The sequence below is a fragment of the Zootermopsis nevadensis genome, unplaced genomic scaffold (genome assembly GCF_977971745.1).
Source record: "Zootermopsis nevadensis isolate Lab colony 2312 unplaced genomic scaffold, Znev_1.0 Znev_ptg000008l, whole genome shotgun sequence".
NCBI classification, from domain to species: domain Eukaryota; kingdom Metazoa; phylum Arthropoda; class Insecta; order Blattodea; family Termopsidae; genus Zootermopsis; species Zootermopsis nevadensis.
Genome location: NW_028259140.1, coordinates 15,112,352 through 15,256,530, shown reverse-complemented (window position 1 = coordinate 15,256,530; position 144,179 = coordinate 15,112,352). Strand labels below are relative to the sequence as shown.

At 38.8% G+C, this 144,179-nt stretch overlaps 4 protein-coding genes, 3 long non-coding RNA genes and 1 pseudogene across 16 annotated transcripts; 5 read left to right on the top strand and 3 right to left on the bottom strand.

Annotated features, from left to right (window-relative positions):
* Positions 1-17,447: 17,447 nt before the first annotated feature.
* On the top strand, positions 17,448-21,051 carry LOC110834925 (cytoskeleton-associated protein 5). 2 transcript variants are annotated; one of them, XM_087345260.1, is made up of 4 exons: positions 17,448-17,640; positions 18,280-18,391; positions 20,265-20,468; positions 20,777-21,051. In XM_087345260.1, exons 2-4 carry the CDS (start codon positions 18,383-18,385, stop codon positions 20,909-20,911), a joined length of 348 nt encoding a protein of 115 aa, XP_087201386.1. In that variant the 5' UTR covers positions 17,448-17,640; positions 18,280-18,382; the 3' UTR covers positions 20,912-21,051. The 2 variants fall into 2 exon arrangements, with proteins under 2 accessions (XP_087201386.1, XP_087201387.1); XM_087345261.1 differs by lacking the exon at positions 17,448-17,640 and adding an exon at positions 17,750-17,928.
* LOC110834924 (protein mini spindles-like) lies at positions 18,609-33,228 on the bottom strand. Of its 3 annotated transcripts, none has more exons than XM_087345258.1 (11): positions 33,134-33,228; positions 31,998-32,148; positions 31,689-31,885; positions 30,991-31,111; positions 30,130-30,244; positions 25,517-25,597; positions 24,454-24,616; positions 23,633-23,802; positions 21,962-22,099; positions 21,724-21,870; positions 18,609-20,649 (listed from the first exon to the last, which is right to left on the bottom strand). In XM_087345258.1, exons 7-11 carry the CDS (start codon positions 24,533-24,535, stop codon positions 20,560-20,562), a joined length of 627 nt encoding a protein of 208 aa, XP_087201384.1. In that variant the 5' UTR covers positions 24,536-24,616; positions 25,517-25,597; positions 30,130-30,244; positions 30,991-31,111; positions 31,689-31,885; positions 31,998-32,148; positions 33,134-33,228; the 3' UTR covers positions 18,609-20,559. The 3 variants fall into 3 exon arrangements, with proteins under 3 accessions (XP_087201384.1, XP_087201385.1, XP_087201383.1); XM_087345259.1 differs by having other exon boundaries at positions 30,130-30,241; XM_087345257.1 differs by lacking the exons at positions 30,130-30,244; positions 30,991-31,111; positions 31,689-31,885; positions 31,998-32,148; positions 33,134-33,228 and adding an exon at positions 26,819-27,329.
* A 3,500-nt stretch (positions 33,229-36,728) lies between these two features.
* LOC147874510 (kelch-like protein 10) lies at positions 36,729-49,192 on the top strand. The gene is made up of 10 exons (XM_087345265.1): positions 36,729-36,891; positions 39,036-39,223; positions 40,893-41,144; positions 42,359-42,638; positions 43,825-44,052; positions 44,867-45,039; positions 45,329-45,498; positions 46,358-46,516; positions 47,504-47,711; positions 48,909-49,192. The coding sequence occupies exons 2-10, from the start codon at positions 39,039-39,041 to the stop codon at positions 49,039-49,041; spliced, it is 1,788 nt and encodes a 595-aa protein (XP_087201391.1). The 5' UTR covers positions 36,729-36,891; positions 39,036-39,038; the 3' UTR covers positions 49,042-49,192.
* A 15,290-nt stretch (positions 49,193-64,482) lies between these two features.
* LOC110840069 (tubulin alpha chain-like) lies at positions 64,483-69,869 on the bottom strand (annotated as a pseudogene). Its single transcript, XR_015534203.1, has 3 exons — positions 67,355-69,869; positions 65,855-66,065; positions 64,483-65,723 (listed from the first exon to the last, which is right to left on the bottom strand). The product of XR_015534203.1 is annotated as a tubulin alpha chain-like (transcript).
* A 3-nt stretch (positions 69,870-69,872) lies between these two features.
* Positions 69,873-79,489, top strand: LOC110838120 (uncharacterized). 3 transcript variants are annotated; one of them, XR_002545968.2, is made up of 5 exons: positions 69,878-70,046; positions 71,301-71,527; positions 73,962-74,156; positions 75,954-76,035; positions 78,290-79,489. It is a non-coding gene; the product is annotated as an uncharacterized LOC110838120 (long non-coding RNA). The 3 variants fall into 3 exon arrangements; XR_015534207.1 differs by having other exon boundaries at positions 69,873-71,527; positions 74,597-76,035; XR_002545967.2 differs by having other exon boundaries at positions 69,874-71,527.
* Positions 74,752-134,577, bottom strand: LOC110838121 (uncharacterized). 3 transcript variants are annotated; one of them, XR_015534205.1, is made up of 3 exons: positions 133,448-134,577; positions 76,131-76,155; positions 74,773-74,886 (listed from the first exon to the last, which is right to left on the bottom strand). It is a non-coding gene; the product is annotated as an uncharacterized LOC110838121 (long non-coding RNA). The 3 variants fall into 3 exon arrangements; XR_015534204.1 differs by lacking the exons at positions 76,131-76,155; positions 133,448-134,577 and adding an exon at positions 75,525-75,721 and having other exon boundaries at positions 74,752-74,886; XR_015534206.1 differs by lacking the exon at positions 76,131-76,155 and having other exon boundaries at positions 74,754-74,886; positions 133,448-134,564.
* On the top strand, positions 82,154-84,222 carry LOC110838122 (uncharacterized). Of its 2 annotated transcripts, XR_002545971.2 has the most exons (3): positions 82,154-82,885; positions 83,009-83,197; positions 83,761-84,222. It is a non-coding gene; the product is annotated as an uncharacterized LOC110838122 (long non-coding RNA). The 2 variants fall into 2 exon arrangements; XR_015534208.1 differs by having other exon boundaries at positions 82,154-83,197.
* On the top strand, positions 91,301-110,182 carry LOC110838119 (piwi-like protein Siwi). Its single transcript, XM_087345353.1, has 13 exons — positions 91,301-91,470; positions 92,638-92,823; positions 94,433-94,603; positions 96,095-96,274; positions 97,927-98,163; positions 99,126-99,273; positions 100,126-100,267; positions 103,119-103,267; positions 103,576-103,703; positions 104,647-104,818; positions 107,125-107,392; positions 108,139-108,286; positions 109,916-110,182. Exons 1-13 carry the CDS (start codon positions 91,441-91,443, stop codon positions 110,030-110,032), a joined length of 2,076 nt encoding a protein of 691 aa, XP_087201479.1. The 5' UTR covers positions 91,301-91,440; the 3' UTR covers positions 110,033-110,182.
* Positions 134,578-144,179: the final 9,602 nt, after the last annotated feature.

The window sequence follows — 144,179 nt, the reverse complement described above, 5'->3', positions numbered from 1 at the left end:
CGCATGTAATGATGACGTATATTAATTTTCACGTGTTTAACTATAAGCATAATTCACTATGGCGTGTAATTAGCAAATGGTCATTTTTGGTCCAACAACACAAAGTTTATTGGCGGGAAATCTGTTGTCTCGTCTCAGTAAATAAAGAAATTAATTAATGTCAGACTGCATGACAAAATATCCAAAAGACAGTCGCCTTCCTTTGAATTTTAAGTTAAAATTCTTTAACTATGCCGTTTTATAATGACTCAACTTTTCGGTTTATAATTAATATATAATATAATGATTACCAACCAATGGCCCATGAATATTGGTCATTTGGAGAGAAATTTTGACTGTAAAAGAGGCTTAGAGCCTGCCACTTCAAAACCATCGTCAGTATGGGCTTCTACTGCACATTTTTCACATAACTGGAAATCATCTAGAACTATCTAAACAAAAGACGGAGTCTAACGAAGGTTTATTGCGATTACATACGAATTTCTTTCGCACTAAAAGGGCTATAAGCTGTGTCTATTTCTTGTTCCTACTTTTTAATTTCTGTTTTGCATGGATCAGAGTCCTTCATCGGAATCCGATAGCAACTTACTCACTCAAGAAATCCACCGCCTTTCATTGAATCCAAAGGTTTATCACCGTCTTCACAAGATTATCCTTATTCAAATTCAACCCACTCTCTAACATTTAACTTCATTACAATCCATTTTAATATTATCCTTCAACTTACTCTTATGTTTCATGGTAAATTTAAAGTGACATAGAAGATGCTGTAGAATTTACTTTTTCTTACAATCTCTGATTGGTTAATTAGGTTAATGGACCTATAATAACTTCACCTAGATTCTAGGTTGTCCCCAGACATTGTGGCAAAGGGAAGGAACCCCCCCCCCCCCCGTCCTGCCAAGAATTGAAGCCCGAACGCCCAGTTCGTAGCTAGTAGCCTGAAAGAAACGTCGTGCCATTTCAGAGGCCCCAATCCGGATTGACGGTGGCGTTACTTATATACTTTGTATATCATCTTGGAAATTCAGCGGACGCCGACTTCCTTATGAGCTCGGCGTAAACCGTAGTCAGAAATGTGGGGCGCACGCGATGCCTTTTCTAATAAAGTAACTTTTTTTTTTAATTCGAATCGTATCATTGGAAAACAGAGACAGACAACGGCGAACGAATAAAATGTACGGAGAAGAAACAGGGATCTGAAACAAGAGGAAACACAATAATAATTGTGATGTTACCTCTCGTTCGATGTTTGGCTTTTCCACGGATCTCCGTGTCCCATTCGTTATGCAGCGTGCAGAACACATACGTCCTTTGCAACAACGTTTATGGCCAGGCGAGTGCGCATAAACTGCGGAAAAGCTGAATTTTGCGTAAGATCATTCCGTACAAAAGAGAGAGTAGGGGGGCGTGGAGATCACGAGAAAGTGGTATCCAGGCACGGAAAATCTTTGTCGGTTTCAACTTTTCATTACACATGTAAACACCCAAAGCATTTGCTATTCCCGCATTCTACTGGGCACAAAGGACGACTTTCTCACACGCGAAAATATTTCCACACTACTTTCAAATCCTGTACACCATCTCGTGGTTTTTGCAAGAGGACTTCAATGACTGTCGGCCATCTTCATAAACCGTTGTCATGTGGTCCATGGTTCACATAGAACAGGTCAGTAGGAATGACCTTTTATTCCTTGCATTGGGTTCAGGCTCTGTATCTGTTGAAATTGACCACTAAAAGGTCCACGGCCGTGTTCCTGGTTTTTGCGCCATGTAGAGTAGGCGACTAGCAGCGTCAAAGACAAATGTTTCGGAGACTAACTCTGTTTCCATCATCAGTGCAGGAACGGCAGCGATCCATCATAATATCTAGGTTACGTAAAATAAAACGACGAATTCCCATCGTTCGAGTCTAAAGAGTGTGGAGAACTTAGACGCGGAATACTTAGGAAAACATCTAATGAGATTACATTAACGTCCTTGAACTAAAGCCTAATTACACTGTGATTTCTAAGGGGCAATGTCAATTAGGCCACAGACGGCTTAACCCTGTCACAATCAGGTCCAAAATTGAGTTTACAGACAATGAATCGTAATTAGAATTGTCAAGCGACGATCAGAGGGACGTATTAATTAGACAGACAGAACCGCGTTAGGTTTAGCTTCGAATTTAATTAATATACGATTTTTAAGGGATGGGTTTCGTTCTGAGTTGCGCGTTAGGTTTACAGTCGACAGAATTTTAGATTTTTCATAAAATGCGAACACAGTACAACCATAATTTAAATTTTAAACCCTCGTTCCACCAACGCCCATCTCGTCAGTAAACGATGCGTGAAGCAACAATTTGGTAATTAAAATCACGTTAATTATAATTTTGAAAGCGCCACAAGATCCGAGTTTTCGAAACGTGCGTTTGGGGGCGGGGGGCTCATTCTGAAAAGTCTTTTATGTAGTGACGTAACAGGTCGCCCACGAACTGTACGTGCAGCCGTGGAGATGCTTCAGCGTTTGGGGTTTTAGTCGTGGGCCCGTACGAGCTGCCTCAGAGGCTGAAAAGTCTCCTACCCGGGCTGCTTGTAGACGTGCCTCCAGGGCACTGTGGGGGAGATGTCCGGCAGTGGTTCAACGCGACACGTTAGGGAAGGTGGACTGGACGTGGAGGGCCGATTGCGTGGCCTCGTCGGTCGCCGGGATCGATTTTTCCTTCGGGGAAACGTGAAGAAGAACGCGCACTGAGGCAGTCCCTCCCAGGACTACCGGAGATCCCTTAAGGCTCCGGGCAGCTGTGACGACGGTCGACGCGAACATGTTAAGGCGTCCACCTTCAAATGGGCGGAGGCCGCTTCGAACACGAGGCGCTCATGGTTTCATCGTCTGACAGCTTGCGCCATTTGAAAATTAAAAGTCACAGGACGTATCTCGTGTAATATGCTGAGGTAATGCGCAAATTTCGTTTCACTGAGGAAGATAATAAAGAAGTTAACATACCAAAGTGGTGCTATTTGTTTTGTAATTCTTTCCTATTAAAATCACACCGTAGACTTTAAGGTCGTCAGAATAGAATCCATCTAATTTTGACCGATCAGCTGTGTCCACTCCCTTCAACTTCAATTTCGGCAAAACGACTTCTGGTCCTGGAGTCCGCACGAATTAATCCGGTGCATCGTCGAATTAGAGAGCCGAGTGCTGTTATTTAACTGCGCATTACGAATATCATAAGGACGGAAAGTCATTCTACATGTTCAACCCACTATTTTCTGCGCGCTACAAATTCTTTCAAACGTATGAGCTCTTTTTATTGTTTTTTTAATAATATTAAATTACTGCGTGACTATCTAGAACTCCACCGTTAAATGTTCTTCGAAAATTCTCCTGAGTAATAGAAGGGCAGTGTACCGTTATAGCCGTTCCCCATTCCAGGATTTACCTGGTCTGGCGAAATAGGCATCGCGACGCTTTGAAGCACTAGACAGCTGTAGAGCTGCCTGGCGTTCAGAGTTCCGGAATTATGTATCGAAACGTCTGCACATCGCTCGGTCTTTTCAGGTAAAGTGACGATGAATTGTACCCCTCCCCACAAGCTCTAGCGTGTGAAACGTGGCCGTGTAGATTGCGGTGGTCCAACGCGGACCAGAATCAGGTCCGAGTAACTTTATTAAAGTCTACCAGTTCCAAATTTAATTAAAATCCGCTGAGTCTTCAGGGGTGTCGCAATGTTACAGACAGACTGGGCATTGTGCGTTTCATAAAAGGTACTTAACATGACAAACGAGTTACAGAAAAAGACTCCGGACACCTGCAATTTCCCACGATGAGGCGCAGGGGGGGGGGGGACGGGGAGGGGACCTTGAGACACGATGCACGTGCAGCTGAAAACAGGGCATTTGGACGTAAGGAAGGGCCGACGCGCTGTACGTGGCAACAGACGCTCTGCTACTTAACAAGTGCGTAGAAAAAAACTTACGAACTACGACTCGTAATTATAGGATGGTGCAATCTGTAACGAGCTGCTATGCATATTATTCCTGACTCAGGGCGAAAGATTTGACCTCGGCAGTTCTGACCTCTCCAGAAGTCTGAGGGTTGTAAATCTGTGGCTTCAAACCGACGTAGTCTATCTGGTCGCTGCTTGATGCCTCCATCGTCAGGGCGATAAGACGACGTGATGATGGAGGCAGGAGGGACCTCTTACCAGACTTCGCGGCGCTATAACGCAGAAGACGGGCGTCTTCGTACTCCCCGCCGTGAGAACGTATTCTAGCTGAGAAAACATTTTCCTTATGCTCTGCGCGCACTACCAAAGTCAAAGCTTTTCTCGTTTTCTCGTAACTGGCGACAAATCTCCCACAACATTTTCCGATTTAACGGGCTGTTCTCCATTTAGGTTTTTCCGGTCACGGAGCACGGAACACTAATGTCTGTATGTACGTGCTCCATCACGCTCTAAATTTATTTAATTATTTGACTGTACTTTGTAGAAGCTTCATTAACTTATATCGCAGTAAATTTTACACGTTATTATTTTGAATATTCGTGTAGCATTGAAGTAACGAAGACGACAGTGTATAATTGTTATGATACTTTGACATTCGGTCACAAATTGTGCGGATATTTTATAAGCATACATTTATTTTAATTCGTACTATAAATTGCCCTGTTTTACATCGAATCTAATAAAAGTGACATAGAAGTCTAATAACGCGAATACACGTCCATCAACACAACACGAGCAAGTCTTTCGCGGATGACTCTTAACTGGTTTTATCCAAACCCCACAATAACGACGATTATGAAACTTTACAAAACCTAAACCCGAAGTGGAAATTGAACCGACTGTCAATGATGATGATGATAAAGACTTAAGTAATTAATCCATTTGCTTGAGAGCAATCAAGAAGGGCGGTTACAACCAAGCGCTAAAACAATAGGACGAGTTAAAATAGAACAAAATTTATAAATAACGTAAAGATAAGGAAAAGACATTAAGGTGTCGAATATAAACAAGATCCGAGTGCACAGAATACGGACAAAAGAAGTTAGAAGTAAATTCTGGGTGTGGCTTAGGTCTAAGATTATAAGATTTGAACAAGCGAAACTTTGTCTTCCTTGTAAGTGGCAATTACTGCACAAAAACACGCAGTACGCCATTGACCTTGAAATTGAGACCAACCGTAAATGTACAGAGGTCAGGACAATAGCAAAATCAAACACGGAAAAAAACTAATTTTGTTCTTAACGAATTGAAAAGGGAAGTCATCAAGACGCCGCAAAGGATATTTACTGTAACTAAAATGCATTCGTAATTACCGTGGCACAAAGCAGGAAACTTTCTCTGAACTCTTTCGAATTTGGATGATTCCGTTGTCGTAATGGAGTTCGAATTTCGACCGCACAAATCAAAAACAAACTCTCAGAGACAGAATCGAAACAGACGACACGAGGAATTGAGAAAGAAGAGGTAATGAAATGTATCAAACGCGACATTTTAAGCCCCTGAAAATATGACGTCAGGTGGACTTAAAACACAGCTCTCAGTCCAGTATCTTTGATACTATTTTACAATTCATAATTTCAGTTAATACTAACAATTTATCTCGTAAATAATGACAGAAGTTTTAGCAACATCAATTTCAAAACAACATTTTTACACAGAATCAAATACGAGGTGCTAAGTCCTAAGTTTTTGTGTTTATCTGGACGTCACCCATCGCTCAGTATTCCAAAAATGAAGCCACTACGTTTCAGGAGCTGGCTCTGTTTCTAGGATATTGAACGACAGAGAAACAGCTGTACTGAATACATTGCACCACCATTAGAACACACGAGAATTATGTTTAAAAACACACGAATGTTTGCTCCTAATATAATAGTCAATGCTCATCATAATTTGCTATGCGAGTGCGACGTAGGAGACCTTGGTAGCACGAGATGAAAACGAGGTGATGGTGTCGCCTCTTGTGGAAGTGGCAGGAGTCTGGAGTAAGACGCTCGGTTTTATTTACGTGTTTTTGGTAGTCGCCGTGAAGGTATTTTTACATTTAATTTACTCTAAAGAGAAACATTATAAATTGCGTAATTTTAATGTGATTTGTATTGATATTGCTGGAATAAATTGTGTTACTGTCGAACAAAATGAACATTAATTCCCGTCAAGATAGACGGGTCACACTACGCTAGGAACTGATATAAACGTGTGACAGAAAGACAGACCTGAAGATAATCCGGAATCTAGCCAACTGATAACGGTTGCTATAAACGCTCTGACTCCATCGCATGTGAATCTCCTGATACGGCAGCCACATTTTAAAGCAATGTCGAGTCCCAAAAATGCAGATGTTTAAGATGACGCAAATAAGCCGAAGTGCACTTCCTGGAATGTTCATCTTAGAAGGAATGTCTGAGGCCTGCATTCTGAAACTCCCAGGATTAAAAAATCTCAAGGTTTGTAGTACCACGAGTGTGTCAGTGGTTCAACGAAACACTGGACAAAGTTAAAATTAACATTTTACCGGACGGTGAAGAGGCTAATTGCACTTTCGAAACAAATATATTTTTGTTTATTTTTGTAAAAAAAACAATGTTTCAGACGCTGACTCTGCTGCCATTATCCTGTAACACTAGAAAAACCCACTGGATGCAGCTCGTCTCAATCCCCAGGAAATATCCAAAAATATGTATCAAATTAACAACAAAACTTCGTGATGTTGAATTGTTGAAGGCGTAGCCCCTCTGCTCTGTGTTCTGGACGTCATGTGCTCAAGTATTGGACTGCAGATGAGATGTCCTGGTTTTTGTTAGTTGCTCCAGGTACCTGCAGGCGTAGTACCTTCCGATAAATCACAGATTTAAATCATTTTCACAGAGTGTCAAAATTCAACTTGAGCTAGTGATGACACGAGTTACCTGAAATTTTTTGATGGACTTTGAGCCCTCCATTCCACAATTCTTATACGTGACGTTAAGGCAAATTTTAAAAGTATTCTTGTGATAAAAAGTTATTATAATTAAATAAAATAATTAATATTAAAATTGTTATAAGAATGAATATTTCAGACATTAAATTTCAGAAACTGGGTCCAGGCACTGCTGTTACTACAGACACGTGAATAATTTAGGAAAGATACAGAAAATATCTTCGGTTAACATTCAACACATGACATCGCTAACATGAAAATAAATTTAAGGTTGCTAGGTTACTGGTTCAGATTGAAATGACAGGATTTGTAAGAGGGAACTTCTTGAAAAGCTAAATACTGAATGCATTTAAAGCTGTGAACGAGGGCTTGGTGACCAGGAAATTATTTAAAATTATCAGGTTCATCCTGTTTTGCCAAGGAACGATGCATCCCCATAATTTCTAAATTACCAGATTCACGAATACAACTCTGTGGTCACACAACAGAGGTTTAACAGAAGTTTATATCATCACACTTCCGTTGCTTGGCCAAAATATCAAAACGTTCTTTCATCATTCCGAGCATTTTTGGTCACCCTGTCAAATTTTTCAATTCTGTACATTCATGGAAGCAAATAATTGACACTTTTATAAGTGCCACAGAGTGTCACAATTAAGAAACCAAAACAACCCCCCTCGTCTGTGTTTTTTAAAGACCACCCATTAGTGTCATCATATCCGTCCGCGAGTAATTGTCCAAATTACTCGAACGATATTAATCAAAATCGATGAATCACAACTTCGTAAAATACTGCCCGGACATTTCCATTATAATTTCCACTTCACTTATGTGCATAAGTCGACTCTCCTATTCAAATCCTCACAACCTGGAGAAAATAAGACAGACGAACACGTGTCAATAGGCGACGCGAAATAACATTGAAACGTTTAAAGGACAATTAACTTGGGGAAATCACGAATCATAACCGCACACAGACGAAACAGTGTGACCAAAATGGACGGATTTCCGTCAAAGTAAAACCGAAAACCAATTTCGGGCGTGCATCGTTCTTTGTTTCACCCGCTCGCCACGTTGAGGCACAGGAAATGAGCGGGACCTGTAACAAACAAACAAACAAAACGACTTCTGTAAGAACGGCTCGACAATCATACATTGGAAGTAAGAACACGAACGCAGAAAACTTACCTGTGCTGTTCGTTAACGCCATGATTCATCTCTTCTGCTGTGCGCATGCGCAGAGTTCAGTAGCCATTTCTGATTGCTCACTGCAGTTGTCCGTTTTGACAAGCGCAACTTCGAAGAGACACGACTGCAAGGCATTCACGAAAACGTGGAATCATCGACTGACATTTATCGAGCTTTTACGACGTCGCAATAAGATCGGAAATGAAACGAGAACACGAAATTCAGATTTGTCGCGCTGGAACGATGGGTCACTGAATCGAAGAACGAAACGTCGGAAATGAGGACCAAACAACGTCGAACCTCTCTCACTCACCTTTATTCTGTCACTTACCTTTACGCCCGTGCAAGGAGTTCGCCGTCCTGTAAAAAAGAACACAGCGGCCCGGAACAACACACGAAACCAAAGCGCGTTATTACGTCGGCGAAGTTTTCGTCGTGTAAAATCCTAACTCCGGCGCGAATTCCGCGATTCTCACTGACAAACGAAACGCAAAATGTTCGTGTAACTGATCTGCGTTCGATAACGCAGAATTACGCTTTCTTAAAAAAAAAACACAATCGATGTCTTTCTCTAACGTCGAATAACCTGTAATTCAGTTCACAGAATAAAACACACAACAAAACATAATATTTCTCTTCAGAATTCCTGATAATAAATAACCTTACAGATTCAGACAAATCTTTCAGCACTGAAGCGAAAGATTGAAGAACCAAAATACGTATTTTGTGCTTTATTGAATCTTTTTCCTTGCAATGCGAATTATTCACAGGAAGAGAATGCAAAAGTTCTTTTTGTCTGTCTCTCCTTCTCGCATTGATTTCATTGGTCATGCCGACCGAACCTGTCAAGTTGTGCACCCTGTGATAAAACAAAACACACAGAAATATCAAACCCTCCTAACTGAACGTCCATTGCCATGGACACAAAAGCTAAGTTCACGCGACCTAACATGGGCACCTATCGGGGAGGGCAGGGAGGACTCTTACAAACTATAAAAAAAGTATAAAGTGCACAGGGTTACCAACTTGACCTTAACTTAACATGCCCTCAGTCGAGGCGGGCGCCGTGTCAAATACAAGTTGCCTGGCACGGACCGACGTGGTTATCGTTGGCAACCTGGGGCCTGGCTGCTCTGATAAGACCGTGCCGATGCTATGGCGTACAAAATCTGCCGCGAGCGCCCAGCCCATCCTCCAGCGGATGGGTCCTCGTCCACTAGGGGTTCGGCCGACACTGGTTTTCTCTTAACTTTACTGTTTGCGCGTTGTTCCTCTTGCCATGGTCCCTGGTTCGAAGTCTCTCGCTGACACAACACAACACAACCACAAATACTCAGAGGGCCGCTTCACTCACACACAGACTTTACACTCTTTCGAAACTCTGAGGCAATCTTTACTGAACACTAAACACTAAACACTTCCAAATCCCTGACGAGTAAATATTCTCTTATATTTCCTGGTTTATCGAAAATCATACCGCAATGACCAGAGCCTGCCTGTCTCTAATACACCGCGCGAGATAACTACGAAATTTCGACATGTCTGTTAGTTCGCGATGAATGCGTACGCCATCGAATTCGGCAAGTTATATGATCGTGTAACATGGCCTTTTAGTGTGAGAACATCACAGGCATGAATAAATCAAAATGGTTACGATTGGCTGGGCATTTAGACAGCATACATAACACGTTGCGTATAAAATATAAGCTGTGGGGGGTGAGGAGGCTCTTCAATGGACAGACAACCAATTTTAAAAAGATTTGTGGCTGATGTCTGCAAATCTCAATTTAAGAATAACAAAACAGTTTTGGTTTTCCGTGCTCCGTCCACCACTGGTTGCATTCATAAACTCCTCTGATCAAAGACCTCCTGTTTGCTTGGTTTCGTGATTTTATTCAGTTTCACATAGCGAAGACGGCCGTCCGATGTTTGGTCAAAATGAATTATTTAAAGCTGCCGTTTCAAAGTTTTGATTCCGGGTCCATGGAATCATCTTTTCTAGCGCAGAACAAATTAGAAAACTAAGGCAACGCCTACATAAGTTCATACTCTACAATAACTTAAATTATTCTCGACTCGAAGCATGATGATATAACAACGATGTATCAGTTGAAGGAGTTTCATTTATTTTATTCTTTCCTGTGATTACATCAAGAAGGCCACGCCCAAGTAATTTGAATCCTAGCACAAAACTTTGACACGGAAACACGTGACACGAGCTAAGGGGCCTCGGAGTGGAGGAGAATATTATTAAAACGGAGTTAAGATCCGAATTTAAGTTAAATGGTTCGGACTAGGAGTAGAATTTCGGTTTTTCTGGTGACGAGAATGAACTTCCGTGTTCTTTTGTGGCAGTGAATTTCCCGAAAACGTTGTAATGTATGAAAACGTGGAAGAGAATCGAAAGCTGGAACAGGGACAGAGAGCCTCAGCGTCGAGATGTAAATTAATTAAGAGCTCTTATTGATGAAACGCACGAGAAATGTCACCGGATATGGAAGCTGTGTTCAACATTTGCAAACTTCACTGTGGTAACAAAACACCTTAAATAGAAGGTTCTGTCCAACTACCCATCACACGTAACATATTTAGCGACATTTTTAATATTATCATACTACTCTTTATAATATTCCTTGAATTTGTGTGTGGGGACGCCTTTAGTCCCATTTATTTACTGTCATGATTTCGATTGAAGTTCATTCTTTAAAATTTGTCTACATTCAAAGAAGCAACAGATGACAGGGCGCACACGTGAACGTACAAATCACGGAAAGTTAGTGTTCGCCGACCATGCACACAGAAGGAAAGAATTATTAGGTTTATTAGTGAGTTAGTCATGCAGAAAGAACGATAATTTGTACGATTCGTGTGTGGAGTCTGCCATCAAATAATTTTATATCAATGTTTAATTTACGTGACGTCAGCGGATTTGACAGTTACTGCTCTTACTCAGTCACTACCCAACAACCTTGGCTATAATGGGGAATAATTTGTTGGTGCAGGCGAACATGTTTCAAGTTTTGTACAAATCCTGAACACAATGAACCGAACTTTTTAAACGCACTGCAGTTTAGACTTCGTAGCCTAAGTAGAACAAACGACGGGAGATTACTAGGAGATGAAAAGTGTTTATGAGACACGCCGCTGGTTTCCTATCCTGGAAAATGAAATAGTGAAAGAATTCCTGACTCTAGGGATAATGGGAATATTTTACACGAGAATACAGGAAAAGCTGCAAAGATGTAACAAATCATTTAACTTGTCGACGTAAAGATAAAATGTAACGTAGTTTGAAGGGGTGGAATGGTGCAGACATCCTAAGAAATGAATTTCACATTTCTCAAGTGTAATTAACTTTTTCATTTAATCACAGGAAGACAATTGTCCGTCATTCTATTGCACGAATCCCAAATCCCAGGATCAGCAAAAGAATTGCCCACGACTTAACTTTGGTACATTAGTGCTCACATCCTTATGCAGCTTCGAAAATAAAGTATAATATAAGACACAGTGACTAGTTATGCGCTGAGAAACTGGATAAAAACACGAAACCTTCTGTTCCAGCTCGGGAATCTATCCGAGAGCCTTCCGGATGCAACAAGCAGTGAGCCGAGCGAGGTCATTTTACGGTAATGTCACATGTAAATAGCTGATTATAAATATGAAAACAAAACTATTTAATATTAGCAATGACATCTGAGTGCATCGTAACCCTATTTGACTGAAATGTACTCATCAAATTATATGAAACCGAACTGACATAATATTATCACAATAATTATTTAAGTGCATTTCAAATTATTTGCATAAAAATATGACAATAACTTTACAATGGGACCACTGAATTTTTTAGACTAAATCATAAGAATGACAATCAACAGTTAATTTGATTCCCAAACGTTCGCCAGAATTTTGAAGACAAACTTCTAGAAACTTTGCAGAACTCATTCATTATTAATATGTAATATGATTCAGATCAGCCTGAATATTCATGTTGGCGAAAAAATAAAACACTCGAAAAAATCAAAATGTCTGCTACTTTCGCAACTATTTAATTATTCATATTAATGTGTAGTCGGTACAGTTCTTATAGGCCATGCGGTTTACGAAGCCACTGATCAGCAGTAATTTTGTGTACGTGCTCAAAAGTCGGCAAACAAATTTAATGTTTTGGAAAAGTTCTTCATTTCTGAATGACTTGAATATTTAATATTTCTGCATAGCAAAAAGACGCCATAATGGCTACCAACTTCGCACGTAATTTTCCATGTTGGAAAGAATATCGTGAATAATGATTTTGCAATTCTTGACCGAGCAACGTGAAATCAAAGTCGAAGTTATTTCAAATCACGAAACTGTTACGACGTTTTTAGCGAACACTTCTTCATTGTTTCACACGACCTGATTTGCATACACCACGAACTACTTTTTGTCCAACTATACAAACTAAAGTGAAGTAGCTTTTGGACGTGTCCGAGAACATTTAATTTGTTTCTATTAATACGAAATCACAATTAATTTCACGTAAACTATTTAATACAACTTATAAACACTAGTTGCTTGTTCTACAATACCAGATTCGTACGCTGTAGGCCAAGATAGATTGCAGGCAGGCTCACGTCTCACCCTTACGAAGGCTAATGGCTCTCTGATGCTACGCGATTAAAAAAATGAAGAGCGATTTCGCCCGTAAGATGTCACCCCACCTGACATCCTGTGACGGTTCAAGCTAAATCTAACAAACGGACGGCATTTAATGATCAAAATAATAAGTGCAGACGTCACTAAATATATTTAGTACGCCTATTATTTGGGTTTTAAAGTTCGACACACATAAAATTATATAAATTTTAACCTGGGATAAGTGACGTCACAGACCAGACAAGCAAATGGCGCGCCACGGTTCCCACGCTATGTCACTATGTATCCCTCCGCTGTTACTAACCGAGTACCCAATGTTTCAAGCTTTTCAGCACAAAAGCATTCGTCCAAAACGCAAAATGTAGGCGTTTTTGACACTGCATAAATGCCACTGACCAAGTTTCGCGTCGTAAATAATCAAAACACAAGAGAATTATTGAACATACATTAACTTGAAAACATCCAAGTTTCCCAGTTAAAATCTGAGGGCCCACAAAATTGAGCCATCGTAGGTTTAGCTTCATGAAATTCTGTAGCCATTATTCAGTCTTTGTATAAATGTATTCAAATACATTAGGACTGTTTTCGTCACGTTATGAGCTCTAGATTTGACTGCGAAACAAACTAGAGAACAGAATGCTTCTTGACAATGTAATAGTCGCTGGGCTGTTCAAGAAATCTGACTTCTGGAAAAGTATTCTAGACTTCCGTGGTTTGCCCTATTAGATCACAGCGCAGGGAGCATTATATTTGTTATTGACGCTGAGAACACAAGCAACGAACACACTAAGACAGTGAAGGCTCTGTCTTGCTGCTACGGGTAAGGTCAGGCAGCGACGCGCGGCTTGGGCGCTGGGGGGTGTGGAATGGGGTTCGTACTCGGCAGGTTACTGGTTTGAATCGAAGCCTGTATGCTCTGCTGTTGTACTTAGTTACTGTGTTTTATGCGGAAACTCTGGATAATAAAGACAGGTGGATAGATAGAGATCTTCCCTGCTTTAATCTTAAGCTCAGAGGGGGTTCGAAGCATTTGTTACATGAATAACCATCCCCTCATACATAAAAAGTAAAGATCGAAAAAGGAGTGTCATATTGAATGTTATTTCAACAACAATAACATGAAAAACCCTGTTTCACCTCAACCTTCTTTTAAATGGGGGGGGGGTGGAGGGTGTGGAGTCGCATAGGGTGTGTCACCAAGCAAGATACCACAGCTGCAGTTTTAGTAAGTTTACTGTGACAAAAAATTCAGGAACGCTAAAATTGTTGAAATAACACGCACGTTGCATTTGGCACTCATGGTCAGTTACGTCGTAACTCAGTAAAGTCCCAAAATTTAAAAAGTTTGCTTGAAGTATTTGAACGTTAAACAGTGAACGAAAGTTCTGACAGCGTGCAGAAGCCTGTCGAAATAACCGGCTCTTTTTAAATTCTAAATTACGCATGTCTTTTGAAAATCAGCCACGAGCACGTGTTAAAATAACTCCACCCCACAAAGCATCCTTGTACCCAATCGGTAATAGTCTCCACAAACCTCTAATTAGATCACGTGGCTAATAAAATACGCTCGATACGGAATGAATTTCTGGATATGGACACTTATTCTCGAGTCTTAGCTCTGTCATCTTCTTCTTTTTATCTTGAAGTTTCATTTTCACTTCTCGGCCTCTTAAAGCCGGGTCCACACTGACGCGCACTGCCATAACATAACAGCGGAACGCGAAAATGTGGACCCAGGTTTGTGCCCGAAATTTTTAGCACAGTAATGTCAATGAAATTGACCATGTTTCACACCCATACAAATCAACAGGCAAGATTATTGTTTTGTATACTTTAATTTTCAGGTTCTTAGAAATCAGACGGGAAGACAAAATATTTTGAACAGAGAAGTAGCAAGCATTTCCGGAATTTAATCTCCTCCTAAATTCCTCATTGAATCGTTTTTGTTTTTCCCAAGTATTTGAACTTTGTCACACTTTCAAAGGATTTATGAGCCACCTTAATGTCTGTCGCGTACATCTCGGCGTCCGCTACGACGTGGCTGGTAGCACACTGCGTCCCATCTTGGAGAGTGACGAAGCTGGTGGGATATTTCGGCGTTTTGATGGGTTGTCTCAGGGATTCTTCATTAGCTACGCGAATCGGTAGGCATGGACTCGAGTCTCATTCGGTGTCACGGCCAGTTCATAACCTGCGTGATCGTTGATCTACAAATGTTGATCCCGCGTCTCGCAGTCCAATCCTTGATGCTTTATGATCCACGGCGCATGCTTGAGATGGCTCCCTCGCCTCTTCCGGGTCTCCCACTGGGACTTTATTCTCATGGCCGTGTTACCGTCGGTCGGTCTGACATGGGATCGTATCGCTCGCTTCATCCGTGGCTTCAGAGTCCTGTTCTGTCCTGGGTGTGACTGCGATTCCAGGCTATGACGTCATTTACTAACCCACGTGGTATTACCACCTGATCGGGGCAATGACCTCCCGCTCGCCGATGTAGTAAGCCATCTTTGTCAAGATAAAACTGACCTTTGTCAAAGCTATTTCTACAGACAATCTGACAAAACCTGTCGCCATGTTTTCCCGACTCAAGGGGTCGTTTTTCAGGGTCACGATGTGTCGACTTAGGGCGTCTACAAGCTGCATAAACTTTCCTGGGTGGAATTCTGCTGTGAAGTCAAACTCCGCTAATCTGAGAGACCATCTCAGTAACCGGGAGTTGGTGTCTGAGAATTTCTTTAGATAATACTCGATAGTCAGATCGGGCTACGACCATACAGATAGCTTCGGAAGTGACGTGTGGCCCACACAAGAGCTAAAAGTTCTAATTCACTAGAGCTCAATATCTGTTCGTGTTCGTGTAACTGTCCAGAAGCACAGGCCATGGGTCTTTCTTTCTAGCCTTTTCGCGTACTTTTCAGGAGTAGAACTGAAAATCAAGTCATCTATGTAGCAGTAGACCTCCCAATACTTTGTCCATCAGGGACTGAAACATCGCATAAACCAAAACATAAGCGATTATATTCGTAATGCCCAAAGGGTGCGCCAAATACAGTCTTTTCTGTCCTGAACCAACTGAATGTGGTTTAAACCCCGCAACCATTACCCTAAGATCCATTCAAATAAAATTGTCCCATCCATAAATAAGTCTTCAAGTGGGCTCTACCTTTGAGTTCTTTCAACCAACATTTTATATAAATTTCTTGTCATCTCCATTAATGTTACATCCTCCTGATAATATTTTATGAAGTATAAATCCTAGTATGCAGTTTCATCCAACCTTCTACCTTTCCTTTACACTTAGGTCCAAATATTATCCTAAGCAACCTTCGGTGTACATCTGCTGTGTATATTATTCTTCACAGTCTGCCTTTGTGAGGGAGTGGGAACTCTTTTTTTGATGCAACAGATTACATAAACATAAAAGTAGAGATATTTTGAAGAGCCCATTTCTTTCGAGGATTATGGGTGGGGGTTAGCGAATGTTTACTTAATTCACTAATCAAAATGCAATTTGTTAGATGCCTGAACATTTCACTAGAAAACACAAGAATATGCATTTCAATGTCCAACGCCATAGCCGCGCGGTCTGAGGCATCGTGCTTCGGACGGAATGCGCGCGGGTTCGAGTCTCGGGGGAGAAATTTTCTCATGAGCTTTCGACCGGTGTATGGGACCGGTGCCAACTCAGGATCGTGAAGAAATTGGGGAGCTACAATCCGGTCAGGAAAGCCAGCAATGGCTGGGGGTTCGTCGTGCTGACCACACGTCATCCTGTATCTGGTTGGATGATCGTTCACCTCTGCTTAGGCATGTGAACGTGAGGCTTTGGCTCTCTGGAGCTGTTACGCCACGAATTTAATTTCATTTAATACATTTCAATAGAGTACACATAGATGCAGCGTATAATAATAAAATATTTCTTTATTCTGTATGATTTTCAGCCTATTTTCCTTTCTTAAAGAAACTTACAGAGTGTTTGATCATCATACTTTGTGTGTGTGGTAATGAGTTGAGCATTTTGTTTTTGTTTGGTTACAGAACTGTTGGAAAAGTGATGCCTGGAATTATTTCCAAGTGTTTTGCTGCACCAAAAGCAAGAACAAGGCAACTGGCTGTTCAGATTACTCTCATAGGAAAAGAGAAATTTGAAGCTGTTCAGGAGGAACTTCTGAAAGGAATAGAACATAAAAATCCAAACATTGTTTCAGCTTGTCTCAGCAGTTACACAGGATCTCAGTTTCTTTATTCTTGAAGGATGTTACACGTGATAGTATCTTTCAGCTTCCCCCCACCCCCCAATCCCTTTCAGTAAGTAATTCCACTTTACCATGTGTTCTTTCTTAATGGGACTGTCTGTTTGTAATAAACGTGGGATAATTCTGTGATTCTTTTGGATTTCTTCTGTCCTCCTATCTTTAACATTTCAACTCCACATCTCTCCCACGTTATCATATATGTTGTTCCAGCAATAACCTTGACAGCTGATATGGCATCACAAAATAACAGTGATGGTAACTACATATTTTCTCACATTAATTGCTGCAGAACTGCAGTTATGCAAATTCATCAACTAATCTAATTACCGACGAAGGAATTGATTTTACTCGGTTGTGTTTTTACAATGTTACGGTCCCTGTATTTGACGCCGGTCTTTGTAATCCAAAGGGATGCGTGTGAAAGTCTTCCTCGTGCGTTGTTGTACTTTACATAACACTAATAATACGTCCGACACTTTCTTTGCAGGACTTTTGGCTCAAAGGTTGTAAAGATAAAACCATTAATAAAAGACAGAGATGAACGTGTAAGAGAAGAAGGGAAAACTTTGGTGACTGAAATTTATAGGTGGATCGGTGATGCTCTAAAACCCCAACTTAAATCTCTTAATACATTTCAGGTAAGCGTTATTCTCATACCTTGAGAACATGAATGATTTTTCTGTTTTAGAAATGGTACAGTGTTAAGATCAAGCGGCTAACTTTGACAGATGAGATAGGTGGGAGAGGTTTGACATAAACGCAGTACGATTTTTACATCATCTGAATAATCTTCCATCACCACCTGTAATGGTCTGGTTTATGTTCAGCATGAAGGTTATGTTGACTATTCTCAACATCAGCATTTTGCCTTTTAAGACCAGGGTTCCAGAATTTAGTTTCAGCAGAAAGAGAAGCATTTATTTGAGGTACGGATTTAAGTTTAGTTTGTTTTTTGTCTTTGAATACTTCATACCAGTTATTTTCCAATCCTTCCTGACATATTGATGCTCCTTCTTCAAACCATGTTGAGCACTGTACACATGAAGATAGCCGTCTTCTAGGTTGTAGCGTCATGTAGTCCGGTAGACGTTTGCCACCACTTCAAAGGTTCTTGCTGCCTTTATCATCGGGGCTATGTTATTAAATATACATCTTTTAATTTACTACCCATTCTCTGTAATATATAGAGGATACCCTAAATGTTGACTTTGTATATTGTTTTAACATGTTCATTACGTATTTTTAATTAGGTAGATACTTTGTTTTCTCCAATACAGGTGTCAGAATTTGAAAAAGTGAAAGACGAGACTGTCTTGGCCATTCGTTACCTCATGTCGCAGCAACAGAAGCAGGCCAAGATGGCTGCCGAAGCAGCTGGGGATGGAGAAGGTTAGAATGTTCCTTGTGATCAGAATAATTGTTCGTAGTAAAGAGTTCAATAAACTAATGATTTCCTCACACTACAGTTTTCTCTTTGGTTTACTGAAAATTTTTCAGGTAATTGTATCAGAGGTGATTTGGTACTTTGGTATTTTCTTTTGAGTACAATCTCGAGTAACAGACGGCATGTGTTTGCATTAGCAGTAAATAATGTCAGTGAGAGAAATCAGTCTTTTAAGGCCATGATTTATTTATCTTAAGGCTATATTACAACACATGAAATACAAGAATATGATGAACATTACAAATATAATAATACTATACTAGAATACAGTACTATAAGATTGGCAATCCATTCAAGTTCTGGTGGAAATGCTCAGGTGGCGATCCTGTACAATATGTTTGACGTTCTGATGACTCGCACCACAGTCACAGTCGGCTGTTTAAAGTTTTCCCCATTTGTTAAGGGCGTCGGCCAATGCGGATTCTGTTGAGGGTTTTCCATGTTTGTCGAGGGAGGTCTTGTCCCGTTGGTAACTTCTGAGGGTTTCTATGGCTGTTTTGCTGCCCAGGCAATTTTGCTTTTAAAATTGCCAGCTTGAAGGCATTCTGCAGTAACTATTGGGGGTCGCCTGGATCTCAGTCTTTCGAGATTAAGATGAGGGATGTCGTCGTGAACTGGGAGGTTAGAATTTCTTTGCAGTTTCTTAAATTCACGTAACAAGGCATCTTGTCTACGTATTGCTGGTGGTAGAATTCTGCTCAGTATTGGTAGCCAGTGGGTGGGGCTTGTTCTGAGGCAGCCTGTTATAGTCCTCATTGTATTGTTGAGCTGAGTCTAATTTATGGACATGTGGGCTATTAAGCCATACCAGAGTGCAGTATTCCGCTGTCGGGAAAACCAGGCCTAATGCAGAGATCCGTAGGGTAGATGCTGAAGACATTATGTTACAGTTAAACTGTGTAAAGGATATATAAACCAGTGACAAAAACTACCATCTTTTTTGTATCCAGGAGCGGAAGGTGGCGTTGCAGGAGGTGCAGAATATTTTGAATGAGAATAACTTTATATCAGACAACTTGGGCAATCTGCCTCCGGCTCTCTCAGAGCTTATCATTGACAGCAACGTTAACATAGCAGTTGCTGGGTAGGTCCACCCTACCTCCTATTAGATGGGTTTCAGGTGGTCCTTTCCCTGGAGTTAAAGTGTGGTGGCTCCAAAATGGAGCATTCTTTTGGTATTTATAGATTGGAGATCGTACGGATACTGTCCAAGCACTGCTCAGGCAGATTGAACAAGTGTATCCACCTGAAAAACTCTTTGCAATTCTTTGGTCGGGGATATGACGCTGTGTGCCACTCAGATGACTGCATCTTCATCTGCGGGTCGTAGGCGAACACCCATTACTCATCACCAGTGATGATCTTCGTGAGAAACGTCGGGTCCTGCGTACTTTTCTCAAACGGGAATTCCGGGAACTTTTTGACTGCCCTACGTATCTGTTGTGCCATGCAAGAAGCTTGCTTTGCCACTGTACAGGATCCATACTCATGAGGAACTAGATTCTTGGTACTTTTCACTAAGAAAACATCCACTCGACTATTTCACCTAGTGTAGCTTGTGGCAATCTCAGGGTGATGAACTTCATGTTCAGAATGAAGTGTCTTTACATTTGTCTTGTGGAGCAGAGGTAAAAATGTACAGTTGATGAAAAACCTGTCTTTCCTTACAACTTATTGGCCGTGTGCCATCCTGAATTCCACATTTTTATGTGTACAGTTTTAAATGGGTGATTAAATAACTTTGTGCATAAAATTAATTTTTAAATTGTTTAGCATTTGAAAGTTTATTGCAGTGATGTTGCTCCATTTGAATTTCAGGACTTGGACAGTAACAGAAATGGAACAGTTGCCAATTTGGATCTCATATTGAAATGGTTCTCGCTGCGATTCTTTAACACAAAGACGTCAGTTTTGTTAGAAGGACTGACATATTTGCGGGCTGTTTTTACCGAATTGATTCCACGAGAATATGTGTTGTCTGATTATGAGGCATCATGCTTCGTTCCGTATCTGATTCCGAAGGTGAGACGTTCAGTAATTTGTTTAAATTATCTTCTGGAAAATTTTTACATTCCTACAGCTTCAGCTTGCAGTTTAGTAATTGTTTTTAAGATCACACAAATCTGATTGAACTTCGTGTATGGTAGGTGATATTAACCAATGTCGTCGGCTCTTGGTGTAGCGACGCCAGCACTGAATTTTGCTGAAATCCATTTTTAGTTTGTCAGAAATGAAATCCATGGATATGCAAATGAACAGATATGACTTCCCCATTACATGTTTATTTTATGCACTTCTTCCAAAATGGAGCATTCTTTTGGTATTTATAGATTGGAGATCGTACGGATACTGTCCGAGAACTGCTCAGCCTTATCAAACTGGTGTATCCAGCTGAAAATTTTTTTGCAATTATGATGAAAAGTTTGAAGTCAAGCCAAAATGCAACAGCGCGCGCTGGTGAGTAATATTTTAAGTAAAGGGTCATAATTTGTGCCCAAGTCGTAAAAGTGACCTAAACTAGAAAACCGAAAATGTTCTGAAATTTTCTTAAAATATATGCACTTAAGCATTTTCCTTTGTTCTTTAAGTGAAAAATCAGTTTTCATGCAGGGGTCAATTTTTTTCTGACCTTATGTAAGATATTTTTGTCTCTTTATTGTTAAATTAGTTCTTTCATTATCTGATTTAACACAATAACACACATCGCTGGTTGTGCAGCAATTCCTCGCTGAGAAAAGCATTCCCGTCATCACCCAACCACCATACTCTCCGGATCTCGCTCCGAGTGACTTCTGGCTGTTCCCTACTCTGAAAATGGGCCTCAAGGGGATGCGTTTCGCAACCGTGGAGGACATCAAGTCGAACTCCGGAAGATTCCAAACGAAGCCTTCCGCCAGTGCTTCCAACAATGCAGGATCGATGGAGCAAGTGTGTGTGTGCGCTCGCACAAGGGTCCTACTTTGAAGGTGATTAGGTAAGCATTGCCATATGTCCTACCATTACAGTGCTATATCACAATTCCAGGATGTTTTTAATTGCCCCTCGCATATATCATGTTTTCACAGTAAATAATAAAACTTCACATTTTAATGAAAGATCTTCCATAATATTTACAGACCACACAATTTTACATATCGTCCAATATGTGACACAGGTGACCGCAGTCAATAATAAACGAGCAATCTCATATTTTACAGCCAGAACTGGATGATAACACCTTTAAGTTCCTCAAATACTGCAATGTCAAATTTCACACTTATGATGAAGCCTTACTTACCTCTCTTAGTGCATCAATGGCTTTAAGATGCGATTGAAAGTCTGAATCAAACATATTTGCCAATAGTGTCTGATTTGCATCTGTCATTTGAGCTTTCAGTAAATCCACAAATTGTTCTCTTACGTATGTGAAGTCCCACTTTGGAACCTGAAAAAATGCCACATGGCAGAATGTAAATCTATAATTTGTAATCTTTTATTTTATGCCAGCAAATTTGTGAACAGCGTTATAAAAATACCTTCTGGTTTTGCTCATCAATTACGCGCTGGTTTTTTAAGTCGTTGCTCTGAAGAAGAGGTGATGTATCATCATCAACAACACCAGCAGACGCTCCTGCGTTGTCAAGGGCTGCGATCACAACATCGCGAGAGCCAGGCTGTTAACAAAATATCACATCACTAACAAATCCACAAACAAGGAATTTATTGGCTGGTTACATACCAATTAGGTACTAAGATCACTTATTACACTTAAATGTTATCAAATTTCAACGGGATTAGAGATTAAAAAGAGGTAAAGGTAGCTGCCATACGCCCATGCACATCGTGAAGCTATATGCAGATGTACAATGTTAACAGTGGCCAACTCTGAACCTATACCACCCTGCAGACAGCCATACAGTCAAACCTCGGTTCACGAACAATTCAGTTTACGAACAAATTTTCCGAACACAAAGCGTCTCGGATGACGTACTGTGTCTCGCGTTACGAACACACAAGCCGTCAACATCGTGGAGTGATAAGCTGGGAGTATCAGCGTCGGCAGTATTCGCAGAAGAAGAATTAACACTCAAGAGACTTTTGGAAACACCATTTTAATATTCTTCATTGCTTAACTCTCGTTGACAAAGCCTGGCAGCAAGTGACTTACAGGACCATGAATACAGCCTGGAGGAAATTGTGGCCCGAATGTGTTGCAGGCAGAGACTTTGAGGGCTTTGACATTGAAGATTCTGCTGTTATTGATGATATTGTGTCTCTAGGCAAAAACATGGGCTTGGAAGTTAACAATGAAGATGTGGAGGAGTTACTGGAGGACCATAAAGATGAACTCAGCACGGAAGAACTGGAACAACTACAGAAGCAGCTACAAAAGACGATTGTGAAGGAAGGAAGGAAGGAAGGGAGGATGTTCCTACTTCTTTGATCCGTGAAATTTGTGCAAAATGGGGTGAGGTGCAAAGTTTCGTGGAACGATATCACCCCGATAAAGCAGTAGCAAGCCGCAGCATAAACATTTTCAATGATAATGCCACGTGTCACTTTAGAAACATTTTAAAACGTAGACAAAAACAAATCACACTGGACAACTTTTTAGTGAGACAGAGGCCCAGTGAGTCTGATGCAGAGTCGAGTGGTGCCAAGAGACAGAAAAAAGAAAAAGAATCCCCTTCCAAACAATAACATTTCACTTCCTCACCACCTTCCACTTACGCCGTCAACTCTCCTCCATAACTAAATTACGTTTTCATCTATATTTGATCTGCTTAGTGTTGTGATTATCTTTTTTGTGATAGATTTAATGGTTTCCATTGATTTTGTGTTAAGAACAAAGTACTGTTGTAAAATTTTAAATAAGCAATCATCTGGGGTCCAGGAACGGATTAATCCATTTTATATTAATTCCTATGGGGAAAACAGTTTCGGCTTACGAACATTTCGGTTTGCGAATGACCTTCAGGAACGAATTAAGTTCGTAAACCGAGGTTTGACTGTACATATTTGGCAATTTAACAAAGTAATAAAATTAACATAAGCCTAATCACCACTCAAGCGCTCAGCAAACGCACACTTGCTTCTCAAATGTCAATCTGCAACTAGGTCTGGCAAAACTTTCGCAAGAACTTCCACAAAGTCAGAATGGATAAACAGATCTTAGAGTAAAATATTTAATTGTCACAAACACTTGCTTTCAATTCCTCTGAGGCTTCGGCCATTGTCTCATGTCCCAAGCGTATCATAAATGGAACGATAGCCTCCTCGGCATTTTTCCTCACATTTGCATTACGATACTCCAAATCTGCATACAAGTGTGGCAGATACGTCACCAATTTTCTCTTGGGGATAGACCTGGGTGGCACTGAAAAAATAAATCAGCTTCAAATTAGTCACCTCTAATGTCACAAAATTGATCTCATACTGAGACCAAATAAAGATCAGTTGTACTGCAGAAAGTAAAGCCACCACAGAGGCAAGTTTTGAAGGTCCTTGTGGCGACCAGATGAGGTATAACTCCTACTCATTCTTGACCTCAGCACTAGATGGGGGTGAGAGGTCGGCACCACACTTTAACTCCAGGGAAAGGACCACCTGAAACCCATCTAATAGGAGGTAGGGTGGACACCAGAGCCAGCCTCAGACAAATCCGTCCCAGTACCACTTTGTCCACAAATCCCACATGGACTGCACTGGGAGTAAACCCAGGCCTCCACAAAGCGACTATATTTTGAAACTAAAATTAAAATCAACACATCCCTGATACTTAATTAAACACCACTCATTCCATGGCAGCAGATGGATGTGAGTAGTTAGCGTCATTCCTGGCCACTTTATTTCTGAGGTAGAGGAGTGGGCATGGTAATCAAACCCTAGTTGCCAAGCCCAAAGCCAGTCAGACTGAGCTATCCCAGTTCCACATGTAACTATCTGTAAAAGCATCTGATGTACCTGAACATGTGTCTGACTCATTATCATGAATACAATGTCCAGATATTCAATTTTATATACTTACATGTGGCAAGTATTTCTGTAAGCCATGCCCAAAGTTCTATTCGCAGGGTTGGGCTTCCTCTCTTAAGGGCATATTCAATCATATTACCACGAAAGAACTCCTTAAATCCGCACTGCTGACCCCAAGCATTGACACAATCCGTTGCAGCAGAACGGATCTCAGGCTGAAATGGGTCAATAGTTTCTTTAGAAGTCTTTAAATACAATCTTTGACACAGTGAAAGTTCCTTACATTATCAGAATTTTAACTGCATTTCCGAGATTATTATGCTGCCAATTTATACTAAACTCTCTTCATGGTAATAACTGATAATGATGTCACAGATAAAGAAACTGAACTCAAAATCATAAATTTGAATGCTAGCCCAGACATAAACATTCTCCTGCCACTGGTCTACGTTCTCGTTTGTGTCAGGACAAACTTTTCTACAGCTGGTAATGTAATGTGGTTTCTTGTTTCATTGCCCAAGTTGTTTGATATCAATTTATTGTCATGCAAAATATTTGCCACCGCCTGCAACGCCTTCTTCCGCTCCTGGATACAAAAAAGATGGTAGTTTTTGTCACTAGTTTATATATCCTTTACACAGTTTAACTGTAACATAATGTCTTCCATTTCACACTGCAATTTGCATTCTTAAGCTATCTCAGGAATTAAAGCAGAAAAAGTTACAAAATACAAATTTACTACTTTTTAAATTTCCAAATAAATCTGGCTTAATGCAAGCTTACACAAACTAGTTTAACTATAATATTTAAAGTGTTTGTGATTATCACTTGGATAATTTGGAAGGAAAGTGAAAGCATTCAAAATTAGCTCTTCCTCTTTCAAAGTGTTTCTTTTATTAGCATTGAATAGTAAATGTTTTGGGAAGACTTCTAATGGTTACTGTACAAGGGGACAAAGTAGATTACCGTAAGGAACAATCCAATCTAAAATTTAAAATAAATAAATTAATATATCACATTATCCTGGACCAAAAGACAAACCTTCCTGTAAAAAAACATCAGTATGTGAGAAACCTAACGCCAAAAAGAAAAATACAAAAGAGGAGCATGCTTACTTTTCAGTCTGTTTGTTTCAGTTTTAACAGAAGATCACGTGTGATATGACGACTTATATCGGCAGGGGCTAATCCAGCATGCTGTAAGGAAACAGAAAGCACTCATCACAAAAATTGGTGGCAATGCAATTCAATAATCTTCATGCTATTATACCCAATGGGAGCGTTGAAAAAACTAATCTCTGGGGCGACAAGTAAGCAAGGAAAGCGAGCAGACATAAGAGAAGAGTTTGGAGGAGGATAAAGAATGACCTGATTTACAGTTTATTTAACGACTCTTTCAGTATCTCGGATTATAAGCGTCAAATGAGAGGATGTGGAAGGAAGTGGTCATGACCAAATTTAAGGTGCTATCCCACAATTCACTTGGAGGGACAGGAAAACTAAGTACTTTGTTGGGTTCGGTTGCATTTTGTATGGTGTACTTTGTGCGCTGGTTATGCTAATTTACCAACTTTTCACGTACAAAACAGAATTCAGAGCCCACATCTCAATGTCAGTGACTCCTTTTAAACTGCTCCCAAAACTGACATCGCAATTATATTTCCAAACATATGGAATGACGTCTGACTTCTTTTAATTACATGTGGGGGAAAAATTCCACCTCTTACAACAGAATTTTACAGCACTTTGTTAACTTTAAAATGTGGCCACAAAACATCTACAGAGAGAACAATAGTGAAAAGTAAAACTCCAATCTTTGTCTTGACCCAAAATGTACAATCTGATTTCACACATGCCTCATCGAAAACACAACCAAGTTACAGATCACAAAAAATGAAATGAATTCTGTTTACCTCGATTTGCACAGGTCCAATTAGCGCCAATTTTGAAACCAGAAAGTCAGAAAGTGAAAAAAAAAATTTGCTATTATTTATATACAACGTTTTAAAATGTTTCTCTTACTGCTTCCTATACTAAATCATAATTCTTGCACTGCAGATTTTGAATAAAATTATAAATACAGTCATCCCTGCAATTTCATTCTATCCCTGCTACTGGTCCTGATATTTACATAACTGCTGCTAACCTCATCACATGTCAATAGGACTGAAACCTGACAACTCTCGACATAGGGTAACTGTCACATGTATCGAACCAGACTACCTATCACCTGTAACAGTCATCTACTGGGCTTGAGATTTTTGCAAGCCAATCCAAGTTCATAATGAATACCCAACCCCAAATTTACACACATTATTACCTATCCCCTTGCTCAACACAGCAAACTCTCAAATTTACCACAAGCTCCAATCACTGTGCACACTATACTCACACGTCAACAAAACTAAATTTTCTTACATTGGCACTTCTTCTTCTATGGCCTCCTCAACTCCCCTCTTCCATTCTGTCGGAGGCTTTGATCTTCCTTTTTACGGTGCAAGGTTGTTAGCCTTGCGACCAACCCCCAACCTGGAGGACCAGGGTACCTGTCTTAGTCTGACCTCTCCCCCTCGACCAATCTGGCTAGGGAGGCCCTATCAGTAGCTCTTGGGATCACTGAGGTACTCAAGCCCCACCACCACGACAAGGTGCAGGTACCATTAAGTGGGGTCCACCAATGCGTTTTACACGTGAATATAAGCAATAACTGTTCCACAGCTGGCAGACGATTTCTCCAGTCCCCATCACCCAGACCTAAAATTATTTCTTCAGAGAAGATAGCAGATGCCCTTTCATCAACTTCTTCTTGACTAAGATCTCTTTCCGCCAGAACACAACCAAGCTGTTATTTTCTGTGGTGTGTTCTTTGGTGGTACAGCACCTCCTACTGTAGCTGGTCTCTTGACAGGCTTTGGTGCAACACTTCCCGCCACAACTTTCCCAACCCGTGATCCCACTTTCTATCCAAAATTATATTCTAGAATTTCTTATAAATATACCAACAATGTAATGAAACTGCAAAGATTTTGCAAAATTTTAAGTACCTTATATGATTCCTACAAGAATGACAGGTGAAACACAATCCACACTTATATTATTCTACCTTATATTCCTAAGAGTCTGAGAGCTGCCATTTTACCAACGCAGTATTTCATGGCCAATCCTCTCAAGGTCAGAGTAGAGTAGAGTTTATTTACATTCCATAGATCCTTCTTAGGACTCAACCAAAGGATGTAAAACATGTCATTTCATACAATATACATACACTTCACAACTTTCAACACAAGTACAAGAACGTATTTCACATATCAATGTACATAAATTTCAGATTCTGCAATACAAGTATGAAAAATAATTTCAATGCAGGCTTGAATACGTTTATATCATAATTTAGAGTTTTAATTGTTGGTGGAAGATTATTAAACAACTTGATACCTGTATAGTACACTCCTTTCTGATATTTAGTAAAGTTAGCATTTGGCACATATAGATCATGTTTACGTCTTGTATTTAAATTATGTACATCTGTATTTCTTTTAAATTTATCCATGTTTTCCACCACAAATGACAGCAAGCAGAGTATAAATTCACTTTCAAGTGGATGTATATGAAATTTACGGAATAATTTTCTGCAAGAAACCCTGCTTTTGACACCTGCCATTATTCTAATTATTTTCTTTTGCATGTAAAAAACTTTATTACTGTCTGTTGAATTTCCCCAAAAGATTAATCCATATGACAATACAGAGTGAAAGTAAGCAAAGTAAACTAGCTTTAAAGTATCTATTGTCATGAGTGGTACGACTGTTCTCATGGCAAAGCACGCAGAGCTTAATTTGGGAATAATATACTCAATGTGTTTCTTCCAATTTAAGGTACTGTCGACTTGTAAGCCAAGGAATTTGTTTGTTTCAACTTCCACAATTAATTTTTCTTCAAAACTTATATTTAATTTAGGATATGTCTTGTGCTTAGTAACAAATTTTATGAAGTTTGTTTTTTCAAAATTTAGTGCCAGTTTGTTAGCTCTAAACTATTTGTTTATGTTGGCAAAGACATCATTCATGATATTTTCAAGATAGATCAATTCTTGGTGTGCAATAATGATACTTGTATCATCAGCAAAAAGAATGGGTTTGGACATAGAGTTCACAGTTGCTGGCAAGTCATTTATATATATGAGGAAAAGTAAGGGCCCAAGAACTGAACCTTGTGGCACTCCGTGATTTACGATACCCCATTCTGAATAGGTATTATGATTGGTATGGGGGCTTTCAATTTCTTCTTTCTGCCTTCTATTATTTAGGTAGGATTTAAACCATTGTCCTGCTATACCTTGAATTCCATAAAATTTCAGTTTCATTAGTAATATTTCATGGTTTACACAATCAAATGCCTTGGCTAGGTCACAAGATATTCCACCCACATGCATTTTATTGTTAAGGGCACATACAATTTCATTTGTGAAACTAAATAGGGCCTTTTCTGTTGAGATTTTTATTTTTAAATCCAAATTGCTCCTCGACAAGGATGTTGTTTGAGTTCAAAAATTTATTTACTCTCTTGCATATAACTTTCTCAAAAATTTTAGAAAATGTTGTCAGAAGTGAAATAGGTCTGTAGTTCGTCAGACTTCATTTTGGCACTTGCAGCACTCAACACCTAATACGGATATTCCCTGCTCGATAATTTCTCACAATTAAATTTGCAGGAGGGCATAGACGACTCGCGAGCTGCGTCATTTGAAAAGTCCGACCAACATCACCTATAAGACACAAATTACCAAACATTTCCATAACCTAAATATCTTCCATCATTTATGAAAATAGATCGGATTTCATAAACTACAGCTCAACGAACTTAGCACGAAGCACTATTAAACGATTATTGCATATGTCGCCAATACACAGCCTCTCTGCCACCAGATTGTACTGCACGAGCATCTATAACACACCCAATGACCAAGCCCACTGGTAACTGTACTTAAGAACACGAACTTCCCTTCGTCAGACTTCATTTTGGCACATGCAGCAATCAACACTTAATACCTCCCGCTTTGACATCTCTTTACAGATTTACATAGAGAAAATACAAACTAAGTAATGCGTGGTCAGCACACTTTTAAAGTCCTCCTGCGTCAGAGAACGGACATCCACGATTATCAAAACTGTCCGGTATAGCTATGCCAGAGATCTTCATCACCGCACTTCCTAAACGAGTGAAACTGCAGAGCCCCCCGCATCTGCTTCCGAACAGATTCAGAATGACTGACGTTTTGAAGTTCTTCCTGTGGCATTAGTTTGAAATGGGATGAAGCTGATAAAAGGAAATACCATATTCTTTCCAGGAAGAGGAATCACATCTTTGGTGACAAGCTGCGGCCAAAGCCAAGAGTACCTGAAACTTACAGCCTTTCGCACATGACAAACTCTCTCATTCCAAGATGTGTTGGTCACCGCACTATGAAGCAGTCTCTTATTAACGCAATGTGATTGCGGCCGACATTTTTACTATTTTACTACACTCCCTAGAACACCCTACACACATAACTAGACATCCACCCCTACAAAAATATCCACACCTTACACGGACACACACACCCATTTCACATGATTTATATCTAAGTTGCTATCACACCTGCAACACAATTACCACAACAGAGCAAGCCCCTGTGAATGGGTTAAATAACAGAAAACTGCACCACCTCTCCAGAGGCACACAAAATTTACATGCTGCATTCAGTCCTCTTCTCCATGTACGCACTCAGCAACAGGACGGCCAACCATCAGGGACACAAGTGGTCTTCTCTCGGACGTCAGTCTGCCTAGTGCTGGTGCACTCCTGCTGCAATATACCAGGAAAGGTGTAAGATGCACGTGAAATCTAGAATCTCAAGGGGCCACTTTCATAGACATTGGAGGCAAAGTCGTCTGATGTGAAAAAATCTCATGCCAACTTATTTTTGGAATGGGTGCCTCCTGCTTATTCAAATATTTAATCTGAAATTGAGGGGGGGATCCTGTTCATAGACATACGAGGGATTAAACGCATAACACCAAACATCCAACTTGCAATCAGCCTCTGTCAGAGCATTACCGTTGCTTGACAGAAAAAGTATTTCTCTTCCAACTTGGTACATATTCTGAATATTTATCCAGTTAATATTCCTTGTGATATGAAGTCAAAAGACAGTGTCCTTAATGCGCTGGTTTCGGACATTAATAACGAGGAATCTTTCTCCAAAGGGTACAAATGTTAGTCCTTGTTCTTTGTGTACTATGCCAACAAGGTTGGTAACTTGTAAAGTGATTCATTGACAATGGAGTTTCATATCTGTACTCACTTTTATTGTGGGACTTGAGCAATTTGTTGTGGTTAGAACCTATTTCCCACTACCCTGTATTATTTAGATTACATACTTCTTGTACTGGTGCCTCTTATGAACAGACAGACACACTCAATCACATCCAGTTATTGTAGCTCTATACATAAGCTGCATTTTGTGAGCCAATTAATATGCTGTCTCTTTGAGAAATGTTGGTCCAACGCCCTATCTTGTGTCAGGCGCTCAACACAGAGGTTTTACACACCTGTAAGATTTCATCCAACCGCGGCCAATATCGTTCTGGTACTTCAACCCAGCCTCATCAAACAGAACATCCAAAGGGAACAGAACGAAGTAACAGTCATGACGGTGGTGTGACTGGTGACCTAGAACATTAATGAAAATACATACTTCAGTAACTGAATACTGAGAAGGCGAGCAGATTTCAGAACGTATGGAACCACATCCATCAACACTACACAATAAACATATCTGAAAACCTCAATACACAAGGGATATGGACTGCGCGCAGGAATGTGCCGCGGCACCAACAATGTTTCCGTGAAGAACTGTGGAAGCTCCTGAAGTGAGCACAGCACTCTAGGGAATGATGTGAATGTATATGTCCCTAAAAAAATTTAATATTTCTGTTCAACATAGTTCCACACCACATAGTAATACTGTCCGTAAAAACTCTACAACTCCTTCCCAAACACACATCACATCGGTCCCATGCAACGTCTGTTGCCACTGATTACTTACTGCTGATTATTTTACTTTTACTGTCCATTAAAATCACTTTTTTCTCACAAATATGGCATTATTAGAATTAAGAGCACCACAAAATATAACACGGTTACAAATGCCACTGTATTCATTTACAGTACCATATATAATATTGGTCAGACTGAACTCTCTCATAAGACAAGCACATCAAATACATCCTAATGCTCATGTACTTACACAACACATGCCAAGTTCAGACAGAGATGAATCCCTTGCGGACAAGGGTTCCTCCATGCTCCCAGCAGGTTTCCTGTTCTGATATCAAGTCAGTCTGCCAACTGTTGCTACTGCTTCTATGGCAAGCTGTATGAAGGTCAGGTTACATACAGCATGCCGCTCAGAAGGATCATTCTATTTCTTGTAATCTGCTACTCCTAGAAAGATGAAATACATTCACATTCAAGAAATAAAGATTCCACCATACATGTATCACACTCCTCTAAGAACACACAGTTAACACTTCTACCTTAGCCAATGAGCACGCACCTTCCATTTTCACAAGACAGATTTTGTCATGTTCACTACCAACCCATTCACAAGTTAACACTTCTAATATACGTCACGACTGTGAAACAAAAAGTAGCCTCCCTATCTCACAGATTCATACTGGAAACTTTCTTTTCTCCCCCACCATCAACTGCAAAAAAAACAAAAAAAACATTAGACATGTGGGCTGACATTATTCCACACCACATCATAAAATTTTCACTAAAAACTCTGCCACTCCTTCCCCCCCCCACACACACATGCGCGCGCGCACACACACACAAAAAACAGTCCTATGCAACTTCAGTTGCCACTGATTTTAGTTTCACTGTGCTTTAAAGCCTTTCTTCTTTCCACAAATATGGTGATATTTGAAATCTGATCACCAGGAAATACAACAACCAAGTTACAAACGGCACTGTAATGATAAATAGTGCCACATATTCTTGGCAGACTTAACTCTATCACATGACAAGCACATCTAATACATCAAATTGCTCATGTACTTAACACAATGCACGTCGAGTTGAGACAGATAAATCTGTAGCAGACAGGAGTGCCCTTCGTGATCACAGCCAATTTCCTGTTGTGATATTAAGTAAGCCTGCCAAGTGTACTGAACATACTCCACTGATTTCCTGGCAAGCAGTGGGCTGGTCAGATGACAGACAGCTTTCCCTTCAGTAGAATCCCAAGGATCAATTAAGCTTCTTCTCTCAGCTATTCCCAGAAGACAAAATGCATTCACTTTTAACTATCACGTTTCTCCACCCAACAGCATTCATATGACACAGTTGATTGAATATGTTCTTTTGTTCTGGGGGCACACCACACATGCAGCATTGCTAAACAAGCATACTTCACGTTCCAAGGTGAACATATTGAAATTCTTCAAGTAACTGTACAAGGCACCAAACCCGCAAATAATAAACACTTCTGAGTATATAAATGTCACTTATCAATGCCTCGTGGCGTCTATTTAATCATCGACACAACCTCAACCGACTAACGAGAACACCCCATAATTTCCAGTCTCTTATTCCGTAACCTAATAACAGCCACGAAGATCACTGTTCGCACACAGAAACTTACAGCAATGATTCTTACATTATGGCATTTTAAGACTGAATACTTGCCATTATGAACTCAAATACATTTATCACGCAAATATCTCCCCACAAGGCGAAACACTAACAACTCGCTAAACATAAACTTCATACGCCAGTCATACCACACCTCCAAGACTCCAAAGACTAGATCACGCAACAAATCTTACCAACTTCTGACTTCCTTTCACTCTCTGCGAACTTGGCCACAACGAAATCTAGTAGCGAACCAATAAACTACGTATTGCATCGACATAAGTGGTCGAACCAGAATCAAAATATACCACACGCCTCGTAGCCGAAGAGTTAACGTACGAGAGACTGGGGAGTTCGACGTCGGCAGTTCCGAGAACCAGCGGATTCTTACAGTAGTATTGAGTTGTAGAAATAAAAGATTGGCATAAACGGGTTTGGTATTCTATGCTTTACCTAACTGATTTCTGCCCTCTAAAATAAATTACAGAGGGTTTCCTGGAGTGGGATATGGGAGCCTAAGATGAGAGAAGCAGGGGATTATGCAAAAATATATTTATGAGGGAGCAGCCAAAGTGGTCCACCAAACAGACATATCATTTCATTTCCAGGAAAACAATCTTTAACCCAAACCCACGTGTTCAAAGCACTTTAGTCGAAAAAGAAAAATTCCAGCCAAGTAAATCAACAAATCTAAACTGTCATCTACTGGGCTTGACAAACACCACACCCCAAACTTACAAGTTTTGTAACCTATCCCCTTGCTCAACACAGCAAACTCCTGTAGTTCTCACGTTCGCCGACAAAACCGATCTATGAACGTACACGGGATAATTGGCTGTCAACGCTTCTATTAAGTCTGCCTCGGACAACGCCGGCGATAGATTCTTTGCTAACAAGGCATATCTCAAGAAGTGTTCCGACGTGCTTTCTTCGTTCTTGTCAAACTTGTCCTGGTACAGCGAACATCGCTTGTATCTGCTGATCCCACAGAAATTGGGTTATGGCGACCTTGAACGGCTCACAACTCTTCAAATCTTTGTGTATCGCCGTGCACCATTGTTTAGCATAGCCATCCGTTTCTGACTTAAAAGCAATCGGGAGCCGAACCGATTCTGTTTAGAACGGTCGCTGTAAGTTGGAAGCACAAGATCTAACAAGTGCGCACGTGACACTGCGACGGGCCTTGCTTAACCAATCCCTGCGTAATAGTTGTGTTGTCGCTGCTACAATCTACAGGTCCATCCGACATGTACTTCTTCTAACTTCGCGTTCTCTCTGCAAACAGGCGTTACTGATTGGGTTGAGGTCCCGGGAACTAAACCATCTAAATTGTCTTTCTCACTGGTAGTTTTTCTGGTCCAAAAGTCTACGAGCATCTGATAATTTCTCCTCCATTTTGCCTAATCTAGACGTTACTTCCTCTATCTTGGATTGACTATCCTTCTCCGCAGCGTCCACACGATCTCGCAGTCTACGTAATTTAGCCTCGTCCTCACTTGCAGTGACGGGGATAATTTCCATCTCCTTTCTAAAATTTTGCAATTCCTGCCAAAAAGCTTCTAACTCACTGTCTACATCTCGCCTATGCTCGACTATTTCTTTGTTCGTTTGTTCATTAATTCGCCTGGTTTCCGCCATGGTCTCTCGCATCTGCTCATTCACTCTGGCAAACTTTTGCTCAACTTTCTCTTTTACAAGTTTAATTTCACGTCGGGTACCTTCTCTAAGACTCGCCATTTCTCTGGATAATCTGTCTGCAGTTGATTCTATACGATTTACAATACCCTCATTCCTACCTCTGTCCTCCTGCCTGATTCTCTCCCTCTCCTTTCTATCTCCTAGCAAAGCGTCCCAAATTGTAGCTCGCAAGTCTGCTTGTGATTTCTGCAATTCGTTATCATCGTTCTTTCCACTACGGCGTTCTCTCCCCCGGCCAAAGATGCCATCGGCTCCCGGAGTGGGCCTTCTACGTCTGCCGACACACGTGGTCCCTGCGGTTCCCCTGTTCCATACTGCTTGCAGTGCAACCCATAAATACAGAATGTAGCTTTAAAGCTGATTTTTCATGCACGAAGTGTCGTGACAACTAAGAACTTGAGTTCAGTGCGTAACAGGAGCCATAGTCGCTTGTTGCTTTTCGGTTTTAAACGATGATTAACCAACTGACAAGTGTGAAATCTTCTTATTAACTGCTGGCGTCACATTAAGGGAACGTAAATTCTGTTTCTCGGAATTAAAATCGTAGATCCTGCTTTGATAAAAGCGCCGGAAAATCTTTTTGATGGATCCAAGACATGATTTATTTAGACTAGACACATTTGAAATTTAATTTGAAAACGACTGTTTTGATAAAGAAAAACACAGAAGTTTTACTTGGCGCTAGTAGAAAGTTTGGTATGAGTGAGGTTTTCCGAGCTTTTCCTCAGTTGTAAGGACGGCCCGCCACTCCCAAATCATTGAGACCTTCAGCTGACGTGAGCCACTTATGGGTTCAAATTCCAGACAACTCTCCAACCAAAATCCTTTCCAAGAAGGACGAGTTGCCTCACGCGATTATTCTCATCAGCAGCAGCAACAGACCGTCAAGGCTTCCGCCACGACCAAACCCTCGTTTTAGTTATGAGGCTCTGTTTACCATTTCCAGCAAAGCGTTTCTTACGCAGGAATGGTGTTTTCTTAAGAGAGACTCGGGTCTGTGACCTTAGATCCTGTAACTTCCTCTCAACGGAACGAAAGATTTTTGCCTTGGCGTCGCTCTCTTAACGCGTTTGCGTTCCTGTCAACAGAAACCATTCTTCTTGTCAGGAGTCGAACCCAGTGTCGAGGCCTCCGTTTCCGTAATCTCCTCTTCGAAGCAGAGAAACTCTGATCCTGGCGCCATTGTTCTGTCTCGCTTAGTTTCGGAGTTAAAGGACACGCCCTTGAAGGAAATCGAACTCAGGACACTTTCCCCCGAGTTCCGACCTTCCTGTGTTCTCTCATTTGTCTTATGGAATAATCGCTCCACGTTTCTTCTTCACGGGCCACAAGCCAACGAGTAAAGAAACGTCAACCATCAATTTCGAGTCTACCCATGGCCGGTAGACTCTGCGGTATTTACTAAGGGGAAATACGACGGGTCCTTACAAATTCATCTTCTGGGTCTCAGACAGTTTTCGGGCTCGTGGCCTTAGTCAGTCGAATCATTTCCGAGGAAAAAGACAGAATTTGCCTTAGCGCCATTCGTCCCAAGTGGTCGCTATCCGAACAAGAGAAAACATCTTCCCCGGGATTCGAACGGGGGAAACGTTTTCTCTGACTCAGGGGCGATGGGCTCAACAGCGCTCGGGCCCCTCAAAAATCATCTTTAAAATTAATCAAGTACACTGAAACCGGGGGTTATTTTTAAATAAGCGAAAATGAAATTGCAATCTTCTCATTATTTTTAAACGTGTTCTCTTCTTATAGGAAAAGAACTTAGAATTAATTATTGAATGTAACCAAATTATAAGTTAGAGTAATTTTGTTCAACTACCAACAATGTGTAAATATGGATCGACAACAATGGTTATGTTACCTATGAAACTAATTGTTACGTCAGCTGTTTACTCGGCATTGTTGTGTTTCATTATCACCGTCAACAATCCGCTTTCGTTATTGCGGCAAGAGTTGAGCTGTGAATCGGTTGTAGAAAAGGTGCGTCGTAGAGTAGACAATATTGTGCTGTTAAAACCTTTTAGAATATCTGCCCTCCACTCTCGCCATTTTAGATTTGATTAAATTCATCTTTTCCGGTGGACATCGTGGTCTCTTACAATTGAACAAAGTTTGAGGTAAGGGATTCCTATTTACTATTATTGTTCATCACATTTCATGTTTTTATCTGCATTTGTGAACTCGTGTACGAGAATTAAACTTTTTTAACACAATTTCAAGTAATATTAGATTGACTTCTATTTGTTCACGGCAACATTTATAATAAAAGAATATTCCAGTAGGCAATTAACATTTTACAGTTTTAAAAGAATAAAAATGAGTTTCGTAGCCCAGAATCTTAATAAAAATATATGAATACTAAGAAGTGGGGTTTGCATTCTGAACAATAATTCCAACACTTTACGTCTCTTGATACATCGACATTATTAAAGCGTTTTAGGGAACTGAGAAGACATTTTATTTCCGATTTAGAAGCCTAATTATCGACGGATCTCCATGCAAGAGCAGATTAAATCCGGGGGATGTTTGCTGTTATTGAGTGCAAAGAATTTATGGGTGCAAAACGTGGTCTTTCACTTTGAGGGAGGAACATAGACTGAGGGCCTCTGAGAACAGTGTTTTGAGGAAGATGTTTGGACCCTTATCGGGAGTGGGACAGATAACAGAGAAAATGCATGACGAGCTCCTCAACCGATGTTGTTAGAGGGGGTGGGCTGGGGAGGGGTGTTTACAAGTTATTGGGGAGACCTAGTCGTAGGCGGGAGGATAACATTAAGATGGACTTTAGGGAGATGGGATTCGATGGAGCGAACTGGATGCAACTGGCTCAGGATAGACGCCGGTGGCGGGATTTTGTGAACATGGTGATGAGCCTTCTGGTTCAGTAAAGAGAGTGGGCTGTTTCTTTGACGAGCCGAGTATCAGTCGACTTTCCATAGAATGTCCTGCACATTGCAGTGTGTGAGTGGCGTGATTTAGGCCTGATCTACTCTTGCGTTAGAACAACTTAGAGCTTTTGTGACTGTTCCCAACTGTAATTACCGCGTTCATTTCATAAATTTAAATTCCATTTTGTGCTCGTGGTTTATATAAATGTGTAACTTAGACAGGAACGTCCTTAGTCATGTAAGCTCTTACGCACTTTTCGTTCTACAGAGAGAAGAACTCGAAAATTTTATGCTTATGAAAAGGCGTAACCTTCTTTTTCCAAAATTTGTTAACTGCCTGGTTCTTCATCAAAAGTCACGCAATTTCTATGGCATATTCTTTTCGTAATTTTTTAAAATCGGTTCACCAGAGCAGAGGCATCTAAGACTTTATGGATTACATTGATATTTTATACGTAATGTCTACGTAGTTTACATATAAGAAGATTTAAATTTATGCGAGTAATGACAAACACGCGGCATGACTTAATATTGCCTAAATCAGTCACATCTTCAGGGTGATTAAGTCGAGAAGAATGAGATGGGCGGGGCATGTGGAGTGCATGGATGGGGCGAGAGGTGTGCACTGGGTAATGGTTGGGGAGCCTGAGGAGAAGAGACCTCTGGGGAGTCCTAGACGTAGATGGGAGGATAATCTCAGGTGGGATCTACGGGAGATAAGAGTTGAAGGAGACTGGATTTTGTTGGCCCAGGACAGGGTCCGGTGGAGAGCTTTTGTTATTTCGGTGATGAACCTTCGGGTTCCGTAAGCCGTCTAGGTAGTTAGTTTTATGTCACATTTAGAGCTTTGTCATTTTGTATTGAATTTCAACAGGCATTTGTATAAAAAAAGAAACAAACTGAATCTATGGAGTCTAAGTCCTGCTTGAGAATCCAACAGTAGCCTAGGTAATCAAATGCCTCGCCTTTTAAGAAACATAAAGTTTCATGCCCGTGTTTACAAGACCCCGCCTCTAAGCCACATCCACAAGCAGATGAAGACAATCCACACCTTCATTCTCAACCTCTGAGATCCATTTTAATATTATCCCAGCTACTCATAGGACGCTCACGTGACCTTTTCCTTTCAGGTCTACCGATTAAGCAGTTGCACTTCATGTCTCTGCCATGTGTTCTACATGCCCAGCCCATCTAATCACCCTTGATCTGACAGCCTACAATTTATCAATTAGTGAAGAGATCTATAAAGCTCCATATTACGCAATTTTCGCCATTCCGCTCTCAGGACCAGATATTCTTCTCAGTATCGTGTTCCCTCTCAGTCACTCCCAGTATGAAGAAAAGCCTGTAACAGCGATGGACTGTCTTTTCAGGAGATGGAGTCAAACCAAAGTCGCAGCCGTTCTCAAGTCGGCGTCAGGTGCACGTGCACCGAAGCATTGATCCGTCTGAATAAGCTGAGAGAGAAGAACCGCTTGTGTGACGCGGTGTTGAGGTCGGACGACGGCGGCGTCTTCCGAGTCCACAGAGTGATTCTGTCGATGCGCAGCGAATATTTCAGGTTTGTTTATTTACTGACGTAGTTGATTAACACGTGAAATTAGGACATATAAGACGTCAATTCGTATGTGAAATGTTTTATCCCATTTGCTGCAGAAACCTGTATTTTTATACGGCTGATTGTCTTTTGTTAATTGTTCATTGTCGTGAAATCTCACGGCGCCGTAGAAACTGAGTGGCATTTCAGACGTATTTCCTGCCTTCTTTCCTTGCTGATGGAGGCAGTAAGCACCTCTGAAACATCCGATAATTTCTACGACGCAACATCCTAGAAGACGTACGTGGTTTTTGTACTAACTTTTAAGTGCGGTTGTACCAAGGTGACAGTCAATCGATCTGGAGGGAGAAATAGAAACATTCCATTTCCAAAACGTCTTGGTTTTAATACATAAAGGAGACCGACAAAGTCCAGAAGAAAGTTGGTACTGCCCGGAACATTGAGAGCTGCTGTGAGTTGCTCTGTCTGAAATAAACTATAACAAAGATCTTCGCGAGATACGTTTCATTGATAGGAGAAATTCGATCGAGAATTTATGTATACGTTAATTTGCTTGCGTTTTAAATAAAGTTGCGGTCCCTGCCTTTCGCTTCAACTGCTAACATCTCAAAATCCTCGTCCATCCATAGTTCGGCGCAAGCTATGTAATTTTTTACACAAATGAACACTCCGCCACCTCGTGCATTCCTGTCTCTCCTGAAGGTTGTGTAATCGTCCCTAAATACTTCGGCATTACTAATTTCCTCTCTAAGCCATGACCCCGTGCCTATTACAACATCCGGATTATATTTGTCAACTAAATTCCAAAAAACCAAAGACTTATTGAGTATACTCCTGCAATTTACCTGCAGCAAAACCAGCGAATTTTCCTCCATCTGCTCTACTCCTCTCTTGGCTACCCCATCATCACTTATCCCGCCTTCTATCTCGTTCCTAGCCTGAATTGCCCTCGCTACCTTCCTCCCTTTCTTCTCCCAGACCAGCGTCGGATTTTCCTTGATGATGATCTTCCGCGTTATGTTAGATGCCCCCTCACTGGTAGTATTCATCAACCATCACTCGTTCAACTTCTGACCTCCGCCGTCGAATCCACAAACTCTATGATATAGTTTGCCCAGTTTGTCTTGCGCTGCAAATCCCTTAATTTGTAATAGGAAATTATTTGCTGGTTGGTGATCACTTTTAAAGGCCGCGTAGAAACATCGGCTTTTCTTTTAAGTTGCTTACTGTCGGGAAAATGTTTTGACAGAACAAATAGATTTCATATTACGAACTGATCAATCAGTGGAATGTACAGCCAGCGATGTATGTTGAAATATTTGTGTTTCTTTAAAATATCTGTAGTAATTGTTATAACCTCAATTACCTCTTGAAGGAGTCAAGGTTATGTAAGAAACGAGGTGGCCATTCTATAGTACAAATGTTCGCTGCTTGCTTTCCGATTTTTAAGTTATAATCTGTTAAGACTACGCAAGCTCTTCACCCACTCGCAGTTAATCTGGTCCCATTCGTACTTATTCTGAGAGATCTTTAAGTCTCCTTGTAACAAAAATTCATCCACCACATCGACAAAAAGATACTTTTACTTGGCTACGTTTGTCATAAAAACTTAAGACTTTATGCGCATGACCTGTAATTTTCTGCTCGCCGTTTTTCCAAATCGACGTTTCAGGACCCTCTTCACGACATCACTGCACACCAGTGAGGAGGCTGATGTTTTCCTCCACGGAGTCAGCTCAGACATGATGACCCAGATACTGGATTATGTTTATTTTCGCGAGGTGGACATCCGCTCCGACAACGCGTGTCGGCTGCTCGAGACGGCTGATTACTTGTGTATTCCGGACGTTCCTAATCTCTGCTGCGAATTCCTCATGGACGCGATAGACGTCGTCAACTGTATCGCCATCTTGCGTGTCGCAAGGTAATTGATGTTCATTTGTCATTTGCTGTGACGCCAGCCTTCGTCGCTGGAGCGAATCAGCTTTACTCAAGACAGCAGCCGAGTGCCGGGTCGGAGATTAAAGCCTCTGACTGAGGACTGGGCGAATTATAAAGCGCTGTATTTCAGGGCTGTTTGGCGGGTTATTAGTAACGTCCCTTCGGAATTCCTTGCTTCTTACATAATCCTCCCAACACCAAAATCAACATTCAGCCCCACATCTTTCTGCATACAGCAAAACCTCTGTTACCCGAGCCTCGATTATCCGATTCCCGCATTAAGAGACCGAATTTTAACCAGATCGGTTGCGATTGGATTCCACCGGCGAAATTGTTTAAAGCGATGTCCACGCGGTACAGTTCATTGATCTCACCTCACCCCAGATTTTGATGATTATTATGAACACTTCAAGACATTTAGAGAATTGGTTATCATCGGGCAAAGACAAAGACCAACCCACTGGGTCCCGTAGAAGCTGAACCCTTACTCCTTCTTGTTCAGGACAACATAGGAATCAAATCAACTGACATCGGCAGAATCACACCGGAACCTCCACTTCGTGCGATGGACAGAATTACTGATAAATTCACTCTTTTAGTAAAGCGACTCCCTCGAACAGCGCCCATGAGTGACACTCGCCGTCGGCTTGTGCGTTCGACACGCCCGCGTCATCCGTCGACGACTAAAATCTGTATTAAGTCTCAACTTATTCGTTCAATTCCATGTCCACGTTCCCCTTTACCCCGCTCATCAGACACGTGGTTCCCCCCATTTAGTCCGGTTACACGAGGTTTCACGGGATTAACACACGCAGTTACCAAAACGTTGTTTCGCCAAGGTTAAGGCCAGAATTCAAAATTCTACACTCCTCATCTCACTGCCTTCTTCACTTGCGTACGCCATGCCCTTGTTTCAACCTATAATCTTATCACGAGGACGATCGGGCATTGCCTGGGAACCTTCAGAGTCGATAACTTTCTATTTTGCCCCGGTTAAACGGAGCATCCATCGTCGTAGCCTCTCCACGTGTCTGCTCTCAGTCTCGCTCATTCGGACTTCAAGGGCTAAGGTCAAAACTGGAGGCGAAATACTGTGGTGTGCAAATATTTGAGAATCCAGTTCTTGCTGCAGTGTTACAATGTGTGAGAGTCCGAAGGAGATCGATTCTGAGTCGGCTCTTACCCTCGCTGTCGCAGGTTACTCTCCCTCGCCGACCTCTTGACTCGTGCTCATCGCTTCGTTCTGCGCCACTTCGTGAAAGTGTCTCAGCAGAGCGAAGAACTGCTGGAATTGCCTGTAGAGGAGCTGCAAGCGATAATCGAGGCCGAGGAACTGAACGTGAAGGACGAGAGCGTTGTGTGGGAGTGCATTCTCCGGTGGATCAACCACGACCCGGACAACAGGAAAGGTCAAATTGCGGGTCTTTTGATGGGCGTCAGACTGGGACGACTTGACGAAAAGTATTTCGTTGAGAAGGTCAGTATGCCCCTGAAATCGTGGATGTTTACGGGAAGTAAAGCCCGGGTTTTCAATTTCATATTCACACGTGTTCTTAACTAATTAATGCAAATTGTAAGCCTTTTTCTTCGTCACGTGTAAGCCCGTCTGTCTGTCTGTCCGCAGTTCCAGCTCGAGAACGTCTAAACGGATGTTCATTAGATTTAATACTAACAAGTTTTAACAGAATCTGTTGACATATTCCAATTCTGTTTAAAATCTTACAATAACAACGTGTAAAACTACACAATGTTTTGAATTCCTTATTCCGCGCAAAATTTCCTGCGTAAGAAATCCCCAGATTAATTTAGTTGCTATGGTTACAGTAACTACCTGTGGAATGCCGCTGGTAACACACTCGCATACATGTGAGTATGTGCAAAACAAATATTCGATTCGACCTTTTATGCAGAAATGTGGTTGCAGTTAGTAATCGCCTTTTATTCATCGTTTGCGCTATGATCTTCGATTACAGTCTCAGCTTTCATTAAGATCCATTAAGCGTTTAAGTTCAACTTCAGCATTCCACCGTCAACTACATTCAATCGTCCACTCGGCTTAAATAGGAAAATCCTCCAACAGATAAATCATGTCTTCTGGCGCAGCGTTCAACTTAACCAAAGATCCTATAGCCATAAAAAGCTTATCTTAGCTGCTCTAATAATTTCAAGTATCTCCAACGATGAGCACTTAGCATGATAATCTTCAGCTGATTGACCACATAGGGACAACAGATATCCGAAAAGTTCAACAAGAAAACTTCGTTCTACTTTCAAGAGTAAATTACCCGAGGGGCTTCAAACTCACAGACAGATTTAACATTCTAATTATTAAACGTAATCTCACGAAGCAGCCATATTCTTTCTTCCATTTAACCATGCGCTTTAACCCGAGAGGAAAAAAGTTTCTATCCAAGGTCAAATGCCCTATGATTTCAGCCACTCGCCTCTTACGAATATTCGTGAAACAATCGCACGGATTCATGAAAACGTTATCTGCGTCAAATGTCTTTTCAACTTATCATTCGTATCTGCTAGTTTCGAACACTTAAAGAGAACCACCTGATGATGATCAGTTAAGGTCGCAACAACCCAGAAGACGGATATCTTCGAACATGGCATTCCGTCCTAAAAGTTCATAAGGTCCACATTCAACTGTTCAACAGGTTTCAAATCACCCCTACGTGACTGAAATCAAGGCGTACAGACCCGTGATCTCGGAGACGCTCAAATTCCTGGAAAGGTTGTCGAAGGAAGACAAAAAATTCCTGACACTAAGGATTGCCCGCCCGCGAATCCCACAGGACATTCTGTTTGCTATTGGTGGGCGTAGCGACGTATATTGGACAGATGTGATCGAAGTGTACGACGCACGAGCAGACCGGTGGACTGTGGTGAGTTGCACGCATTTCTACTGTTACCGCGGCTTGTTAAATGACGCCTCCGAGAAAAACTACTTTTCCTTATTGTTACTAAGTAATTGTTTATTTAATCTTAATCACAAGGACCTCTTAGCCTCTTTATTTCGTGTTTGTTGATTTCCATTGCAGTGAACACATTTTTAAGAGGAGCTCCAAAGACATGAATTAAAAAGAATAAATAAATAAATAAATTACTCAAATGCTGAGTCTCGTGTACAAAGTAAGTTCTAATAGGAATCGACGAAGGATGTGAAGTTTTCCTTAAATACCGCTTACAAAAAGCGTCCTACTTCACCTGTCATGGCAACCTGTCTGCTGATTTTAGACATCGTTGATCGTCAGTGGATTTCAACGTAATGAATGAAGCACTGATCGGTGTGGATGTTGGCCATCTGCGTGGTAACGCCTCATGAATTAGAAGGCTTTGGGGTGGGGTGGCGGACCTACTGCCTCCAGCTTTGCGTCGATAAAACCCCAAACACCAACATCTGTCTTTGTCATCGCACGAACCTGAAATGTCAGCTGTTGATCAGAAATTGATTCTACGTTTGTCTGTCGAACTTGACGAGAGCTTCTCCTCGGGTCATCCTGTTTCCACCTTCGCTCCAAGTTAATTTCTCACGGTCTTTGTCGAGTGCCTCCCTCCACGGGGTAGCAATTTCGGTCCACTGTTGGGGGTTGCACCTCTGCTCCGGTGGTTGGTCGCTTGGACTCTAATGTAAGGATTTCACTTCAGTAGACCGAATGACCCAAAGAAACATAAAGCCATAATCTGTCGTTCTTGCAGGTGGAGGGGGTCGACTCGATCGGTCCGCGAATGGCCCATGGCACGGCAGTGGTCGGTTTCGACATTTACGTCATCGGTGGTTACCGCGGCGACATTAGAAGTTTATGCTCATGTTTCTGCTTCAACGCCGTTAAGAAGACATGGCGCGAGGTGGCGCCTATGAATGTCGGAAGGTAAGTTGCAGATCGGTAACTGAGGAAGTCCTTGGAGCAGAGTCCTTCTTCAAAAGCTGATAGTCGCTGTCTTAATCAAGATATAAATGCGGGCAGTAGATGTAAAATTGTACCACTCACATAAAGGAGGACTTTTGCGACAAAGTTGGCTTTAAGAATACGATTTGCTTGTTAATTCATTTGAATTATGATTTAACAATGACGAGCGAACAATTGCGTTCTGCGAGAGGAAATGCATCTGAATCAGCAATAAATGAGCATAGCAGAGCGTGTACTTTTTCCGTTTCAGATACAGATTTATGGTGGCAGTTCTGCGAGGTTCAGTGTACGCCATGGGCGGTCAAGATGATTATCAGATTCGCATTTCGGCGGAAAGATACGACCCCAAGACGAACATGTGGTCGTGGATCGCTCACATGAACACAGAGCGATCCGATGCAAGTGCGGCTGCACTGAATGGTACGTAAATCCTGTGAAACAGAAATTTGTGAATTAGTGCAGAAGGCGAGGCGTCTGTCTGTCTGTCCGCGTGTAAAAACGCGAGAATGGTTGAAGGAATCGCAGGATCTGAGGTTCTCACGGTGTCTAATACGAAGATGGCTGTCGTTTGGCTTCCGCCGACGTTTCAGAGTAACTTTATGCCTTCATCTTCAAGGCATTCCTCCTCGCTCTTGATCTTAGTTTCCCTCCCTCCATCGTCCCATATTCTTTCATTATCCCTTTCTTTTATCCGTGCTACGGACTTCGTTATTTCACAGACTGCAACGGCTTGAAGTTCTGAGTGCGTGATGGTTTCTTCGGCTCTCGTAAGCTGTCCCTGTGCGTCGTCTTCTGCCTTTTTAGTGTGCACTAGAAGTGAATGCAAACAAACATCAAACTATCAAAATGGCTGTCAAATAATACAGATGTAATATGTTTGGAGACAATGAGTAATCTCATGTAAATAGCACATTGTATTGTAAATGTAGAGCACCACCTGGCGGCTCCTTCCGTACATCTCTGAAACCAAATTTAATGAAAATCGACTCGCAGAAGATGTAACTTACCATCATTTCCATTGTGCATTAATTTAAGCACTTTATGCTGTTTATGTTAAATTTTATCAGTTAAACTAATTTCCTTTGACACGCTGATTGTCTCCATTCGAAACAAATGAACAGAGACGGCCGTGTCTGTGCAGTTTCTGTGACTCGAAGGGGGATTTATTAGATTTACAGGGATTGTCCCATGTCTGTGCTCTGCACGGAGCAGTTTTAACGCCTCTCCCTAAAACAAATGTGAGTAAAGTTCGTGTCATATGGCTAATTTGTTTTTGCAGACAAAATGTACGTCGCTGGTGGATATGATGGTATGAATTATCTAAACTCGGTGGAAGTTTATGACCCGGACACCAACCGATGGACGTTCGTTGCACCAATGCTTTCTCGACGTGACTATTTTACTTGCGTCGAGTTCCACGGCTGTCTGTACGCCCTAGGTGAGAACTCTGGACATTCTGAGCGATGCTCCTCTATCCTCCTGACAGAACTTGCTATTGTGAAATGTTATCATGGTTTTCTTTGAGTGACTGAGATTTTATGAACAGAATTTTTCTCCTGTCATTACAGAGTTAGTTTGTCAGTAATTTTATCCCCGATTCGTGGTTTCGATTACATTCTCCACAAAGAACACTTAACTAACTAACTAACTGACAACGCATAATCTCTTGTGGTATCCAAAGTAACGTATGCCCTATTTTTCACAGAGTCCCAGTTTCAAAGGTACATATTTTGTTCTTGTAGCAAGGAAATTTCAGCTTGTCGCGCTGTTATCCCCAAAAAGCAGATGGTTTAAAGCAGTCCCTTCGCAGTCTTTGCTTTTCGTCACGTCTTTGTGTAACGCCATCTTGTGTTGATATTTAAGGCTACTTTCGCAATCAGTTTCATGAAGCAGAAAACAGATGTCAGGCTCAATTTCCTAATGTTACAAGTACGAAAATAAAATTGTAGCTATTTCATCCTTAATTTCGTTCCTGCTACTAATATTAACACTGCAAAGGGAATCAGTTTTCTTCGTTGTATTTTATTAATTCGTTCCGTTTACGGATTTACAAATTTTAAGAGCGTAAAGTCCGTTGGGTAAGACGGACGGAGTGTGAAGCATCGAAGTTACGAGAAATACAAACATCTAGAAAGTTATGATTGGTAATGTTGAAGGTAAGATATCACTTGTGATACATAGTCTTAAAAGGAAGGATAATATTAAAATGTTTTATTGAACTAGAGTGTGTGGGAACAGACAGACAGACTTTTGTGAATAAGGTAATGAATCTTGTGGCTCCATAAAGTTCAAACATTTCGTGGCCATTTGACAGAGTAATGAATATCAAGAAGGGCCCCGCTGAATGGGGTTAGAATAAGTTCCCTTTGGCAGCTTTTTTTATATGCTGTGACCTTTTACGGGATGTGTGTGTGTGTGTGTGCAGGAGGATTCAACAAGACATCACGCAGGCTCAGTACCGAAAAGTATGACCCTGCAGAAGAAACGTGGACCGAAATTCCTGGCATGAACGTGTATGGATCTTATTTAAAGGCAGGAGTGATGGACGATATGATCTTCGTCATCGGTGGATTATATAACGGTAGCGACGACTTCCACGGTGTTGCATATTTCAATGACAAGGAAAATCGATGGTTTGTGTCTTTGTTCGTTTGATTCTTTGTTTGGTTGTTCAGGGCTGTATAATCACAAACTGTTACTTTCGAAAAGCTCTAGGAAGTGAATCATTTCCGCGATCTTGTGGATGCAGCGCCGTGTAGTGGCGTAGTAAGTGTGAAAATGCTAATCAGACGTAAGCCGTGACTGCATTAATAAGAAGCTCTTGGACTAAATTTCTTTGATCAGGCAGGAAGTTTCTGGCGTTCAGTACATCAGCATCGCCATGATCTTCGGGTTTCATCAAAGCGTTAGGCCAGTTTCACGTTTAACGACGCCTACGGTCTTATGTTCCCATTTTTCATGGACGTTTATTTGGAAATGGCTGTTGAGGGAGTACGTAAGCAGGACTAAAAACATCCTGAAGGCAAAAGCCAGAAATTCATTTGATTTTGGTTTGTTGTCTGTTTTACGTCTAGCAGAACCTCTCCGGAAATATTTTTGGTGGGACAAAAATATTTTGAAAATATATTGCTAAAAGAGGGAAATATTCTTATGGGCACATGTCTCAAAGAAGACGCGCCTATCTCTCCAAAAAAGTGTGTGATTAAATTTATTATTCTGACCTAAGCTAATGGCTTAATGAAGTTTATCAAACGTCGCTAGCCAGAACACAAGTCATTTGACAGCGTTTTAAAACAGTGGTAACCTCTCCCTCCACTTCGATGTATTAAAATGTATTACGTTATAATAGCAATATGGCCGGTGTTCTGTGCGCATGAGTGAAAGACAGATCACGTGGGAAGTGTTCTGAAATATGGTGTGGGAATGAATTCCGATTGGGGGAATTTTTGTTAAGGTTGTCAGGAAACAAAATACAAGCAACGACATTTCGGTGGAAGCTGTGCCCTTAGCTTCAAGCAGTTTCCCATTCAACTCAAAGACAGAGCCAATCCATCAGACATGGATATTTTTAGGTCAACACATTTTACGACTCACAAAGATATTTTTAAGAAAATTGTTAATTTCTTTAATGCACTGAAATTCAAATAACATTTATGTTAAATTTATATTAATAAATTATTTATGGTAGAAGAGGCATTCCTTCGTGAGTTACATCATCTCATGTTTTCTGTACCTCTCAGTGAAATGTGATAAAAATTGTCTTGAGTGTAGATAATACTGATGGATGATGGAAGATTGTTTGTTTTCACTTTTAATATTTCAAATTGCAGGCAAAAGGCAGCAGACACGAGTGTTTATAGATTCCAGATGTCGACTTGTGTCGTCAAGGACTTACCGAATGCAAGGGATTACGCCTACAAACGCAGAGACAAATCGATGGTGGAAAAACGCAAAAAATGTTAGATTGGGAAAATCAGCAGTTTGCAGTTGATTACAACCATAAAAACACATTAATTTTAATTACCCACCTTATGAAAGTAATGTACAAATTTGAATTGATGTAGGAGCTACATAAAGAAATATTGTTTGCAGCAAAGAAGGAGAAATTATTTCTCCTCGTTGTTTTCTGCTCAAGAAGTCTTATTGAAATTAATTATTTTACAGGCGTTTAATTTTGTCTAAAATATTACCATTCATTAACACACAACAGTTTCTCTTTACGTCTTGCATTAAATGAATCCACTTGTGGCGACATGTTTCGAGTTACAAAAACGTCTTCATGGTATTAGGGGAAGATTAAATGTTTTATTTTGAGCATCGTCATTACGAAGACTACACGCTGAGAATTTTGTATTGATTTCTGATCTGCGTGTGATATTTTAAAAAAGTTTCGACACTACATTTGGCTGAGTTGCCCCAATTTACCGGGTAATTGTGCCATGTTCCTTGGGGAAGAACCAACCTTTTCAAATGCCATGAAGAAACAGGCGATGCTTTCAGTTAACAGATGCATTTAATTATTCACGGTACTTTTAAGTATTTTAATGAATAAGCACAAAACATTACTACAAAATACACAAAACTAGGAACTTGATTTAAGTTAAGGCACATACGGAGTAATGGTAAAATCTGACAGCTGTAATAAAACGGGGAACTCAGAGCATGTTTCCGAGATAAAATCGAATACAGAATCAGCTTAACATAACATAAGCCGGGCCTGAACGAAGACTACGCCATTTAACTGCCTGGTACCTGGACAATACCTCACCAGAATGCGCCACTAACCAAGACTTTGTTAACATAACACATCATTTATTCCCGCCCGAGTTCATTGTGTTACAAGACCGCAGAAGAACAGACTTTCAAATTAAGGAACAAGCTACACTCTCCGTGCAATCTTTTAACTTTAAAAATAGAAGAGAGAGTTGAGATTTTTCTTTGCCACGAAAAAACGACGACACCCCCAACCGCCATAACAGCTCGAGACTGCAAAAATTATGAAATCTCTGACAGATGGCGTGGACATAATGGAAGAAGGAATTTGCGGTAGACCACGTAAGAGAAGTAGAGATGAGTCTGAAGAAGATTCGAGAATAGTAGGAATACGAAATTGGTATAAAGTGGCTAAGTACCGTCAGGAATGGAGGGAAAATGCACTGAAAATTTTTGAAAGGAATAGAGTGATGTGGAATGGAGGAAGATTAAATGAATCAATTGTAAAGGATTCGGAGGGAAGTGGTCGTGGCCTAACTTTAGGTACAATCTCCTGATTGTCTTAAGGAACTGAGGGAAACGAGGACAAAGCCATCAAAATTGCTGCTCTCTGAGCCAAGTTTCTTGCTCATAATCTCCGGAATGAAAAGAATGGATGCTAATCAACTGATCACGATGTTTGGTATAATCAGGCATTGGCTTGTTTTAAACATATCGCCCGTTTAATTACATTGTGAAACAAAGATTTTAAGGATTGATTTTATAGCTTTAACATAATATTCTGAATATTAGCCTTCTCATGCTAAAGAGAGGATATTTCGCTTTTATAAATAGCAATAACTTATTAAACACACATTTCTTTTAAACTTCAGTAAATAATGCTCTGGGATAAAGTCACATGTGAGAAACTGCTAGTCGCTGAGTTGGCCGAAAGCATTCTGCATGCCGTGAGACATGAAGACACATTTTGTTTTTTTAGGAAATAAAGTGTCGCAAATTCTCTCTCTCTGTCATCAGTCTTTCGACTGCTTTGATGCGGTCCTCCATTTTCGCCTATCTTGCGCCAAACTCTTCATTTCCACATATTTTTTCACAGCCCACATCCTCAAAAATTCCAAAATTTGTCTCCCCTTACAATTCTTCCCTTCAACAGTTCCTTCCATTACCAAATTAACCAATCCTGGTTGCCTCAGGACGTGTCCCGCCATCCCATCTCTTCTTCTCGTAAGATTTTTCCATAGACTTCTTCCTTCGCCTGTCCTCATTTCGTACTTTATCAGTCCACTTAATTTTCAACAGCCTTCTATAGCGCCACATTTCAAAATGTTTCTATCCTCCTTCTTTCTGGCTTTCCCACTGACAATATTTCGCCTCCGTATAGCGCCGTGCTCCAAACATAAAACTTCAGAAAAATCTTTCTTAATTCCAGGTCAATGTTTGACTTCTCTACTAATCTGCTTTTAATGTCGTCCTTCCTTCATCCATCTTTTGAGATTTTGTTTCCTAAATAACATAATTCCTTCACTTATTCTACTTTGTCTTTCCCAATTTTGATATTTCATGGATCATTATTCTCATTTCTGCTCCTCGTAAATTTTGTTTATCCTTAAGCCAAACTGCTCACTGAGTAATAACACTGAGCTGCATAAATACAACTACTATTATGAACTGGTTTCAATTTCTTTTGTAACTTGCGTAAAACGGAAGGAATTGAGTTCTCTTAGGATCGCAGTTCCTCTTGTTTCAATACTGACCGCGTAAAATATTTTTCACGGACTGTATAATTGACGCCAGTGAGATGTGGAGTGAATCATGCTTTTCTGTTTGCCTTCGTTTGGTAGAGAATTAAGTACGATCCCGTCCATTGGCGACGTCTAAACATCATTTCATATTCTCAGAGCTGTGCTTCCTTTAGCGCAAATTGTTTTCGAAAGTTCAACACCAGGAAAGTCAAACAGAAGTCACTCCCATAAAGAATGCTTGATAATACGACGAATGAATATGCTCTTAAACGCAAACACCCAAATTGTATCACAGGCTTCAAAAGAGACCGTCATCGTAACTGTCCTCAGCCAGATAAATCCAGTCCACATCTTATTCCAGTAAGATCCATTTTAATATTATATTCACATCTACGCCAAGGCGTACGAGTTACAAATATCTCGCCTTACTCACAATGCTACGTGACTTAACAATTTCAGTATCATTGACCTAATCGTCCTAATACAACTATTTTTAACAGTAAAATATAAAAGTTCTTCATTGTGAATTTTTCTCCATTTGTCTCTGGCCTTCACCTGTTTTCTCCCTTTGGGTAATGACGTGTAATAATGAATTCTCATGCAAGAAGGGCGTAACTCTAAAAGGGACAGAGAAATCAATGTTCGTGTTCGTCCGTCCGTCGAAACCCTGATCACGCATGCGCCTTGCGAACAAACTTCGACGATGTTTGCATAGGCCTCGTGTGCCTGTTACATTTCCACTTTCTATAGATTTTATATGCAAGCCTGTACATTATACAAAACGACTTACAGAATGGACGAAAATGTTTTACTCAAACTAATCAAACCGAACAACTAACTAACTAACTAGATGGCTTACCGAACCCGAAGGTTCATCACCGAACTAACCAAAGCCCTGTCCTGGGCCAACAAAATTCAGTATCCTTCAACTCCTATCTCCCATAGATCCCGCCTGAGATTATCCTCCCATCTACGTCTAGGTCTCCCCAGCGGTCTCTTCCCTTCAGGTTTCCCAACCAGTACCCGGTGCACACCTCTTGTCCCATCCATGCGCGCTACATGTACCGCCCATCTCACTCTTCTCGACTTAATCACCCTCACAATACTGGGGGAGCAGTACAGATTTTTAAGCTCGTCATTGTGCAGTTTTCTCCACGCCCCATCGTCTTCCCTCTTAGGCCCAAATATCCTCCTCAACACCCGATTCTCAAACACCTGCAATCTGTGTTCCTCCCTCTGAGTGAGAGACCATGTTTCGCACCCATACAAAACAACAGGCAAGATTATTGTTTTGTATACTTTAATTTTCAGGTTCTTAGAAATCAGACGGGAAGACAAAATATTTTGGACTGAGAAGTAGCAAGCATTTCCGGAATTTAGTCTCCTCCTAACTTCCTCACAAGTATCATTTTGATTTGTTATTGTTGTTCCCAGATATTTGAACTTTGTAACCCTTTCAAAGGATTTATTAGCCACCCTAAGATAATTTTGCCCGCCTGTCTTCTGATTACGAGATACTAACACGTACTTAGTTTTTTCTGAATTTACTTCCAGCCCCACTTGTCTACCAGCCTCTAGTAAAACTTCTGCGTTCCTCTTTATTGTATTTATATCGTCCCCCAATAAATTAACATCATCAGCATATGCCAATAGCTGATGTGTCCCATTCAATTGCAAACCCTCCTGCCTACCTTGGACCTTCCTGATGGCGTATTCTAGCGCAAAGTTAAAGAGCAAAGAAGACAAAGCATCTCCTTGTTTTAGACCGTTCTTGATGAGGAATGTCTCAGATACATATTTACCTACTCGAATTTTGCTACAGGTTTCACTTAAGCACATTTTTATTAGACCCACTAGCTTCTTTGGTATACCAAATTCAATAAGAATATTATATAGCACTTCTCTCTTCACAGAGTCATAGGCTTTTTTGAAATCTATAAATAACTGATGTACGGTCCCACCGAACTCCCATTTTTTCTCTAGTATCTGACGAATGCAAAAGATCTGATCAATCGTTGATCTGTTTCGTCTGAACCCACACTGATGATCCCCAATAATTTCATTCGCATATGGGGTTAATCTTGCCAAAAGAATGTTGGATAGAATTTTGTATGAGGTTGATAGCAGCGATATTCCTCGGTAATTACCACACTCAGTCTTGTCCCCCTTCTTATGAATAGGAATAATTATGGATTCCTTCCATTGTTGTGGCATCTCTTCCTTATCCCAAATTAACTGAATAAGCTTATGGATCCTCATATGCAACCCTTTGCCACCTGCTTTAATTAATTCGGCCGGAATCTGATCAATTCCTGGAGATTTATAACTTTTCAACTTCCCAATGGCTAGTTCCACTTCATCTAAGCTAGGTTCTGGCACCAACAGTTCAGCTGTATGCATTTTAATCTGTCTAATATCACCAGTATCATGAACATTTAAGAGCTCGCTAAAGAAATTTTTCCACCTATTCACAATTTTTATTGGATCTGCAAGCAAATTGCCACTATCATCCTTTACCAAATTGGTCTGGGGTTGATATCCTTTCTTAAAGTTATTAATGCCTCTGTACAGGTCTCTGATGTTTTTTTCCTTATTATTTGTCTCAAGTTCAGCAATTTTGCCCTTCAGGTATTCCCTTTTCTTAGTCCTAAAGGTTCTACTAGCCTCACGTCTCACGTTACATAGATTATCCGCATTTGTTTTGTTTGGGTTCTGCAACCATTGAAATTTTGTTTGCTTCCTTCGATCTATTAATTTTGAACATTCTTCATCAAACCACAGTTTATTTTGCTTTCTCCTGTAGTATCCTAGTTTCTCTTTTGCTGAAATTTTGATGCAGTTTGACATTTTCCCACTCCCTGTTGATGTCCACACCTACCCTACCACCCTACCATGAGCTGAAGTTCAGGCCGGCATAGCCCTAAGGGTCATTTGAGCATGCAAGCTTCCTCACCCGGCAGATTGCCTTCGACAAGGTGGTGATACCTTCGAGAAGGGAAGTCGAACAACACAGTAATATAATATTCAGCGAGTCTTAATATTCGTTGTAATTGTTATATCAACATAAACTCACATAAAAATCATAATGAGAACTTTCTGTGGTGTAACTTTAGTTCTACGTGTGCAAGATGCTGGTTCTAAATCTTTCTGGTGCATTCTGCTTAAGCGGGAGTGCTAACCACTCGACCATAATATTCTGCATGTGTTAAGTGTCATATGGTGGCGTAAGGCATTATATACCATAAAACATGTTCAGCAAATTCAAACAACGTTGCTTCATCATAATCCAGGTTTTGTGAAGTCAAACTTCATGTCAGTGACTCAGAGGATTGCATAAAGCCCACAAGATGGGAGTACGCCTTTCAAACTGCTCATAAATTGTAAACTTTAATCAATTACTGCAAGTAATAACATATTAAACTACTTTATCTTTCCAGTGGTAACCGAGTTAAGAAAATATTAAAACAAAAGACAACAGACTTTCAGACAAATGAGATTTGTGTGGGACTGAGGTTAATTTGGGTACCAATGCTGAAGAAACTAATTACACTTCCACACGGTGGACAAACATTTAATAAAACATTAGCAGAAGCTCTGCTCAAGAAAGCAACAATCACCCTGATGATGGAGGCAGCAAGATCTCTGAAATGTCGGCGCACTTCCACCAGACTACGCAGCTCTACGAACCTTCAGACTCACCACCAGGAAAAGCTCAAATCCCACTTAATCATTACTTAGTAGAACCCCTGGTCTGTCCTAGAGGTTACTAGGTTGGCCCCATAACATTTCTGAATGCAACAATGAAGAGAAATATTCTGCCAGGAACTGAACCCTCCAGAGCCTGACACTCACTGACTAAGCCATCACAGAACAGAGGACAGGTCACACACTTCCACTGGGATCTCCCTTTTTCTACGTGTTCTTACTTATCCATGTCAAGCCACAGACAATACTGCATAAGTTTACATGACAAATAAACTGGTGCAGCATGTATCATGCAGATATGCAAGTTTCCAATAAATCAAATTAAAACTGGGAAAACCACACGGAATGCACGCACAGGAGATCGGTTTGGTGATAATTATAGAAAAGCACAATCATTGAACTGTAACAAAGCAATGATAAGCACAGAAATTTGATGATTGTGGTCCAAATCATTCTACAAGTTACAATTACTGCAACATACTGTACTTATCCAAATGTACTCTAAGCACATTTAGTTCCTAGTATAAGTCAGATAGTTTAAACTGTACCGTTTCAGTCGCTTTCTTAACACTGGACAATTAATTTCATAAAGCAGAGTCACGGGTAAAATGCTGGCAAAAAATTCTCAGCCTTCTGTAGAATCCGCAGGTTCATTTCTGTATTTATAGCAGCCATTTTAGTAAGTTTAAATTTCCAGACACCAAATTTAATTCATCGGAATAATATGCAATGACGCAAATTTACATCACCTGGCATTCCATTGGCTAGACTGGCATCTTCAGTTGGTTTTTCCAACTTACCTTGCCTTCTTTTCTCTTCGTCTTCAATTTTCTGTTGCTCATTCAGTAACTTATACCTGTGAATCAAGGCCATTACATTTATAGCGCTGAGAGAAATACAACACATGTAGTCGATCATTAGGCAACTCTACACAACCATTTTATACAAAACATGCATCTGAAACTTTGTGTGAACATAAAACATTATCTCTGCTGTCTGGTTCTGGTATGCAAATCATATTTAACCTTTGCTGACCTAGGTCCTCTAGACCAGTGGTATTCAACCTGGGGTACGCGAAGACATCTTAGGGGGTACGTGAAATTTAAAAAAAATATATATTACTTTATGATAAACACTGAATAATCAGTAATGTAATTTATTTAATTTATTTTAGATGTAGATTATATACTATGTATAACTTGAATTATACACCAACAAGTTTGGGGGTACAAAGTTGAAGAGAAATTATATCTGGGGGTACCAAAGACATCTTAGGGGGTACGTGAAATTTTTAAAAAATATTATTTTATGATAAACACTGAATAATCAGTAATGTAATTTGTTTAATTTATTTTAGATGTAGATTATATACTGTGTATAACTTGAATTATACACCAACAACTTCGGGAGTACAAAGTTGAAGAGAAATTATATCTGTGGGTATGCAAACAAAAAAGGTTGAATACCACTGCTCTAGACTGCTCCAGAGTTCAAAATCCCAAGCTGGTCTTAACACTTTCTGTCATTCATTTAAAATTTAAATGCCTCTTTAAAATGGTGCTGGTACAATAACACATTCTATGTCACCAACATATTGAAACATTTTAAACAGATGAAAAATATATATGGTCTGTCTGCCAACTGTATTTTATATATAAATTTTTAAGAAAGAACTGTTATTAAAATGCCAGTCATTATAACTAAATTGTTCTCATGGTATTTGTGTCATTAATTAGGAGTGCAGTTTGTCTCCATGTGCAACTTTCAGTGTTAATTTTATATTTTCTAATTACCCTTGTAAGTTACCAGCTATTGTTAGTGTGACTGGCAATCAGAGGCTGTCTTTCTGGACTTTGTTCCCTGAAAAAACCAGAGGAAAGCCCTAATCACACACAGAAAATATAAATATAATTGTATTCATACTTGTAAGTAGTATCAGTCATATGAACAAAAGAAGTAGCAGCGCTGCTGTCTTTGGTTAGGCCATGATCAGATTTTCTGTTGCTTCAATGTAAACAGACAATGCACACTGGTGCAACAATTTTGTTTCATAGACAGTTTTAATCGACGAGAGCTGAACTGATCCCACTTTGCTTAGGTCATAAATATCACAATTACTAAGTACGCAGTGCCATTTCAGCATTTAGGTTTCACCTGTTTTCATGATGTGAAAACATTTCAAAAATACGTACCTTTAGTTCAACGCACGTAAAATAATTTATTTATATTTCAAGATAAGGAAATATCACCAAAGCATAAATCAGAAAATAGGATTTCAATTAATAAATTCATTCTTTGATTATGAAGTCAGTTTTCCCAAAAGAGTAATGGAGAAATATAATAACCTTCATTCATTCCAGCACAAATATCACATTAACATATATTTCAGAAGTGTAAAATCAATTAAAATTCATTTGAATTTTTGTCATGCCAGATTTGAGCTTGTAGGTAGATACCATTGTTTTAGAGGAACATTATGGCCTCCAATTTCAGGGCTGAACACTGAGGCAGTATGTACTTATAGTCCATATAGTCAAAAAAAAAGTGTGACCACAAATTTGCCATTGTGGGCCTGGTAGTTCAATCAGTTTTCTGTCAGGCTACAGGCTGGGTGATAGGGATTTGATCCCCAACAGAGGATTTTTCAAGCTACGTTAATTATTAATTAAAAGCCAAAACAAACCAGGAAGGGGCAGGGTATTACTAAAAAGCACTGTAAAATGTTCTCTAGTAAAGGGATATACCGTACTGCTGAGTTGTGATATATCAGAATATGTGACGCTATTGTGAGGTTATGTTTGTGAACAGTAATGGATGTTTGAAACGGCTTGTTTGTGGTTTGCTAACCCGCTGATCCCAAGTAATCAATTCGTCAACATTTCGTCCTAATTTATGGTTAAGCTTATATACCTTTACAGATATCAAATTGCTGATCCAAGTGCAATAGTTTATAGGCGCTTCTTGCCCTCCAGCCATCTTCCTTTGCTAGTCGGTAATAGATATCACGTTTATCTCTCGATGTTTTCTTCATCTTGGAGAAATCGAGATAAACGCTTACGAACGGCAAAATAATCCAACAGCAGACAAGAATGGTCCTCCAGCTTGAAGGTTTGGTGGGGGGCTAAAAATTCCTTACAATAAAATAAAACCAAGTTAAAAAATGTTGTCCAAGCAAACAATGGAACGTGGGCATAAAATTTTGCCATGGAGTTACACAGATAATAAACAAATGGTTTAAAATTTTCACGTCTATGAAGATTTGGATTAGGGTCTTCTGGGCCGTAATGACGTGCTATATTAGAGGTGGTGATCAGTGTATTGCTTTCATTCTACCACCACTTCTACCCTGAAGATGAATGCGATATTTTATCCTTAACTTCTATTAAAACCTTAAGACGACACAGCCTCACATTTCAGAAAACCACTATCTACAGTTGACGAACTTGGTTAAACAAGTCATAACGATAATTATGTATTTTTATAAGATCTCTTGGGAATAAAAATTATGAACTTCACAATACCACATAATTTTGTGGTTATGTCCGACAAGTAATTACGTTACTTATTGTACATGTGCTGTTCTGTTCAATTGATAATATTCACACCATTCTAACAGAAAGATTAATTTAAAACGTTGCTCCATTATTGCAATAATTTAGCTGTGTCTTATGTCCAGTTAAAATAGGGTTTTTATAACATTTTTGAATGATTATATTTTGCATGCTGAATCATTTACTTACGACATTGCGCTGCATATATATATATATATATATATATATATATATATATATATATATATATAAGGTAAAGTAAAGTTTGTCCCACTATACACCATGTAGGCGTTTGGGGGGAAAGGAGGTAAAGCTCCTCTCTTCCTTGACCTCAGCACTAGATGGGGGTGAGTGGTCAGCATCACGCCCCGGCCGGCTTTACCCCCGGGAAAGGACCCCGGTACCCATTGTAGAGGAGGCTGGGTGGGCCCCAGAGCCGGTCTGGACGCAGAGGCTAGAGGAAAAATCCTCTGCCCCCGTCGGGGATCGAACCCCGGTTGTCCAGCCCGTAGCTAGTCACTATACTGACTGAGCTATTGGCAAAATATCCATTGATTGCATACATTTTCGAAGAATTTCAAAATTTGAGGTGCAACCTGTAAACATTATCATACATATAAACAACAATCTTATGGTTTTCTGAGGTTTAAATCGTATACTTCTTGAACTACTGCTGAAATAAAATAATTCAGTATTTTGACTATTTAAATCACAGACATCTACTCACATAGATTCATGACTACCAATTTTCACCTTCCACAAGACTAGCATCACTAACCAGAATATCACAATCCAAACAAAAATGTCAGTTGTTTTTTGTGTACCAGTATTCAATGAATCTTGCAGCTAATTTAGCCCTTATACAAATACAGTACAGAATAAGCTTATAAATTCTTGAATCTGATTAATAATAAACTGAAGAGGCTTATGTATATTCCATCACTCGAGTACACATCCTGGTCAGTTACCTTCCAAGGCTCATAATTATAGGGTTATGTATTAAAAAAAACATTTTATAATTAAATGGTGACACATAAAATTATCTTTCATCCAAATCTCATCTAATATGTTTCTAAAAACAGAAGTTCTGTTTCTTTGTATTCTTTTTTAAAATATTCAACACTTTCTTACCGATATAACTTACCAGCATTAAACATGCTGCATTAGGACTGATAAGTATGAAGGACAAGGGAGGTAACAATATGGATCCAGCCTCAGAACATGATCAGGAAACTACGAAAAAAGGAATGTATAATGTTGGAACAGTTCAGCAACAGCTCTGACAAATGTACGGTTCCAGAGCTGTGGACGACTACAGTGTAAACATTCCACAGCAGTTACTTTTGTTGTTTTCCCTTGGAAAAATTAACACTAAAGCATTTTTCTGGGCCTACAGCTGAAATAAAATTAAAAGTCAACAGATGCTCAGCCAATCACACAATTTCATTTTTGTGGAAATCAAAGATTCATCAACACATTTTCAAAATCTTTCTGTACCAGTTCCGTTGTCCCTACATCCTCATACATTCTTTAACACTAATTTTGTGCAAATTTGTCTGATTGAAATTTTGTATGTATTTTGGTAAGTGAATGTAAATTTAGAATGAAATGTATGCACATTTTGACTTGCTGAACATCATCAGCAGTTCTACATAGCAGCCATCTCAAGTTCACAAGACAAATGTGCAGGCAGTGCGAGATTCGAAGTCCTACATCATCCTAATTTCTTTACAAAACAATTATTTTTCTAATTTTCTTTTTACATTCAATGAACACTGCTTTAGAAATACATAAATACTTGAGCTAAACTTTTTATGTCTTTGTTTCACTTTTATACACATTTTTAGAGTGATTATTTAACAGGATCATGAAAGTTTAAAGCACTGCATATGTTTCACAAGTCTCACATGTTCCACCTCATAAGACACAGAGTTCATGAGACAGTACTTGTACTCATTTGCAAACACATACAGTAAGATGATATAAAATAATAAAAAGATTCGTTTTTACAGCACATTAAATTAGATTTGTAACAAAAAGGGTGTTGTGGCAAGAATACTGCTCAGTTGCACTCAGCTGTAAGATACACTATTCAATTACTGTGGTCTGAGTCAGGGACTTCGTAACATTTGAATAAGTATAAGCATTTTTATGACTTCCTCAGTGAATAAAGAACTACTGGCCTTTATAATTATCTGGCAAAAAGACGGGAAATAAAGTGACTGCCATATCAACATCACACCCTTCAAATAACAAAAGCTTGGTTTCTGCTCACCTGTTCTTGAGGACATTATCCTGCAATGATCAACAACACTCTGAATTTTAATGTCACTACATACAGGCAGTTATTTCATTAAATATTTGTACTAGATCATATAATGCTTTTATGTTGTCACATTTCTTTCTCTTGCCTCTGAGGTGAAGCCAAAAAGTACAGAATGGTCAAGTCTATTGCTCACTAAATATTAACTGAAATTCATGGAGAAAACTTGTTCTAATTATGCTCTGTGTTCACCACAACTATGGTAAAGCAACAGTCTCTAGAAATCCAAATTTTCAGGAATTTTTTTTTGACATAAATACGTCTATACGGAAGGGTCATTCCGCAAACAAGTGAAAGGAAAATGTGTAAGATGGTTACCTAGGAAACGTCATCTGTTTATTCGTCATTGTTGTTACCAAGGAAACGTAAAACGTGTAAGATCCGTATAAACAAATAGACAACAATGTTTACATAGGTAACCAGGTAACCACTGTTGTCGACAATATCAACAATGTGTAAATATTTACCGACAACAACATTTCATTACATTCCATTACAATACATTACAGAGACATTAAGTACAGAGACGTATTTACGGCAAATTCTCCGGAACCGTGGTTCCACTGTCATTTTTCACAAACTTAAAATTTAGAAAAAGTTTTAAGTCTTTGCTCATGTGATTATTATGCAAAAATTCTCGGACAGTCAAATAAACCACCTAAGAAAGATTGGAGAACTTTCATAGTAATTACCCTCACAATTCATAAATTATCCTTGCAGGTGTTTCCTTTCAGAATGAAGAATATCACCACCCAGTCCAAGCTGTCTATGCCAGGAGCCCCCCCCCCCCCTTTTCAGCCAATGGCAGACTTCCCACAGTGCCAGGAGTAAGGGTTCTCTGGTGATTGAGCTGAAAAATAGACAGATATTGTTGGTGACAGTTTTAACTATAAAATCACTGTCTTTATACCCTCCTTCTACACCATTGATTTTAAACTTTTTCTTCCACATGGTTATGACACTTCATCTACTCATATGTTAACATTTATATATATCAGTGACTTACGGGCTGCTAACAGCAACCAGACATATAAAACAGCCTGTCATCCACAAGCAAAGACTGGAATGGCTCAGTTCTGTTCGCACCTGCTTGGTCCACTGTGACATGAGCCTGTGAGTCAGTACAGTGGTCGACTGCTCCCTGTCTGGACCATGTCCTCACTTGTCTCCTGCTGGCTTGCAGGCATGTTACTACTGCCTGCAATTGGAGTTGCTGTAAACACGAGTTCATTACATTAGGTTATTATACCTGAAATCAATTAATAATTAGAGATTGTGTTTGCATGACTAATACAGTAGAAGATACAGAGATATACCAAGTACACTGGAGAGAACAGAAAGAATGGAGAACAACATACTGCATAGAAAAGCATTGTTATACAAACCTCAGAAAAGAAGAAATGTTGGGAGAGCATAGAAGAAAAGATGGTCTGATCAGTTTTGAGACTTGGAATAGACCCTGGAGGCCCAACCTCTGATTGTTAAGACGCATTCATAAATTATTTCTTGTTAGCACATACGCAGCTTTCTATCCGACTGATGTCATGGTATCGCATTCTTGATTAATTTCAACAAAGTGCTGTAAAGTATCTATATACCAAAACCTGAAAACTTACATAACAAAGACAAATATTTATTGTCTTTAACAATCTTTAAACTCTAAGTGCAGACTTCTTTTCCCTATTTAAATATCATGGGAAGGTTTACGATACCTCAGCACTACTCCTGTAGCTATAAATTCAACGAGACATTGGTATGGGACCACAGCACATGGACAGCAAAGACGGTATATGTCACTAATGTTAAGTACACCAAATACACACAGTTTAACATACCTGAAACATTTACATGTGCATTCATAAAGTATAATTATTTCCAGTAAAACAGATATGGCAGAGTTCTGACTATCTGAACTTCCATTATCAGATATTCCATTTTATCTGATGTATACATTATTAATTTCCCCAAAAATATACTTTAATTTACAAATTTGTAATTTGTTAAATGCTAATTTAGTTTGGGAGATTTTTTCATTTGATGCCCTACTGTATTTTCGATGCTGCGCGGTAGGACTTAATAAAACTCAAATACTTCAGTAAGTAAGTAAAGTAAACATACTGATTTGTTGTGAGATTTGAAGTTCTTGCAGCATTGAAGATATTCACACATCCTTTTTCCCTGTGTTTCAAATTTAAACTGAATGGGATAAATGTTTTGGTGATTTCTAGAATCTGATTGCTTTTAGGGACAAAGACAGAAAGCAGTTTGACGAAAATCAAAACAAAACTCTGTACGTTGCAGACTCATACAATCACAAACTAAAGGCCGTGAATGTACAGAGTAGCAGGATCAGGAAAGCCAGGCAACGAGACTGGGTGTTACGAAACTCCAGACGCTGTACAGGCAACAGTCATCAGAACTTGTGTAACCAAAGGTCTCTGAGTAAAATGTGTCTTGATGCCACTTTGTTCAAAACAAATTCTCATTTGGACTGACCTAGGTGCAAACCTAGGCCTGCGCAAAGAAGCGCAACTAACCGTCTGAGCTGCGGCATGCCCAAGGTAATACCACTGGAAGCATCATCATTTGTGTTCCCAATTCCCTCATACTCACGTTATCAAACGCAATCTTCAAGCAGACCATCATAATCCATGTATATGCTTCATTTTTGTAACCACCCAAATATTTTTTTGAAATCTCACTGAGTTTACCACCAGTTTTATTAACATGTGAATGTTATTTCAAAAATGCATGAAATAAAGAATATCTGCCAAGCAGTATTATGTTGAAACTTGAAATTAAGTTTATGAAAATGTACTGTAATAGCAGTCTTATCAAACACCCCCCCACCCACAATCTTCCCCTTGCCCAAAACAAAGCTTCACACCTTAATAACTCTTTAGCAATACAAACACTTTTATAAGGACTGGGTGAGCACTAAGTTAAAATATTCAAATTTATCAGGTAAGATTCTAAAGAGTAATTCACCATTTGCCTTGGTTTGGCCATGATGAAGGAAGCAGTAAGCACCTCTGAACTGTCAAAACTTCTACAAGTCATTTTCATACTAAATACATAAACACTCAATTATTTCTCACTAACCACAAAAAACTGTAAACTCAATTTGTCAAATGGCACTTATGCAACAAAAGATTCATGTGCACAAAAGCCTGCCTAACTCCATCCTGAGCCAGCTGCATTCAGTTCGCTCCATTCATTCCCATCTCCCTAAGGAATCCTTCCTTCAGGGATACCACCCAGTACCTCATATTTCTTATGCAACAGTTCCACCAACTTGCAAGGCATAAACACTTCAGCTAAAAAAAATGCAAGATATTTAGATGAGAGGTAAAAGAAATTGCACAACAAATTTGGTTTCAAAATGAACTCATTTTAATGCATCAGCAAGCAAACACAAAATTCTTACAATACTGACAATTCAAACTGAAAGTGGAGCAGACATTCAATACTCCACTGCACCCCCCACTTCTCCGTTAACATAATGCTGCTCGGCATCATTGTAATCACTCGCCAGGCCTGCGAGATCAAAGCCAGCTAGTAAGAGCTCGCCTGAATCGATACCCTCACTCACGAACTGGTCAACAACACTTCTGTGGTAATTGTAATATGTGTCGTAAGAGCTACAAATTTGATTAAAGACCTCGCCATGGCGGTCGTGTTGGATAGCATGCAGAGTGCACGCGGTGCCTTTCCCAGGTCTCCTCCTGGAACTACAGTTGGTGGCTTCGAGTTGATACCAACAGTGAAGCAAGATGAAAACTTGGCCACGAATTGGATCGAGCGTTCGGCCCTGATGATTGCGACGTCCCCTCTGTACAGCATGGAGCCGGCCGTGTACTTTGCATCGGATGGGTAACACCTCACCATCTGGCTTTCAGGCTCAAAACAAGCTTTTGTAATTCAACTAAAGACAGCTGGTTCTTAGCCTTGGTGAGCAAAGGCTCGCGAGGTGTGACGCGCCCTGCCTTGTAATCTGAGATTATCATTGCCTCGCGAGGTGTGATGACCGGGGCATAGGCGGAGGTGGGGGTTGGGCACCAAGGCATTCTTCAATTCAGTCAGGTCAACATTCAGAGGGTTATCGAACCGGACAGAAGCGGTTATGGAAGACACAACCTGTGCAATCTGTCTGTTGATGTTGGTGTTGGCGTAGCTGATCTCTTCCATGCCCAGGTTACGTTGGCAGATGTCATGAACGGCTACATTTTCAAACATGAAAGCACAGTCAGAATTTTCGAGCATGGCATCGATGGCGAGGACAGTGTTGAAAGACTCTAAAGCTTTCCCATTCCAAGCGGGGGAGTGGACAGCAAAGTTAAGCTTGGTCATGTTTCCATAGTCAGCCGACAGCTTTTCCATCAGCAGGGATGTGAAGCCGGAGCCAGTGCCTTCATTAAAGGAATGAAAGATCAAGAATCCCTGAGGACTGCTGCACTCCTCGGCCAGCTGTCGGATGCGGTTCACAACGGGGTCCATGATCTGGGTGCCGATAGTATAGCGACCTTGGGCACAGCTGGGAGCAGCACCTCCATTTGCATTAATGAAATTATCGTCAAAATAGCTGACTGTAGGTGTCAGTCCGAATTTCATCTGTGAACACACCGGTCAACGTCCAATTTCAACATATCAACATTACACTTTGATACATTTCAATGGGCATTTCCCAATACAATTAAACAGGATGCACCTTGCTTCACTTATGAGATTTCAAATGTACATACCTACTACTGTGGGCTCCAGGTCAACAAAAACTGCCCTTGCTACATGCCTTCCTGCTCCAGTTTCTCTAAAGAAAGTCTTGAATCTGTCATCACCACCTCCTACAGTCATTTGACCATCTGGCTGAATACCATGTTCCAGGCAGTACAATTCCCAGCATGCATTGCCCATCTGCACGCCAGCTTGCCCAACATGAATTGAAATACACTCACGCTGAAATACAACACAACTTCAGACTACCCTGTCACATTAAAAGACATCGAAAAATCCTCATCTTTCATATGCTATTAAGTGAAACATGAAATTACAGTAGATTATGAATTTCTTAAATGTTTTAGAGCCACAGTTCAAAACCCACATATGGAAGCAGTGATTCTTCAGACAATGTTTAGTCAATATGAAATAAATATCATCCAATTTCAAGACTGCCATATTAATGCATGTACAAATATATACAACAGATGCATCACAATGGCACCTCATTTCATATAGAAGCTAACTGATCGTTTATAACAAATAAAATCCAGACTAAACTTTCTCTTACAAGGAAATTCCATCATTTATTCAGGCCTTACCAAAACTTAAAATTTCGAATTCTCGGAGGTAATTAAATTTAGGTTATATGATAAACGTATCACACAAAATTAGAAATTCACATTACTTCCGGATTAATTAGATGCCCGGTAAAATAAACGTTACTCAAGGCATCCTTCAGCAAATATAACGTCTCACACAGAGCAGATGGAATCTGTTTCGTCAGTCACAGTTGAACTACGGGTTCACTGCCCCCAACACGAGCTGACGAAGCAGCTGCTGCAAGGTGAGACTTGAGGCCGTCATCCTGTAGCAAAAGGAAGCTGGACATCTGCCAGATAAAGGAAATGCCTTACAGAACGAAGAGGAGTGAATAGTAAAAGAGAGGAGAGGAGAGGGTGGGTGGCTGATAGATGAAATGTCCATCCGCAAACGAACAAAAGCACAATCGTGCAAGACGCAGAACCGAACGTCCCCCGCCCCTCTCCGTCGCGGTGCTGACATCAAAGCATCGCCGTCCAAGTAATATCAGTCTTGCGTGCCCCTGAACTTCGGCAGACGCGCCCCACACGTGAGTACGCGAGTGCGAAAACTTTTAGCAAGAAGCAGGCCTCCTCCTCCTAGCAGACGCTCCGTTTCCAAATCTGCGGGCGCCGATAAAAATTTCTCTGTCCGTCCGCACGCATGAGACAACGGATAAACCTATTTCGATGAAATTTGTGGAAAACTTTACCAGAAACCGAAGAGATGCAGATTCCGGTTAATTGGGGCGGCCGTTTATTTGAGACTACTCTTAAAGAACAGACCTTTTTAACTCTTTACATGGAACTTCGCTTAATAGGGCCAAAGTCTTCTTGTCCCGATGTAACCCAATTAACCAGAATCCACTGTATTTGCATTTTCAGTTGGATCGGGCAATATTCAACGATCACTTTAAATGAGGATAAATACTTGGACCTTTTACTTACACGGGTAAAGAAATTCGTTGCAGTTTGTTCATCCACTTTATAACAACAGGACATTTTACATGGAAATTGCCATTGCCATTGCCATTGTTTTCTAGGAATGTGAAGATGGAGGCAGTATGTACCTTTGAAATGGTGGTAAGCAACACAACATGCTATAAGTTGTGAGGTAGCTGGTGAGATAACTTAAGATAACGCAGAAAGTCTTCTTGTAAAATTTATTATATGTAGGGTATACCATTGAATATGCAACCCAGTATCATGTACCATGGTACAAAAATGGAATCAGAAGCATGTTCCTCCCAGCGTAATGAACTCTCTCAACCTTCCCCATGACATTCCATTGAATTTCGTCCTGGTTACTAGGCCCTTGCTCACAGCTGTTGGGCTGTGCGTGTGCAAACAAGGTGTATTCATGAGCAGATGTTTATTCACAAGCATTTCTTTGCACCAGAATAATTTTCAGCTGTTTGTTAGGCATTTAGCAATGCATATCCTCTGAAGGAAGTGCAAAATAAGACAATACACAGAAAGTTAACAAAGTTTTGGGACAGCGAAAGTGTTTGTCTGTGACAATTATTAATCGAGTGACAATATGCCTCAAATTATGGCTGTACGAATTTAAAATAGTTCATCATCTGTAGTAGCAGAATGCAGCTTTAATATTGCCATTTGTTTCATAATTTTGTTTTCTAGGAGTTTCATGTATAGGAGCTGGGGCTTCATTTTAAATGGAATTCCCTGTAATTTGCTTCTTTTGGAACTACATCTGGAAAATAATTTTTAAGCAACTGGTTAGTACATTCCATTGTATTGTAACAATTGGTTTTTGGTGGTTTATGATCATAAGTATTTCTGCTGTATGGATATTTTTTAAGTGTCATTGCATTATCTTTCCACTGTAAGTGTCTCGTCACAAAATACTTTGAGTCAAATGAGGAAGGAGTTGCTCGCTCCCTTGCAGTACTCGAGTATGGTGCAGTGTAATACTTCATTCTGTATTAGATACGGATGGTTTCAGCGATGAAGATGTCTGTCTTACGTCATCCGGGCGACGATGATGGAAGCAGCAAGGACCTCTGAAATGTTGGCAAACTTCTACCAGACTACATAACACAGAAGACAGTCATTTTCAGACCCACTGCCATGAAAACCTCAAACCCTAAATAGTTTCAGTGTTCTTGTAGCAGTTTTCATGGTCCCTTTTGATACACCTGTTTTATTGTGCAAGACCCATTTGAGCTTTACAAGGTGAATGGTAATGCCATTCTTTTCTTCTGTTAATACTTGATACTGACGTTTTGTTGTTGTAATGTCAGCTCTTTTTTAGTAAGATTCTGCGTAGTTGCACTGTTTATTCAGGGAACTTCAACACCAAGGTCTGTTCTTACGATTTTTCTGTCACACTTTGTGCTTATTGTTTAAGCTTTTCTGCATCCAGCAGTGAGTCACACATGAATATTGCAAAGAAGTATAATACCACTTTTTCCTTCTTCACTGCTATCATGACATTAGTGTCAGTGGCCAATGCAGTATCACATGTAGAAGAAAAGTCATGACACATCCTTCGGGGAGTTTCTGCATCTTTTGCTCAGCATTATATTCTGTTGAACATAAATCTGTGATGTTCAAAATCTTGATCTTATGCTTTATTTATTTTGTAAAATTATTTCAGATATGTTCCAAGGGACTTTCTTTCAGTTTGCTAAATTACAACTTCCATTCTTTAAAAGCACTTCAATCTGTGAAAATAAAAAGGCCTCGAGATCCGGTCGCACATTCTTCCATTACAATTAGTACCGCCTGGCGTAGACAAGTTTCACATCTCTCTTCTGAAATACTAAGCACTTAAATCTATGAAAATAAAAAGACCTCCAGGTGCCGTAGTCTAGAGAAGTTTCATATCTCTCTTGTGAAATACTTTGCCATTTCGTATCCAAAGCACTTCAACCTGTGAAAATAAAAAGGCCTCGAGATCTGGTGGCAACATTCTTCCATTACAAATAGCACTGTCTGGCGTACAGAGGTTTCACATCTCTCTTCTGAAATGCTTTGCCATTTCGTAACCAAAGCACTTAAATCTGTGAAAATAAAAAGGCCTCGACATCAGGTGACATTCTTCCATTACAAATAGCAATGTCTGGCCTAGAGAAGTTTCACATCTCTCTTGTGAAATGCTTTGGCATCTTGTAACCAAAGTACTTAAAGCTGTGAAAATAAAAAGCCTCGATATCAGGTAACAACATATTTACATTACAATTGGCAATGTCTGGCATAGGAAAGTTTCACATCTCTCTTGTGAAATGCTTTGGAATTTCTTACCAACGTATGAAAATAAAAAGGTCTCGACATCAGGTGGCAACATTCTTACATTACATTTAGGTCTGTCTGTCCTAGAGAAGTTTCACATCTCTCTTGTGAAATACTTTGGCATCTCGTAACCAAAGCACTTGAGAAGCAGGATTGGTGCTCATATTGCACACCATGTTGTTGATCATTTGGTCAGTAAGAGAACTACATATCTGTGACTGCTCCTCCATTTTAAGTCACATACAGTTTTGGCATCATTCAGTTGGCACAGAGAACCTAAAGTCTTACAGAGTATTGTTTGTTTTCTTTAAATTAATATCTGTGATTATCGTTAAATTGCATGTATACTTAGTTATATTATTCTACAAAAATATCAGTAATAAAGGTATTCCTGGATTTCCTGTATGGATTTGTACCTGCACACATGTCATACTTATGAAACATGTGCTTTGCAGTATTTGTGAGAGTAAACATTAATATTTAAAAACAACTGTTGCTGTGCTATGGCTTTCTTTAGAAAAAGATAATTTGATTGAGATTTTAATGATGCTCAACATGCAAACGCGCCTGATTCTTTCCATAATCTGGTGCTAAGGAAGAGCATACACTCCCATTATACTGTTTTTTATTTGAGTTGTTTTCATGTGCTTCATGTATTTGCCAGTAAAGTGGAACAATTTAATCAAAGCAAGGAAATTTGCTTTGAGTTCGTTACTGCCACTAAAGTTTGTATATAATCTGTTAATAAAGACTGATACCACCAATAAGTTATGTGGATGCACATCTAGTTTTGCGATTAAACATGTAACTAACTATACACAAAATAAAGAATAGCTCATTACACGAAGAATTGGTAATAAAAAGGAGTGTGATGGTTAGTAAGTTTTTCACTAATCCCCATGATAATTGAGGCTGCAAGTACCTCTGAAATGTTGGTAAAATAAGACTGCCAGAAATTACAAAGGATTTCTATCTACTCAGCTGTAAAGCTTGATATTATTATAAAGTGATAAGTAACATCATTGCTGGAAAAAACTTTCTTTCAGAGACTGTTTACATCATTGTAGAAGACCTCTATTTCATGTAGTTGCCATTGGAAGGTTTGCCTTTTTTATGATGTTCGTACTTGCAATGACAAGCATTCTGAATAAGAGTTTCAGAACTGACTATGGCTGTACATTAAAAAAGTCTGTGTGTACTGTTTCACAAAGTTTTAGAATTTTAAACTTTACACTGTGGTGTGTAGTTTCTAAACTAGTTAACTGGTGTAAATTAATTGGAATTGTAGTAATCTGCGTTATGACAGTTTGTAGTCCTGTTTGTGGTTACCAAGGTTTTGCAGAAACCTATGACCTCCATCTTAAATCCTGACTACATAACTTAATACCGTGGCCCACATTTACACTGTTATGAAAGCCTCATCTCATGTTGATTTAAATTACGTCTGGAATAAATATTTGTTGAATAACTGCAAATCATGGAGAAGTGAAATATGTAATTTTCTCCAGCCTGCTATCATTTCTTTGGCGTTCAATTCAAACATTCCCTTCATCGCCCAATTCTCGAACACTCCGAGTATTGCTCTTCCCTTAATGGAAAGGACCGAGTTCAAATGTATGTATTATACATTTTATATTAGGCACTGAGTGTGGAGTCTCCCAAATGCTTGAACTATCAGAATTCAGGTGGATGCACGTGGCATGCCTGGCAGATAAACCAGAGTGTGTGAAGACTCTCCTGGTTGCTGGAGCAGATGTGAATATTGCTGCCTCTCAAGCAAGTGTACGTTCCCCCTCATCATCGACTGTGTCCCCGGGATTTGTGGGAGATTTCCTGCATGGAAATTCCAACAAATTGCATACTCAGGTACGTTTAGTTTGCACAGTTTTATGATGTTTCTCTCAAACAAAGATTATACAGTGACACATCTTGGAAGAACGTCATTATTCTCGCAGGTATGAAAACCTTAAACTTCGTAGTTTTCAATTACAAGTGAAACTGATTCAGAATTATGGGATGGTTTACAAGTTACATTTACTGTGATGATGCTGTTTTGCCAGATTTTTGAACTTTGGAAAAGATCAGTTAACTGGTTGGGTTGATGGGGGGGGGGGGGGGGGGGGGGCAACTTTCACGTTATAATGAAGTATGGAATAATTTTTGGGGTAATTCATCAAACAGTAAGAAGATATTCACTCTACAAAAGAAAATTATTAGATTATTGGCTGGTGTAAAACCTAGAAATTCATGTAGAAATCTATTTAAGAAATTAGAGATCTTAGCTCTCGTTAATGAACTTTATTGTAAATATGCAAGAACTCTTTCAAACTAATTCTGCTGTACACAGTGTCAACACAAGGAATAAAAATCAGCTTCAGAGATCAATTGCCAATCTCTCATGCTTTCAGAAGAGTGCATATTATGCAGGAATCAAAATTGTCAACAGTCTACCATCAAATCTCACAAGTCTTGTAAATAAGAAGGAGCAATTTAAGGTAGCATTAAAAAGACTCTTAATTACACACTCCTTTTACTCTGTCAATGAATTTATATTGTTTACAAATAAGTGATAATTTTTTCTTGTGTGTAATGGGTAGATCTAGTTGTAGTTTATCATTTCTTTAGGTGAATACTTTGTTTTGTATTATGTAAAATTAGTTTGAATACTTATACATATTTATTTCTTCTGTATTTGATGTCTTAACACTTTTTATACTGTATTTTATATAAAAAAGCCTTTACCTGTTAGTATATTTCCTTGTATGGCAAGGAAAGCAAGGATTGCAGCCTATATACAGCATTGTCTGAAGTGAGGATCATATTTAGAAGATTATCTCTTGATGTACCATAAATTAACCAATGACACAAACTTCAGAAGGGCCATATTCTATAATTTGTTATTTTGAATAGTAACTTATAATTTCTATCCCTCATTATGCAAACTCTAATATTTAACAGATCTTGAAAACATAAACCATTTAAAACTTTCATACATCCTCTAATTAAAGAAAAGTTAACACTGTTAAATATTCATACTTGTAATTGAGATCTGCTCCAAATAAAATAAGGGCCTGAACAATAGCAACACTGCCTTGTTTGACCTCCAGGTGGAGTGGTGCATTGCCTTCATGATCACTGATGTTGGTATATGCTTTATGACTCTGCAGTTCTGTAACACACTCTAAACGATGCCTCAGTACCATGACGTGAAGTGCTGTACGTCCACCAAAATTGAATAGATTTATATCATGTCCCTTACTTATAAGAGTTTCAGTTGCCTCTCTTGTGGATGCCACAAAATTTTGTATCCTGAAAAATGTGGCTATAAACATTACTTTAAATCTGATCAGCCTTACAGGCTTGTACCTTATTAAATATTAACCATATTGAAAAATATTCCAAATACATTATAAACCTACACTGCATTTTATGTCATGCAAAATTTTTTTTAGATGACCCATTTTTGAGTAGTCTGATGACAAAGTTTGATTTGACCTTCAACATACAGTTCTCTTGAAACCTCTGTACCTTTACTAAGTTCCCCCCCTCCTTCAACCAGCCCATTAACCCAACCACTTAACTGTTCTTTTCCAAAGTTTAAAAATCTGGAAAAACAGCATGAACTTCAATGTATGTTCTCAGTGCTTTGATGTCGTATAAATACAGGCATACCTCGTTTTATTGTTTTTCGCAGATATTGCATTTTTTTACAAATTGAAGGTTTGTGGCAACCCTGCGTCGAGCAAGTCTATCGGCGCCATTTTTCCAACAGCATGTGCTCACTTCGTGTCTCTGTGTCACATTTTGGTAATTTTTGCATTGTTTTTTTGGACATAATGCTGCTGCACACTTAATAGACTGCAATATGTTGTAAACATAACTTTTATATGCACAGGGAAACCAAAACATTGGTGTGACTCGCTTTATTGTGGTGGTCTGGAACCAAACCCACAATATCTCCGAGCTATGGCTGTATATTATTAAATTATTTTAAGCTGTCTTGGTGATTTATTGATATTGTCATAATTTTGGGTGTTGACACTGTATAAGTGTGCGTGTGTAAGATGCTGACATTTCAGTTTGCTATGCTTTGCATTACATTTTACTAAAATTTGGCAGTATATATATTGTAGATGCCTTTGTAATGACTGTGACAGCAGAGAGGGAAATACAGTAACTTCTTTAAACATCCAATAGATGTCAGCCAACTTCAAGTTTTAAATTTATTTATTTTTATCACAAACATCCACATCTCCTATTTATAGTACGAGTTTAAGCACTAGATGTCACACCATTTCAGATTTGCGAGTTGCACGAGCTCTAATTTGATTTTTTTGGATGGAAGTATTCATGCACATTGCGAAAAAGGAAGTTTATGAAAGTCACATGGTTTGCACTTGGGCGACAGGAGAAGAAATATCAGCCTCAAAATAAGTAAACATATGATTCATTGATAGGACTTGGAATAGCGGAATGAAAAACAGCAATGGTGAAGGTAAGCTGTTAATAAATATAGAAGAAGTGTCTGAATTGTTAATTTTTTCGAGGTTAGAAGTTTGAATTTATTCTGAATCAGGTTTTCAGTTCCATACAGTTCAGACAGACGAGAGAATGTTTTTAAAATCTTGAGTAAGAAACTAACCCCCCCCCCCCCCCCCCGAAGTCAAGTCATTTGTTTACTGACAAATTGGTTGACGACGACAGGGAATCAGAAATTTTTATAGTAGATGTTGTGGATTGGCTGTTTAGATTCTGTTTTATTATAACAATGATTATACTATTTACATGGATTTTAATGCCCAAAATATGTGATCATCCATTTTAATTTTTTACTAATGTATAATAGAAAAAGAAGGCCAAAGAAGCCCTTCAGCAGAAGTTGGAAAAGGGGTAATATTCTGTTACTGAAATCACATTTTGATTATCAAATTGAAGGATGCTGGAGATGTCATCAGGCTGAAATGGCAGAGGGTGAAGGTCACAGAAGTCATGAAACATCTAAACCAACTGCTGTCCTGACTGGCTTAAGCATTATAGTTACAATAGCAGTGAATATAATGGTACCTGTGATAACCTGGAATCTGGTTCATGAAGCATTGGTTCCCTTAAGTGTCCAACTCCAACCCCTCAATCTCCCCAGCGCAGTCTGTTCACCATCACTGCCTCCACTTCACCATAGCTGACTTGGGAGTTTGGACACAACAGAATCTGGAGTAGCGTAACGCCTGAACATAAGGACAATTTGTTCTGTGTCAAAGATTTTGTGAACATGTTTATGTTAAAAGCAGAATTACAGTATATAAAGAATTCAAAACAAGAATAATATGATTCTTAAACAATAAACTTTAATTAAAATGTTGAGTTACTAATCACAAATTCAATCAGATAAAAATATTTTATATTTGGACATGTTAGTCCAAATGCATATTTAAAGAATGTGAAAGATTGGAAGCTTCCTTTAAATGAAGCTGGAATATATACACAACAATTTAACCCAGAATTTATTGCATCTGGTCGAGGGACTCATTCTTGACTGAGTTCTGGTTTTCCTTACTTGTTGATGCAAATTCTGGAGTAATACTTTAAGTAAACACTGCCACTAACTTTATCGAAACTTCTCAACAATAAATTATTATTCCAACCTCTTTGTTTTCTCAATAATAAATGAAACATGTGAGAAGTGAAACAATAGGAGAAAAACATTCAATCTTACATAACTTATAATTGTTATTTCAACCCTACTTGAGTATAAATGCTACATTTTTGTTGGTATTTCCACCTATAACCATGGAAACAATAATAGTTGTTAGCATTGCAGCAAATGTGATTGTTTCCTCATATTGAGTTTAAAAGTAAAAAATACCTGTTTGAGAGTATCCAGGGTGTTTGTTTGTTGAATTGTCCAGACTCCTTGTGATATGTTTGAGTATTGTTTGTCCAGTTGTCTTGGCGGTGATACCTCTCTTGACGCTGTTGCTTCCAGTAGTTATCGTTGCGTTCATTTGAAGTACCACCCAAATCACTTACATATCCTGATGCTACATGCCCCGCCCATCTCATTCTTCTTGACTTAATCACCCTGACAATACTGGGGGAGGAGTACAGATTTTTAAGCTCATCATCATGCAGTTTTCTCCATGCCCCATCGTCTTCTCTCTTAGGCCCAAATATCCTCCTCAACACCCGATTCTCAAACACCTGCAATCTATGTTCCTCCCTCAGAGTGAGAAACCATATTTTGCACCAGTACAGAACATGCAAAATTATTGTTTTTGTATATTTTAATCTACAGCCTCTTAGAAATCAGACGGGAAGACCAAATATTTTGAACTGAGAAGTAGCAAGCATTTCTATGGACCCAGCTGCTAGAATCGGTTAGTACACGACTTAATCTGTTACTCCCTTAATGTTAAGTGGTAACTGTATGTAACACCTGCTTTAGGATTCAGTAACTCTGTATTTTACTCACAGTGTGTACGGGGTTCGCCAGTTCCCTAGAATAAAAAGCAATTATTTCCTTAAACAGCATTAATTAATTGAAATTTGTAATGGAGAGACGTCATGTTTTCTTTTGGTACGGACTGATGTAGTGGCAAGATTATTTGGTGTAATAATGTAACACAGTAGGTTATCAGTTGACACAAATTGTGTTTTGAATTTAATTGGGGGCATGTTTTGACTATAATATAGTACAGTACAAGGCAGCATAACCTAATATTTTTGCTTCTGTAAGAACAGCAGACGGTTAAATTCAGCTCGTCGCCACGTCTCAAGGCAACTTTATCACCTTGCCACAGAAGACTATCTTTGTTCTACCAAACGTGTCACTGCAGGATACCTGTCTTACAAATTGAGTCAATTTGTTCCCAGTATTATGTTCTTAGTAGCCCCTGCCCATTTGTTCCTTCACAGGGATTGTAGTGCAGTATCTCAGTGTAGGCATCATAATTAAGTCTACTACTGTACATTCACCAAAATCTGCTGTTGTGACTCAAGATATTTTGTAAGAACTTCTTGTCTCTCCACCCAAGCTGTAATTCCTGCTCATTGCAACTCTTAATTTTACTGTCTTAACAACAGTAGAGACCTGTGCAAAGTCACGAAGTTGATCTCGAATTCATTGTCTCCCCCCCCCCCCCCACCGAATATGGAGTTTTCGTTCTATTATAATATTATAATTTGCGTCGTAATATCTGTTCTGTTATGAGAAGCGTTACCTGGAAATGTGCTCACAAGTAGAGTTTAGAAAAAACCCTAAGTTAACAGAATATGAGAGTGTAGTTGAATCTGTGACAGCCTCAGGTCTAAATATTAGAAGCGACATACAGAATTAAATTTCCCTCAAAAACATGTAAATCTTCAGTTGGTGTTCATGCGGCATGATGTATTAAGTCTTAATACAGAGTCTAAACATCCCCTGCCTTTTTTGGGGTGGAACTGAATTCATGTGCTGAGGATATGGTCCAGTGGCTGACTTAAGAACAAAATAAAGAATCTTCAGGTTTCATAAAAGCAAAGCATTTTTATTAGCTGTGCTTATATTAGTTTCTCAGGAGTTAGTTATATATAGTCCAAATTAGAAACAAACATAAGTGCTTGAATTATTACCCATTCAAATGGCAAGAATTCATTAATAAACCAAAATGTTTCACTGTTTTGTGTCCTTGAATATACTGAAGTGAACAAAGACAGCAACAGCAGAAATAAAATTTTTGAAATTTATTTAAGGCCTGTAACAACAAACATTGCAGGGTTAAATGGAAAATTTTAATATGGAGTAGCAAGACATTTAAATGAAAGACTCTCACATAATCTGCAATGAACTGAAGTAAGATAACTCAAAGAATTTATGACTATAGGCCTGCAAGTCATTTGTTCACAGAGTTGAAGGTTGCTTCTGAATCACAAGGTGCCCAAGAACTAATTCCTGGTTGATGATTATGAGGAAAAGAAATTAGATGAAGATAACGCAGCATGTACAGAATCAATTTTCATTGCCTTCAAATTCTTTTGCTCCAAAGCCCCATTATTTTGCAAACGCCAGTTTTTATATAATACAAGAGCAGGTGTCCTTTCTTCATTCCCTTCTTTCTTACTTTCTTCATTCCTTTCTTTCTTGTTTCCTTCTTCCCATGCCTTATTCCAGACCCTGATTTTTGAAGGAGAGAGCGCTGTTGCAGTGTAATTACAAAGGTTGCATGCAGTCAGACTGTCAACTGGCACGTAGTCTGTTCATGCACAACATATGCATTGGCAGCACTGCATTTTCGTACTAAGCACTTGAAAGAGGAGCAGCCCACAAGAATTTAACAGGTTGTGAGGGGCTGCCTTCTGTTTCTGCAACCAGAGGAGGTGCCATGCAGTGGTAAAAGATGACTTAATCAATTGGTATTGGTAATGTAAATTGCATTAAGCTAATTCAGGTTCAGGTACACTGTTGGACTTTATACATAATGATGACAGATGTTTAATTTTCAGGGGCCTAGTCTGCATTTTAAAACAAAAATACACTTTTATAATCATGTGTTAATAAGACGTCGTTTTATATCTTTTAAAGACAATATTAATTAAGTTCCACTATATCTGAAATTACTTGCTAATTTTTGACCTTTGTTATTGGTATTGCAGGCTTGTTCTTACATAGCTCCAGTCCTGATGTCTAATGGATCGTAATGAAAAGGAAATTCTCAGCAGTGTTGAAGTTCGCGATGTGATGAGTGATATTTCTGCTCCAGTTTTCAGATGTTGTCCCTTTGTAATTCAACTTATAATATTAATAGTTTATTTGAATCTCCGCAATAAATGTTGTTTTGTTATTTACCAGTGAAACATACACATGAGTATAAACATTTTTGATAAACGCTACATATTGGCCCATTTTTATCATTTTTAAGTTCTTCCAAATTACGTAAGAAAACTAACGCAGTTAGAACTCCATTCTTCACAGTCTGTGTCCAGATTAAGACGCAAAACATTCAGAAACAGCTCCTTTACAATTTTCCATCCACCTAAACTGTCAGCAAATTACTGTCAAAACCTCAAGTCTTACAAATTACTGTAATTGACGTAACATGCTTTGTTTTCCATGGCACCATGCTTTGGCCTTCTCAGGAATAGAACGGAAATGGGTGGAAATCCTGGAAACAAAACTAAAATGTTAAGGAAATTGTTCTTCACAAGGAATAGTTGCTGATATGTATCTTGGTGTTGAGGCAGGTTACGCCAATCATAAGTAGCAAAGTGATGATGCAGAGAGGCAGACAAAATGGTTGGTTGAATAACTGAAAACAAACTGCAGCTGACACTCAGGAACATGTGAGTTAATACAAAATATGAATGCACAGTGGCCACTTCTCATAATAAACAATGTTTGCTGATGCAATACACACCATATACTTAATTAAGAGGGCAATACGTCCAGTAATTTTTGTTCCTGACTACTCACTTGCTGGTCAGGATTACATTTTGTGTCAGCAGATGACTTTGTAGGTTACCTCTCAAAAGCTTTTAGTTAACAGGTATTTTTTATATTAATATTGATATATAGTAAATATCTCTCTGTATTTATTTTAAATTTATGTAAGTGTTACAGTTTTATGTTTCTTGGAAGGTCTGGATGCAAGAACTTAATATGACGATGATGAGTTACACTTTGTTCCCTCTAGAAAGATCTGAAGAGTTTCTGGTCATTAGATACTAAAATGCAGTGGAATCTATGACAGATTTCCTGGTGGTAATAATGAATGGGCATTGCAAATGGTGTCATAATGCTGCATTGTGTCTGTTCATTTATCATAATTAAACGAATAAAGTTTTGATGAAATTATAGTACAGTCTACAGTATCTTACAGTTAAGAGTTCTAACTCTGTATCGCTGCTTCTCCAACTTTAACATGGCCTTCATAATTGTTCCCTCCTCGAGAGCCTTAGATGCATCCTCATACTGGCAACAAAGAGTTTGTCTTGATGCCAAGTTTTGCGTAGTCCAGATGCCTTCATACATCGGGCGATGAAATTAATTATGTGTAGTGACATATTAATATGAAGAATAAATGCAGATTAATTGCCTGACACCTTCTGCAATAGATAATATATGGGCGGGTGATTCTTAATTGCATGCATTTCATTTAAGGATTGTGCTGTACTCCTAAAATCAAGCCAAGATGAAGCTCCTATAATCAAATGGTCACAAGTGCCTTGTTAGTGGCTGCAGTAATGAAGCATCAGTTCAAAAGTAATATTTGGACAGGAATAACTGGTGATCTCCTCATATCACCTTATGACTTAGTGTTTCAACTCCTAAGATGTCTTATTTACATCATAAAGCAGCTTTTGGACCCTCGTCACACATGCTGATGGATGAGATGAACCAAATTGACTTCACGGCCTCTGTGGCCTCATTTTACGTCTACCAACTCCTACCTGTGGGGGGGGGGGGGGGGGGGGGGGGGGGGGGCATCTGAAGGGCATAATTTACTTGGAAAGAGTTAACATCCACGACTAGCTTTGGCATTTGATTCAGCGGCTGTGACAACAGTAAATTTTCAGGGTACTAGTGCCAGCACAGAGCTCAGTTACGCATTCAAAGTAACAGACGACATTTTCAGAAACTTTTGCCAATACTTTATGAACATTAAAATCCTGTTCACATATTTTTAAGAACAAAAATAAATGTGCTTCTGATAAGCTGTTTTACTTGTCTCATTCCAGTTCTCACTAATGAAGAGGTTGCAACTCAATGTTTGTGGGAACTTTCTGGCTTTATTTTAGGAATAAAACATAATCATGTTTGATGCGTGCACTTAAGAAGTACATACTGTGTGGCTATTTGTAATTATCTGCATATACAAAATACTGATCTAGAAAACATCCTATTATTAAATTTCAGAAGAATTACATAATTGCTTTCTGTTACACTTGCCAATTCATGTCATAAAAGAGTTTACTTTTTCCTCCATTCCTATATTTTTACAGTACCAATTCATGTACAAACTTTCACATAAAGTACCCTCCATCACTTTTATGTAGTCAGGTTATCTTGCATGGGGCATCTTTGTAGATTACGGACTTTTAAATTACCACCTGTTAATATATCCACTCAGCCAGTCGAGAGCTGGAGACTAAGAGTTGCATTTGAGAAATCACTATTTCCAGCCATGAAGTGGAGGAAATATGCATTAACATTGAAATCAATGTTGTTCTTCAATTGTGCTGGCAATTAAAAAGCAAAATTCTGACATGCCTTTTTTTTTGTCTTATGGACAGAGGGACATGAGTGGAACCTGCAGCAAACATTCTAGGTGAAAAACAGTGAACCTTTTGTTGTTTTTGTATTGATGTTGATTTTTGCTAAAAGATGTTTATAATAGGAAGAAACAATCTGTCCCTCTGTAACCTTAATATAACACTTTCTTTATAGTTTAAATGCGTCATGTTTGTGTTTTAAAATTCAAATATATAATATAATTCAAGTCTATACACAAACTTTAAATTGTTGATGTTAAAATTTAAAATTAATATTCATATTTTGCGCTATTCATCGTTATTACGATGTTACAGTATTGCGCTTTATACTACTACATGTTTCAATGCATAGCATCATCTTCAGGTTTTTTTTATCTCTAAAACTACTCTATATTTTCAATGCAAGCTTTTCATTTATTATATTTGTTTTGTAGATTATTATAGTGGGCGTTCTGTTGATCTTCTTATTATTTGCATCTTATGTTTTGTTTTTCATTATTCTGTGAAACAATTTTCTTATTATTTGCATCTTATGTTTTGTTTTTCATTATTCTGTGAAAAAAAACATAAGATGCAAATAATAAGAAGATCAACGGAACACCCACTATAATAATCTACAAAACAAATATAATAAATGAAAAGCTTGCATTGAAAATATAGAGTAGTTTTAAAGATGAAAAACCTGAAGATGATGCTATGCATTGAAACATGTAGTAGTATAAAGCGCAATACTGTAACATCGTAATAACGATGAATAGCGCAAAATATCAATATTAATTTTGAATTTTAACATCAACAATTTAAAGTTTGTGTATAGACTTGCATTATATTATATATTTGAATAACACTTTCTACTGTTGTGTTTCCTTCTGTACAATGTGAGCTCTGGAAACAAATTTTGTATGGTCAAAACTCTATACAAGAATTCATTCTGGACTGCCTTGTCTAAAACGTAAGTACATGATGGGACAATGAAAATTTTCTTTTTACCCAAATAAAGGTGAATGTAAAATTCTCTTTTTGCATGAGAATCATGGTTTGAAGGTGTCTGGAAGAAGGGATGTAACACTCCATCCACCCTATCTCAGCAGTGGATGGAAGTGAGTGATTATGCTCTTTTCATGAATTGAATCCCAGTTACAATTCTTGCCCAGTGTAATTCTATCCAGGCTCGTACTTTGAGATATGGGGGTCAGTGCATGTAGCTGCTTTACTGTATTATTCAGCAGCTAAGATTGCAAGGAGCTTTATTACAGCGTCTTCACAATGTGTTGCTTTGGTACATAGATCTCTTTGTTATGCCCAACCCTTCTGTTCTGCATCTCATCATGCTGAGTCCTCTAATAAAATACATATTTATGCAGATCTAAATGGCACAATTGTATTCTGACGAAATTTAAGTGTTTTAATTTAATTTGCATTTAAGTTGGTGTGCGTATTGAATACGTGGGTGTTATTTGTGAATAGACAAAGTTAGGAGTTGTGGATTCTTAACCTTAAAATTTTCATCAAGCAGGCCTGTTTCTTCCTGGTGCTTCCAAGGATTGTGGACAAATCTTTACAATTTGGTGACTAATTGCATGAGGTAAGTTAAAATGGTGTGTGTTACTAGTAAGTAAATATATGTGAAATTCCAGCTTTGTGGCAGGTTAGGCAAGTTATTTCAACTGAAATAGTTTCGTAAGCTTAGAACAAGTAAATAAACCTCAAAAACATCAACAAGTGAACGTGGTCATTAACTGTAAGAATATATCTTTCATACCCTTTATGATATTTACAAGTTATCTTGGGCTAGAAATTCAGTAGCAATGATGGGCAAAGTATTAAACCAACCAGTGAATCGTAATGCACGCTACGAGTGACGGCAAGCAAAGGAACGAAATTGATGGCCATCACCCATACAAGAGATTTATTATATTCGTGGCAAGGCTGTTTAACTGCACTAATGAGTTGTAAAGGGAAGGACACGGCAATGCTCTGGTGAGTAATTCAAAGTGACAAAACTAATTCTCTGAAACAGAAAACGTGCTATTATGGTACAAAATTTAGGTTAGGTTCGTTTTTAGGTTAAATTATTTTGATTTTGTTTTTAAATATAAATAGATTTCTTGATGGTTCCAAACATTATTTGGGGATGAACCAACTACAAAAGAGGCCGGTTGAGGTAATAAGAGATTGGCTTATTCTTGTCTGCTGAAAAATTAACTTCTTGGTGCCAATATTGAAGATCTTAAAGGCCAGTGTAATGAGAGAAGATCGTTCATTCCATTGGAGGGATCAGATATATTTCAGGTACGATAATCCTGCAGTAGCAGGCATCAGACATTAATAATAAAATTAAGTTTGATTCATTGAGGTTGCAAGTACTTCTGAAATGATGTCGCTTAACTCCTGCTAGACTACAAAGTGCAACAACCCAGAAGACAGCCATCATCATACTCGCTGCTATGAGAACCTGCAGTAAGGACATTTCGGTACATTTGAATTTGCCAGCTTGCATGTGACTTCTGTAATATGTATTGCAACCTCTCATTTGTTTCACCTCCTCTGTATGAAATCCACAAGCAGCGCCCAGCCACAGTGATAACAACCTCCTTTGGTTTATAAGGTTGTATTTGATATATGCAGTGCAAATTATAAAGTTAAGGAATGGTTCTTTATATTTTTGCCTCACACAGTCAGTGATATTTTATTACTTATGTTTGAAAAATTTACAAGAAAATAACAAGCTACTTATTAGATAAATGGCTACAGGCTTCAACCATATTTAACCAGTTATACAAAAATCTATACGACAATATCCAAACTCATTTACATATAATAAATAACTCATATGTTAATTAATTGTTTCACAGAATAATGAAAAACAAAACATAAGATGCAAATAATAAGAAGATCAACAGAACACCCACTATAATAATCTACAAAACAAATATAATAAATGAAAAGCTTGCATTGAAAATATAGAGTAGTTTTAGAGATAAAAAAAACCCTGAAGATGATGCTATGCATTGAAACATGTAGTAGTATAAAGCACAATACTGTAACATCGTAATAACGATGAATAGCGCAAAATATGAATATTAATTTTAAATTTTAACATCAACAATTTAAAGTTTGTGTATAGACTTGAATTATATTATATATTTAAACATATTTAACCAGTTTTAGGCTCTACCAAAAAGTATTATTATTGGAATGGATTATGTGTTGGCAAGTGTAATTTCACTTGTCTTTCACAATAATATACATGAATAAACAAAATTATGTGATGTTAAATATTACATTTACATATTAAGATTAAAGACACACTTAGGTCATATTTGCAACCTTGAATTTATTCCCAAAAGTATAATTCAAACATCATAGCAGCCTGTATTCATCAACTGACCTTAGACAAAGTCCACAGCTCGTGTGGTTAGTTGTCGAGTTCTCAATTCGGGAGCCCAGGTTGAAACCCAAGGCAGTTCATGTGGGATTTATAGTGGGCAAAATTACACTGGGATACACTCATCTCAGAGTTCTTTGGTTCCCTCAGACACTAGATTAATATTGTCTGTTGCTTCGCATTATTTGTGGGCTGTAATATCAGGTTTCTATCAGACACATTTCCAGAGAGTCATTTGCCTCCCTTCACGATAATAACAGTAATGCAGTATTAAAGTAAAAACGTCACACAATTAAAGTCCATAATTTAAAATATAGAATGGTCTATGGATTGTATAAAATCTATTGTTGCCATGTGAAATGTGTTTCTGATGTTTCTCCTTTGTCAGTACTAAAAGAAAATTTGGGACCAGTTTTATATGGATCATTAAACGTTTATTATTATGGGTGGCCATTTATTATCGTTATATATGTTTAGTGTTTGCTTGTATACAGTTGTTCCACTGGCCCAGTGTGTGTTGTGATCATCAGCGGTGTACTGATGTTCTATTTCTGTGTTAACGACAGTTGTATACTGTGATGATGGGCCAGTTCCTGGTTTCCTGACTCATGTTCTACCATAATCCTATAAAATTATTGCAATAATCATTTGACAGTGTCCATAACAGAAATACTAATCAGCCATGTGGAGGCTCACACCCGTGCACTGATAAATGTAATTCTGAAAAACCTCCCTCACTGAGAGAGCATACAGTTCGAATGCACCAGGAAGAAGTTGAGCAGTTTACCCAAAGTCTTATTAAGTATTGTCATAAACTACAGTGAACTAAGGGAGTGAATAAAAGACCAGGGAGCAGCCATGTTGCCACATATATTTTGTTAGATTCTTGTGTTTCATTTTCTTACTTGAAAGTCAGTTGTGATTGGTGTTTAGTGTCTAGGGAGTGTTCAGACTGAAGCAATTGAAACTCAACCAAAACAGATCACACCGGACTTGAAATTTCCTGGTAGTCTCACTGAACCAACTCTTGGTCGCTGAGTTCATTATTAAATTATATTCCAGATCGACTGATTGAATGGTGCAAGAATCAGGTGACCCATTGACTTCTACACCTAAACGTGAACTTCATTCAAAGACCACACGAGATATCTTATTTAATTTTAGAAGCAACCTGCTTACATTGTCCGTTATCCAACATTTCTACAATTTCATGTGTGTCCTGACAGTGTGTCGATGTTGGTATTCTAGATTGTTAAGCCATGTAACTGCTTACACTTAAGAGAAACTACTGCCTACATCATCAGCCCTGATGATGGAGGGAGTAAATGCTTTTTAGGAGCTTGTGTCTACCTACAAGTTCCCACAGCATTTTCTCCAAAAAGACCAGCATCTACATCTTCAAAATGCTGTGAGAACCTCAAATTTCACATAGTGAAACTGTGTTCCTGTAATTTCTGTACATCATTCCAAACTAATGCGCTTTTGCAGTGTTGAATAAAAGTGCATTGCAGTCTGTAATCTCACGTTCAGAAATATGAAACATTGTTCCAATCTCTTCCTTACTGTGTCAGATGTCCTTCCATCTTGGCTGTTTTAGTGGCCTCTCATTTGTTTTATTTTGAGTTATTTTAAAAATTTCTGTGGCTTTTCATTAGTTTTATTCTGTTAAAACCATCATTGTTTAATATTCTCATTCTCCGTTAATTTCAACTGCATGTATCGCTACTTACAGTTATGCTAACAAACACAGTTGCAATGCTTATGGTTTCAGCAGTCTCGAATCTTATTTTTCTTCTCTTCTTAGTATCGGTTGGTGAATATAGTGACTCAAAACACAACGTTCGTACAGTCGTGCGCCATGCACTGGAATGACAGAAGAGTGGGCTATTTGTTTCTTAATGCTCTTGAGTCATGTTGCTTAATCTGTTGGTTTGCCCCAATAAGTGTTGACATATTTTCAACAATATCAGTAAGTCAGATTATATGGCGTCTTGTGACAAGCTGATCAGTGAATGATGCAGTGTAAGTGGTGTGCAAGGAAGAACATTTTGCATCATTTAAGATAATATCCAATTTTTTCATTGACTAACTAAGGAAAACTAGGAACAATCTGAATGAGTATAGCTGTTGTCTGGGCTGAGATTTCCTCAGTGTAGTATTCAGACACATTTAGTATAAATGAGATTTTAATATTGACCTTCCATACAATGTTACGATGCAGATATAGGACGGGCTATGAACTGGCGTGGACACAGATATCTGATGTGAGTACCTGCACTCATAAATGCATAAAACTCTCCCAATAAGGTGCTCAGTAAGCAGGTTTACTTTATCATTTTTGGACTCATTATTTTCCCTAAAAATTTTACTTATAGAATTGGTTTATCTGTTGGCAGAATTTATTGATTCTGATTACATAATTAAGTTAATGTTTTGTGACTTAAGGTACAGTTTTGCGTAAATGTAGTTTATTTATTCAAATAATGAGAAATCTATTACTTTCCACTGTAAAGACTTACGTTCAGATATTTTATCCACTCTGTGAATTTCTTAATGCAAGTTTGAGTATTCTCATTTATAAAGCTCTGGATGTAGTATGTGGTGCTGTCTTTCATCACTAGTGGCATGAGTTGTCCAGGTATTTATGACCAGCTCACACACTTCCAGCTTACTTTATACAAAAATCTTGTGTGTTAAAATAATGATAATTAGTGTGTATGTTGCCCTAACAAAGAATGTGATTTTGAATTTGTCACTCCTTGAAATCTCTGAAGATCATCCTGAGAATTCTGGTGACACCAGCAGAATGGGCATTCCAACACAGTGGCAGGAGTGGAAAATCCAGTAGGAATGACAGCTCCTCAAGTTGACAGGACATGATGAAAGTGGAGACATGTCATCAGTTCAGAAGACTGCATAGAATCTGTAACTTTGGCTTAAGGAATGAGCAGTTTAGAATGTTGAAGGTTTTCCAATGTTTTGTCAAACGCTGTTGATCTGTGCTAATTCTAGATAGGGTGAGTGGTCAGCGTCATGCCTCGGCCTGCTTAACCCCGGGAAAGGGAACTGGTATCAATTGGACAGTATGCTGGGTGGGCCCCAGAGCCAGTCTGGATGCTGAGACCAAATCATAATGTTACTGCTTATAATATTATATGACTAACAGTGCACAGCATTAGTAGGGGGAAATATGACAGTTTCTTACACATTTATCGTCTGAAACTCAGGACAGTTTTCTGGTCTGTGACCTTAGTTAATCAAACACTTTTCAAGAAACAATCAGAATTTCCCATAGTGCCATTATTCTCTCGTGCTTACTATCCGAACAACAGAAAACATATATGCCGGGACTCGAACAAAAGATACATTTTTTGGGTTGTAGTCTTTAAATTTGTAATCTCCTCTTCGGGTCGAGCAGTTTTGTTTTGGCGCCATTCTTTATTCGTGCTTAATTTCCGAGTTACAGGATCCGTCCCCACCGAAAATGGACTCATGACAAGTTTCCGGAAATTTCGACCATATCAATTATATATACAATAACTATGCACACAATAATATAAAAAATGAATCATTATTGCTATTTTTTAGAATTTACACTAGCTGTTGTATAATTTGCTATCTTAGCGCCGCGTAGTGTAAATGCAGACAATTAATTGCAGTAGGTTTGGAGGGGGTAAATCGAATAGCCGGCGTTGGTGTTAACTGTCTTGAGATAGGAGGAAGTATTAACTTTTAGGTGTCAGTTAAATGCGTCGTTAATGTGATTTGTTCAGTAATTACAAGTTTTCGTCTTATTTTGTATTCTACTTTTTAAAATTTATGAACCGTTTGCTTCTATAAATTAAATTAAAAGATAACACTCGGCCTTCTTAATCGTTAGTAGATTAGATTCCGTTTTGAAGTGGGTGCTGGCACTGCCATTTGATCAATTGTTTCGCTGTGAAAGTAGAACATTCTGGTATTTGCAGGAAGCCTTATTATGAGGTGCGTATAGTGTACAGTATTCGAGGTTCGACTTATTGTGTAAGATGCAGCATTTGTAATAATTGATTGTGCATACGTCTTTCGATAAAACATTACCAATTTATACGACTGCCTTGTCCAGAATTAATTTTGTCTGCGTTGACTTCAATTAAGTTTATTGAAGTTATGTGTATGGAAATTTCTTTGCATCCTTCATTGTTTCTGTGATTAATTTGACAGCAGGTCTTGTATATACATTTTAAAGTAGTAAAGAAGAGATGCATTTTATTTCTGTAGTTTGTTCGTGTTTGGTGCAGTGTTTAATTTTGTGTTTGGTCTTCATAGATATGGGGAAAAAAAATAAAAAGCCCGGGCGTTGCTTTGGCAGCCGGCCCACGAGGGGCAAGCCTGAGCTTCAGACTGCGGAACACCCTGTGGAGGCAGCGCAGGTAGTTGGAATAGGGCATCTCATTGAAGTATAATAAATAATCTGTAGTCAGCTGAATAATGCTTTCTGTGCATACCACAAATTTTCCTGTTTAATAGGAACAGCTTTTATAATGTGTTGTTTGTGTGTTTATTTCTTTGAGATCCCACCAAGTATTAAAATATCTGCCAAGTGATGCTTGCTGCTTATTTTCAACTTCATGCTGTAAGCTGAGTGACAATAATTAAGAACCAGTTCTAGTTATTCTGAGCTCAATTTCTTGTGCACAGATCTTAGCCCCAGCCTTTCTCAGAAATGGAACTCATAATTGCATTTGCTTATCAGCCGATACTTAAGAAGAAATTGACACACCGCAGGACTTTGGTATACTTGCATGTCCTTGGTAAAATGGGCAGAGGAACCTGTCAGGGATACATTGATTACTTTGCACAGAAGCTGCACAGTGTTTGACCAAAAATTTTAACTTCTGTCATGGTATTTTTATGATTTAAGTTTCTGGGGATTACATGTTACTATAATGATCAATCATGTGTTGCTTGGCACTTTGCCTACATTATTTGCTGAATGGTTCAGTTAAGGGATAAGATTTGTGATTAATGTATTTCCTCCACCTTAATTAGTTACCAGAAAAGTTTAGATAGAAGATTTCATTGTTGAATCAATAACTTTATGGGAGTTTGAATGTTGTGTTTTATCTCAGATTTAATAACTTTTTCTCATTTTGTGTAATTGTACAAGTGTTAACCCTGCTCAAATGATCTCTTTGTAAGTGAATTTTAGGTTGGAAATGATAAAGATTGGTCTCGTCTTCAGTCGATAACCTGCACTTGCAAATTTGCATTTTTTTTAGGTGTCCAGCAGTTTGGGTTCCCATGGGGTGTTACAGCTAGGGGATGACAGTCTGGCTGCAAACATGAGTGACATGTCAATCGGTAAGAACACGTGGATAATGATTGGGACAGAGAAAGGAATAGAGGAAATTACGTGTCTTGAAACTTTGTGATGTATTTTTTCTTTTAGTAATATTAAGATCGCGTAGCCACTGATTTGGCAGTGGGTTGATTGTTATAGCCAATTGAAATAAATAAGTTCATACGGAACATGTCAGGTCCTGGTAATTTTGTGTATCTTTTTTGGAAAAATTTGCATCTAAGGATTTGTGTGTGTGTGTGTAAAACTTGCCTTAGCTTTCAGGTCAGTGATGGTAACTGATGAACCATTAGAGCCAGGCAAGCAAAATTAAATTTTTGTTTGTGGAAATAATGCACATTATTTGGATCAATAACATCAATAATAATAATTATATTTATTGACAGCTGGGAGTTTGCGTTGTTACGTTAATTTGTCGGCTGGATTGAGGTGATGCATTCCATCTTTATATATGTGATATATATAATGCACTGTAACCTAATATTGCATGGCTGTGTCCTCAATCTGCAGGGTTCATTGCTATCATTCGGCTAAAAGATTAACACTGTCACCTTACTTCAAGATTTTTGTCGGACATTGGAATAGTGAATGACACTTGACCATTTTGCCATTCAGTTTCAATAGTAGTATGCAGTGACCATATTACGTCAGAATGGTATATGTTTCTCAACGTTTTAATTATGTGTTCAGTAAATAAATGGCACATTTATAGAATGTATGGCTTCATGGTAATATTTATTAATCTGACTTGTGTATGGTTGCAAATATGCTACAAAGTGGAGTTTGGGATGAAAAATTTATCACTGACTGTAGACTATGCATTTGCAGTTGTTTTCATTAGAACAGGGGTCTTCAACCCATGGGCCACGTGCAAAAATAATTCTACCCCCCCCCCCCTTACACTTTCAGGTGCAGGTGCTATTGGCCCTGTGAGTGAAGGTGGGGCACCAGTGTGCCAGGGTGCCATTCCGAAGAGGCTTGGGGCCATTCATTTGCGTCCAGAGCCCGTATGCCTCACCTCCGAGCAAGGTGAGTTTTCAGCTTGTGATACATTTTAATCGTTGTATTGTTAGCATGCCATTAAAACATGTAAGTAGGGGTGAGATGAATTGAAGTGTTAACTCGCCATACAGAGAAGAAAACGTAATTCCATAAGTGCACGCGTTCTTTATCTTTTTGTGGTTCAGCATTGAACAAGCTGGAAGACGTACGCATGCCCTAGCAATTCTGGTGCATTTGCAGTTGTTTTCTGTAGATTTTCAATTTTTGAGTACTAGCTTGTTTAATTCTTTCAGCAACTGTAAAATGGAAAATGATTATTGGCCCTAAAATGTGTTTAATTTTTCTAAGCAAGCCTTAGTTATACTGGCATCTTACAGGTGATATTCTTAATTTGCTCTGAGCTGATTTAACACTTGAAGATGACTGACTTCTGGGATGTTACACTATGTAGTCTGGTATAAACTGAGTTTTAGAGGTACTCACGGCCTCCATCGTCAGGGCAATATCTGTGGAGACAGTGTGCACCTGTTTCCACCAGACTACACAGTGAAACATTCTAGAAGACGTCATTTTCATACTTTCTGCAACTGTTCAAACAAAGAGTAGTTTTAATAAATATGGTTATATATATTTTTTTTAAATAGGTGTTCCGATTACCCTGAAGGCTAATTACTTCAAGTTGGAGACTGACCAAAATTGGTACCAATATGATGTGTGTTTTTCACCTGAAGTGGAGAGTGCAGTGGAACGCGAAGGGTTACTGGATAACGTGAAAGAATCCATAGGTGTTTAGATGGCACCACGATGTTTTCTATTAATGATCTTGGCCAGAACGTAAGTAAAGTAAGACTTTACAGCTGTTTAGATGTAATTATGTGTCTGCCATAAGTCCCCATGCATTTGTTAACCAACTTCCTCTCCCCCTCTTTAATGATTTGTTGGGGCTTGCTCTTGTCTGTTGCCGTATGAGCAGTGAGATATAAACTCACCCTGGCAAGAGATTATCCCTGTTCAGATGTGTTGCGTGCATACAAGGGAGACGCCTTCACTGTTTTCTGAACTTTGTCCATTACGCAGTTCTCTAAAACGAGACCACTTAATTTCACGAGCTGGCCGTGTTATTGAGATTAAGTTTTTCTGTTGGACCTACAAAGTAAGTATTTCCACATGATGATGGGAGTAGCACCAGCTCCGAAAAAATTGTGGTCTCATTTTTGAATACTGATCAGTGGATGAAATCTAGAAATACAGCAATATTAAATGTGATGCACCATTGTTAGAACCCTCTGTCTTTGACAGAAGTTGTTACATCTTGGCTTCAGAACTGGGGAATTTGCCCCAGTATAAACTTTTATGCGGTATTAAATGATATATTAGATGTGTTTTAGATTACATTCTCTCTGCCATTTTTACATGAAAGTTACATATGTTCTTATGCTGTTCTTGAAACACGGTGTTATGTGGTGGGATGGCCGACTGGTTCAGTGCTAGAGGTAAAGTATTGAAGCGGGAGGATTAAAAAGTTGGTTACCAGTGAGAATTAGGCTTACTCACAAGGACATATGGATTTCCTAATGGCAAGGCAACATTAGTAGAGTGATGCTTGTTTTGATTTGTAAATAAGTAAACCTTAGTACCATGCCTTCCATCAGGCAATGTCTGACTCTAAATTTCAGTAACTTTGTCCTTTTTCTGTTTGCTTGGAATATTACAAAGTTTGTGTTATTTTGAAAATTATTTTCCACGCTGTTTTCTGATGCGTAAATGTTTTTGCGCTCTATATATATATATATATATATATATAGTACACTTCTGCCCCCCTGGCATACTCAGTCAGAAGATGCTTAAGATGGCTAATTATTTAATTCTAGAATTGGAATATTATATTAGAAAATAATATCTTCCAACCACATTAGTTGTAAGGCATATCTGATCATGAATGAAATGCTAACTTGACTATAAAAATGTGTGTACTTCATAATGAGATTCCCTTTGCTTCAGGAGATGAAATTATTTTCTACATGGGAATCAGATGAAATACAAACTCAGATCAGTTTGCAGTTTGTCAAAAAGCTCGTAGTGGGCGAAGCCTGCTACATCCAGTTTTTCAACAAACTGATGCGGCAGGAAATGAGGTATCTGCAGCTGCAGCTTGTGGGCCAAAACTTCTGTGATGAATCGGACAAGGTATTTTATCTTTCTGTCATGTTTTGGAATGTTGTAACATTGCACCTTTGCATTATTAAGATGGAGTAGAACGTGCTTAACAGAATAGGTCATTGTTTCAACATCAGTGTCATTCATACTTCATTTATGTGACATTAGAACCTGGATGTATCATGTCTTGTGCTGTGGTTGTGTTTTATTTATTGGGAAATATCTGAAATATGTTTAGATTTTGCTGCATTGCTGGTACATTATGTTGCTGGGTTCTCTAGTGTTTTCTTGGAATTTTTCTATTGAAGGGTGACATTGAGAACAGAAGTAATATTCACAGCTTGCTTATCAGTTGAAACAGAGTTGCCCTAATCTTGATAAGTTCTAAATTTTTGAGGTGGTGGAAATGCTCTGAAGGGTTATAAACACATGCAGAATTAAAAAGAAAACTTGCAGGTACTACTTTGTTTTTCATGGAGAAAAATAGTGAAAGTGAATTATACCAGTTGGTAACAAATTTAACTGAGGTACATTTAAATTATTAGGGAAGTGGTTCCATCATGTAGCACAAAATGGTTAAAGAATTTGATCATAGAAATAGAAGCGGTTATAAACTACCTACGCCTAATTTTTATAACATACACAAAAGTGACAAGATGCACCAAAGATTTGGGTAATGAGTCTATGATGGCGAAAGTTACAAGACGTAAAATCAGTATATGGCAATAAACGAGATGATTAAGGAAAAATATCAGTAACAGTTAAAATATTCATCAGGTTATTAATGAAAGCAAATTCCAGAAATTAGCCAAGGTCCCACATCCAAATTTTAACAAGAACGTGTCTGAATAAATCTGAAAAAACCTGAGATATGCTGTCAACAAACAATGAGAGTAGATTTTGTCAAACTGGTGATTTGCTCTGGTTTCTTGATTGTGCCTCATATCCATTGCTGCCTATAAGTTATAATGGAGTGAGTGAAGGAAATCAAGACTTCTTAAACTTTGCTTAAAAAATAGTGTGTGATTTAATCAGTGGTGTCTGTTGAGGTATGGAACATGGAAGCATCTATGTTAGGGGTGGGGAGCCTTTTCGTGTCGGAAGGTCGCATTCAAGAAACTTCAATTAGATATACTTAAAAATGTACAATATTTTGTAAAAATCTAACTAGTATGTACTTAATAATTTCAAAAAATTAAAACTATGTGTTAATTTTAAAGTTAACTAATCTTTTAATGACTTTGTTGTGTCTGCTTTTTGTTGGAGAGCATTTGAATGTTTGGTTGCAGCATGGAGGTCCGCAGTTTCAGTTGATCCTCTAGATGGGTATCCGTCATTTGTGACCTTAAGGGCGTCTTGAAAAATGTATTAATAAAAATAAAAGGATTTGTTATGTAAAATTTTAATTCAGTCAAAAGGCCGCACTTAAGGACCTAGAAGGCCACAGGTTCCCCACCCTTGGTCTAGGTTAATGTTTTGATGAAGTCATTATCTAATCATAATCTTCATAATTTCCAAGTGCATAATGTAACCTATAATTTCACACATGCCACACTTGTGTGCACAACTGTTTTACAGGGTTATAGTTTAAGTTCTCTGTTAACTTCATAGTTTTACTGGAAGTCATTGGTTCTTGTAGATTGTTGTGTCAAATCATCCAGTGGAGGTTTGGCCCGGTTATCTGACTTCAGTCCATCAGCTTAAGGCTGGCATGCTAATGAACTGTCTGATATCAACCAAGGTAGTGAGGCTAGATACCGTGCTGGACATGTTGACCAAGTTAAAGAAAGATCACTCACAACGGTACGAGGTAAGTGTGTTATGTTGTTCTAATGGTGACGGGTGGTAAGTTTTTAATGCACCTTGTGTTCATATATTTGTGTGAGAGAGATTTCCCACGAAAGCAGACGTGATAAGGGAAACGTTATTGCAAATCGTTGACTTCGAGTCACCTATAACAAAAAATAAAAGTTTTGGCAGTACTTGCTTCTGTTGCATTTGCTTATTGGGAGTTGTAAACATGGACATATATATATATATATATATTTATTTATCAATAGTGTATGTTCATTGTATGTGTAAGATCTGGTTGTCTTCAGGAAAAAGGAATTGCTGATTAAATTGTGCTTTTATCATTTTTAGTTGCACTTGCAATGAAGTTGTAGAAATGTTGCTGTTTATTAGCTTTGCCCTGTCTTCATGTAACAACTTCAAGAACACTGGATAGATTTTCATGGAATGAGATTACTTTGTTAAATGTGTTGACATATTACAGTTCTGGCTATAGTAGTACAAGAACTACCAACCCATGTAGTCCTGCGTGCGTTTCCGTCAAGTTCTCAACTTACTATATTTATCAGAGTGAAAAATGTTTAAATAAAAGGTGAAGAGTAAAACTGAAACTGTTCTACACTAATTACACATTTTCCACAATTTTGGTTTTTGAGATGATTAAACAAAAGGGATTTCTTTTTCTGTGTTATCTTATAACTCATAATCTGTAACACTGATATAGTATAAGGGAGCTTTAAAAGTTGGCATTCCCATATTAATATTTAGAGGCAACAACAGAATGAATGTGCGAGAATTATCACATTGTGTCTTTATCTCGTAAGTTGCTTCTCCCATTTTTGTTATTTCTGCAGCCTCTCAAAACTACAGAGGAAAATGACATTTAGTTTTGTTTTTGTATAAGATATTGTGTATGAAAGTTCCAAATTTTTACTTCTTGGCACTAATTACCAGTGTTGTGTTAATTATCATTGTGTCTTGTACGATATTCTTAAATAATTTGTAAGCATTTCCCCAATTATATTGTTGCAGCAAAATATATGAAAACTGTATTTAAGCATGATAGGTTACACCTTGTATTTAAGTATTGTCAAGGCTTTGTTCATGTTAGGTTACACAAATGTTCTGAACGTAACTTTCGATGGTTTAGTATACTAGTTTTTTGTAATTGACTGAGCTGTTTCAGCCTCAGCAAAAAATTCTGTTTCTGTTCCTTACAATAATCTTCATAATGGTGGCTTTCTTTGTCTCTAACCTTCTTATTCTTGTCTTATTTTCTACAGCACACCCCTAAGATTTTTGAAGAATCCATACTGATCACACGTACTTACATCATGATATTACAGACAAAGATAATCTGTCTGTAACTAAGTCTTACTTGTTGCACCATGAAGTATTTCATGGTGCAACAAACTCGTGGGTTTTACGGAAAATCAAAATACCAAATTTTGTGCCATGAAACAGGCGTGGTCTTCGTATGTGTAAATATAGAGTTCTTTTCTGCTTACAGGAATTGTTCAAACAACAAATAGAAGGAGCTGTTGTCCTGACTAAGTATGACAATCAGACATACTATGTGGATTATGTGAATTTTGATCTTACTCCAACTAGCACATTTGAATATCTCGGAGGAGAACAGATCTCATACAAAGATTATTATCAAAGTGTGAGTATATTTTGGGTTTGCATGGTTTTTTAAATCAAATTTTGGTTTCATGAGACTTCTTTCTTAATCTTCAGAATAGAGGCTACCGGTCCCAAGTATTTGATGACAGTGGTTGGTTCAGTACACCATAGTTGTGTTGAGTATTTTCCTTTGCCTGATATTTGTGATGTACATGAAGTTTCTTGCATCAGCTACTCAGTTATTCACCATCTGTATATTTGTATATATTCTAATACATTTTTGAAAGAGATTAATCTAAAACGTTTTTGATTTTCTACTAGCTAGGAGCAGCATCTTATGAGCCTTCAGAAAAGTGACTTGCCAATCATACTCTGCACCTCCAGTCTGCAGTAAAGTGCAGCTTTTGTTGCATTTTGTATTGATGTGGGTCACTCCCCTTCCCCATTTTCTTTTCTCTTTTGGTGGAACTGGTACATATTTGTCTGTTCGCAGACATGCTGTATCATTCACGAAGATTGTAGTAGTTCAGTTATGGTAAATTTTTTGCTTCAGAAGTTTCTCTGTGATGTGCACATTTACATATGAATTTCCCATTGCACTTGTAAAGTTATGATAATTGGGAATGTTGTGATAATTGTGGTTCATCTGAAAGCAAAGTTCAAATTAATGAGCTTTAACATATGGGAATAGGAAATTAAACCCCCATAAAATGGGTCCGGTGACTGAACATTTTGGTATAACAGTGTGCTAGTGTGAACATGGCCTGTTGGCAGTACATAAGCCAAAAAAGGTTGAGAAGATTGAGAAATCTTTCAGAGAATATGTGTAGAAATGTGTGAGCTAAATGTTGATGTTCTGTACTTCTCCATATTGTGTATGGACATCAGTCATTTGCTGTCTTGACGTGATGCACAGAAAATCTTACTGTAACACCAGTAAATTAAAATCTCAGAAAGTACCATAAACAGTTTCTACAATTTATGAGATTCGGGGCATGCTTGCGTTGTGTGGTCGGCCGGCGCTGTTGACGTGGGCGGGACTTGTACTTTTTCCAAGAAATGACCGATGAAGAAAAGACTTACGGTTTCTTCATGCAAGACAATGCTACAGCTCACACAGCTGATCGGTCGATGTTAGCATTAAGAGAAGTGTTTGGTGAACACGTTATCGATAAGTGGCCTCGGCGTTCCCCAGACTTGAACCCGTGCGATTTTTACCTGTGGTTCATGCTGAAGAACAAAGTTTATGTAAACAATCCTCACACTGCAGAAGGACTTAAAGAAAATATTCGACAACTGATTTCGGCAATTACCCCAGAAGAGCTTCGTCGAGTATTTTGAAACATGTTAACGAGATGTGAAGTTGCCTGCAAGCACAAGGAAGTCACTTTGAACAGCTTTTGTGATTTAAGGTAAGAACAATTAATGTAATAACATGTATCACTGACGAGAAACACTCGCAGCTCACTGTTATTAGCGGCACCGAAACTGATTCGCCTGTGTTCACGGGAAGAACACGGACCAGTCCGGCCGACCGCGCAACACAAGCACGCCCCGAATCTCATGAATTGTAGACCCGGAATTTCAATAAAACACTGTAACACCCTGTTCCTGTCGATTATATATATTCAAGTTTTACAGTAAATACTGCAAGTAAAATCCAATTTGTTGTGATACAATGTAGGTGCATTACTTTGCTTCTTGTGATATTGAATGTTACAGGCATACCAGAAGACGATATCCGATGACAGACAGCCATTGCTGGTCGCACATGCTGGAAAAGGTGAATGTGTTTGCCTTGTGCCAGAGCTTTGCCGCATGACTGGTTTTGATCCTGAGACGAGAGCAAATGTCGCTGTGATGAGGGAACTTGAAGAACGTGCACTTCTTGCTCCTCAGGATATGATAGATAGACTGAACGCTTTCAACAAGCGTCTCCTGGAACACCAATCTGTAAGTCACTTATGTTCTATTGCAGTTGGAAAATGATTCTGTCCTGCTACATTTAATTGTTTCCTAGTTTGATTTAAATGGCTGTTCCATATGACCATCATTGCTTGTTTGTTACATACTTTCACAATAAGATGACATGGAACATATTTTTCTTAAAGCTGCTGGATTTTGTCATTTTTATGTAAAAAGGTCCCATGTTCCAGATGCTGCTTATTTACACCCTGAAAGTAGAGAAGACAGTTTTGTCCAAGTACAAGGTTTCCTGTTTGTTGATCATACTTTCCTTCCCGGCCCTTAAAAGTGTCAATTTATCTTCTTGTCTCCTGACCCACCCTTCCCTCCAGTATCCTGAAATGGGATTTTTCCTGTTGATCCAGGCATGGATCCGTCTCCCCTCCTCATCCTATGGCTGTGGTTCTTCCCCACGGCCTGCTTCACTCATTCACTTCTAACTTTCCTCACTTTGGCCCTGAATATTTAGGCACCTCTGAAATGCTGATATGCATCCAGAAGACTATTTGATGCATGGTTTTCTTCTGTCTGTAGATGATAGACATGTAAATGGTACTGAAGTGAAACACAAAGGAAGAAAACCACATGATAAGAATGAGAGATATACTTTATATATGGAATTTGAAGTGAAGTGGCAATTTGTAACTTGACAGACGTGCAGAAAATTATGACTTTGTGAAAATGGTTTGTTACCTGCATGTCAGTGAATGTAGCAGTTGTATAAATCACCAGTACATCCCATTTGTCTGTATTTTGTATCAAATGTGAGGCCTACGGAGCAGTTGGTTGCAAACTTGTGGGTGTATGTGTGGATGCAAATAAAACAAAGTGACGAGTTCCCATTATTGATAGATATTTCTGTGGTAATGGGGCAGAAACTTCCTTTACTTTATTTGGTGGCTTTTGCAAGATAAGCTCTGTATTATATTGTGGACTGATGTTTGTTTCAGGTGCGTAGAGATCTGCAAGCATGGAACGTGAGGCTAGATGACAAACTGATTGAATTCCAAGGTCGTGTTCTTCCATGGGATAAGATACTGCATGGTCCTCATCTAGGTCAAGTGGCAGAGCAATCTGGCTGGATGACGGAGTTGGGTCGTAAGCTGTGCCATTCTTTTATTATGAATTTTGACACAGGAAAAATAAACTTGGCTTGCTGTATTCTGGAGTGTCGTTGCCATGTAGTTTAGTCGAAGTTTACCAACATTTCAGAGGTTCTTGCTGCATCCATCATGAGATCACCCTACTGATGGAGGCAGCAAGGATCACTTAAACACTGGTGAACTCTCCAGACTACGAGAACCCGAGGTCATAAGAAAAAAAACTCTACTCTTGGAGTAAAGAAAAATGCCCCTACACCTTCCCTGATGCACACCGCTACAATACAAAAAGATCCACCATGTTGTCATAGTGTTTCTTAAATTATGGCTGTTAAATTCAGTATCACTGTTGTTTAGCACGCTGTAAGAAGTTTCATAAAGAAGGGTCCACCAACCCAAAGTGTTTATTCTAGAACATGTTCTTGTATCTCTTGAAGTGGGTTATCATCGCTCTGCATGTACTTGTTGCAATTTTATCTTTTGCTGTAGCTTCTCTGCAACTCAAAGCCTTAGGTCGCAGAAGGCATATTTGACAAATTCTTTATCAGCCTTTTGCAGCACATATAAGATACTATTTAAAAAATTCTGTGTATCATATAAAAACTTTTTTACAGTGTATTCCTATAGGGTGTGCAAGTTTGCTAATGATTATGCTGTGATATTTGAAGCTCTTGTTGATATTAATGAAGGAATGAAAGCTTGTATATCAACTTGCAGATTTTCTGCTCATCATAGAACTTGGTATTTACCTTTAAACCAGCAACAGTATAAATTTCTTTATCATTGTGAATATTTTTGTTTTAAAAGTAGTTTGCTCATGTGTGAATTAATAACAATGTTTTTTTCTCAGGTAAACCAATGTTGGTAACACCTACACTGTCGACCTGGACTGTTATCGTCCCGGTGACATACAAAAAGGATGCTCAAGACTTTGTAACAAAATTGATTGATGCTGCTTGGCGCATGAGATTCGACATTCGGCAACCATATTTGTGAGTTGCCCTTACTCTGACTTTTCACATACACTGGAAATTTGAAATATGTGTCTTATTACAACTTAATGCTCGTTCTCCAAAAGTTAGAAGTGATGACGTGGTTCAGCAAAAGAGGTACCATGTCGACTAATATAACGTGCACCCTTATTTTTGCAATGGGAAGTTTGAAAATAAGGTGTCTGTGTTTTACGTGCTTTGAAGTAAATAAAATACAGGTAGTGTGAAAAAATAACAAGATAACAAACAAAACCACCCCTTGATTAGCCAGATGGGCCTCAATGCAGTTTGTATTTTGTAAGTGTGAAATTCATGACCTAAACACATTCCTGTGTCCATATTTCAATTCAGGCAGATGATGTCATGATTGTTGGCAGCTTTTCTTTGACACGAGGAAAAGCCAAATTTGTAATCAGAAATTGTTGACGCACAGTACAATCTAATCTATGCATAAAATAAGGGGCCACTTCCTTGCTCTCTTTAATTGTTTCATGTATCACACATGCCCTGATTTCAAGACGATTAATTTTGGAAAATAAAACTGTGTTATACACCAATAAATATGGTATTGGCATAAGTTGAGAAAATATGGTAAGAAGGCCATGACAGGAAGGTGCAGAAGAGTATGTTCTGAAAGAAGGAAGCTGAAATCAGACTTACACAGACCGTCTGCACGTGTAATGTTCTCTGGGTGTTCATTGTAGAGAAGAACATATAAAACCTGCTTTGCTGAGTCCTTGTCCACCTTTACAGTAAAGTTGTGGAGGGGGGGTTTGTATTATTTCGGTGGGGATGTTAAGTCTGGATTTTGACTGTGTTTTTATTCCACGTCTTCCGGAACACTTCTCTCACTTTTTCCTGCATCCTCGCCTTTCCATCACCTTGCTCTCTGAACCACATGGGATATTTTTTCATAACAAGTTTGTATAAGTGTTTGATCTTCAAATTAGTACTGCTTACCATACCTTAAAATGGCTTTCTGCCATTTTATTTATGTTTGTATGAAAATGTCCTGTTTGCAGTGTGTCAACATTTTTTGTTACATAACTTTTGACGTAAATACGTCTATTCTGAAGGGTCATTCCGCAAAAAAGTGTAACGAAAATGTGTAAGATCCGATAACAATGGTTACCAAGGAAACGTAATCTGTTTACTCAGCATTGTTGTTACCTATAAAACATTACATTACATTACATTCAGCTACCACAGACCCATCTTAAGCGTAACTAATTCAAGTTAAATAAGCAATGTCTTCATAAAACCTATCTCAATTGTAAAGCATGTATAAAGGAAAGATTTAGAATAAAACCAATAAATAAACTTCCTCTCCGTATAGAAGTATTTACGTCAAATTCTCCGGAACCGTGGTTCCACTGTCACTTTTTTCCTGTGAAGACGTCTTTAGAAATATACTTTACGTAATCAACTGATCATATATACAAGTTTTAAAGTAGACAGGGCTGTTCACAGTGGCTGCATGGGCCGTCATCACTTGGACACTGGGACTGTGGGTTCAAATCCTACTCAGGCATGGATGGTCGTCAGTGTCTTTCTGCGTTGTGCTATTCTGAATAGGTAGAGGCCTTGTGATGGGCTGATCTCTCATTTAAGGAGTCCTATTGAATGTCTAAATAGATTAAGAAACATCCCATGTGTGAGGAGGCCTGGTATTTTAAGGACTGTAGATTCAAAACAAGAAGAAGATAAGAAACTAGACGGGTTTATTAATCCCAACCTGGTACAGGGTCTGAGCTTGTGCTCATGCACTTTTACGTCCCTTTGTAACACCAGTTCATAGTGGGAACTGAAGAGAAACGTGAACATAGGCTTTTCCTTAAGATAAAATTACTGCCGTGGCTTACAGCCTATTGTGGCAAGCACTTGATGATCCAACATTGTCATATTCACACACATTTTAGTGGTACAACTTTCAGAGCATGAAGGCAGACATTAGAGTATGATGCTGGATTGGGCTGGCCTTACACTTTGTGCCCCGTTGTAGTATTGTAAAAACTGCCAGTTATATTTGTGCCAAACTTTTGTAAACTGCACAGTGCATGCACTATTTATTGGTACATGTCAACAAAGTGCAAGATGGAGAAGGTTGATTCCCAGCCATCAGAAATAAAACAAGTGTTGATCGGTTGTAAATGTAGAGTTCACAAAGAAACTGTTAACACTTTCACAAAAATGTTTTGAAACATTTGTTGCCAGCTTGCTGAATTGTGGGCATTGAGGAAAATTGTGTGTCCTGCACAGGAGTAAATTCCAAATGTTACAGTTTCTGTCTAAAGCACTCTGGTAAAAGTATCTAGCCACTATTTTATCTCCATAAGTCTTCATTTATTCCATCAACTTAAACATGCACATAAAGACATTCTTTGTGCTGATGGTAATGCCATTAATCCTTTGAAACCAAATCTTAATAATATTTCCTACCTCAAAGAAAACACAATGCATATCCATTAGAAAGGTTAATTGGTTAACTTTGTTTACACAAATAATTGCTGTTTAATCTGAGAATCGTGAAACACGCACTGGGCGAAATGGGGAGTCGTTTAATATTAATGCAGATGGTATATATACTTATGACTGGGCTTCAAATCAGCTGTTGTAGCACATCTGCATGGTATTACAAAAAATACCTTTGATGGCTGTTTCATTGTCATACACAAATGCTTACAATGATGTGTCATTGCAGTAGGAGAAAATTTTAGTGTTGTGGGGAGTGTATCGTATACTTTGCCAGTCCCCAGAAAACTGTAAATAAATGTTAAGCATGTTTCACATTCACAGAGAATCTGTATTTTCAAACAAATGTTTTCTAACATAATTATGTGTTTTCTTTTAGCAAATATGTTTCACATCAAGACCCATCATTTGAAGAAGCATTGGAGGTCAATTTATGCTTAAAACCACAAATGATAATGTGCATTGTTCCAGAGCGCGGCATTAACCATTACACAGCAATAAAGAAAAAATGTTGCTTAGACAGAGCAGGTGAGTTGTGTGCTCTTTTGCTACAGGCATTTTTTTTTCGGAGGTTGTGTTCATGCTCTGCAGGATTTGGTTTGAGTCCTGATTTTCTAGGCTTCATATTTTGATTTAGGAAGAACAACTGAAAATCTCCTAAAACAGGAATCTCCAATAAACCATATGTGGCTGCAAGTTGCGTGTATTCCTGATCACGTGATTGGCTGTCTGTGTGGTTTTAAATATCACAAATGACTTGAGTGTCGGAAGTAACTTTGTGAGCAGAATAGCTGCATGTAGACCAGAACTTACATAATCATTTCTTTCTTCTTCAGTGCCAACTCAAGTTATTGTGGCAAACAACTTAACTAGAAAAGGTGTACAGTCTATCGCTACAAGCGTGGCGATCCAAATGTGCTGCAAAATTGGGGGTGTTCCCTGGACTGTTGAAATTCCTATCAGTGTAAGTAAACAGTGATACCATTCATCTGCATTAAGTAGCATGATTATTTTCCTAAATAATGAGTTAGCATTGTCATTTGCATTTCATGCGGACTTGATTTGTTCCCCTGCCTTCTGCCAGTTAAATGTTGTTGATATTATAATTGGGCCTGTGGTAAACCTCCCCCCCCCCAAAAAAAAAGTATAACAAACTGAATAATCTTCATTATCAGTGTTACTGGAGGGGAGATCTGCCAGGACAATATAAACAGCAGATGATCTGATATTCCATTCAGGTCTACTTCTATGAACTAAATTATTTAAAAATATGACAGTTTGTGTAATTCTGAAAAATACTCATAACATGTACTCATATTATCCAAAAATGATTGCTATACATTATCTAAATTCCATCCCTTAACTTATAATCAAATACAGTACAGTATGGCACTAAGTTTAAAAAAAATGTGGCTGTGACAGATTTTATTCCTTTTTTTAAAAAAGAAGAAGTGAATATTGAGATAATGAAAGTTAATTAAGAGCAACGAAGGATTCTTGGTCACCCTCAGTGGACTAGTGGTTAGCGTGCTCGCCAGGGTTTGCGGGTTCAAACCCGGCCAAGGTCTGGATTTTTAATGGTGATAAAAACAAATTCCTTTGGAGGGGAAGTAAAGCCGACCATCCCATATCGTAGATTGGTTCCTGGGGGTATTACTGTCCGTGAGACAAGACCTGGTCCCCCAGGTTGGTGGTTGGACGTAAGGCTGACGACCTTACTCTGTAAAAATCTGTTGTTGCCAAAGAAAGAAGTGAAATATGGGTGGTGCATCAAGGGAAGAGGTGGTAGAAAAGAGAAACTCCAAGTGTCAGTCTTACGTGCAGCACCCACTTGGTGTTGCCAAGTGTCCAGTATTCAAAAACCAGAGGGTGTATAATGTGGAGGATTCTCTGTATGTTTGTTTCAGGGATTGATGGTGGTAGGCTTCGACGTCTACCACGACACAACCCCCAGAGGAGGGAATTCGTATGGAGCCTTTGTGGCTTCATTGAACAAGACATTCAGCCAATATTTCTCGGCTGTCTCTGCCCACACACCGGGGCAGGAGCTGAGTAATGATATGGCATCCTATTTGGGTGGTGAGTTGCATGTTTGGTCTTTTTGTGTTTGTTTTACCATTCTGAAGGAAAATTCCAAATGTTTCTTTCTTCCACTTGGCACTGATGTCAGAATGAAACTAGAAAACTTGACAAAAGTAAAGAAAAGGTGGAATGAAGTTTTAACCATTGTAGTACATTTAGCCAAGTCACTTAATTATCTCTGTTTAGTTATGAAAGTTGTTTGCTTCACGTCACGTGTTGGAGGGTTTCGTAAGTTTATGCAAACAATTTTAAAGAATGTATAAAGTTTGTCAATTTCTGCATGCTTTCAAGTTTACTGAGAGTATAGTTTCTTCGTAAGTTTGCCTAATTCCTGGCTTTATATAATGAAGTCCTGATTTAGGGGGGATATTTTTGCAATACTGAACTTCTCATTTAATGTCTTTATGTGAAATGTCTGTTATTGTTGTCCAGATTGCAACGAGAATTGGAATGTGTCTGTGAATTTTAGTAAAACTCCGATATCAGATTTCGTGAAAATCTGATAAACAGTTTTTAAGTTGTTACATACAGACTGATTTGTATCTTAATTGCGTCATGTTTGTGTTGAATCAAATTACATATATTTATTTTCACAGTCTATACACAAACTTATTTAAAATGATGTTGTTAAAATATTATAACATTATAAAATATATTATGGTATATTTATGGCGCTCTTTTATCGTAGTATGACATTACATTATTCAGCGCTTTTATTTGAACGACATGTTTCGATGTTTTATGACATCATCTTCAGGTTTATCAATCTATATTATTAAAACTATTATACATTTTAATGCATTGCATTTATTGATCTTTTGGTATGTTTGTAGAATTTTCCGTCTTCATAATGATCTGGTGTCTGTATTCAGACGTTTATTATCTGTGGAATGGAATAATCGCATTTAGAACAAATAATACAATAAAAAACATTTTAAAACAAAACCACAATCAGATATAAAAAACAAATATGAACAACCAGGCATATATAAGTGAAAATGCAAAGATTGCTCATTAACATATATAGGCCAAACAGGACATACATTCAACCAAAGATACAAAGAACACATAACAGCCATAAAACACAACAAAGACAACTCAGCATACGCAAAACATATATTAAACACTGGACATGCATACAATAAAATCGAACAAACAATGGACATTATAAAAATAGTACATAATAAACGACACAGAGATACAATAGAAAAATACTACATACAACGAACACATAAACAAAACATTGCACTAAATGATAACAACATCCATCTTCAACACCCTACAGTTCATCGACCCAACCCCGTGAAACAACTTTCTCCCTATATATATAACCATGCTCAACATACATACTCCAGTTACAGTTTATCGTCTCCTGCTATCAGACGTAGGATACGTCACACAAGTACAACTTCATGTTTTTCATTATATTTTATATTTACAATCGCATTAATATTTTATTTATTTCCTATGTCAATTCCATACTCATTTGCATAATAATACTTGGAAATTAATTCCACAGATAATAAACGTCTGAATACAGACACCAGATCATTATGAAGACGGAAAATTCTACAAACATACCAAAAGATCAATAAATGCAATGCATTAAAATGTATAATAGTTTTAATAATATCGATTGATAAACCTGAAGATGATGTCATAAAACATCGAAACATGTCGTTCAAATAAAAGCGCTGAATAATGTAATGTCACACTACGATAAAAGAGCGCCATAAATATACCATAATATATTTTATAATGTTATAATATTTTAACAACATCATTTTAAATAAGTTTGTGTATAGACTGTGAAAATAAATATATGTAATACAGATTGATGTCAGTGGGCTGGTCACTCACTACTACACGTACAACTGGGACCAAGAAACCTCCGAAAAGGAGGCGGCGAAAACCCACAAACAAACATACAGATTGATAGACAAATGTGATAGACCTAATATTTGCATCTGTGAAATATTGTTGCAAATGCACCTAACAATAAGAAATTAAAGTGAGGTTCCACCACATACAGATGTAGTGTAAATGTGTGCTGTTAATAAAATAGAGCATTGTTACATGTACAATAATGAACCAGCAGTATTCTCAGCTCATGTGTAAAGAGCACGTTATTTAAAAAATCTTTAATCTGTTTCCTATAACATGCTGTACTTGGTTATTTCGTAATAACTGTCAAGCTGCATTCCTATTTTGAAGCAGTTCAGATTCAGTGGATGGTCGAGATTTTACTTTCAGATTGACTTGCAAATATTCTTAAACTAATGAAGAGGTGACTTGTTTTCCAGACGCCCTTTGTGAATACAAGAAATGTAATGGTGCTCTTCCAGAGCAAATTGTTATATACAGAGATGGGGTATTCAGGCACCAAATCCCTGAAGTGAAGAATCGTGAGATTGTCGCCTTGAAGAAGTGCTGGAAGGATACATATGGTGAACAGGAATGCAGAATGGCTTTCATTGTTGTAACCAAGAGGATAAGGACCAGGTTGTTCCACAACAATGAAAACCCTCCCCCAGGCACAGTTGCTGATGACTGCATTACTACACCAGAAATGTAAGTATCTCATTGCACGTAAAGGTTAACCTAAGTTTTTGTGGTGCTGAAAGCAGCTTCGTGACCATGAGATTTAAGGTTCTCACAGTAGTAAAGATGTGCATGGTTGTCTTCTGGAATGTGATGCTGTGCGGGCTTGTACATAGGTAACAATATTTCAATATTAAGGGACAAGTCTCACATATTTTATGTCTTTGCTATTGGATTGTAATAATAGTGGAAGGCATTAACATCATCCTCAGAACTATTCAGCAGAAGTAGAAGCATTCAGACTGCTGAATTGCAAAATGTGCCTGTGGGAAGACTGCGTACTCCAGTTCTGTCCCAATCTTGGTTCTGCAATAAACTTGGCATAAAGGAAAATATGCGGATGCAAGATAAATTTTGTCCGTTTTCTTTGGGCAGTCTGGGAGTGTGTGTTTTAAAGGATCGAAGATGTGACAGGAGAATCAAAACACTGCTTTCTTACTTCAGAAATGGCTATGAGATGTTTACATAATATTTCAGAACTTTCATAGATATAAGTTTAGGGTAATCCAGCTTAAATACTAATTGTTGGTCATGCAATCCTCCAATTTCTACTGGCCCTGTAACTAGAGAATCTTTTATCATGGAACCACAATTTGTCTCTGATCCTGTAAGTTTCACGCTGCTTGTTTTGTAATGATTTGCAAAATTTGTGGAAGTGTAGAATATGGCTAAGAAAATTAGAAAACTGCACGTCATTATTCTTTTCTTTCATGCAGATGTGATTTCTTCCTCGTACCTCGGTCGGTTTGCCAGGGCACTGTGAGACCTACAGGTTACGGTGTCCTGTTCAATAAAACAGGTCTGGACATTGTAATGCTCCAGAAAATCACTTACAAGATGGCTCATCTGTATTTCAACCAGAGAGTAAGTATTGCATAAGATCTGGCAGTGAAGGACATTTCAATTAAGTCTCTTCTCCAGTGATAGAATTAATATTAAGCCTAAAAAATTAGCATTTTGTTAAAATAACCCCCCCCCCCCCAAATTTCATATCATAGTTAATGATTGAGATTCATTTGACTCGTTCAAGCTTAATCTAGCATTTTACGGCTTGAAATATTCATCAGAAAGGTGGCAGTAATGTGCATCTTTCTTCTTCCAGTCTTTGTAAAAACAACACTGGGGTCTTGCCTTCTTTCCCGTGTGTAGAATTTTCCTCAGAGAATGTTTTTCCCTGGGGTTGAATATGGACATTGTCAAGTGCATGATGGCCTAACATGAACAGACTGCAGGAAGAATCACTTGGTCAGCAGAACTCTTAAAAACTGGATGGTTCTTGGGTTTTCAAGTGTTAGTTGTATACAATCAATGAATTGACAACGGAAGCAATCACAAGAAATTTGTGCACATTTGATGCCGATCATACCGATGTGATGTAATAAATGAACAATATATTTCCAATATTTCTTATTTTGCATCTTGTAGCCGTGCAAATGCCTTGCTTTGGAATGAATGTCCGACTGTTCCACAGCCTCTTCATGATCAGATTGCATCACTGGTGGTCCACTCATGTTACAGCACTGTCTGAGAATGTTGTTCTGATGCCTCATTTATATTAACCTGTTCAGTTGTCCTTTATAATGTAATTGTAAAGAAATTTGTCTGAATTTTCTCAGCTCCCAGCTGTTTCAGGCAATTGCATATAAAGCATTCTTGTATGCTGAGTCTGTTCTGTGCACATTGACTGTATAAAATGCATGTGGATTGGTCTGCGCCTTCTAATAACTTCTCACCACATAACGGCTTGTAAACAAAATATTTACTTAACATTTGGTCTAATATATACAGATTTGAATGACCACTAAACCAAGATTTAATGTTCAGGTTGTTTGCTGCCCTGTGTCCTGTTCGATAAATTATTTTCGAACTGGAATTTTCAAAAAAGGAAAAGCATATATAATATAAAAATAACTACTCTTGAAAATACTAGGCATCAAGGCACCCTAGTGCCAAGGCTTACACAGACATTTTCTTACGCTATCAAAAGCAGCAATTCTTCATGGTGTGCGTGTGCAACAGTTGAGCAGAAACTAACGTCTAGAATGTCTTTTGGCCCGTAATTACTTGCTGTGCCGCCATCTTCCATGAACCAAGCAGTAACTACCTGAGCGTAGACACCATATAAACTGATGCAGAATAATTATGATTGACCTTGACAACAACAAAGACCTGTTGGGTACAGAAGAATTTTTGCTGCCTGTAAGAAAAGTGAAAGTTTTGAAAATTAGTAACTTAGCATCATAGAATGGTCAGCACAGCTCGTGTGAATGACGATGTCAGGTTTACAGTTGCATTTGTCAATTCATTATCATTGTACTTTGTGATACCCAAATCAGTATCCTTGAATATGATGTATTTGGGTTATTTATGCAGACATTTCAGGAAAAAAAAGTATGATTGGTATTTGGACAAGTGTAATATTTTCGTGTGCACTTTTTAATTTTGTCTCATAAGATTGATATTGTGAGCAACATGAGTTCTGCGTTGTTTCAGGAAACTGTGCGAATGCCTGCTCCTTGTCTGTATGCCCACAAGTTGGCATATCTGGTGGGCAAGTTCCTTCATCAGATTCCAAATGCAGGGAAGAAAAACAACCTCTATTTTCTGTAGCACCCAGAAAGAGATCTGTTACCCACTCATACATCAGGAGGAACCCATGAAAATTTTATAAGAGTTTCCTTTCTAGTCAATATTTGATCTCCTTTATTCCATTACATTCATTTAGTTCACTTACAGCAGATAATACAGTCTGTTCAAGAGTTAATGTTCCTGATAGAAATAAGCAAATATTTTTTGTAATTTTATAAATTTATATTAAACTTGAAGTTTCATAGGTTTTAAAAGTGCATTAAGGAAGTCAGATTTTCCTTTCATTCATTTAGTTAGTTAGTTAGTTCACTTACAGCAGATAATACAGTGTGTTCAAAGAGTTAATGTTCCTGATAGAAATAAGCAAATATTTTTTGTAATTTTATAAATTTATATTAAACTTGTAGTTTCATAGGTTTTAAAAGTGCATTAAGGAAGTCAGATTTTCCATTCATTCATTTAGTTAGTTAGTTAGTTCACTTACAGCAGATAATACAGTGTGTTCAAAGAGTTAATGTTCCTGATAGAAATAAGCAAATATTTTTTGTAATTTTATAAATTTATATTAAATTTGAAGTTTCATAGGTTTTAAAAGTGCATTAAGGAAGTCAGATTTTCCTTTCATTCATTTATTTAGTTAGTTAGTTAGTTAGTTCACTTACAGCAGATAATACAGTGTGTTCAAAGAGTTAATGTTTCTCATAGAAATAAGCAAATATTTTTCGTAATTTTATAAATTTATATTAAATTTGAAGTTTCATTGGTTTTAAAAGTGCATTAAGGAAGTCAGATTTTCCTTTCATTCATTTAGTTAGTTAGTTAGTTCACTTACAGCAGATAATACAGTGTGTTCAAAGAGTTAATGTTCCTGATAGAAATAAGCAAATATTTTTTGTAATTTTATAAATTTATATTAAACTTGAAGTTTCATAGGTTTTAAAAGTGCATTAAGGAATTCAGATTTTCCTTTCATTCATTTAGTTAGTTAGTTAGTTAGTTAGTTAGTTAGTTCACTTACAGCAGATAATACAGTGTGTTCAAAGAGTTAATGTTCCTGATAGAAATAAGCAAATATTTTTTGTAATTTTATAAATTTATATTAAATTTGAAGTTTCATAGGTTTTAAAAGTGCATTAAGGAAGTCAGATTTTCCTTTCATTCATTTTGTTAGTTCACTTACAGCAGATAATACAGTGTGTTCAAAGAGTTAATGTTCCTGATAGAAATAAGCAAATATTTTTTGTAATTTTATAAATTTATATTAAACTTGAAGTTTCATAGGTTTTAAAAGTGCATTAAGGAAGTCAGATTTTCCTTTCATTCATTTAGTTAGTTAGTTAGTTAGTTCACTTACAGCAGATAATACAGTGTGTTCAAAGAGTTAATGTTCCTGATAGAAATAAGCAAATATTTTTTGTAATATTATAAATTTATATTAAATTTGAAGTTTCATAGGTTTTAAAAGTGCATTAAGGAAGTCAGATTTTCCTTTCATTCATTTAGTTAGTTAGTTAGTTCACTTACAGCAGATAATACAGTGTGTTCAAAGAGTTAATGTTCCTGATAGAAATAAGCAAATATTTTTTGTAATTTTATAAATTTATATTAAACTTGAAGTTTCATAGGTTTTAAAAGTGCATTAAGGAAGTCAGATTTTCCTTTCATTCATTTAGTTAGTTAGTTAGTTCACTTACAGCAGATAATACAGTGTGTTCAAAGAGTTAATGTTCCTGATAGAAATAAGCAAATATTTTTTGTAATTTTATAAATTTATATTAAACTTGAAGTTTCATAGGTTTTAAAAGTGCATTAAGGAAGTCAGATTTTCCTTTCATTCATTTAGTTAGTTAGTTAGTTAGTTCACTTACAGCAGATAATACAGTGTGTTCAAAGAGTTAATGTTCCTGATAGAAATAAGCAAATATTTTTTGTAATTTTATAAATTTATATTAAACTTGAAGTTTCATAGGTTTTAAAAGTGCATTAAGGAAGTCAGATTTTCCTTTCATTCATTTAGTTAGTTAGTTAGTTCACTTACAGCAGATAATACAGTGTGTTCAAAGAGTTAATGTTCCTGATAGAAATAAGCAAATATTTTTTGTAATTTTATAAATTTATATTAAACTTGAAGTTTCATAGGTTTTAAAAGTGCATTAAGGAAGTCAGATTTTCCTTTCATTCATTTAGTTAGTTAGTTAGTTCACTTACAGCAGATAATACAGTGTTTCAAAGAGTTAATGTTCCTGATAGAAATAAGCAAATATTTTTTGTAATTTTATAAATTTATATTAAATTTGAAGTTTCATAGGTTTTAAAAGTGCATTAAGGAAGTCAGATTTTCCTTTCATTCATTTAGTTAGTTAGTTCACTTACAGCAGATAATACAGTGTGTTCAAAGAGTTAATGTTCCTGATAGAAATAAGCAAATATTTTTTGTAATTTTATAAATTTATATTAAATTTGAAGTTTCATAGGTTTTAAAAGTGCATTAAGGAAGTCAGATTTTCCTTTCATTCATTTAGTTAGTTAGTTAGTTCACTTACAGCAGATAATACAGTGTGTTCAAAGAGTTAATGTTCCTGATAGAAATAAGCAAATATTTTTTGTAATTTTATAAATTTATATTAAACTTGTAGTTTCATAGGTTTTAAAAGTGCATTAAGGAAGTCAGATTTTCCATTCATTCATTTAGTTAGTTAGTTAGTTCACTTACAGCAGATAATACAGTGTGTTCAAAGAGTTAATGTTCCTGATAGAAATAAGCAAATATTTTTTGTAATTTTATAAATTTATATTAAATTTGAAGTTTCATAGGTTTTAAAAGTGTATTAAGGAAGTCAGATTTTCCTTTCATTCATTTATTTAGTTAGTTAGTTAGTTAGTTCACTTACAGCAGATAATACAGTGTGTTCAAAGAGTTAATGTTTCTCATAGAAATAAGCAAATATTTTTCGTAATTTTATAAATTTATATTAAATTTGAAGTTTCATTGGTTTTAAAAGTGCATTAAGGAAGTCAGATTTTCCTTTCATTCATTTAGTTAGTTAGTTAGTTCACTTACAGCAGATAATACAGTGTGTTCAAAGAGTTAATGTTCCTGATAGAAATAAGCAAATATTTTTTGTAATTTTATAAATTTATATTAAACTTGAAGTTTCATAGGTTTTAAAAGTGCATTAAGGAATTCAGATTTTCCTTTCATTCATTTAGTTAGTTAGTTAGTTAGTTAGTTAGTTCACTTACAGCAGATAATACAGTGTGTTCAAAGAGTTAATGTTCCTGATAGAAATAAGCAAATATTTTTTGTAATTTTATAAATTTATATTAAATTTGAAGTTTCATAGGTTTTAAAAGTGCATTAAGGAAGTCAGATTTTCCTTTCATTCATTTAGTTAGTTCACTTACAGCAGATAATACAGTGTGTTCAAAGAGTTAATGTTCCTGATAGAAATAAGCAAATATTTTTTGTAATTCTATAAATTTATATTAAACTTGAAGTTTCATAGGTTTTAAAAGTGCATTAAGGAAGTCAGATTTTCCTTTCATTCATTTAGTTAGTTAGTTAGTTAGTTCACTTACAGCAGATAATACAGTGTGTTCAAAGAGTTAATGTTCCTGATAGAAATAAGCAAATATTTTTTGTAATATTATAAATTTATATTAAATTTGAAGTTTCATAGGTTTTAAAAGTGCATTAAGGAAGTCAGATTTTCCTTTCATTCATTTAGTTAGTTAGTTAGTTCACTTACAGCAGATAATACAGTGTGTTCAAAGAGTTAATGTTCCTGATAGAAATAAGCAAATATTTTTTGTAATTTTATAAATTTATATTAAACTTGAAGTTTCATAGGTTTTAAAAGTGCATTAAGGAAGTCAGATTTTCCTTTCATTCATTTAGTTAGTTAGTTAGTTCACTTACAGCAGATAATACAGTGTGTTCAAAGAGTTAATGTTCCTGATAGAAATAAGCAAATATTTTTTGTAATTTTATAAATTTATATTAAACTTGAAGTTTCATAGGTTTTAAAAGTGCATTAAGGAAGTCAGATTTTCCTTTCATTCATTTAGTTAGTTAGTTAGTTAGTTCACTTACAGCAGATAATACAGTGTGTTCAAAGAGTTAATGTTCCTGATAGAAATAAGCAAATATTTTTTGTAATTTTATAAATTTATATTAAACTTGAAGTTTCATAGGTTTTAAAAGTGCATTAAGGAAGTCAGATTTTCCTTTCATTCATTTAGTTAGTTAGTTAGTTCACTTACAGCAGATAATACAGTGTGTTCAAAGAGTTAATGTTCCTGATAGAAATAAGCAAATATTTTTTGTAATTTTATAAATTTATATTAAACTTGAAGTTTCATAGGTTTTAAAAGTGCATTAAGGAAGTCAGATTTTCCTTTCATTCATTTAGTTAGTTAGTTAGTTCACTTACAGCAGATAATACAGTGTTTCAAAGAGTTAATGTTCCTGATAGAAATAAGCAAATATTTTTTGTAATTTTATAAATTTATATTAAATTTGAAGTTTCATAGGTTTTAAAAGTGCATTAAGGAAGTCAGATTTTCCTTTCATTCATTTAGTTAGTTAGTTAGTTAGTTCACTTACAGCAGATAATACAGTGTGTTCAAAGAGTTAATGTTTCTCATAGAAATAAGCAAATATTTTTTGTAATTTTACAAATTTATATTAAATTTGAAGTTTCATTGGTTTTAAAAGTGCATTAAGGAAGTCAGATTTTCCTTTCATTCATTTAGTTAGTTAGTTAGTTAGTTCACTTACAGCAGATAATACAGTGTGTTCAAAGAGTTAATGTTCCTGATAGAAATAAGCAAATATTTTTTGTAATTTTATAAATTTATATTAAACTTGAAGTTCATAGGTTTTAAAAGTGCATTAAGGAAGTCAGATTTTCCTTTCATTCATTTAGTTAGTTAGTTAGTTCACTTACAGCAGATAATACAGTGTGTTCAAAGAGTTAATGTTCCTGATAGAAATAAGCAAATATTTTTTGTAATTTTATAAATTTATATTAAACTTGAAGTTTCATAGGTTTTAAAAGTGCATTAAGGAAGTCAGATTTTCCTTTCATTCATTTAGTTAGTTAGTTAGTTAGTTAGTTCACTTACAGCAGATAATACAGTGTGTTCAAAGAGTTAATGTTCCTGATCGAAATAAGCAAATATTTTTTGTAATATTATAAATTTATATTAAATTTGAAGTTTCATAGGTTTTAAAAGTGCATTAAGGAAGTCAGATTTTCCTTTCATTCATTTAGTTAGTTAGTTAGTTCACTTACAGCAGATAATACAGTGTGTTCAAAGAGTTAATGTTCCTGATAGAAATAAGCAAATATTTTTTGTAATTTTATAAATTTATATTAAACTTGAAGTTTCATAGGTTTTAAAAGTGCATTAAGGAAGTCAGATTTTCCTTTCATTCATTTAGTTAGTTAGTTAGTTAGTTCACTTACAGCAGATAATACAGTGTGTTCAAAGAGTTAATGTTCCTGATAGAAATAAGCAAATATTTTTTGTAATTTTATAAATTTATATTAAACTTGAAGTTTCATAGGTTTTAAAAGTGCATTAAGGAAGTCAGATTTTCCTTTCATTCATTTAGTTAGTTAGTTAGTTAGTTAGTTCACTTACAGCAGATAATACAGTGTGTTCAAAGAGTTAATGTTTCTCATAGAAATAAGCAAATATTTTTTGTAATTTTATAAATTTATATTAAATTTGAAGTTTCATTGGTTTTAAAAGTGCATTAAGGAAGTCAGATTTTCCTTTTATTCATTTAGTTAGTTAGTTAGTTAGTTCACTTACAGCAGATAATACAGTGTGTTCAAAGAGTTAATGTTCCTGATAGAAATAAGCAAATATTTTTTGTAATTTTATAAATTTATATTAAACTTGAAGTTTCATAGGTTTTAAAAGTGCATTAAGGAAGTCAGATTTTCCTTTCATTCATTTAGTTAGTTAGTTAGTTAGTTAGTTCACTTACAGCAGATAATACAGTGTGTTCAAAGAGTTAATGTTCCTGATAGAAATAAGCAAATATTTTTTGTAATTTTATAAATTTATATTAAATTTGAAGTTTCATAGGTTTTAAAAGTGCATTAAGGAAGTCAGATTTTCCTTTCATTCATTTAGTTAGTTAGTTAGTTAGTTCACTTACAGCAGATAATACAGTGTGTTCAAAGAGTTAATGTTCCTGATAGAAATAAGCAAATATTTTTTGTAATTTTATAAATTTATATTAAACTTGAAGTTTCATAGGTTTTAAAAGTGCATTAAGGAAGTCAGATTTTCCTTTCATTCATTTAGTTAGTTAGTTAGTTCACTTACAGCAGATAATACAGTGTGTTCAAAGAGTTAATGTTCCTGATAGAAATAAGCAAATATTTTTTGTAATTTTATAAATTTATATTAAATTTGAAGTTTCATAGGTTTTAAAAGTGCATTAAGGAAGTCAGATTTTCCTTTCATTCATTTAGTTAGTTCACTTACAGCAGATAATACAGTGTGTTCAAAGAGTTAATGTTCCTGATAGAAATAAGCAAATATTTTTTGTAATTTTATAAATTTATATTAAACTTGAAGTTTCATAGGTTTTAAAAGTGCATTAAGGAAGTCAGATTTTCCTTTCATTCATTTAGTTAGTTAGTTAGTTCACTTACAGCAGATAATACAGTGTGTTCAAAGAGTTAATGTTCCTGATAGAAATAAGCAAATATGTTTTGTAATTTTATAAATTTATATTAAACTTGAAGTTTCATAGGTTTTAAAAGTGCATTAAGGAAGTCAGATTTTCCTTTCATTCATTTAGTTAGTTAGTTAGTTAGTTAGTTCACTTACAGCAGATAATACAGTGTGTTCAAAGAGTTAATGTTTCTCATAGAAATAAGCAAATATTTTTTGTAATTTTATAAATTTATATTAAATTTGAAGTTTCATTGGTTTTAAAAGTGCATTAAGGAAGTCAGATTTTCCTTTCATTCATTTAGTTAGTTAGTTAGTTAGTTCACTTACAGCAGATAATACAGTGTGTTCAAAGAGTTAATGTTCCTGATAGAAATAAGCAAATATTTTTTGTAATTTTATAAATTTATATTAAACTTGAAGTTTCATAGGTTTTAAAAGTGCATTAAGGAAGTCAGATTTTCCTTTCATTCATTTAGTTAGTTAGTTAGTTAGTTAGTTCACTTACAGCAGATAATACAGTGTGTTCAAAGAGTTAATGTTCCTGATAGAAATAAGCAAATATTTTTTGTAATTTTATAAATTTATATTAAATTTGAAGTTTCATAGGTTTTAAAAGTGCATTAAGGAAGTCAGATTTTCCTTTCATTCATTTAGTTAGTTAGTTAGTTCACTTACAGCAGATAATACAGTGTGTTCAAAGAGTTAATGTTCCTGATAGAAATAAGCAAATATTTTTTGTAATTTTATAAATTTATATTAAACTTGAAGTTTCATAGGTTTTAAAAGTGCATTAAGGAAGTCAGATTTTCCTTTCATTCATTTAGTTAGTTAGTTAGTTCACTTACAGCAGATAATACAGTGTGTTCAAAGAGTTAATGTTCCTGATAGAAATAAGCAAATATTTTTTGTAATTTTATAAATTTATATTAAATTTGAAGTTTCATAGGTTTTAAAAGTGCATTAAGGAAGTCAGATTTTCCTTTCATTCATTTAGTTAGTTCACTTACAGCAGATAATACAGTGTGTTCAAAGAGTTAATGTTCCTGATAGAAATAAGCAAATATTTTTTGTAATTTTATAAATTTATATTAAACTTGAAGTTTCATAGGTTTTAAAAGTGCATTAAGGAAGTCAGATTTTCCTTTCATTCATTTAGTTAGTTAGTTAGTTAGTTAGTTCACTTACAGCAGATAATACAGTGTGTTCAAAGAGTTAATGTTCCTGATAGAAATAAGCAAATATGTTTTGTAATTTTATAAATTTATATTAAACTTGAAGTTTCATAGGTTTTAAAAGTGCATTAAGGAAGTCAGATTTTCCTTTCATTCATTTAGTTAGTTAGTTAGTTAGTTAGTTAGTTCACTTACAGCAGATAATACAGTGTGTTCAAAGAGTTAATGTTTCTCATAGAAATAAGCAAATATTTTTTGTAATTTTATAAATTTATATTAAATTTGAAGTTTCATTGGTTTTAAAAGTGCATTAAGGAAGTCAGATTTTCCTGGAAGATTAAGGGATCTGACGGAAGAATGAATTAAGGAAGTGTCAGTCGGCAAACACACACTTCATTCGTACTGCTGGTTTCAACCTTCCAAATCTGTCCTGCGGCAGATATCTCGACGTATCTAGGTCACAGAAGGAAATTGGACTTGAAGTGCTGTTTGTTTACATATCATCTGATAAGTCTCTCTGAGAACATTGAGCTCAGCGAAATAACGTCAATTAAAGAAGTCTAACGCAGTTTCATATTATAGTATAAGCGTCCTTGCTCCAGCTAGATCGGTTACTCAGGGTCGTTGACGGGGATCGAATGTGCAATGAAGAGATAGCAATTGATTGGGATTATAATTGTACCTTTATTAATTATATAATTTCTCTGGGACACAAGCTCATAAGCTCATAAACGTTTTGCCTTCTTCTGTCAAGATACTCTCTGCTACTCCTACTGGCTCACTAGTTTCATTCCTTCGAAAGACCACACATGAGTCCCACCGCAGGCAGAGGAGGAGAGACCTCATTTCACAACCCGGCAACACTAGAAAGAAGAGCGAACAGTGGGGACTCGAAAGCGCGACTCCAGCCTAAAATGGTGAGCACCTTCGTCTATGAAGCTACTAGAAGTGGGTATTTTCCTTCCAAAACTGCAGCGTCAGCCTTAAAAGCTAACTTTCCCGACCTTTCTTCCTTGTAGGCGGACATACCTGAAAAGTCCCAACCCCAGACAACGAGAAATGAGGTAGGTATTTACAATGGCGTGTGAGAAATACACGTGTCAGTTGGTATAAGGCATCGCAGAAACAAGAAAGCTTTTATGCGCAGTCGGACGTTTCTTGTCTTCATAGCAGAAATGTGTTTCGCCTGCGCATAAAACATTACGAACATCATTATACGAAGGAGCAGCGTCTTCTACATCAGAGCCTACGTCCACTCTGGTTGCGAGGCCCACCTAGCCTCCCATCCAAAGCGGACAGGGCTCGCTTTCCCTTGGGAGCTTCACTACCACTCCCCAAAACGTCTCCATGGAAAATTTTTATTTTAAAACCAAGTTACTGTAAGGAAAGACTACTGTAACCGCTCATCTGGAAGTAGTTAGGTTTTGTTAGTTTTTCTTTTGTGTGTGTTTCCAGTATTTCAAAACCTTTGTGTAAGATTCTAGCACCACCTGCAGAGAACAAGGGTGGACTTCAGCCCTAAGAGCTAGAAGTCATGTTTAGGCCATCTGGGTAACAATCCGATTTCGACTCCGTCTACGACAGACAAAGAAGTGCCTTTAGGAGCAAGTGTGGAGGATCATGTTGGGCGGTCCGTGAGAGGTCTCTCTCTGACAGCGGGGGGTGCTTCGCACCAAGCCCGGGACCCAGGCGCCGAAGAAAATTAGGGTAGAGACTCACTCTTGTTTTAAGTCGCGATAGCGAAGGTTCTAGGACATACTGGAAACTGTATATTGTATAGAAATAAATTGTAGTGCCTTCCAACTTATATCCGAATCATTATTGGCTGGTGTGATCAGGCCGTTAACACGACCTGAGACAAGAGCTACATCCCGACTAGCTATCTAGCCCCTAACAATCCTACACCCCGGAAAGGCAGCTGTTACGAGGCCACGAGCAGTGGACGGTTACACTACGATAGTAGCCACGACACAAGTAACCGGAAGTCGTCGTAAATATTTAAACATTCAGTCCGTACCTCACGTGCACCTGCCTTAAAATAGATCGTCCGGAAGATTGTGAGTAATTATTTGCAAAGTATAAGAAGATCCTTCCTTCAGCATCGAATGCACACACAGCGACGTTTAAGAATCGAACAACATGCCCTGCACTTCCAGAACCACTATTTCCGACGAAGGAAACAGCACAAACTTTTCTTTCCAATTCCTCCGCAGAGGCGAATCTGAACACCAAATCCACAGTGGCCAGTGACATTCTGAAAAGCCTTCATTTCGGAGAGTGAGTTGGGAGGGGAGGCCGAATTGGGAAAGGTGGATTGAATCTACTAGCTAGCGGGAACCACACTGCCAGTTGTTCATCTGACTTTCGCTTTTCCGCTCCCCTGAATCATTATCGGGTCAACATCGAAGCCATTCCACCTTCTTTCCCCTCAGATCATCCACCTACCTCTTTTACCGTGCGAGAAGAACAAGGAACCACTCTTAATAATTTTAGATCCACGTGCTACTTACAATATCTAAGTCCAAGATCAGATTCCCGTTAGTGCACTCCGACATCTCTGAAGCCACATTTAGATGTGGTTCGCTGCTCAAGTAAGTTAACACGCGAATTTAAACACCAAAGCAACAAGGATCTACAGTTTTACTGCACAGTCCGGGGATTCATCTCTTGACTAGGGAGTTGGCTGTCTCGGAGTGAAGGTCATTAGTTTTTACAAACTGTTAATGTACTCGGTAATGAACGGAAAACAAACTTGACATGCAAATTTGAGGTATTTTGGCTGCCTATGAAAAGCAATACATACGTTAAGCAGACTAGGGACCTCGTGGCGAACTATTTGAAGGTACTCTCCTGGCATTTGCCTGAACAGACTAAGAGAAACCACGAAAACTTCAACCAGTACTGCTAAAAACCCGGAATACATTAGCGTTTCCACGATATGAACCTGCGGGTTGCGTTTATTTCCTTACAAATGTCCACATAATAAAATTCCAGTGAATACGAAAGATTTTCCTACCTAAATCGTTTATATGGGCGAAGCTCAGGAAGTTGGGAATCAGTTTCGATAATTAACTTCGGACTAGCCTACTGCTCTCAGTCCGTGTCAGAAGCGAGTAGTTGAGATCTGAAATCAATGACCATAATTGTGGGATGTCGCGAGGTTATCCTGGCTAATGCACGTCTCTCTCCCACCTCACTCCTTAGGGTCTCAGGAGATCGGGGCTGATGAAAGCGACGAGCCTTATCAAAACCCGCTTACGTGGACAAAATATCAACATCTGTACTCTTATCAACACGCTCTGACAATTAATGGTCATATCTGTGGCAAGCTGACAATATGTAATCTTCAGAATGGTGAAGTGCTGTGTTTTCTTCGCGGTACAGACTGAATTATTAAATACTATTTAGACGTTTTAACGACGCGAATATACATTTTCGGGCAGTCGTTTGAATATACGAAAATGTCTAGTGAAACGTTTTAATCATTCAATGTGAAATCAGCACCTTTACCTCGGCAGCTTTGTTTCAGTGTGTGACTATGGGATCATGCCCCTTATAAAGTGTTCACAATTAAACAATGCACGCAGTAACGTGATATAATATTCACTCAGTTTCTTGCAGGGGACACGTGTCATGCGTTTGTGGGCTCCATCAAGATTCGAGATTTAAGCCGCTCTAAACCTAACCTGCACCGCCGTAGTCAATTTGAAAGCCAGACGTCTGTTATCCTATTCACAGGAATCCTTTAACGAAGAGAAACCGGAGGCAAGCGGAAACAATCCACAACATTTATTTAAGTTTTACATTTTAATATTATCCATCGACAGCTTTTCAAATAGTTTTCTACGTTACGTATTTCTAGTATCTCCCATGCGTGCTACATTCCCATACTCCCATCCTCCTAAATTTAATAAAACTTGTATTTGGTGGAGATTATTAATTTTAAGCTCCTCATTATGCCAGCCTTCTGCTACTTAAATCCGAACATTCTAAAAAGCATGCAGGATTCGAGGTTTTCACGGCGGTGAGTCTGAAGATGGCGGTCTTCCGGGTTATTGCGCCCTGTATTCAAGACGATCGCCCTGATGATGGAGGCAGCAAGGACCTATGAGACGTCGCTAAAATTCTACTAGGCCACACGGCGCAACAGCCCAGAAGACAGCCATCTTCATAATCGTCGATGTGACAACCTTAAAAACCTCAAGTTACTCCATTCACATGAGTGACCAAGTTTCACACTCATAGAAGACCCTCTCTGCGTAGCACGAAAGCACGTGGCTATTGATCGGTGGTTTCTGCCACGAGCAATATTCGAAGCGGCGGCCACAGCGAGTCTTAGTCTGCCACAAACACAAAAGCTGAAACAATTTCCACTGGCAATCGATTCGCTCATTAGACCGAGGCAACCGGACGAATTTGTGACGGCCGGATGCAGAATGAGGGGAGCGACACATCCGGTCGAAACACGAAGCTCTCGGGTGGCACGACTGATTCTCCTATCGGCGATTACTGTTTGGGCGTAGCAAAAACCTTCAGCCGCGTGTATGACGCATGAAGGAGTTGGTCCAATGGAGGGCACCTTCGTTTCTACGCAGCCGAATAAACGTGCCTGCTGATTTCGTTCAACCATTTTCGGAACAGAGGGTTTTGATGCAGATCGGTTACCAACATTCCTCCGAAAAGTTATAATGTTATGCAACTGTGGCCTTGTGGAAAGCATCTGCACGCCTAGAATCAAGTTCTCGCAAATATTGCAGAAATTCGCCTTCTTGCCTATGAACATCAGGAAACGAGGTTGCAACACTGCGCGACGAACAAGTGCGAACTTCCACGAACACAGTTCGGCTGAAGTCGGGATTTGACGACGATCCCTCGAAACAGCAATGGCCGCCGGACGTTTTTGCCAGGTTGCACCGTTAATCCTGTAGATTATCTGACGACTCTCACCACCAGCAGTCCACTGGAATGTGCTCTGATGGCGACACCAGGCTTCCATGTTTGCAATTTAAGTGAAAAGGTATCAACAGTGTTACACTTTCCCGTCTGAGCTGGGGCCTACTATGTCACTCGCAGGCGGGGCACGACAATAACTTCGTTGAGTTTTGAGGTTAACAGGATGGGGAACAAATAATAAATTACACCTCCGACCAAATAATTTACGTCTCGTCACACATTCTGTGGACGCTCATCGCCCTGATGATGAAAACAGCAAGAACTTCCGAAACGTCGGTAAACTTCTACCAGACTACATGGCTGTACAACCCAGACGACAGTCAACTCCAGACTCTCTATGGGTTCCTTCATCATAGCTTACATTTGTTTTCCACAGAATTTACCTGCAACGGCGCCTCAATCAGGAGTCCCCTTTCTTCGAAACGGTCTTAGCTATGGCGCATATTTCAATTATGAAAAAGTTCCATATCCAGGCGTCACATTAAACCACATGTAAGTCTCTCTTTCATAAAGCGCTCTCTGCTGAGAAAGTACTGAATTAGGTTTTGATGAAATAATGAAACCGCGACACAAGCAACTATTTAGAAAATTAGCATTCAGGTAATTGTTTTTTTAAATCAGAGTCAGATACCACAGCAGTGCCGTTCAATCCAAGGCTGTTATTGGTTTGCTAATTGCGATTTAAATTCTTATTGATTAACAAGTTTTAACTGTAAAATTAGCCCTGGCCACAGTTTTAATTTTGTTGGCGAAACTACACTTTCCCTACCGCAAACCAACACCTGATAATGCAAATTTAAAACCTGCGTTCAATCGCCATTCATCCTGTCCTCTGCAACATGGAGCAATTATCCTAACAAAATGCCTGCCTTTCAAAGCTGCATTGCATTTCAGAAACCCCAATCGATAAACTAATCCACCTGGCCAGTGCCACGACGGCAAAGCCTCTGCTGCATGACGTCACATATTTGAGCAAAGTGTGTCCGTACAAGCCTCTTCTTAATTACAAATGAGGATTCGATCACAAACAGACGCTCTCCAGACAATTCCTCAATCAGTTGCAATGCTTCTTCAGAAACGCCCAAATAAGCGCGAGCCAAGACGCAATTTTACGTGGTCCTTTCGTCTTTCTCGAGTGAGGGGACATTCCGATGATTTAAGAAGCTCTTTCAATCTTAAAGGTGCTCCACTTGAAAGACAGTCATCTTCAGACTCAGCGCCGTGGAAACACGAAATCTCACCGCCCTTGAATTACCATCTCCAGAAAGCTACAAAACGTGTGGTTGTCTCTTCTAACCACCTCCATCCTTTGCGTTAGAACTTCATTCGCTTGTCTGCCAAAGAGCATGTATTTAGCAGTTCATCAACATTCCTGAGCTTTGGTGGGCCACACCCCGTATTTTTCTCAACCGACTCCTTCCTTCGCCATGCCTCCGACTACCTGGGGAGTAGCAAGAAGGTTTGCTCTCCCCTTGGAACTATCGCCCCTCAACCAATTTCAACCTCACTTCGGCAAAACACAAAAAACCACAGACGACTGACAGAATGGATTTCCTAGCAAACACGAGGAAAGAAAATAAGACGTATTTCACCTGTTTGCCGCGCAGATCAAGTGGCGGCTATAACCAAAAACGATTAGACCGGACAGCGGAGAGGGAGATTATCCAGAGCTGAAGCCTTGGGTCCGTATGCCCCTCCCCCCAACCCGCAGCAACACAAAGTCTGCCGGCACTGCCAATGTCAACCTTGTTCCCCTGTTTCCATAGAAACAAGGAATTTCGTGACCATCAACTGCTGGAAGAAGAAACTATAGGCCGACTATGAGTTATCTTAGATCTAATTTCTCAAGGCAGTTCTTTCTGGCTTACGTCACCGCGTAGTCTCGTAGAGGTTGCCACAATTGTAAACAAAGAAACAGGAGAGAGGAAATGGGCATGACCTATTTTAAGGAGGCATCCGTTTGACGCCCGAAAGAAATTTAAGAAGACCCTCAGTGTGAACAGCTGATCCGGTCATCAGACCTTACATGCCCGAGAACGTGTAGGCCTGTGCTATGCCCAGAGAGGATAAGAACCAAGGACTCTGTCTGCTGGCCCTCACACGAGTCCTTCCGTTTGTTTTGATGCACTGAATGCTGGGTAGTTTCACGCAGCGCCTATAGCCCGCTAGATCCACATCAATCCACACATTAAGTCTCAATAAACTCAAACGCAATTCGTTATTCATTTCATCTGTCGTCCTTGGAACAATACAAAGTAATTCAGGTGTAATGGCACTGATCTCATGTTCTGAAAATACATTTCGTACAAAGAATGCGAGAATTAATTGTGGGGATAATTCACTCCAAGAGTTTTTATTCGTCAAAATTTCACATGAACAAACAGGCATCTCTGAAGTGTTGTAATGATATCCGGTCCTGTCTTCGTATCTTGGCTTGCGGCTGCATCCGCTAAATCGCGATCAATGCGAAGCGACGCCTGCATTTTTCCCCATTCTTTATTTCTCACCTTCTCCTCACACAAGCAAGAGAAGAAAGTTGCGCTAAAAGCCCTATACTCCTCATACACCCACCTCACTGCCAGAGGTCCTTGCTGCCTCCATCATCAGGACCTCTGAAACGTCGGTAAACGTCTACCAGACTCACCGCCGTGAAAACCGCAGATCCTTCATTGCTCTAATCTCGGTCTGGAGACCGAGAAACCTGACTCGATCCACCTTCCCTCATTCCTTGCAAAACGTTTCAGTGCACCACCAATCACATGCGCACTTCTAGTTGTACATAACAGTAGCCAGGCCTTTCTAAGAACAACAAACCATTTTTACATCTGTCGGCCTGTACTCGTGTGCATGTGTGGACTCACTGTCGTGGGAACTGGAGATAAAGAAACTCATTCAACAGCGCATTAAACGCGGGGGAGGGGGTTTCGAGCACTAGAAAATTTCCCACGGGCGCGTTCTCACGCTCCAAAAGGAAGAAATTCTGGTACACTCCCAGGAAAAGGAACTGTTGTCCGTTGCTTCGTGGGCATTGCCAAGGATTGATGTCAACATCGAAGTCCGGACATCGTTAAATCTGTCAATGAATTTACTTTACTTTACTTTTAAGAACGTTTTATACGACGTAAGGTTTGGGCACTCACATGCGTAAGGGATAAAAGTTCAGTGTCTTTGAATTTGTTATGTTGTGCAGTCCCGCACAACAACAAGAAGACGATCTTATTTGAAAAGACGAGTCTGTATTTCGTACTTCAGCAAATGGCCATTCCTTTATTTATTATTTGTCTTCATTGCCGAACGTGACTGTACTCCGTGACAACGTTCTTGCAACGCCTGTACACAAACAGACCAGCAACTGGTTCTTAGCCGGTCGATACACAACGGCACTTCGTAACGGCTTGTGGGGGGCTGCAGAGCATAAAAAGTTCGAAGACGATAAACATTCTTGTTTTGCTTACGAAAGTAACTGATCAAGGCTTGGACGCATTTGTTAGCAACTGGTTTGTTGTTAACACGCGTGTGGCCTAGGTCTAATTCAAAACAAATCTTTCCATCGCTTATGGAACGAAGGTCGAACGGTACATTCAGATGTTCAACGCGCAGTGCAATGTGCGGTTCGATAATTTGCCTTTTCAACTCAAGCGAATTAACATTTCGTAAACTGGCCGTACAATTTAATCAACATTAACGACAAATTAATGTCTAGTTTTGCAACTTATGTAGCTCGGTAACTAAACAGGGCAGAAGATCGGCCCCAATAAAAGAGAGGTAAGGGCACCCTAACGACGTCTTCTTGTACTCTTCAAATGCTGATATGTTAAATTTAAAGATTGACTGAACGGTACCACGCAGAAGGGAAACCCATAAAATATCCATCGACCATAATTTCTTTAAAAAAGCACAATGCAATCGAAATCTGAGCTGCAACAAGTTCAATTTTGAAAAGAGCGATCACTCCGAATGTCCGCATTGTCCTAATGCCTCGTGTACTTTAAACGTTACTCAAGGCATCCTTCAGCAAATATAACGTCTCACACAGAGCAGATGGAATCTGTTTCGTCAGTCACAGTTGAACTACGGGTTCACTGCCCCCAACACGAGCTGACGAAGCAGCTGCTGCAAGGTGAGACTTGAGGCCGTCATCCTGTAGCAAAAGGAAGCTGGACATCTGCCAGATAAAGGAAATGCCTTACAGAACGAAGAGGAGTGAATAGTAAAAGAGAGGAGAGGAGAGGGTGGGTGGCTGATAGATGAAATGTCCATCCGCAAACGAACAAAAGCACAATCGTGCAAGACCCAGAACCGAACGTCCCCAGCCCCTCTCCGTCGCGGTGCTGACATCAAAGCATCGCCGTCCAAGTAATATCAGTCTTGCGTGCCCCTGAACTTCGGCAGACGCGCCCCACACGTGAGTACGCGAGTGCGGAAACTTTTAGCAAGAACCAGGCCTCCTCCTCCTAGCAGACGCTCCGTTTCCAAATCTGCGGGCGCCGATAAAAATTTCTCTGTCCGTCCGCACGCATGAGACAACGGATAAACCTATTTCGATGAAATTTGTGGAAAACTTTACCAGAAACCGAAGAGATGCAGATTCCGGTTAATTGGGGCGGCCGTTTATTTGAGACTACTCTTAAAGAACAGACCTTTTTAACTCTTTACATGGAACTTCGCTTAATAGGGCCAAAGTCTTCTTGTCCCGATGTAACCCAATTAACCAGAATCCACTGTATTTACATTTTCAGTTGGATCGGGCAATATTCAACGATCACTTTAAATGAGGATAAATACTTGGACCTTTTACTTACACGGGTAAAGAAATTCGTTGCAGTTTGTTCATCCACTTTATAACAACAGGACATTTTACATGGAAACCTACGTCAGTCGCTTCAGCAGATGCCAGGAGAAAATCATGTTCCTCTCAAAATGCCAGTTCACCGATGTTAAAATAGGCCTCGGGCATATTAAACAGAATAAACAACTAAGCCTCAAATCTGATTGTTTACTCGTTCGGTTGAGTACAATTTCACTTCTCGCTTCTTGCAACAAGTAATATCGAGCAGGGAACATTGGCACACGAAATAATTATTTTAATCCTTTATTCAAACAATGCTTAAGAATTCAATCCGTACCGCAAAGAAAACAAAACTCTTCACAGCCACAAGGATCAAACGGTGAATGCAATTTAATGAAATAATCCATGTTTACAGTTAACACGTAAAATAAAACGAATATTTGCCGGCTGTTGAAGCTGTTGGAACAAACAGGTGTCATTATATAAGGAAACAGTTCTTCGTGGTCATTAATATTTAACGCATTTCGATAAAGAGTTTTACTTCCATGGCTCTTTTTAATTTTTATTTGCTTATGGTTAGTTCATAAAAAATAAAACATCACTGGCTATTAATGTAATAGAAAAGCATCGAGGCTCTTAGCATGACATTTATAATGCTTTCTGCTGAAGTTGCCTCTAAGAGAATTCTTTTACAATTGCTTTCCAAAATAAATACAAACATATAAAATCTGCAAAGACAGAAATAAAAATACAAAATTAATTAAGGGGACACCCACATAATCTCAGAAAGGGGCCTGTAAGCTGTCTTGGATCAAAGTGCAGTCGCCATTTTGCCGTCACACACAGACGCGTGCTTTATTGAACGGAATCTTGGGTTCAGAGATCAGAGATGGCGCCTTCGATCCTCAACATCAGCTGTTTCTGGAGAATTCTCTCGCCTGGCTCGCACTGAGCCACTAAAACCGAATAAATATAAGCGAAACGTTTCACTACACAACACAACGAAATTATTACTAAATAATTAATTGGTGAATTATGATTACAATAACTTTGTACTTCTGCATGCCCTGACTTCTCTACTCGAACCATTTTACACCCCTGAGAGACGCACAACTGCAACATGGCAGCAATTCCTTCTATTGCAATGAACATTTCCGACAGATCCTCTCACGTGTGCCACTGAGCCGAAGTCTTGGTTGGTGGCTTATATTCAATCGCTAAACAATTCGTTGTAACGTCCGTGCGTGTTCAACTGCCTCTCCTCCCGGGGGCTACGGGGGTACCTCGAGGTGTAGGATATTGGGTCCTAGCTCGTCGGCCTCTTCACACCAGCCAATAATAATTTGGATTGAAGTTTGAAGTCACTACGACAGTAAAACCTCTCGAACTCGGACACTGGCGGTTCCACGATAATGCGTCCAAATACGGAGGTGTCCAGGATCGAGGGAAAGGGGAAAATATCCTTTCAAATTGTGGTGTAATGACAATGTGGTAATTGTAGAGTATTATGGAGCCCTTCCCAAAAAAGGAAATTATTGCTGAGAAAAATCAAAAGGGTATATTAAATTTTTACAAATTTTGTTTTCACTAAATTAAACTTGCGTGGATAAGCTCAAAGGGAATGGCACCGATACTTTACGTCTACCGAAAATGCAATCAATCGATTTACTTACATAATCTAACTACTGTAGGCTTGCTCGAATTAAGAATAATTTAATTATTAATTATAATAATCTTTTGAAACCCACTCTCATGGTTGCACATTACACCCCAGCCTCAATGAAATTTTAAATGTTCAGAATGTATTTTTTAATTCTACTTACGGCATTAGCTCAACATATGATGTCACTTAATTCTTGTAAAAAAGTCTGTCACAAGACACTGCTTTTTTGCTTTTATCTTTGAATTTGCCATCCTCTTACTAATTTTCACGGCAATCCGAATAAAGTTTCAACCACTCCTGGTTGGTTATGACCGAAAGCATACCATTCCAATTTCTGTTAACACTGTTTAACTCAGTTGCATGCACTGTACTGACAAAGTTAAAACTCCAGTGAGGGGTTAACAAATTCACTTTCACTGCATTCCAATGTCTCACAACCTCAACCACAAGCCAGTCCTCAGGTAGAAGGCATTCATCAGTCAGAAACTCAAAACAACAAAATACCAACTGTAAACCTTTCCCGTAAAAGCTCTGAAGCTAAGTGCGTGCGTGCACCTGTCCAACTTACAACGAAAGGGGTCCAAGATATAGGGTATTGTGGATATGTAAAATTATAGGATATTCGCCGGTTCCAATTAAAAGTGTCCAATATAGAGGGGTGTCCAACTTGAGGTGCCATAAAATCCCTCTCTCTCTAAATTCTGAAGAATGTCCCGAGACCACGCATAGGTTACTCTGGGGATGTCGAATGGGTGAAAATTTGGTTTCTATGCCCATGTCTGTCCATTTGGCATTGTTAAATTGTGTCCCATGGTCACTCAACACTGCTTTGGGTCGGCGCACATGAGTAAAATAATGTTCTGTTAACTTACTGAGGCAAGCCCTGGTGGTGGCAGCCCGCAGTGGATACAGAAGACACGCCAAGACCTCCCCTAGCCCCGGGCAAATTCCCATTCAAGTCCACTGCTACGAGGTCTCCAGGTTCTCTAGGTAAATGCGACCTAATCTGTGTGTGTCGTAATTTCACCCGCTGAGAGATCGCGTAGCTGGCAACAAATCTTCTCGCCTTTCTCCCAAGATTTTTCACACGGAATGAGTGGCTGATTTGTGCCCCGCACTTGTCTGTCTGTCCCGGAGTGACCAAGCGAACGATGCACTTTCTTTCCCAAGTGGCTAGGTAAGTAGGGTCGCCAATACGTACAGGATTCCATTTTCAGTTTTGAGCCTTTGTCTGAGGTCCTGGGTTTGGTGGGCACTCTGGTTTTCCAGTTCTCTCTTCACAGAAGGGTCCAGTTCTAAATTGATCCTAGTGATCAGAACTTCCCTCGGTCTGCTCAACGGGTTATGCGATTCGAAACCAGGTTACACCTTTTCATAAAGGTCAATGCCTTGTCGGAACAGACTATAACACGCTGGCCAAAAATGTACAGTCTCAACTTCAGGAGAGCAAGAAGTTCGACTTCGCAAACAGAAAATTTCAGAATGGCCGCGATCCTTTCAGGGTCGGGACCGACACTTGTCTGGTTTATTCTGTGCCCAAGAAAAGTCACCTCGGCCTGACAAAAGCGGCACTTGGACGCCTTTATGGTTAAGCCTGCATCCGTGAGTCCTTTTAATACCAAGTCCAGATGTGATGTATGTTCTTCGTAACTCCGCGAGTGCACCAAAACGTCATCGACATATCCAGCGGTATCACCACCCAGCACCAGCTGTAGAGCTCTGATGAAAGCAGACATGGAATTTTTGAATTCGTACTGAAAACTGTGGATTCGAACAGAAAGGCGGTGCATGGCCTCGATTCCTCTTTCAAGGGTATCTGCAGAAAAACGGAACTCAAAAATGGTGAATTGGAAATCTCAATTATATCATCTTTCAACAGTTGGTCCATGAGCTCTCTAACCAGTGGCCTTAATTCGAATGGCACAGGCCTAACTTGACCTTCGAACAACTCGTCATTGTCTAGCTTCAATTCATATTCAAAGTTCCTACAACTGCCTGGCCTGGAAGTTAGAAAAGGGGCATATCTCACTAATAGTTTCATTGAATTAACCTTCTCGTCCTCATTTAAAAAACTGTTACTGTTAACAAAATGCTGATTTCCAGTCCGTATGTACATTTTTTTACTCGTGTTCCGAGATCAGTTACCACAAAGTGCAGTCCTGTGTTACGATGTTCAGGTTGCGAGCACAAAAGCCTCTTTTTGTGACAATTTTAAAAGCGTTGCTTGCACTCACTACAGCAACCGCTGCTCGTTGTCGTCCCCATTTTAAAGGAATGCAGTTCGAAGAGCTCACACAACAGTTGAACGGAGTATTCAAACTGTGACGTGAGCCACGGCCTTCGGTCGCGGATGGCAAAGGCCCCTCCCTGATGTGAGGGCAGCTGCTAACACTTTAAATAGGCGGAAGGCCCACCGGGCCTCGGACGGACCTAAGCAGAGGAAAATGGATTTTAGGGGGTTGGGGGCGGAAGGTGTGGATTGGATTCATCGAAGTAAGGAAAAGACCGGTCGATCACGGCAATGAACCTTCGGGTTTTATATGAGAACGGAAATTTATTAACTAGCTGAGCGTACTAGTAACTCCTCAAAAAGGGATATCCTCGTGTTCTGGCTGCACCAAATAAATGTCACCCGTTTCAGTAACATGCATTTTATCATATCCCATATCCTTGCTTCTTGCGATGGAATGAGGCAATCAATGTCTGTGAAATTGTGTTTTTAACGGGCCCTTTGTTCATCCCGCACGTGAATTACACAGACCGAAAGGCTCGAAGAAAAAACCTGCCCCAGTGCCCACCACAAGTACCTCATGGACTGAAGATGACAGACATTTCAGATGTGAAGATTTCTGTCTTCACAGCGCAATAACCCAGAAGACAGAAATCTTCATATTCACCGCTGTGAGAACCTCAAGTCTTACATTTCAGATGTGCTTAATCCTTCCATCATCAGGGCGAGGAGGCAAACTCGAAATGATAATTTTCAACCACGTCACCCAGTAATTTACTGGGTTTTTTAAATTGAATATCTTCGATAATTCTTCAGGTTTCCGGGCAGCCGTTTTCGAGAAGACCCGTTTTCCTTCATATCCCCGCTTTCTTTACTCTGATGAGGATCCGAAAAAAGCAGGGACGAAAATCCGTTTTATGATTCACCTACAGCTAATTCAAACACGTAGATCTATGGACCTCTTTTACACATTTAACCGAGCATGAACTATGAAACGATTCGTAACCAGAACAAAGAAGTCGTACGACGAGAGAACGAAATTAATGCTGTTCAGCAGCGCTTCCAAAAAATGGGAAAAAGTGGTTTTGACGTAAATACGTCTATATGGAAGGGTCGTTCGGCAAAAAAGGTAAACGAAAAAGTGTAACTTCATTGTTATGTTACCTAGGAAACGTCATCTGTTTACTCGGCAATTTTGTTACCTATAAAACATTACATTACATTCAGCTACCACAGACCCATCTTAAGCGTAACTAATTCAAGTTAAATAACCAATGTCTTAATCAAACTTATCTCAATTGTAAAGCGGGTATAAAGGAAATATTTAGAATAAAGCCAATATATAAACTTCCTTTCCGTATAGACGTATTTACGTCAAATTCTCAGGAACCGTGGTTCCACTGACAACTTTTTTTTCTTAGGGTAACGACACCCATTTCTGTGTGACTTGACTGAAATGATGGAGCTTAGGTCAACCAGTCAGTGCAAAATGTTATTTGTAGAATTCACGATGAATATCCTGTGGTAGCTGCGGAGGCCGTGATGCAGTTTCCGAGCACCCGCACGTGTGAAGTGGGATTTTCCACTCTTGCCTTCATAAAGGGCACAAAACGAAACTGTTTGATGAACCCCAAATACGACGTCTCCAATTCCTCTTAATTTTGCGGAACTAGTAAATAAGATGGAGCAGTGGAATTATGATAATTAATTAAATATTCATGGTGAATAATTATCAATTTTTTGTGGCTGCTAAAGTCTTTAAAATTAAGACACTGCATCAAACATATGCTTTCTGTGCAATTAGTGTTTCACCTGCATTGGGTAAAAAGGACTTTCTGGTAAGCGGTTTTGGGTAAAAAGGAAAAAGTTTGGGGAGCAGTGGGCTATACAGTCAGACAGTAAGAAACACTTGTATGTAATAACCTACCTTATCTGTTGATACAGCTGCAGGTCTGCTACCAAGCGCGCTGGGTGATCATCCAGGAATCTTTTTAAAGGGCGTCCTTTGTTTCTTTTTCCTATTGGTTCATGTTTCAACATTTGATGTGGCAATATGAGTCTCGATTTATGTATTCTGTTATGATGTGTCACTGCATAATTACGCACACTTATTCACATTGTAAAAACACACAAACACCACCACACAATCTCGGCAATCAGACAGACGAGAGCTTCACAAGCATAAATAGCGACCTACCACGTCGGCTAGCAATTACAAACACACGCCGCCCAACCAACCACGAAGCTAACTAAGGGCGGAGTTCTACGCATGCGCAAGACATCGTCCCTCGCTACGAATCGCTTGTCTCCCGTGCCGGGGACAAGCATTGCCTGCGTCGCCAACACTCCGACTGCACATTCACCGAAATCGAGCCCAAACAGAATTATTTCTTGGAAGAACGCAAATAATGCCGTCGACAGAGAGACTTTGAAAGAGTCCCAGAATCTCACATGATTTTATTCCGTCTAGCTTCATACTATAATATCTAAACTGAAACTTCCAGCCATCTAAAAATTCGAATTATAATTTGTATTTCCATCTGCGACAACTTCACATTTGATTCTTTATTAGATGTACGCGCTTCGGTAAATTAGGCCATCTTCAGTACGTTTTCATCAATGCGATTCACCAGGTTCACTCAACGTTGAATTAACTAAAATTACAGTCAATATTCATTAGCTTTCTGCTACAGCGTATGCCCGTTACAAACTATTCTTGTGATTACTTGCATTAGTTGTATCATATTAACGGCATTAAAGTGTAAAATGTTGCATGTTACTACTTCTGTTTATTGTCGTGTTGTCTCGATGATCCACCCGACGGAGGAGTGAACATTTAAGTTTGTGGTCACCATCACAACTGCAACAACTGAATATAGCGGAGTATTGTCAGGTTGGTATCACCGAACTAGCTCGCAGCCCGCTCGATGTCACGGGCTACGGATCGAAGAGATACTCAAACCAAATCTGTTCTTTCATTCTCACGCGCATCTCCAGGGCAATCGTCAGTACATGATTTTCATGCACAAAATATTAGTGAGAGTACGTACAATAAACTGTTACTAAATAATAATTCATGCAAGACTAATAAGCTTAAAAAAATCTTGTTCGTGTAGGAAAACGCCCGCGTGGGGTTTGCTAGATCCTCCCCAGGTGGCGGGCCGAGGAAATTAAATAAATCCTCGGGGCGGACCAAGAACTAGCACTGGCGGAGGGCCTCAGTCCCTCCAGGAAAATTCACATTCGGCCTTAACTTTCAATTAATTATTCATTTAACAACGTCGTTCCGTGCTGTCTAGCAGCCTGAGCTACCGACAGCTTTCTTAAATAGACAAGTAAGTAAAAATAGTTTCGCGGCATTACAAGGTCGCCGCCATCACAGATTGCACGACAACGGCGAAATGGGTTGATTTCTGTGTCTCGGTCCTTTGCAGAATCCGGCATTTTTTATCGAATGAGAACAAGTGCGGATCGTGTGGTCTAGGATCGCGGTAGTAATTATAAGAGAATGAAAACTAAGGAACTCAATCCGTGTCGTATATAAATTTGTAAACTAGCGCCTGCTTTTTAGAGAGATGGCTCAGTCGTAACCAAATTCCTACGGCGATAATGTGAAGGATAAAGAATATATAATTTTTTCTCCACACTTTGCTACTGACGCAATGCAAATTCTGATTCTGATACGGCCTATGAATTCCGAGATTAATTTAGCGACAACCCGGCCGAATTAATAACATGGTTACCTGTCTGCCAGGTTGCAGGAACTCTCCGATTCTTCCTGTAAATAGGCTTAAACCACGATTTCCGCTTCTCCACGCAATCATTTAAGCTCACAGAATAAGTGTTTACAGAATCAAAACGACAGACATCGGCGAATTTGTTGACAAGTGGAGAGGTCCAGAGGTTATCTCAGGACACAGTTTTATGAGAGGTTATCTCATGGCTCAGTTTTATCCGCGCCGGCAAACAGACAGACGACACGAGTGCAGTGTTTATGACTCAAACTTTAATACACACCGACTTCATTCCCGCGTTATGGGGGAAATACCAAGACGAGGGGAGGGAACACTTATAAAAAAACTATAAAAATTTGCTAATCACCGCGGGATTCTGGCTTGCTCTTGGCTGTTCCTGCCTCTCGATTTTCAATTAGTGAATTTTCCTCTTACAAGCAGAGGTAAGTTGTAAGATTTGAGGTTTTTCGCGGAGGTGAGTCTGAAGATGGCTGTCTTCTGGGTTGTTGCGCCGTGTAGTGATGAATTCATCGCCCTGATGATGGAGGCAGTATGACCTCTGAAACGTTGGTAATCATCGACCAGACTACACAGCGCAACAACCCAGAAGACAGAAATGTAACTCCGTATGCGTGCTACTTGTCTCGCCCATTGCATCCTGCGTGATTTAATCTTCCGAAGAACGTGATAAGAAGAGACTGAACCAGAGCAGCTTCTTATTTCTCTTCCAAGGGTACCTAAAGTCTGTAATCACTTAAGACACAGCCGCGAGTATGAAGTCTTCAGGGATGTTGCGAAGAGTCGCCCTCACAGCCCTGATGATGGAGGCAGCAAGGACCTCGGAAACGTCGGTAAACATCTACGAGATTACAACGCGCTACAACCCAGAAGACAGCCGCCTTCACCCTCAATTTATGATTTTTCGTCAGAACGAAACCAAGGTTCACACCCATACAAAACAACGGCGTACATTACAACACAAATTTTCAAAATTCCCGTTACTCAAATGTTTCACCGTTATCGTGTACCCCTCACACCGGCACCCTCTTCATTTTAGTCACAACACAAACACTTGTTGTCTGAAGGACGCCTTTGCTCGGAGGTTTAAGCAGAGGATTGGGATTTTAAAGTCCGGAGTCGAGCAACAATTAATACGGGTTCATGTGACGCAGAAAGATTTCTGAACATGGCCACTAAATAGATCATTAATGAAACACAAAGAAAGCTTTTATGTAACATTTCTCTTGTTCTCGCATTGCCGAGATTCTTTGTGTTCCGAAACTTTATTTTCTGTGACGACAAAATCAGATTGCTAGTGTTCCTGTCCTATTTGAGTGATTAACCACGCGATGATGATCTGTGGGCATTGGAGCTTGCTGTGCTGTACAGCTGACATCGGAAGGCACTCTCGTGAGGCCGAGTTGGTGAAGACCTTGGGATCGAAATATCATAGGGTTCCCCAAAATACACCTCTTTGCAATCAAACAGATACAGAAAGCATCTCCATCCCTCTGTTATTTGATATCTCACAAGCCTTTGTACTGGAACGCGATGTAAACTCTTCACTGGTTAGCAGTACCAGTTTGCTTCGTACTCGGTAGGTCCCGTGTTCGATTATCGGATGTATAGGCCTTCCACTCTGCTGTCAAAAATGACCCGGCAATCTGTGCTCGTAAGTCGACGACACGCGAAGCTGGTGACAGCAGAGAGTATTCACGTCACTTCGTGAAAGAATTTGCTGTACCGCGTTCATTTCATGAGCGTGTGACTCAGGGGGTTAGCAGCCGGACTTCACGCACGGGAAATAGGTTCCGGACCCTAATAAGTCCGGATAAGGAACACGAGTTGCGAGAATGTCAAGCAGACTGACAGATGACGCCACCTATGTACCGCATAGTGCCATTAACAAGTTTCACAGAGCTCTAATTGGACCAGCAAGTTCATCTCGTGTTAAAGTGCCTGGTACTCCAGGTCGCTCCACAACGAATGCAATGATGATCCACTGTGCAGCTCGTTTTCACAGACAAAACAGACACGAAGTAGCAAACAATAAATTTGCATGACGACAAAAACCTGAAAATCAAAATATATTAACAATACATAAAACTATCGATTTGATTCCTGTTACGTTGGAGTTTTGAAACATTAATTTGGAAAAAGTGACCTATTCTATTAGCTAGAATTCAGTTTCATTGGTACCACATAATTAGAAATAAATGCAGCTTAAATATCCTGTAGCAGAGTGGTACAGGCCAAGAACAATTCCCCGTTGAACCCGAGGGCCACGAAATTCCTCCAGGCACTACCGTGAGGACCAACAGCCACTTTCCATTTCCAGTACTCGACCAAAAATACGAATTTCCACAGCAAATACCTGGATATAAATTTTATCGAAACGCTCACAAATTACTCTCGAGTGACGCATATTTTAATTTGCTCCTGTAATGGCTTATATCCGAGGCCGTTCTTACTTGGGGTGCTTACATTTCACTACAAAGTACTAAAGTCAGGAGCACTTGTACTTAAAGCACCAGACGAGACAAGAGTAATTTTAGTTTCATCCGTCGAATGCGCTTGTAAAATTCGCAACAGAGTAAATATTTTCGAGGACCTGCTTACAGGTGTCTCGGGCCGGTTGTGGCCCGCGGGCCGCCAGTCTTATCACGCCGGCCAAAAGGCCCAGCGCTTACGGGATGAAGAATTCTAGAAAAGCGTTCATCAACACGTCACGTGTTACTCGTTGGTGACGGACGACCTGGGGCATGGGCCCAAACACCTCGCCGCTCCAGTGGAACCAGCATCCCACGACGCGCCACAAGATCACGGGCTCCTCGTTCTTCCGAAGAGGAGGCACTCCAACACACTCACTGTCGCGAGCTGGCAGGTAGTACACCTCCCCCAGTTCGGTCAGGTTCGACGAGATGCTGGGACGCCGACGTACCCAAACTGACAAGAACTTCTTGTACGGAAGAAAAATCTAACCTGAGCCAATTCAATCCAAGATCTAATTTAATATCAGAGTTATTAATTAGCCAATCTCTTTTCCACTCTACATAAGAATCAGGCTTCGGGAGATTACCCTACCAAAATCCTGTGCGTATTTCTTATTCCCCATCAGTCAACTTTCTTGATGTAAGATAGTGTAATTGCGTCATATTGTGAATATTATAACAATTATTTATTTTAATCCGTCTTATCACAATATTTAAAATTTCTTATAATTAAGATAATAAAATATTGACCCACACCTATTCGAAGACACTAGTACTTCTGGACATATCGGAACAATCACTCCTACATCTTTGACAATATGTACATCTAATAAAATTTAAGAAAAAACAACACCTACGCCAAAAATGGAAAAACAAACGTAATGAAAACATCACCAAATGGAATCATATTTGAGTTTTAAGTTATTAGATATTTTACACCTGATGATGGTTTTATAAAAACTGAAACATGTTGTGTAAATGTTCCAAAATGTGAATCGATCAATCGATATGGAACATCAATGATATTTTATTATCTTAATTATAAGAAATTTTAAATATTGTGATAAGACGGATTAAAATAAATAATTGTTATTTCTTGATGTAACTATCTTAAAAGATCTGATGATAATTATTACGCTGGGCATCTTTCAATGTCTGAGGTGTATTTGACAAGCGCGACGTTTTTCCAGAAATGGGAGTAAACGTCGTATGCAACGGGCAATGCCAAACACGATTTTGATAAATTAAACCAGCCACTTCCACCTTCAGAGCAGAGGCTCCCAAAGTCTCAAGACCAGGGTGGGGTCACATTATCAACTCGCGAAATTCTTAATCGAAATTTCATGGCAATTTTTTGAAAACGCCACCAACTTACTATCGCAAAGACGCCGGACACCTTGCACGGGGTCACATGGCATTTGAGAGCTTATACCATTTTCCGTGTCAGTGAACGGAAAGGCGGACAAAGTTGTCTGCATAGCAGCAGCTCCCAACTCGACCTCTGCAACAAGGAAACGACTGTGACAGAGAGAGGCTGGGGCACAGTTGCAAGCTGGTCCCTTTCCATTACGGGAGTGGAAACATTTTCCCGCCTTTATTAAGAACGTAATGGACGAAATTTACGAGATGTTGTTTGTTGGGTAAAACAGAAGAGATCAGATGCGCAATTCTACATTCGTATTTCTTCATAGAGCGACTTCCGGCTTTTCACGTAGCAATGACAGTGGCACGTGACGCTGCCTAAACATGGCCTCACAGAAGACACTTCCGGCACAATAGCTCACGTACCAGAAGTACCCTCTCTCTCTCTCTCGTATGACAATTTCCCCGGAACTTCAACTTCTTCACTAATTCCTCAGCTAAATCTGCAGAAAATTACAAAGGAATTCGCGAAACAAAAGAATAAATTTCAGTGTAACCAGAAAAATGCTTCACTTGCAAGTTTGTTACTTCGAGGAAACAAAAGTTCGCAAGAAACATAACTTTGCAGACACAATTAATTTGCCACATCTGCAAGACTCAATTTATTGAAGACAGAGCTTTCATTTTCGAAAGAGGCGTTTCAAATCATAAAAAATTCAACATGCAACATCCACGTAGGTCAGGACAATTCACATTCAGAAACCAGAATTCCCGACCTGTTGGGTTCTTGCGCCTTGCAGCATTTTGGCTGTAAGCCTACGATTTGGCATTCATTTTGGTATTGGAGGGCATACAAATCCAGAAGACAACTTCTCTACTCATTTCGCCGAGAAAATCGGAAATGTTTCTTTTTTCCTCGTACCATTAAATGTAATCTGACGCCGTACAAGTCTCACAACCTGCCAAAATATGCGTGAAGGTGCCAAACCTCGATTTTATCTATTTTGTATGGGTGTAAAACTTGGGCTCCCGCGTTAAGATTATTCCTCATGAATGCAATTTGGTTTCATTAGCATCGATCCAAAATATCCGACATTTTGAAGGCCTTTGTCTCAAGAAAGACTGCGAAATGGAATTGAATTCTGGAATGCAGAAATCTTTAATTTCAAACAAAATGGCAAACCAAGCGCTAGAGCGTGTGAGGTCGGGCCCAGCACAGCTCTGCTCACGCCTACCCGGAAGAGTTCATTCAAGGAGCTTTGGGGGGTGATGTTAGTTCGCCCGGACCGGATGTGATGTGTTGTGATAACTACTGTCGTGTTCCTCCTTGGGGCAACTTCTGCAATGATAGAGACAGAAAACAGATGGTAAGAGCCCTCGACCTTGTGTCGATTTCTGTGAAGGCCGGGTCCCTGAGAACACGCAGACGTCAATGAGTCGACCCCGCTTTTATGAATGTATTGGTGCCGTGAATTAGACCAGGATAAACAAAACCATCTTCTTAATCATTCAAATCCTTTGCCAAAAATACTTGCATTGTCATCGCCCTGATGATGGAGGCAGCAGGGACCTCTGAAACGTCGGTAAACTTCTACCAGACCACACGGCGCAACAGCCCTGGAGACAGCCATCTTCTCTCGCGATGTTGTTGTTGTTGTTGTTTCATTGTACTGGTTCGTGCTTAATTTGATTATCATGCTTAGTGATTCTTGTTTTAATTTACAATTTATTACAGACTTATTATCGTGAGTACGTCACTGATGACGTATCAGAGGTGCCCCACATACAAGGGCACGCCGGCACAAGGGGAGAGGAGACTTGCGGGGAATCGATACGAATAGCTCATGCGCACTGGGGGTGCGCAGTGGCCGCGCGGTCTGAGGCGCGGGCCTTGTGCCGCTGGGACCGTGGGTTCGAATCCCATGGATGTTGTGCTGTCCCGTGTACAGGTAGACGGGCCGATCCCTCGTCCAAGGAGTCCTACCGAATGTCCACAGATCAAGGCACTTGAAGAACGGGCCGTTCGCAGTATCCCATGCGCACAGGATGTGGGAATTTCAGAAGTTCCTGGTATTATGAAAACACCCGCAAAACGACCTAATGCAATCAAACAGAAGTAAACCTGAAACTGCATAACGCTAAACTTTATCTGATTTGTTACAAATCAATTTTAAAACTTTACACTCATCTCATATTTCGGGACACAACTGTTCCTTCACAGTTTTATACAACAAAAGACGTCTTCCCGTGCGTCCTAACTCATCGCAATTACGCGGATTTCATCCGATGAAGATCATTGACGGGGGCGGGGGGTGCTAACAGCCTGCTTCAAGTTTACTCCGAAATGTAAAATTATAATTAGAAGCGCAGAGGTTTCTAAACTGTCGACGTTACTTGACGATAATCGACAAGTTAAGACACGAAATAAACTTTACATTACATTTTATAAACGAAAAAGGTTGACCTAAGTAATGATACATCATGCACATTGCATCATCTGGTAGCCCTTGGACCCTGACCTGGCGATCCAACAACAGGACCCAGCTACAATGTCTGATAACACAAATTTGAGTTCAAAGCTGCTGAGGGATCGGGTCTATTCCGGGAGAAAGTGAGCAGATCTAGGTTCATGTATGTGGGAGTACCACGTTCGAAAAACCAGAACAACACAACGGATTTGAAAGGAAGTGATGACCTGTATTGAGACATTACGGATACCGGCTTAAGGACAACTTCACTTATGAATCAATTGCCACCTACGATTCCTCAAAAAAGAAAATGCTGTCACTACTAATGATCAACGACAACAGTAATTTATTATTAATTACATTTGCATATACTGCCCATCAGATACCGGGTCATACAGAGACTGGATCGTGCACAGACCCTACGCGGTCTTTGCAGAGACAGGGTCTAGAGACCGGGTCCGTCAGAGGCGGGGTACGGCAGAGACATGTTTTGGCACGGATCAGGTGAGGTGAATTTTGAAAAAAAAATCAAATTTTTCGAAATTTTAAAAAAATCAAAAAATGCTGGAAATTTTCCAAAAAGCGCACAAAACCAAAAATCTTCGAAATATTTTTAAACATTTTGAAGTTGAACTGTTTGAAATTTGTTTAGTTTTGTGAGCTTTTGGCCAATTTATAGCATTTTCTATTTTTTATTTTTGAAAAAGTTGAGTTTTTCTTTCAAATTTCTCCCTAACTGCTCCCTGCCAGAACCGGTGTCTGCCGATCCGGTCTCTGCATGACCCGTTCTCTGACGTCTCTGCAAGGATAGTTTGAAGCAGAGACCGAGTCCGGCAGACAGCGGTTCTGATAGGCATCAGATAGGGAGAATTTTGAAAATTTTTAAAAAGTTTCGAAAAATCAGAATATGCTTCAAATTGTCTAAACATCGCACAAACTAAAAAAATTCCAAATATTTTGAAATTTTTTTGTTTGAAATATTTCAATTTTTTAGTTTTGTGAGCTTTATGGACAATTTTCAGCTTTTTTAAATTTTTTAAATTTTGAATTTTTTCAAAATTCTTTCCAACGGATCCCTGCCAGAACCAGTATCTGCCGATCCGGTCTCTGAAGGAGCCGGGCTCTGCCGGACCCGGTCTATGACTTGCCGTCTCTGCAAGGATCGGGTGAGGCAGACTATTACCGACAGAGACCGGGTGAGGGAGAAAACGCTGAGGCAGACACAGTCCGGGAGACCGAGTGAGGCAGCTCGAGAGCGGCAGAAATCGGGTGATTCAGACTGATTCCGGCAGAGACCGGATGAGTCACAGACCAGCTGAGTCAAACAGTATCCGGCAGAGAGCGGGTGAGGCATAGACCGATTCAGGCCGAGACCATGCCTGGCAGTTATCGAATGTGGAAGAGGCTATTTCTGGTAGGGATCGAGTAGGGAAAATTTTGAAAACAATTTGAAATTTTTCAAAACTTTCGAAAAATCAAAAAATGCAAATTAACTAAAATGCGAGCAAAACCCAAAATTTTCGAAATATTTGAAATGTTTTTGAAGATGACTTTTTCAAATTTTATGCTAGGACAACGTTTGTTAAAGCCGTAAAAGGATCTGTGTCTGTCGTTATTCGGCAGCCAGCAACGATTTACTGCGCAAGTCGGTCTGGTTGCTAGTTACAAGATTTAAATATTATCTTCCCTTTCATGTTTCCTCTCTTTTTGGGTTGAAAGTTGGTACTAATTTCTCATCTGCCCCACACGCGTTCACATCTGTTTATATTAGCCTACGTTTCTAAATTCCTTGCTGGCGTCTTAACTCCTCTGCAAAATTAGATTAAAACTTCTTTGGCACTGACAACTCCAGAAAAGGACATTCGACGTCCTAGACGCATAAAGATTGCCTTGGCCTGGTTTTTATTGTAAGTTATGCTAAGCGATTTCATTTATATATCCTTCTGGAGAGTATGATAAAATTTAACAAACTAAGCTTGAAATTTTCCTTATTTCAGATTGGCGCGTACTCCCACTCAAAATTTCCCATCAAATGGATCATTGGGAAGTAACTGTAGTGATGATAATAACTGACGACTTTTACGATCAAATTCAAGAAGTGTGACAGACTTCGCTGAGTGATCATCACAAGCAGAATGTATCTGGACAGCTACAGCAGCACGAAGAGAAATATAGAGTTACCAGAGGAGAAGTCGGAGGACGCTTCTGAAAATCCGTCTGAAGTGCCGACAAGTCCCATTGATTTGCTGATTTTTTCCTTCGGAATGATTTCGCCCTTTGCAGTCTTTGGGTATATCCTGATCACGTGGGTGGTCGCCACAACTCGGTGCATGCAACTGGCGTTCGCTGACGTCATTGGCATGTTATCCTCACCCTTTCAGGTAAGTGCGTGTGCACCTTCATTTGGAATTTACATTTCTCAAACTCCTTCCGTTCTGTCTGGAGACCGAGTACGTCGTTACTCATAAATACTTCCGTGTCCATGACAGCGACCACTAAGAATGACGCTCTGACGTGAGGAAAGATTACCTTAAGGGTCCGTCCATGTCTGTCGCCGCGTCTTAGGACGTATGCAACCCGTCTGACACTCCTACCCGACCGTT

Excerpts from the sequence above, each read along its gene's own strand:
- LOC110834924 (XM_087345258.1), bottom strand. The coding sequence starts at position 24,535 with ATGATTGAATATGCCCTTAAGAGAGGAAGCCCAACCCTGCGAATAGAA. Across the intron at positions 23,803-24,453 it reads TACAGAAATACTTGCCACAT|TGCCACCCAGGTCTATCCCC; the intron begins GTAAGTATATAA and ends TTATTTTTTCAG. Across the intron at positions 22,100-23,632 it reads AAGCCTCAGAGGAATTGAAA|CCTGGCTCTCGCGATGTTGT; the intron begins GCAAGTGTTTGT and ends TTTTGTTAACAG.
- LOC110838119 (XM_087345353.1), top strand. The coding sequence starts at position 91,441 with ATGTTTTCTATTAATGATCTTGGCCAGAAC. Across the intron at positions 103,704-104,646 it reads CTGTTGAAATTCCTATCAGT|GGATTGATGGTGGTAGGCTT; the intron begins GTAAGTAAACAG and ends TGTTTGTTTCAG. Across the intron at positions 104,819-107,124 it reads TATGGCATCCTATTTGGGTG|ACGCCCTTTGTGAATACAAG; the intron begins GTGAGTTGCATG and ends CTTGTTTTCCAG.
- LOC147874510 (XM_087345265.1), top strand. The coding sequence starts at position 39,039 with ATGGAGTCAAACCAAAGTCGCAGCCGTTCTCAAGTCGGCGTCAGGTGC. Across the intron at positions 41,145-42,358 it reads GCCATCTTGCGTGTCGCAAG|GTTACTCTCCCTCGCCGACC; the intron begins GTAATTGATGTT and ends TCGCTGTCGCAG. Across the intron at positions 46,517-47,503 it reads CGGCTGTCTGTACGCCCTAG|GAGGATTCAACAAGACATCA; the intron begins GTGAGAACTCTG and ends GTGTGTGTGCAG.
- LOC110834925 (XM_087345260.1), top strand. Across the intron at positions 20,469-20,776 it reads TTCCGTATCTGATTCCGAAG|ATTGGAGATCGTACGGATAC; the intron begins GTGAGACGTTCA and ends TGGTATTTATAG.